Source organism: Bombina bombina, chromosome 7 (genome assembly GCF_027579735.1).
Source record: "Bombina bombina isolate aBomBom1 chromosome 7, aBomBom1.pri, whole genome shotgun sequence".
NCBI lineage: Eukaryota > Metazoa > Chordata > Amphibia > Anura > Bombinatoridae > Bombina > Bombina bombina.
In genome coordinates, this window is record NC_069505.1 from 107661212 (window position 1) to 107805390 (window position 144179).

Sequence of the window (144179 nt, forward strand, 5' to 3'; positions counted from 1 at the left end):
GATCTATGTTTAATATAATAGTCTTCACTATGCCTCTGAAATTGAATATATCAAACACGGCACTAAAACTTTTAAATCTCACACCACCGGAGACATTTATCCCATTCAGGGATTTTATAACTGCAATACATCTTTTGTTGTCTATTTATTACAGTGTAATACATAGGCCGCACCTCCAGGAAAGCCAAGACAAGATGGGGGGAACATTTTCGTAACTGCAAAAATTGCAAGAAAACAAAAATTAAACATAGTGTTCCAACCCATTGTCTAACAAAACATCAAGGCAACCCTCACATTTTTAAATTTATTCCCATAGATTTTATTCCCAGGTCAGTAGATTATAATAGAACCAACAAACTCAGACAATGAGAAACTTTCTGGATTTTTAAGTTAAAAACACTATTTCCGGAAGGTTTAAATGCGAACTTAGACCTAGCAGCCTTTAATTAATATCCAGAAAAAATAATAATAAACATACCTAAATCAGACATCCATAATTGATAAGATCAAAGACTATCAACAACATTTACACTCGGATTTAGATTAAAATATTGATACATTATGAATCAATATTGGAATCATAATGATTATTGGCGTTTTAATTAGGTTTATTATTTATGATTATTTTAGACCCACTATTTTTTACATATTAATATAATTTCCAGCTGAACAGTATTTATTGGAAAATATTATCAGTCCTATCTGTATACGACTCAGTTTCAACAATTGTAGTATAACAGAAACATATTTCAATATGCTTTACACTAACCAATTATTCTTCGACACTAGGAAGGGCTAATATTTGCCATGCCTATTATTCAGAATGACAAATATATGCAATAGCAAAATACTCATTGTTTGACACCAATCATATATTGCACAACATATTAAATAGTAAAAATACATATTTTACTCCCATTGAGGCATGTCATTTTGCATCGACAGTGCAAAAATTAGGTACTGTTATAATGATTAAACAAACCCTAGGATGTTAACTTTTAACTTGTTCCATATTCATATGGTACATTATATTTAACAATCTATTCTTTAACAATTTATTACTATTATCATTTTGGGATCACAACACTCATCGAACTAATAATTTAATAAACTCTGGATTTATATGTTACTAAAAAAGATAATACACTGATGAATCAATTTCAGAGGCATAGTGAAGACTATTATATTAAACATAGATCATTTACATACACACTTATTCAAAATTATAGCGCTCTTAATTCCATAGCCGTGAGGTTTAAAATTAAAGGATCAATTTAAACATAGATCATTTACATACACACTTATTCAAAATTATAGCGCTCTTAATTCCATAGCCGTGAGGTTTAAAATTAAAGGATCAATTTTCGAAACCCAATTTTGGTAACCACTGTATCCACGCTTACAACCAGATCACGTTCCTTTCTATCACATCTCACTTTTTTATCAATAGTTTCAAATAATACCACACATTTTTTTGAATTATTCGAAATTCTAATATGCTTTATTTATTTATACATACCAACTCATATACACACACAATCTCGAGAAACAACTGTAGGCATTTATTTCATACTCTTTTTTACAAACACTCTGTATTCAATATCAAAAATTAGTAACAGATATATGAAACAGTGTAGAAACATTTTGTAACAATATGGTGACATACACCGACACTAACTACCAGTCTATAGATTTTACAATCAAAGCTGATAAGATTCACAGAATTTGTTTGGCCCTGATTGGTCTCTTTTTAAAACTATGACAACTTCCGTTTTTAATCACCTGTATATAATGTTGTAATGCACTAGTAAATTTATCCCTTGTTTTTATGCCTGGGGAAAAGACCATTGGTCTAGAAACGCGTAGCAAAAACCTGGATTGATTAAAGATTTTAACTTTATTACACGGAAGTTGTCTCTTACGATTATTTACCTTACCTGGAGAGGTATTTTTGTCTAATACCCATTGGAGGTTACAGTGCACATGGTGCAGAGACGCTGATTTGCTTTAATCAAGCAACGCTGAGATCCACCTGTTTGCACCATATCCAAGGCCACCCAGCGTGTTAATCGAACAACGCTGAGATCTACCTGACTGCATCTTGTCCGAGGCCATCCAGTGTGCTAACCACTGAGAGTGTTAGTCTGCGTGATAGCACCGGTCACAGAACGGTGCAGAGCTGTTCGGTAAGCCTTTTTGATTTCTTTGCCGTCTGAACCTGTATCAACAGTATCACGCTATGTGGCGCCCTCTTTCTCACTCTTAATTTTCAGAAATCTTCACACCAAAGACTAGAGGAGCCTTGCCGCCGACATCTTTTGTCTTATACTGATATTGACTTTCTGTCATATTTCACGGAAGCCATCTGGTTTGTTTATAGTTATCACTTTTGTATTCACCCAGCGCACCCCGCTCTAGGTTCCCCTCGGGGTTCCTTGTCTGACTTTTGAAGCCGAGAGAAGTCTTCATCCAAGCCGGGCTAAGTGGTCCTCCAGACGGGCAGAAGTCTTCATCCAGATGGCATTTCTATCTTCATCCATCTGACGCGGAGCGGCTCCATCTTCAAGACATCTGATGCGGAGCATCCTCTTCATCCGGAGTCTTCTTACTGAATGAAGGTTCCTTTAAATGATGTCATCCAAGATGGCGTCCCTTAGATTCCGATTGGCTGATAGAATTCTATCAGCCAATCTGAATAAAGGTAGAAAAAATCCTATTGGCTGATCCAATCAAATAGAATGCGAGCTCAATCTTATGGGCTGATTGGATCAGCCAGTAGGATTGAACTTCAATTTTATCGGCTGATAGAATTCTATCAGCCAATCGGAATCTAAGGGACCCCATCTTGGATGATGTCATTTAAAGGAACCTTCATTCAGTAAGAAGACTCCGGATAAAGAGGATGCTCCACGTTGAATGTCTTGAAGATGGAGCCGCTCCGCGTCGGATGGATGAAGATAGAAGATGCTGTCTGGATGAAGACTGCTAGTCTGGAGGACCACTTTGCCCGGTTTGGATGAAGACTTCTGCCGCTTCCTTGAGGATGGATGTCCGGTCTTAAGAACAGTAAGTCGATCTTGAGGGTGTTAGTGTTCTTTTTTTTAAGGGTGTATTGGGTGGGTTTTATTTTTAGGTTAGGGCTTTGGGCCGCAATAGAGCTAAATGCCCTTTTAAGGGCAAATGTCAGGGTGCCAGGAATCAGACTGAGACGAGAAGTGCAAAAATAATCACACCTTTATTCATAGCAAAAAATAATAAAAAGTCCACAAGTCAAATAACAAGCCAGGAGTCAAAACCAGAGCTGGTAGTCAGACGAGCCGAGTCCGGAGCCAAAGCGAATAGTCAGACGAGCCGGAATCAGGAACAAGGAAAACAGCAGAGACAGGAACAATCCAGGGATCAGGAACCAGGAAGGACGTCAGGCAGCAAGGTAATACACAGGAACTCTCACAAACAGGTCTGAGACAACGCAAAGGCAAAGCATACTGAACAGAGACCCTTTAAATAATAAGTGATGACATCACAATTCTGAGACTGCATCCTGTCTCACATGGATGATGCACACAAGTCTGGCCATAAAAGGAAGTGTAGGAAATGAGCAGCATCCCCCACAATGCACCATAGTCAGGAAGAGAGGTGAGTAAAATGACTGCCAGCAGCACATGGCAAACAACAGGGAAAAAACCCTGACAGTACCCTCCCCTCAACGACCCCTCCCCCGCGGGAGGACAAAAGGCTTATTGGGGAAACGGGCATGGAAGGCACTGAGGAGGGCGGGAGCATGAACATCAGAGGAGGGAACCCAAGAACGCTCCTCCGGACCGTAGCCCCTCCAGTGAACCAAATACTGTACACGGCCCCTGGACATACGAGAGTCAATAATGCTGCTGACCTAATACTCCTCATGGTTGTCAACAAAGATAGGATGGGGACGAGGCAACACAGTGGTAAACCGATTACAAACCAATGGTTTCAAGAGGGAGACATGAAAAACATTGGAGATGCGCATTGCAGGAGGAAGGTCAAGAGCGTAGGCCACAGGATTGACCTGTCGGAGTATTCGAAAAGGACCAACATAACGGGGAGCCAGTTTATTGGAAGGCACACGAAGGTTCAAGTTGCGGGAGGACAGCCAAACTCTCTCACCAACTTGGTAGGAAGGTGCTGGCAGACGCCTATGATCAGCCTGGAACTTTTGGCGCTGCATAGAACGATGAAGGCAATCCTGAATCTGCACCCACGTGGAATGGAGTTGCCGGAGATGCTCCTCCAAAGTTTGAATACCCTGAGACATGAATGAATCGTTCAACAAGGATGGTTGAAACCCATAATTCGCCATGAACGGGGATAACTTGGAGGTAGCATTAATAGCACTATTACGAGCAAACTCTGCCCAAGGTAACAGTTCATACCAATTATTGTGGTGATCTGAGACATAGCAATGGAGGAACTGTTCCAGAGCTTGATTAGACCGTTCCGCAGCCCCATTGTATTGAGGGTGATATGTCGAGGAGAAGGAAAGCTGGATCCCCATTTGAGCACAAAAGGAACGCCAAAATCTGGAGACAAACTGGCTACCCCAGTCCGACACTATCTCCTTGGGTAACCCGTGTAAACGGAAGACCTCCCGGGCAAAAATTGAAGCAAGCTCCTGAGCGGCAGGCAGCTTTATCAAGGAAATGCAATGTGACATTTTAGAAAAACGGTCAACCACCTAAAAAGATAACAGTATTGCCATTGGAAACAGGGAGCTCGACAATGAAGTCCATGGAAAGATGTGTCCAAGGACGCTCACCATTAGCAATAGGTTGAAGAAGACCCACAGGAAGACGTTGAGGAGTCTTATTCTGTGCACAAACTGAGCAGGAGGCAACATACGCAGCAATATCAGAATGAAGACCTGGCCAACAGAATTGTCGAGTGACAGACCAAATCATTTGGTTCTTGCCTGGGTGACCAACAGCTTTAGGACAGTGGTAAGTGTGCAAAAGTTTAGTTTGAAGATTCTCAGGAACAAAACACTTACCACTAGGTTTCTCAGAAGGTACATTGGTTTGTGCAGCCAGGATCTCCTCCCCCAAGGGAGAAGTTAAATTAGTACGTATGGTAGCCAAAATATGGTCAGGAGGTATAACAGGAGTAGGTACAGACTCCTCCTTGGACAGAGGTGAAAATTGTCGAGAGAGGGCATCAGCCCTAACATTCTTACTACCAGACAGGTAGGAGACCACATAATTAAACCGAGACAAATATAGCGCCCATCTGGCCTGTCTGGGCGACAAACGCTTTGCTTCAGATACATAAGTTAAATTCTTGTGGTCAGTAAGAATGAGCACTGGCACGCTAGTACCCTCGAGAAGATGCCTCCATTCCTTGAGTGCCAAAATTATGGCCAGTAATTCCCTGTCGCCAATTTCATAATTGCACTCCGCTGGAGACAATTTCTTAGAGAAGAAACTACACGGATGCAAGGAACCGTCAGGCTTAGGACGTTGAGACAAGAGGGCACCTACTCAAGTCTCAGACGCATCGACCTCAAAAATGAAAGGCAGGGCAGGGTTAGGATGAGCCAGAACTGGAGCGGCAGCAAAGGCAGTCTTAAAACTATCAAAGGCCTTAATGGCAGTAGGTGACCAATGGAGTGGATCATTCTCTTTACGGTAATGTCTGTGACCAAGGAAGAAAAGTTTTTAATAAACTTTCTATAGTAATTGGTGAACCCCAAAAAACGTTGAATAGACCGAAGACCAACTGGGCGAGGCCACTGCAGAACTGCAGATAACTTGTCAGGATTAATGGAGAACCCTGCAACGGAGATAACATAACCTAGGAAGGTTACTTGAGTCTGATGGAACTCACATTTCTCAAGTTTACAAAACAGGCCGTTCTCACGTAGTCTCTGAAGAACCTGTGTAACATCAGAACGATGAGCCTCAAGTGTGGGTGAGTGTATGAGGATGTCGTCTAAGTACACCACAACACACTGTTGCAACATAGATATTTCGTAGGACATCATTAATAAATTCCTGAAAAACAGCAGGAGCATTACATAGGCCAAAGGGCATTACAAGATACCCATAATGCCTGCTCCTGGTGTTAAATGCTGTTTTCCATTCGTGACCTCCTTAATCCTAACGAGATTGTACGCTCCTCTCAAATCAAGTTTAGTAAAGACCGTAGCTCCCTTGAGGCGGTCAAAGAGTTCCGTAATGAGGGGAGTAGGGTAAGCATTCTTAATGGTAAGACAATTAAAACCCATATAATCGATACATGGTCTTAACTCGCCACTCTTTTTCTTCACAAAGAAGAAGCCAGCCCCTGCCGGAGAGCAGGATTTGCGGATGATTCCGTGCGACAGAGCATCGGCAATATACGCCTCCATAGCACAATTCTCTGCAACAGACAGAGGGTACACCCGGCCCCGAGGAGAAATGGCTCCGGGTTGCAGGTCTATGGCACAATCGTAAGACCGGTGAGGAAGCAACGTACCGGCACGCACCTTGTCAAACACGTCTAGGAACTCTCGGTACTCCTCTGGCAATTGAGATACCGAAGAAGTGCACAAGACTTTAACTGGTTTCCAAAGACAAGTGGAAATAGATTGCGGGGACCACAACAAAATTTCGGACCTGCGCCAGTCGAGACTGGGATTGTGTTTTTGGAGCCAGGGATAACCCAGAGCAACCGGAAAATGCGGAGAGTTTATCACCTGGAACTGGAGGGTTTCAAAATGGAGAGCCCCAACAGCCATGGACAATGGAGCAGTTTTGTGAGTAACGAGTGCGGGCTGAAGGGGCCTGCCATCAATGGCCTCAATAGCAAGCGGAACGGACCGAGGCAAAACAGGAATGGAGTGCTTTGATACAAAAGCAGCGTCAATGAAATAGCCCACAGCATCGGAGTCAACAAGAGCCTTAGTGACTATGGAGGAGTCCACCCAGGAAAGGACAACTGTGACAAAAGGTTTCTCGTTAAGCGGTTCCGGGGACGAGGATAAACCACCCAAGGTCTGCCCCGACAGGACCTTAGGTGTGAGCGTTTCACGGCCGTGTAGGACAAGACTTCAAAAGGTGGCCCTGTAACCCACAATAGAGGCAGAGCCCCTCCCTCCTCCTAAAGTCCCTCTCCGCCACGGAGAGACACGTGAATCCCAACTGCATTGGCTAGCAGTACCTGGTGACTCGGGACCAGGAGGCATGGGAGGAGAGGGAGGCATGGGTGGGAACAAACATGTAGGAGACAACGGAACAGGAGGCTTCCACAAGCGCTCCTTGAAAGAGGGCCCCTCTCTGAGTCTGATGTCAATTAGGATAAAAAAAGACACCAATGCCTCGAGATCCTCTGGCAAATCTCTGGCAGCAACTTCGTCTTTAATAGCATCAGAGAGCCCATGAAAGAAGGCGGCAACAAGTGCTTCATTGTTCCAAACTACCTCTGCGGCAAGCGTACGGAACTCAATAGCATACTGAGCAAGAGATTTTGTACCTTGCTGAATGGACATGAGTCGTTTAGCAGCAGAGGAGGAGCGAGCCGGAACATCAAATATCCTTCGAAAGGAGGCAACAAATTCAGGGTAATTTGAAATCACAGGTTTATTAGTCTCCCACAAGGGATTAGCCTAGGCAAGAGCTGTGTCAGAGAGTAACGAGATGAGAAATCCCACCTTAGCTCTGTCAGAGGGAAACGCCTGAGGTAACATCTCAAAGAAAATGCCCACCTGGTTCAAAAACCCTCTGCACTGAATAGGATCGCCTCCATATCGCTGAGGTAGAGGTGCAGAACCAGACATGCTCCTGGTAGGCATAGGTGCAGTAGCGGAAACAGGAGCAGCCATAACTTGCGGGACACTTTGTTACAAATGTGCAGTGCGAGTCAGCAGGGTTTGCAGGGCTAGTGCAAATTGATCCAAGTGGTGATCCTGTTCATCCATCCTGGAAATTATGGCAGGTAAATGTGGATTATTAGCACCATCAGGATTCATGTCCTTTGCGTAATGCCAGGGTGCCAGGAATCAGACTGAAACGAGAAGTGCAAAAATAATCACACCTTTATTCATAGCAAAAAATAATAAAAAGTCCACAAATAACAAGCCAGGAGTCAAAACCAGAGCTGGTAGTCAGACGAGCTGAGTCAGGAGCCAAAGCGAATAGTCAGACGAGCCGGAATCAGGAACAAGGAAAACAGCAGAGACAGGAACAAGCCAGGGATCAGGAACCAGGAAGGACGTCAGGCAGCCAGGTAATACACAGGAACTCTCACAAACAGGTCTGAGACAACGCAAAGGCAAAGCATACTGAACAGAGGCCCTTTAAATAATAAGTGATGACATCACAATTCTGAGACTGCATCCTGTCTCACATGGATGATGCACACCAGTCTGGCCATAAAAGGAAGTGTAGGAAATGAGCAGCATCCCCCACAATGCACCATAGTCAGGAAGAGAGGTGAGTAAAATGGCTGTCAGCAGCACATGGCAAACAACAGGGAGAAAACCCTGACAGCAATGCCCATTCAAATGCCCTTTTCAGGGCAATGGGGAGCTTAGGTTTTTTAGTTAGGTTTGTATTTGGGGAGTTTGTTTTGTGGGTGGTGGGTTTTACTGTTGGGGGGTGTTTGTATTTTTTTTACAGGTAAAAGAGATGATTTCTTTGGGGCAATGCCCCGCAAAAGGCACTTTTAAGGGCTATTGGTAGTTTAGTTTAGGCTAGGGTTTTTTTATTTGTGGGGGGGGGGGGGCTTTTTTATTTTGATAGTGCTATTAGATTAGGTGTAATTAGTTTAAATATCTTGTAATTTGTTTATTATTTTCTGTAATTTAGTGTTTTTTTGTACTTTAGCTAATTGTATTTAATTTATTTAATTGTATTTAATTTAGGTCATTTATTTAATTGTAGTGTAGTGTTAGTTGTTAGTGTAACTTATGTTAGGTTTTATTTTACAGGTACTTTTGTCTTTATTTTAGCTAGGTAGTTATTAAATAGTTAATAACTATTTAATAACTATTCTACCTAGTTAAAATAAATACAAACTTGCCTGTAAAATAAAAATAAACCCTAATCTAGCTACAATGTATCTATTAGTTATATTGTAGCTATCTTAGGGTTTATTTTACAGGTAAGTATTTAGTTTTAAATAGGAATTATTTAGGTAATAATATTAATTTTTATTTAGATTTATTGTAATTATATTTAAGTTAGGGGGTGTTAGGGTTAGACTTAGGTTTAGGGGTTAATACATTTAGTATAGTGGCGGCGACGTTGGGGGCGGCAGATTAGGGGTTAATAAGTTTAAGATTAAGGGGTTTTAGACTCTGGGTTCATGTTAGGGTGTTAGGTGTAAACATAAATTTTATATCCCCATAGGAATCAATGGGGCTGCGTTACGGAGCTTTACGCTGCTTTATTGCAGGTGTTAGACTTTTTCTCAGCCGGCTCTCCCCATTGATGTCTATGGGGATATTTTGCACGAGCAAGTATGACCAGCTCACCGCTGACTTAAGCAGCGCTGGTATTGAAGTGCGGTAAGGAGCACAATATTGCTCAACGCTCACTTCTTGCCTTTTAACGCCGGGTTTGTAAAAACCTGTAATACCAGTGCTGTAGGTAAGTGAGCGGTGAGACAAAACTGCTCGTTAGCACCGCATAGCTTCTAACGCAAAACTCGTAATCTGGCCAAAAGATTGTTTAGATATTTAAAGGCTCCCTTGTGAGTTAGAGGCTACACCTTGACCTCTACGTTAAGAGGTGGTCACAAATGTGCCATAGGTAATAACAGACATACCAGAGGGTATGATTTTTGTACTTCACCCAAGCTTGACTGAAAATAGATACAATGTGAAGTGTCTTACATTTTAAACATTTGTTGTATCTTCCATTGTGAGCCATACGTAATAACCTATAAGTCCTTTCATCATGGTTATAAATTGTACATTCAACGTAAATATCTAAGCAGCAATCGTAGCTAAAAAAAAGTAAATTACCTTACCCCCTTAGATTCTGACATCTGATATGAAATAACATAGCTATAAGGGGTGATACTTAGTAAATAATGGAACTTCATATATATTGGAAAGAAAAGGGACCCCTTCTAGTTATTGTAAGCCCTTTTATAGGGATTAGAGATATATGAGTCATACACTATCTGTCTTGCTGATTAATAATAACAGGTCCAATGTCTAAATGAGCTCTAATAACTACCAATGTTTAACTAAAGCTGGATTTCTAAATGTTTAAAGCTTCAGATTAGGCTCACAATGCCTAGGGCAGTATGGGTCCACACTCTGATTATCAGGTAGTCAATAAGGATATTGTTTGTCTATGAGCCACGATCCAGGAAATGTCTTATACGAGGAAAATCTTCATAAGTCCCTGTCCATCAAGAGTTGACACCTCCATGTAGCCTCACGCTGAAATCTTGGGGGCAATAGCTCTGCAGTTACTGTTGGTGTGCACAGGATAGGTTCCCAGTTAATTGTGTTCCTACATCTTCCTGTGACTGTGTCTCAAGGTCTGCTAGAGTATCCGTGAAATGTTCAGATTGAGTAACTTCTGTTACTGTCACCCCTCTCTGTGCCTGTAACTCACCTCTCTCATTCTCTCCCCACATTCCGCTGCATGATTCCGATGCACATGGCTCATCCGGAGACAGACGCTGGGGCTCAGCAGCATCGCACCGGGTAAACATGACATCAGTGCTGTTAGTATTAAAGATGTTGGTAATAGCTGTAGCAGTGGGTGAGCTGACTGTAGATTTCAGCATGTCAGGCTGCTTGGTGCTGGTCTAGGCAGATACGAAGATCTTGTAAGAGAGAAATAGCTAACTCCATGATGAAATGATAGGTAGATGCTGTATATGGACTAGCCTGTAGTGCGCTATAGCAGTTAGTGTGTTTCTGCTTAACCCCCGGTATTTCCAGGGGTGTGTGTGTGTGTGTGGGGGGGGGGGGGGGCGGTACTGAGATCCTCAGATTAGGCCACCATCGGAGTTCCCAGCGGGCTGGAACAAGGCTTGTAAATCATTCAAGCAACAAATATTAGTGGATCTGACACTATGGAAGTCAGTGATTCCAAATCTATATAGCTCTGTTGTGGATGTTGCCAAGATCATTAGATAGACGGCGATTTTCTCATTCTTCCTTATAGAGCCTCTGTTTTTGCGCCATTTCAGCTGCTGCCTAGCCATGCCCCCTCTTCTTCATCTAGTTTTATGGAAATTTTCGGGTGCCTCTAATCCTGCCTTATGAGGTATTGATGAGTTTAGTGATTCAATGTCCAGAGACACCAAAAGAGATTCCAGGGAGAGGACAATTTTGTCCAATCTCTTTAGGACAGCTCCAGTATCCTGGGTATACGTTGTCAATATCTTCAGAAAAGGTCTTATAGACAAAATGACATGGCTACTAATCCTTTCTGTGGGGCCCCCTATACCAGATATAGGGCCAGATTATAAGTGGAGCGCTAAATATCGCTTTCATGAAAGCGATATTTGCTTTCCACAGTGTAATACCAGTGCACGCTAATGTGCATTGGTATTGCAAGTTTACAGCAATGCGAATGCGACCTTGTGTTCACATTGCTGGGAACACTTCCATAGGCATCAGAACTTCAGCAGAGCGAAAAGGGTAGGTAGCACAGCAATTTTAAATATATAGGCCTCTAGTTATGAAGCCGTCAACCGCAAATAGGCTGGAATTCCGCATCATATTTGTGGCGAGGCTGATTCGCGTTAGTTATCAACCCCTACTGCCCGGCAAAAGTAGAATATATTGACTTAAGCTTCGATCCGCCGGACTCAGTCCAACACAGATCGATGGTTACGTCACTACAGATGTTCCAAACGCAAGTTCGGCACAATCTGACTACTTTTGGTAGTTATCAAACTACTACCAGGTACGCTCGCCACTATTCCGGGCCAGCGTACCTGGATTTCAATCCGCCGCCCTGGAATCAATGGGAGTCTGACCATAGCGAAAGCTTATGTTCGCTGCTGCCCAATATCCCATTGATTCCTATGGGAAACGTCTGCACCTAACACCCTAATATGTACCCAGAGTCTAAACACCCCTAATCTGCCCCCCCTACAGCGCCGCAACTAAATACATTTATTACCCCCTAAACCGCCGCTCCCGGACCCCGCCGTCACCTACATTATATATATTAACCCCTAATCTGCCGCCCCTATACTGCCGCCACCTACATAAACTTATTAACCCCTATCCTGCGGATCCCGGACCCCGCCGCACCTAAATAAATTGTTTAACCCCTAAACCGCCGCTCCCGGACCCCGCCGCCCCCTATATTAAACTTATTAACCCCTATCCTGCCCCCCCTATACCGCCGCCACCTATATTAAAATTATTAACCCCTAAACCTAAGTCTAACACTAACCCTAACCCCCCCTAACTTAAATATTATTTTAATAAATCTAAATAATATTACTCGTATTAACTAAATGAATCCTATTTAAAACTAAATACTTACCTGTAAAATAAACCCTAAGATAGCTACAATATAACTAATAATTATATTGTAGCTATTTTAGGCGTTATTTTTATTTTACAGGCAACTTTGTATTTATTTTAACTAGGTACAATAGTTATTAAATAGTTATTAACTATTTAATAGCTACCTAATTAAAATACTTACAAAATTACCTGTAAAATAAATCCTAACCTAAGTTACAATTAAATCTAACACTACACTATCATTAAATAAATTAAATAAATTACCTACAATTAAATTAAATTAAATAAACTAAACTATAGTACAAAAAAACACACTAAATTAGAGAAAATCAAAAAGAATTACAAGAAGTTTAAACTAATTACACCTAATCTAAGCCCCCTAATAAAATAATAGAGCCCCCCAAAATAAAAAAAATGCCCTACCCTATTCTAAATTACAAAGTAACCAGCTCTTTTACCAGCCCTTAAAATGGCTTTTTGCGGGGCATTGCCCCAAAGTAATCAGCTCTTTTACCTGTAAAAGAATACAACCCCCCAACATTAAAACCCACCACCCACATACCCCTACTCTAACCCACCCAAACCCCCCTTAAAAAAACCTAACGCTAACCCCCTGAATATCATCCTACCTTGAGCCGTCTTCACCCAACCGGGCCGAAATCTTCATCCAAGGTGCGCAGAGGAGGTCCTTCATCCGGTAGAAGTCTTCATCCAGGCGGCGTCTTCAATATTCCTCCATCCGGAGCAGAGCAGAGCCATCTTCAAAGGAGCTGACAATCAGCCAATAGAATGCGAGCTCAATCCGATTGGCTGATTGGATCAGCCAATCAGATTTTTCCTACCTTAATTCCGATTGGCTGATAGAATCCTATCAGCCAATCGGAATTTGAGGGACGCCATCTTGGATGACGTCCCTTAAAGGAACCTTCATTCGTCGTTCAGTCGTCGGTTGAAGAGGATGGCTCCGCGTCGGCTCCTTTGAAGATGGCTCCGCTCCGGATGGATGAAGATTGAAGACGCCATCTGGATGAAGACTTCTACCAGATGAAGGACCTCCTCTGCGCACCTTGGATGAAGATTTCGGCCCGGTTGTGTGAAGACAGCTCAAGATAGGATGATCTTCAGAGGGTTAGCGTTAGGTTTTTTTAAGGGGGGGTTGGGTGGGTTAGAGTAGGGGTATGTGGGTGGTGGGTTTTAATGTTGGGGGGTTGTATTTTTTTTTACAGGTAAAAGAGCTGATTACTTTGGGGCAATGCCCCGCAAAAAGCCCTTTTAAGGGCTGGTAAAAGAGCTGGTTACTTGGTAATTTAGAATAGGGTAGGGCATTTTTTTATTTTGGGGGGCTTTATTATTTTATTAGGGGGCTTAGATTAGATGTAATTAGTTTAAACTTCTTGTAATTCTTTTTTATTTTCTGTAATTTAGTGGGGTTTTTTTTGTACTATAGTTTAGTTTATTTAATTTAATTTTAGGTAATTGTAGGTAATTTATTTAATTTATTTATTGATAGTGTAGTGTTTGGTTTAATTGTAACTTAGGTTAGGATTTATTTTACAAGTAATTTTGTAAGTATTTTAACTAGGTAGCTATTAAATAGTTAATAACTATTTAATAACTATTGTACCTAGTTAAATAAATACAAAGTTGCCTGTAAAATAAAAATAAAGCCTAAAATAGCTACAATATAATTATTAGTTATATTGTAGCTATCTTAGGGTTTATTTTACAGGTAAGTATTTAGTTTTAAATAGGAATAATTTAGTTAATAATAGTAAGTTTAATTTAGATTTATTAAAATAATATTAAAGTTAGGGGGGTGTTAGTGTTAGACTTAGGTTTAGGGGTTAATAAGTTTAATATAGGTGGCGGTGGGGTCCGGGAGCGGCGGTTTAGGGGTTAAACATTTAATTTAGTTGTGGCGGGGTCCGGGAGCAGGGGTTTAGGGGTTGATGAGTTTAATGTAGGTTGCGGCGGTGTAGTGGGGGGCAGGATAGGGGTTAATAACTTTAATGTGGCGTGGGCTCCAGGAGCGGCGGTTTAGGGGTTAATACATTTATTTTAGTTGCAGTGGGGTCCAGGAGCAGCGTTTTAGGGGGTAATAACTTTATTTAGGTGCGGGGGGCTCTGGGAGCGGTGGTTTAGGGGGTAAAACAGTGTAGTTTAGTGTGGGTGCTTAGTGACAGGCTATCAAAAAAGTTGCGAAGAAGCCGATGAGCAGCGAGATCGATGACTGTCAGTTAACAACAGTCTGCTGCTCATCGCTCCGTACTTGGTGCGCGGCTTCTTGACAGCTTTTTTGATAACTTTGGCGAACGTATTCAGGTCCGCGGGGGCGATGGTAGGTCGAGCTTAGGCGAGCGTATTGGTCCGGCGAATGCAGCTAAGTAGGCGGCTTCATAACTAGAGGCCATTGGCTTATATACATATATATTTATATACACATATTATAAGCATATACATATATATTTACAGGGAACACACAGTTCCCATAGACCACAAAGTAAAGGCACTTTTTAGTGCCGTTTTTTTCTAACACCCCACTCCCACCAACTTTAGAGCTAATATACTGCCTGGTGCAGTAATTTTATTAAAATATAAAAATGCTGCTTTATTTTTTTTTTTTAATAAGATACGCTAGACTGTATTTTGTGGCCATTTGGAGCACATTTAAAAAATTAACCAGAGCAGTAGCAATAAACCAGCCACTGGTAATGGCTGATTAATTTTCTCGTGCCCGCAAACGGGCAAATTTGCCCATTTGCGGGCACGCTATAATTTAGTGCTCCACTTGTAATCTAGCCCATAATTGGCCTCCGTGGAGGGTGTGAGATCTTTTATGTAATTTCAGAAACCAATAAATTGTAGGAACAATTGGATGTGTTAGAAATAGGTATTCATGTTCTTTATTAGTTAGCAAACCATCAGATGGTGTTTCATTTAAATTAAGAGTTACTCATTACAAGAGGATTCAAAATCGTATTTAGTCATGTTCTCATATTAGCCTCCCATTTCCACTCTTGTCAGATGGTTTAAACACCAGCTCTTTATAATCAGCAAGTTAATTTAATGCTCTCTCCTTTCATCTCTTGACAAGGAACAGTGGCAAATAATTTTACCTTTTACAAGATAAAGATAATTCTCTGTTGTTAACATGTGCGTTTAGTCATGCTGTCAGCTCTTTTTCATTATGAAAATGAAGAGTTAAATAGGATATCTTCTCTTTTAATAGAAATAGAGATCTTCATGTAAGGTGAATGGTTGCCTGACCAGCATGAAGAGATTTGTCTGCACAGCAACATCATGTGGTACATGGTGCTTTGACAGTGAGAAGAGTTCCTTCAAGTGGCAGAAATCCTGGCCCTGCAAACCCTACTGTGCTGGGGTGCCTGTAGGTAAGAGGGGCCCAGCACCTGTTCAGTTTTTCTGCAGGACCGCATCACCTACTGGTGTCCAGTAACAGGGAGCAGAGGGAACTGCTCATCTGCAGACTAGGCAGGGGGGCTTAATGTGAAGGTAAGGGCCGGGGGATGTTAGAACAACAATTGTTGGTGCGCCTAGAAAAAAAATAATTCTGCCCCTGGACTCCCTTCAGTGCGGAGGTTGCCTGCCCCGGTTGCTGGAACTGTGATTAAGACGTTTGTTACCTTGCATAGTTAAGGATGAGACTATTAGCCAGTTTGTGGAGTGGGGAGATTTTCATACTACGGGATGTTATGCTGGCATTGGTACATTACGCCTAATTTGTGTTTTTTTCATATAACAGTGCTTCCTTTCAAGCTGTTCTGCAGCTAAGGTTTCTTTTTATCGACAGCACAAGGAGAGGCTTGTGGCTCGCCTATAGGGTTGGGCATTAGTTTGGATGCTATATTTACCTTTCCTCTGCAATTTTTCATTTATATTTAGTGACTTGGAGCACTGTCAAGTAAATAATTATATAAACACTATGGTAAGGTGTGGAGCACCATATTTCAAAATATTTTTTAAATATAGAGAAGGTATAATATTCAATTCTGTGATGTGTGTTTAGGGGGGTAATTTTGGCATTTCACTGCTTTTAATTGTTTAATTGGAAATTGAAAATTTGACATTACCATACTCTTTCACTATTTAATTTCAACTGAGCATCAAAACACCTATGCTCACCCAACAAACAGACATCATACAGTAGTATAAACATATACTGCAACATTCCCAGGCATACACAGACACATATGTAGGAAGAGAAAATCCTAACACAGGGGTACTGTTATATACACAAGCACTCAACTAAACATAAGCACAACACAAGCACAATAGCCAATAACATGCTTTATTTCATGTTATTGGCAAGAGTCCATGAGCTAGTGACGTATGGGATATACAATCCAACCAGGAGGGGCAAAGTTTCCCAAACCTCAAAATGCCTATAAATACACCCCCCACCACACCCACAATTCAGTTTTACAAACTTTGCCTCCGATGGAGGTGGTGAAGTAAGTTTGTGCTAAGATTTCTACGTTGATATGCGCTTCTCAGCATTTTGAAGCCCGATTCCTCTCAGAGTACAGTGAATGTCAAAGGGATGTGAAGGGAGTATCACCTATTGAATTCTATGGTTTTCCTCACGGGAAATCTTTTTCATAGGTTCTCTGTTATCGGTCGTAGAGATTCATATCCTACCTCCCTTTTCAGATATACTCTCATATTCCATTACCTCTACTAATAACCGTTTCAGTACTGATTTGGCTATCTGCTATATGTGGATGGGTGTCTTTCAGTAAGTATGTTTTCATTACTTAAGACACTCTCAGCTATGGTTTGGCACTATATGTATTAATATAAAGTTCTAAATATATGTATTGTACTTATATTTGCCATGCGTCAGGTTTATGTATATCTCCTTTTGCAGACTATCAGTTTTATATTTGGGAACAAAACATATTTAGGAAAATATTTTTCTTACCTGGGCTATAGTCTTTTTTAAATTTACTGCCTTTTCATTAAATTTTCGTGGGCAAAATTAGGCTCACGAGGTCGCAAAATGCTAATGTCTATTGTGTCATTTTTGGCACGAGAATTTTTTTGATGCGAAGGTACGTCCGGTGACGCAAATTCGTAATTTAGGGATGTTTCCGGCGAGTGTGTCATTTCCAGATGTTGTTAGCGCCAAAAAAATTCATTTTGGGTTGTGCATCATACTTTCATTTCATTATTTAAAACCCCATTCCTATATGCCTCTTGCCTTTTTTCTATGCCAGAGGGCTATACTATTTGCATTTTTTTTCCCATTCCTGAAACTGCCATATAAGGAAATTGATAATTTTGCTTTATATTTTGTTTTTTCTCTTACATTTGCAAGATGTCTCAATCTGATCCTGTCTCAGAAACCACTGTTGGAACCCTGCTGCATGATAACAGTTCTACCAAAGCTAAGTGTATCTGTTGTAAATTTGTGGAGATTATATCTCTAGCTGTGGTATGTAATAGTTGTCATGATAAGCTTTTACATGCAGAGAATGTATCCATCAGTAATAGTACAATGCTGTTGTTCCCCCAACATCTAATATACATGATATTCCTGTGAATATAAAAGATTTTATTGCTGATTCGATTCAGAAAGCTTTGTCTGCTATCCCGCCTTCTAATAAACGTAAAAGGTCTTTTAAAACTTCTCATAAAGATGATGAAATTTCAAATGACCGACAACATACTGAATTATCCTCCTCTGATGAGGATCTATCTGATTCAGAAGATCCTTCCTCAGATATTGACACTGACAAATCTACTTATTTATTTAAATTGGAGTATATTCGTTCCTTGTTAAAAGAGGTGTTGATTATGTTGGATATTGAGGAAACTAGTCCTCTTGATACTAAAACTAATAAACGTTTAAATTCTGTTTATAATCCTCCTGTGGTTACTCCAGAGGTTTTTCCAGTTCCTGATGCTATTTCTGATATGATTTCTAAGGAATGGAATAAGCCTGGTACTTCTTTTATCCCTTCTTCAAGGTTTCAAAAAATTGTATCATTTGCCAGCAGTTAGATTGGAGTTTTTGGAAAAGATCCCCAAAGTTGATGGGGCTATTTCTATTCTTGCCAAACGTACTATTATTCCTATGGAAGATAGTACTTCCTTTAAGGACCCTTTAGATAGGAAACTTGAATATTATCTAAGGAAAGCTTATTTATATTCTGACTATCTTCTTAGGCCTGCCATTTATTTATTTATGCCATTTATATGGCTGATGTTGCAGCTGCATCAACTTTTTGGTTGGAAAGTTTAGCGCAACAGGAAATGGATCCTGATTTGTCTAGCATTGTTCGCTTGCTTCAACCTGCTAATCATTTTATCTGTGATGCCATTTTTGATATCATCAAAATTGATGTTAAATCTATGTCTTTAGCTATTTTAGCTAGAAGAGCTTTGTGGCTCAAATATTGGAATGCTGACATGGTATCTAAGTCTAGATTACTTTCTCTTTCTTTCCAAGGTAACAATTTATTTGGTTCTCAGTTGGATTCGATTATTTCAACTGTCACTGGGAGGAAGGGAGTTTTTTTTGCCTCAGGATAAAAGACCTAAGGGTAAATCTAAAAATTCTAACCGTTTTTGTTCCTTTTGACAAAATAAGGAACAGAAACCTAATCCTTCCCCCAAAGTATCTGGTTCCAATTGGAAACCATCTTCAAGTTGATCTAAATCCAAGCCGTTTAAGAAACCAAAGCCAGCCCCCAAGTCTGCATGAAGGTGCGGCCCTCATTCCAGCTCAGCTGGTAGGGGTCAGATTAAGAATCTTCAAAAACATTTGGGCAGATTCTGTCCAAAATCAATTGATTCAGAATATTGTCTCTCAAGGGTACCGAATAGTTCAGAGTAAGACCTCCTTTGAGAAGATTTTTTCTTTCAATCATCTCAGCAAATCCAGTAAAGGCTCAGGCTTTTCTGAAGTGTGTTTCAGACCTGGAGCTTTCAGGGGTAATCATACCAGTTCCATTTCAGGAACAGGGTCTGGGGTTTTATTCAAATCTATTCATTGTCCCAAAGAAAGAAAATTAATTCAGGCCAGTTCTGGATCTGAAAATTTTGAATCATTTTGTAAGAGTGTCAACTTTCAAAATGGTGACTATAAGGACTATTCTGCCTTTTGTTAAGCAAGGGCATTATATGTCCATGATAGACTTACAGGATGCATATCTTCATATTCCGATTCATCCAGACCAGTTTCTGAGATTCTCTTTTCTAGACAAGCATTACCAATTTGTCGCTCTTCCATTTGGCCTAGCGACAGCTCCAAGAATCTTTTCAAAGGTTCTTGGTGCCCTACTCTCTGTAATCAGAGAACGGGGTATTGTGGTGTTTCCTTATTTGGACGATATCTTGGCACTAGCTCAGTCTTTACATTCTGCAGAATCTCACATGAATCAACTAGTGTTGTTTCTTCAAAGAAATGGTTGGAGGATCAATTTACCAAAAAGTTCCTTGATTCCTCAGACAAGGGTCACCTTTTTAGGTTTCCAGATAGATTCAGTGTCCATTAATCTGTCTCTAACAGACAAGAGATGATTAAAATTGGTTTCAGCTTGTTGGAACCTTCAGTCTCAATCATTCCCTTCAGTAGCTATGTGCATGGAAGTTTTAGGTCTCATGACTGCAGCATCGGACGCGATCCCCTTTGCTCGTTTTCATATGAGACCTCTCCAGCTTTGTATGCTGAATCAATAGTGCAGGGATTATACAAAGATATCACGATTAATATCCTTAAATCCCAATGTTCGACTCTCTTTGACTTGGTGGTTAGATCACCATCGTATAGTTCAAGGAGCCTCTTTTGTTCGTCCAACCTGGACTGTGATCACAACAGATGCAAGTCTTTCAGGTTGGGGAGCTGTGTATGGATCTCTGACAGCACAAGGGGTTTGGAAATCTCAAGAGGCAAGATTACCAATCAATATTTTAGAACTCTAGAAGAGTTTCTGAATTATCTGCTCTTTCTTGTGAATTTCCTTTTCTGATTTTTCCATCAGGATAAGGCAGTTTTGCGGACTTCATTTAAATTTCTACCTAAGGTTTTGAATTCTAACAACATTAATAGAGAAATTGTTGTTCCTTCTTTGTGTCCTAATCCTAAGAATTCTATGGAGAGATCCTTACATTCTTTGGATGTTGTAAGAGCTTTGGAATATTATGTTGAAGCTACTAAATATCTCAGGAAGACTTCTGAAGGCTTCTGCCATTTCCTTGGCATCTTGGTTAAAGATTTTGATTCATCTGGCTTATTTGGAGTCGGGTCAGGCCCCGCCTCAGAGAATTACAGCTCATTCTACAAGATAAGTCTCCACTTTGTGGGCTTTTAAGAATGAAGCTTCAGTTGATCAGATTTGCAAAGCAGCAACTTGGTCTTCTTTGCATACATTTACTAAATTCTACCGTTTTGATGTATTTGCTTCTTCGGAAGCAATTTTTGGTAGAAAAGTTTTTCAGGCAGCTGTTTCAGTTTGATTCCTCTGCTTATGTTTAAATTTTTTCTTTTCATTTATGAGAATAAACTTATATTTTAGGTTGTGTATTAATTTTTTCAGCACAAAATGGCTGTTATTATTTTTATCCCTCCCTCTCTAGTGACTCTTCTGTGGAGTTCCACATCTTGGGTATTACTATCCCATACGTCACTAGCTCATGGACTCTTGCCAATTACATGAAAGAAAACATAATTTATGTAAGAACTTACCTGATAAATTAATTTCTTTCATATTGGCAAGAGTCGATGAGACCCATCCTTTTTATGGTGGTTATGATTTTTTGTAAAAAGCACAATTATTTCCAAATTCCTTTTTTTATGCTTTTTACTCCTTTCTTTATCACCTCACTACTTGGCTATTCGTTAAACTGAATTGTGGGTGTGGTGAGGGTGTATTTATAGGCATTTTGAGGTTTGGGAAACTTTGCCCATCCTGGTAGGATTGTATATCTCATACGTCACTAGCTCATGGACTCTTGCCAATATGAAAGAAATGAATTTATCAGGTTAGTTCTTACATAAATTATGTTGTTTGGTGTTGTAATGTATGATGATATAATACTGTATGTCAATACTTTTTATTATAAGTAAATATATATTTAAAAAAAATAGCACTGGCTCTCAAGCAGACATAGGGCCTAATAATGATCAAAGACTTGCCGCTATGGAGACAAATCACACAAAATCTTTGGGCTATTTTTGCACATTTTATTTTCTTTAATATAATTTTTATTCAGATTGTTGGCAAATATAACAGGTTAAATAATGTTCATTAACATCAACAATGATTTACAAAGTGCATAGAATATGAAGGTATATAGTATAGACAATATACACTAGAACCAGTTTGCATGTTTGTCACAAAATGACCAGATTATAAAATTTTCTGGACATTTATCTGTTGGTCATCTTGTGATTCTATTCATGAATATGTGAATGAACTTAGTAGCAAGAAATCTCATTTTTTAATAAGGGAAAAGTTTAATGTGAAGTAGTATGTAATGAAAAACATAAGGGGTAGACAGCAGACCAGAGCTGCTTTAGTATTGGGGGGGGGCGTGTCCAAGGGTATGTTAATATAACCTAAGCTAAAGAGTTTATAACTATAGCTTACTGTCAGGATCATAAAGCAAGTTATGGAAGTCTAACAATAAGCTCTTATCTGTGATGTAAAACTCAAGACCCCTCAAATAAGGGATAGGGCATAGGGAATGGAATATTGTTAGAGGCGCTCGAAAAGAGATCGCTCTATAGGTCTGCCAAATTAAGGGATGACTATGAGCAAAATTTATCATGAGGAGTGGGCAACTGTTTGGTGTATGTTAATAGGGGGCAGGAGTGCATAATATTACATAAAGAAGGGCTATCCTATACAGTGATAAACTAAATATCTGCCGGTAGAATTGGTCACTACAGATGCTCTATGTCAACTAGAGTCTATAATAGATTGACTTGAATGAGTTTCATATAAAGTGGTGCAACATGAAATCCGTCCATACATTGAAAACTAAAGAGGTGGACCTCTGATACAGAGTATAGTGGTTAGATCATATTATATGGTCCTTGTACTTACTCTCATTAACCTAATAAAGCATTTCTATTTACCGTGAACAGCTATTACTAATTAGTAACCATAGGAATATATTAACATATATATAAATGATGAGGGCAGCCTCTATAATGAGTAGATGTCTCATTGATTATATGAAGTAGGTACCATAGGTCAGGATCAATGTTGGAGTATAGTAAGGATCTCATATGATATCACAAACCCTGTAAAAAAAAATCATAAATGTGCAGGCAATAAAAGCATTTTGGCTTGGTACATAAGGATCAAGATAAGGAACATTTTAAATTGAGACATAGGAATCAGTGGTTGCATAGTTTCTGTATCAATACCAGAAATGTATACACACAAAATATCCCACCTAAACAGTTCTGCGCTGACCATGGGACTTATCTACATTGTGGTGTCTTATTCAAACTCAAAGACAGACTCCCAGACAAGAGTTTTAACAGCTGGCACTATATAAATCTATCAACCCCTAGTCCATAGGTCCAGGTGCTGGGCTGCCCTATATTAGGTAGATCAGAATATCAACCAAGATAGTACAGTATATACACTTACTCTCTATTGGTATGGCATTTCTGGCTAAATTAGTTAAACTGACATTTATGGCCTTAAACTAGTACATGCATAATTAGCATCATTAACAGGTTATAGGTAAACTAAGGGCAATATAGTCAAATAAACTCAACCTCACATATATACCCACTATAGGCAACTAATAAAGAGGAATACAAGTTAACAGTGTGGAGTGTAAGTACCTCCCTATATATATATTTAAAAAAAAACAGTAGAACAAGGATGAGTTAGTAATTCTGTAGTTCTGGTGTTAGCCAAAGTCACTTGTCATGCAGCCACATGGAAACAGTCATACAGTTATGGAAAAAACAGATCCTTCCAAGCCATCGAATAGGCGTCCTTATGTATAAATAAAAAGCAGTATAGTCCCTTTTAAGAGGTACCTTGGAGAGCTTTATCGAGTATAATGACATAAAGTTACCCCACTCCAGCTCTCAGGCTCTTGCATTGGCTTAGGAGGTGCGATGCTTCCTGAAATAGTCCTTATTCGGCTGGATTATAGTGTGGGGGATAGAGGCCTCTTTTTTCATAGTGATTCAGGACTGTTAATGTTAGCAGAGGGACCAGTTATGGTTGCGTGTGATATTGTTTGGGCACTAACGTAGTATGGGCAGATTGCTGCAGCTTGATCAGAGACAGCTGACGGTGAGTTTCTTTTCTATACCTCCACAGCCTCTGGGGATCTCCTGCAACGCGGTAACCCTGTTCCACATTGTGAGTGACAGCAACGGCGCTCTTAGATACAAACCGGGTGGGGGTCTCCCGCAAATCCTCACCACAAGGGCCTTGCAGCACGTCAACTTGTGGCTTTTCTGAGACTCTAGTCACTGTGCTTATCGAGGGAAAGGTAGGATCATGTGCGTCTCCGTCTGGTAAGTTATAAGAATCCCCATGTGCGCCGAAACACTTCACAATGTCTCTAGAGAGCTGGGCAAAGTTCTTGTCCATTGAAATACTCAGTTCTGAGAGCCATGTGAGCAGGGGGGTTTCTAGGTCTTGCATGATAAAATTTGTGCAGGATTCATTTGCCCATTAGAATAGATGGCCCGTGGTACTGTGAGGAGAAAGATGGCAAATATGCTGGATAGGCCTCTGCTCCATAGTTGATCCGGTAGAAAGGAAGATATACCACCGATTTTCTCATGACTCAATGCAACCACAAATAAGGAGTTGAGATATAGTAATGTTTTAGAGGTAAAGTTGAGAAATCTCCTAGGATAATTTGAAAATTATTCATAATTCTGCTGCAGCTGCAAAATATGCGACTGATCCGGCTGATGGCTTAGACACGCCCCCCTGCACATTTTATTTTAATGTACGTGTCTCTCCTTCACAAGCAAAACTCTGTATAGTTAGATAAACAGTTAAATAGCTAACATTTACCTTTATAGCATTTTCTAAAGGGCCACGCCGTGCTGACGAGACTGCATAGAAAATGTCACCAAAAAAGAGAGATTTAAATCATCAGATCTATAGGGACACTACAGCACACACAGGTACAAAAACATATTAATTGGCTATGTCTCTATATAGGATTAAAGAACCTTGTATTTAGAGATTTCTTACTATGTTTATTAAACACAACACAAATAGATATAAATGAATCTGTTATTATTTTGTTTGTGTTTTTTTATCTCAGTAGTTTAGTTATTAAAAGTCAGAAAAATCTAATATATCAAGCAAATTAATAAGACCGCTGTTCCTTAACTCGTCCGCCACCTCTGAGGCGGTAGACAGCAATCATCCCGATCAGATACGATCGGGATGATTGACACCCCCTGTTAGCGGCTGATTGGCCGCGAATGTGCAGGGGGCGGCATTGCACAAGCATTACACATGAAATGCTTGTGCAATGATAAATGCCGACAGCGTATGCTGCCTGACAGTTGATCAATCGTCCCTTAAGCCTGTTAAATATCTTCTTTTTGCATGAAAAAAAGGTTTAAGCTAAAAAAAAACTAAAATATTTGTGATACAGATTTAGAATGCAGTGACGTCATATAGCGCATGAGAAGTGCTAGGGTATCTTTTTCTGATGGGTAGCTCATTCTGATAGAATACTGGCTTATATTGTTCCAGTAGAGAAGAGAGAATGGATTCTTGCATAAGGAGCATTACTTTGTATAATTTGCTGCTTGTGGTGTTCATTTGATCTGCTCAGCACTTAAAATACAGAAAGAAAGACAATTTATCAGATATAAGGAACAGTAAGACAGTTCAAACAAGCTGGGAACATTAGCAAATTGTACTAGTTATGGAACACTAGTCATGAAACACATGGCAATGTCAACAGCATGAAGATAAGATGGAAAAATCCAACAGAGACTCACAGTCATCTCACTGAAGACAACCTACCATCAGGGGTTAGTCAAAGGCATCTACTGCATGAAAGCAATAGTATTTTACTGCACCTGCCCCCCCCCAAACAAACACATTACATTATTCTTCCTACCTACCTCATATTCTGTACCTCCAACATCATTGCCATATATTTTATTGCTTCTCCTTGATGTTTAATATTTTGTCCTCACTCATATATTTGATGTCCCTCTCTTATATAGTATTCTGCCCCCAATTTCCTGAGCTACTATCAAACTTTCTTCATTCTCTTGGTATGTTTATTTGAAAAGTAAGAATTTAAGTTTAGATGCCGGCCCATTTTTGATGAACAACCTGGGTTGTCCTTGCTGATTGGACAGCACCAATAAACAAATGCTGTCCATGGTTCTGAACCACACATTTGCTGGCTCCTTAGCTTAGATGCCTTCTTTTTCAAATAAAGATATCAAGAGAACGAAGAAAAATTGATAACAGAAGTAAATTAGAAAGTTGCTTAAAATTGCATGCTCTATCTGAATCACAAAAGAAAAAATTTGGGTACAGTGTCCCTTTAATTCTCTTGTTATCCTTTGCTGAAAGAGACTGCCTTATTCTCTCACAGTTTTTATCATCTTTGCTAAGCATTCTACCACTGCCAGTCTCACTGATCTATCTCACCACTGATCTGTCTCTATGTGAAATTAGAAACCAATGCAAGTTAAAATACACTGCAGTTTAGTTTGTATTTGCTTGAAAAAAATATATTAATGATAGATGCTCCCATGCTAATCACACTCTCCCCTGTGAGATTTTGCATTTTAGAGAGCTTCATTACTTTATTTGATCAGCTGCTCTGCTCCTGTGAAGTCTGTTAGAAGATTTCACTGATCTGCTGGCAAGTTTTCAAGAATTGGGCCTAACATGAACATTTGTTTCATGGAGGTACACTATTACGTTCTTAATTTAATTTGTTTTACTTAAAGGGCCAGTCTACACCAGAATTCTTAGGCCTAGATTTGGAGTTCGGCGGTAAAAGGGCTGTTAACGCTCCGCGGGCTTTTTTCTGGCCGCACCATAAAATTAACTCTGGTATCGAGAGTTCAAACAAATGCTGCGTTAGGCTCCAAAAAAGGAGCGTAGAGAATTTTTACCGCAAATGCAACTCTCGATACCAGAGTTGCTTACGGACGCGGCCGGCCTAAAAAACGTGCTCGTGCACGATTCTCCCATAGGAAACAATGGGACTATTTGAGCTGAAAAAAAACCTAACACCTGCAAAAAAGCAGCGTTCAGCTCCTAACGCAGCCCCATTGTTTCCTATGGGGAAACACTTCCTACGTCTGCACCTAACACCCTAACATGTACCCCGAGTCTAAACACCCCTAACCTTACACTTATTAACCCCTAATCTGCCGCCCCCGCTATCGCTGACCCCTGCATATTTTTTTTAACCCCTAATCTGCCGCTCCGTAAACCGCCGCAACCTACGTTCTCCCTATGTACCCCTAATCTGCTACCCCTAACACCGCCGACCCCTATATTATATTTATTAACCCCTAACCTGCCCCCCACAACGTCGCCGACACCTGCCTACACTTATTAACCCCTAATCTGCCGAGCGGACCTGAGCGCTACTATAATAAAGTTATTAACCCCTAATCCGCCTCACTAACCCTATCATAAATAGTATTAACCCCTAATCTGCCCTCCCTAACATCGCCGACACCTACCTTCAATTATTAACCCCTAATCTTCCGATCGGAGCTCACCGCTATTCTAATAAATGGATTAACCCCTAAAGCTAAGTCTAACCCTAACACTAACACCCCCCTAAGTTAAATATAATATTTATCTAACGAAATAAATTAACTCTTATTAAATAACTTATTCCTATTTAAAGCTAAATACTTACCTGTAAAATAAATCCTAATATAGCTACAATATAAATTATAATTATATTATAGCTATTTTAGGATTAATATTTATTTTACAGGCAACTTTGTAATTATTTTAACCAGGTACAATAGCTATTAAATAGTTAAGACCTATTTAATAGTTACCTAGTTAAAATAATAACAAATTTACCTGTAAAATAAATCCTAACCTAAGTTATAATTAAACCTAACACTACCCTATCAATAAAATAATTAAATAAACTACCTACAATTACCTACAATTAACCTAACACTACACTATCAATAAATTAATTAAACACAATTCCTACAAATAAATACAATTAAATAAACTAGCTAAAGTACAAAAAATAAAAAAGAACTAAGTTACAGAAAATAAAAAAATATTTACAAACATAAGAAAAATATTACAACAATTTTAAACTAATTACACCTACTCTAAGCCCCCTAATAAAATAACAAAGCCCCCCAAAATAAAAAATTCCCTACCCTATTCTAAATTAAAAAAGTTACAAGCTCTTTTCAGCCAATCAGAATCAAGTTCAATCCGATTGGCTGATCCAATCAGCCAATCAGATTGAGCTCGCATTCTATTGGCTGTTCCGATCAGCCAATAGAATGCGAGCTCAATCTGATTGGCTGATTGGATCGGCCAATCGGATTGAACTAGATTCTGATTGGCTGATTCCATCAGCCAATCAGAAAATTCCTACCTTAATTCCGATTGGCTGATAGAATCCTATCAGCCAATCGGAATTCGAGGGACGCCATCTTGGATGACGTCCCTTAAAGGAACAGTCATTCGTCGTTCAGTCGTCGGTCCGGATGGATGTTCCGCGCTGGATGTCTTCAGGATCCTGCCGCTTCGCTCCGGATGGAAGAAGATCGAAGATGCCGCTTGGAGAAGATGTTTGCCGGTCCGGATGTCCTCTTCTTGCCGGATAGGAGGAAGACTTTGGAGCCTCTTCTGGACCGGATTATGGATCGCCAACCCCGCTTGGGTTGGATGAAGATCTTGGAGCCAGGACGGATCGGTGATACCTGGATGGTGAAGACAAGGTAGGAAGATCTTCAGGGGCTTAGTGTTAGGTTTATTTAAGGGGGGTTTGGGTTAGATTAGGGGTATGTGGGTGGTGGGTTGTAATGTTGGGGGGGGGTATTGTATGTTTTTTTTTACAGGCAAAAGAGCTGAAATTCTTGGGGCATGCCCCGCAAAGGGCCCTGTTCAGGGCTGGTAAGGTAAAAGAGCTTGTAACTTTTTTAATTTAGAATAGGGTAGGGAATTTTTTATTTTGGGGGCTTTGTTATTTTATTAGGGGGCTTAGAGTAGGTGTAATTAGTTTAAAATTGTTGTAATTTTTTTCTAATGTTTGTAAATATTTTTTTATTTTCTGTAACTTAGTTCTTTTTTATTTTTTGTACTTTAGCTAGTTTATTTAATTGTATTTATTTGTAGGAATTGTGTTTAATTAATTTATTGATAGTGTAGTGTTAGGTTAATTGTAGGTAATTGTAGGTAGTTTATTTAATTATTTTATTGATAGGGTAGTGTTAGGTTTAATTATATCTTAGGTTAGGATTTATTTTACATGTAAATTTGTTATTATTTTAACTAGGTAACTATTAAATAGTTCTTAACTATTTAATAGTTATTGTACCTGGTTAAAATAATTACAAAGTTGCCTGTAAAATAAATATTAATCCTAAAATAGCTATAATATAATTATAATTTATATTGTAGCTATATTAGGATTTATTTTACAGGTAAGTATTTAGCTTTAAATAGGAATAATTTATTTAATAAGAGTTAATTTATTTCGTTAGATGTAAATTATATTTAACTTAGGGGGGTGTTAGTGTTAGGGTTAGACTTAGCTTTAGGGGTTAATACATTTATTAGAATAGCGGTGAGGTCCGCTCGGCAGATTAGGGGTTAATAATTGAAGTTAGGTGTCGGCGATGTTAGGGAGGGCAGATTAGGGGTTAATACTATTTATGATAGGGTTAGTGATGCGGATTAGGGGTTAATAACTTTATTATAGTAGCGCTCAGGTCCGCTCGGCAGATTAGGGGTTAATAAGTGTAGGCAGGTGGAGGCGACGTTGAGGGGGACAGATTAGGGGTTAATAAATATAATATAGGGGTCGGCGGTGTTAGGGGTAGCAGATTAGGGGTACATAGGGATAACGTAGGTGGCGGCGATTTGCGGTCGGAAGATTAGGGGTTAATTATTTTAAGTAGCTGGCGGCGACGTTGTGGGGGGCAAGTTAGGGGTTAATAAATGTAATACAGGGGTCGGCGGGGTTAGGGGCAGCAGATTAGGGGTACATAAGTATAACGTAGGTGGCGGTCGGCAGATTAGGGGTTAAAAATTTTAATCGAGTGGCGGCGGTGTGGGGGGACCTCGGTTTAGGGGTACATAGGTAGTTTATGGGTGTTAGTGTACTTTAGGGTACAGTAGTTAAGAGCTTTATGAACCGGCGTTAGCCAGAAAGCTCTTAACTCCTGCTATTTTCAGGCGGCTGGAGTTTTGTCGTTAGAGCTCTAACGCTCACTTCAGAAACGACTCTAAATACCAGCGTTAGAAAGATCCCATTGAAAAGATAGGCTACGCAAATGGCGTAGGGGGATCTGCGGTATGGAAAAGTCGCGGCTGAAAAGTGAGCGTTAGACCCTTTAATCACTGACTCCAAATACCAGCGGGCGCCCAAAACCAGCGTTAGGAGCCTCTAACGCTGGTTTTGACGGCTACTGCCGAACTCCAAATCTAGGCCTTAGTGTTTAAAAAGATAGATAATCCCTTTATTACCCATTCCCCAGTTTTGTACAACCAACGCAGTTATATTAATAAACTTTTTACCTCTGTGATTACCTTGTATCTAAGCCTCTGCAGACAGCCCCTGTATTCTAGTTCTTTCACCAGACTTGCATTTTAGCCAATCAGTGCTGACTGCTAGATAACTCCACGGGCCTGAACACATTGTTATCAATATGGCATTCATGAACTAATGCCCTCTAGTTGTGAAAAAACTTTCAAAATGGATTCAGATAAGAGGTGGCCTTCAAGGACTAAGAAATTAGCATATGAGCCTACCAAGGTTTAACTTTCAACTAAGAATACCAAGAGATTAAAGCAAATTTGATGATACAAGTAAATTGGAAAGTTGTTTAAAATTACATGCCCTATCTGAATCATGAAAGTTTATTTTTGACTAGACTGTCCCTTTAAGAATCAAATAATTTGCTCTCCTGAATAATTTAGGTTTCGTTTATATATCTTGTTATTAATAATAGATGTACACTTTCATTTCTAAAGTAAAAGATGTGTAACACACATTAGCCTAATACACAAAGACCACATAAAATTGTACTAGCTTTTAATACACAGACAAAAGGACATGCACCTATTGACTCCATGAGTTTGTGCACTGCAGATTAGGGAAAAAAAATGTTATAGCAATACTGGTGCGTCAGTAATCTAATGAGTTTTGTATAGAGGATATAAAGTAGCTCTATAACTTTAGTTTGTTTGAAATGGAGGCATAACCATATTAATACTGTTACGGCTAGATTACAAGTTTTGCGGAATGAGTGAAAAAGTAGCGTTATGGCTCTTTTTCACTACTGCTGGTAATACGAGTCTTGCAGGTATAGCTGTACCGCACACTTTTTTTGGCCGTCACGCAACGTAACTACCGCGGCTTTCAAAAAGTCCTTTTTCAATGGGACTTCCATAGCGCCAGTATTACGAGTTTGCCTGTCCGGCCAAGAAGTGAGCGGTACAGCCTATACCGTCAAGATCCTTACTGTAAACTGAAAGTCAGTAGTTATGGCTTTTATGTTACAAAGCCGTAACATAAAACTCATAACTAAAGTGCTAAAAAGTACACTAACACCCATAAACTACCTTCTAACCCCTAAACCGAGGCCCTCCCGCATCGCAAACACTAAAATAAAATTATTAACCCCTAATCTGCCGCTCCAGACATCGCCACCACTATAATAAACATATTAACCCCCTTCATCCAAGAGGCAAGAAGTGAAACTCCAGACAGGCAGAAGTCTTCATCCAGACGGCATCTTCGATCTTCATCCTTCCGACACGGAGCGGCTCCATCTTCAAGACATCCGGCGCGGAGCATCCTCTTCTTTCCACGGCTCTTCAAGAATTAATTGTCCTTAAATGACGTCATCCAAGATGGCGTCCCTTGAATTCCAATCAGCCAATAGGATTGAGCTTGCATTCTATTGGCTGTTCCAATCAGCCAATAGAATGTGAGCTCAATCCTATTGGCTAATTGGATAAAACAAACTTACTAAAATAAAAATAAAACCTAAGATAGCTACAATGTAACTATTAGTTATATTGTAGCTAGCTTAGGGTTTATTTTACAGGTAAGTATTTAGTTTTAAATAGGTATTATTTAGTTAATGATATTAGTTTTTAGTTAGAATTATTTTAATTATATTAACGTTAGTGGGTGTTAGGGTTAGGGTTAGATTTAGGATTAGGTTTAGGGGTTAATAACTTTAGTATAGTGGCGGTGACGTTGGGGGCGGCAGATTAGGGGTTAATAAGTGTAATGTAGGTGGCGGCGATGTTAGGGGCTGCAGATTAGGGGTTAATAAGTGTAGGTAGGTGTCGGCGATGTCGGAGACGGCAGATTAGGGGTTAATAAGTGTAATGTAGGTGTCAGCAATGTCGGGGGCAACAAATTAGGGGTGTTTAGACTCGGGTTTATGTTAGGGTGTTAGGTGTAAACATAACTTTTGTTTCCCCATAGGAATCAATGGGGCTGTGTTACGGAGCTTTACGCTCCTTTATTGCAGGTGTTAGGCTTTTTTTTAGCCGGCTCTACCCATTGATGTTTATGGGGAAATCGTGCACGAGCACGTAAAATTAGCTCAAAGCAGCGCTGGTATTTGAGTGCGGTATGGAGCTCAATTTTTCTCAACCCTGCTATATTGCCTGCTAACGTCGGGTTTATGAAAACCTGTAAAAGCAGCGCTATAGGGAGGTGAGCGGTGGAAATAACCTGCAAGTTAGAACCAAGCCGCTCTTACCGCAAAACTCGGTATCTAGACGTTAGTGTGGATTTGTTTGCATAAAATATTTTTGCAACTAAGCAGGTACTTAAAGAGACGGTAAACATTTAGGGCCAGAGTGTTGTTAATTGCGCTAGAAATAAGCTTTTTGTGCCCGTCGGGTTGCGTTTGCATTATGAGTTGAAAGTTAACCTGACGACCGCAAAAAGCATGTGCGTTCATGTATTCCCCCATAGAAGTCAATGGAGAAAAACACCCACTCTCGCGCAAAGCCGATCGCTTATTCTCACGTGCGCTAACCCGACATGAAAATATGAATTCCAATGTTCTTCACATAACAGAATATGTTCTATTTATTCATAAATAAACATTTCTACATATATCTGATGGTATTTTGGTACAATATATATATTAATATATTATTTATAGGTATAGATATATACAGATATACTGTATGCATGAATATCTATTTATAAAGACATATAACATATTCTGCTATGTAGAACATTGGAATGTGAAATATATGAGTAAATACACACTATAGCACTTTATTAAATTTGAATATTGCATTAATATGCTTTTTAATATTTTCATCTACTTAACTGCAAATGGCTCCAATGCACTAATCAGAGACGGAACTACGGTGGTCTCGACGGGTGCAAATGCGACTGGGCCCACAACTCTGGGGGGCCCCAGCAGTTGTGACCTGTTCAGTGTGTGTGCACAGCGCCTTTGTAAAGGGAAAGCGCAAAGCCCTTACTGCTGTTAAACTGACACTGACTAAAGGTATAGTAGTGGTGCTTGCGCGCCCTAGCCTGCCTTTTTCCATTCAAAGAGTCATCTCACAGCCTGGAAGCCGCAACATGGTGGAACCCTGACCTGGGAACACTGAGCAAGTAGGGGGCACGCGTGGAGGTGAGTGTGAACGCCTGGCTCTGATACACGAACCAATGTATAGGCAGGAGACTGAGGACAGAGCTTGTCACTTCCCTGGGGGGTGAATGGTGAGTGTCACCACGAGGCGGGCTCTGCGTGCAGTTAAAACGGAGGGCTATGTGTGCAGCTAGAACGGCGGGCTCTGTATGCAGTTAGAACGGCGGCTATGTGTGCAGCTAGAACAGCGGGCTCTGTGCAGTTAGAACGACGGGCTCTGTGTGCAGTTAGAACGGCGGGCTCTGTGTGCAGTTAGAACGGCGGGCTCTGCGTGCAGTTAGAACGGCGGCTATGTGTGCAGTTAGAACGGCGGGCTCTGTGCAGTTAGAACGACGGGCTCTGTGTGCAGTTAGAATGGCGGGCTCTGTGTGCAGTTAGAACGGCGGGCTCTGTGTGCAGTTAGAACAGCGGGCTCTGTGTGCAGTTAGAACGGCGGGCTCTGTGTGCAGTTAGAACGGCGGGCTCCGTGTGCAGTTAGAACGGCGGGCTCTGTGTGCAGTTAGAACGGCGGGCTCTGTGTGCAGTTAGAACGGCGGGCTCTGTGTGCAGTTAGAAAGGCGAGCTATGTGTGCAGTTAGAACGGCGGGCTCTGTGTGCAGTTAGAAAGGCGGGCTCTGTGTGCAGTTAGAACGGCGGGCTCTGTGTGCAGTTAGAAAGGCGGGCTCTGTGTGCAGTTAGAAAGGCGGGCTCTGTGTGCAGTTAGAACGGCGGGCTCTGTGTGCAGTTAGAACGGCGAGCTCTGTGTGCAATTAGAACGGCGGGCTCCATGTGCAGTTAGAACGGCGGGCTCTGTGTGCAGTTAGAACGGCGGGCTCTGTGTGCAATTAGAACGGCGGGCTCCATGTGCAGTTAGAACGACGGGCTCTGTGTGCAGTTAGAACGGCGGGCTCTGTGTGCAGTTAGAACGGCGGGCTCTGTGTGCAGTTAGAACGGCGAGCTCTGTGTGCAGTTAGAACGGCGGGCTCTGTGTGCAGTTAGAACGGCGGGCTCTGTGTGCAGTTAGAAAGACGGGCTCTGTGTGCAGTTAGAATGGTGGGCTCTGTGTGCAGTTAGAACGGCGGGCTCTGTGTGCAGTTAGAACGGCGGGCTCTGTGTGCGGTTAGAACGGCGAGCTATGTGTGCGGTTAGAATGGCAGCAGGTGTCCAGGGTCCAGGGAAAGTTTGTTTTGTGCTGATTCGGGAGAGGATAGGTGTGCATTGCACTGCATGAACCAAGTAAGCAGGAGAGGCAGGGGCGTATTTAGGTTTTGTGCTGCCCTAGGCACTCAAAATTCTGCTGCCCCCCCACCCTCCACCCACCCCAGGTTTAAGGCCTTTTTTTAGACATAATATTTTTGGGGCAGGGTGTAAATTATTTTTTTTTAAAATGTCTTTTTAAGTAGATGTTCACCAGGGCTTGCATTCACTCTGGTCACACACACACATATATATATATATACACACATATTAAGACATTATTTTGCAAGTCAGATGATTAAAGTGTTTATATCAGAAAAAGATATCCTTCACTGTATGATAGTTTGTCAGTAGGTAGTTGTTTAACCTTAAACATCTTCTTTGGTGATTGACAGTTATTTAAGCAAAATATCTGCTTGGATAAATATGTAATGAATATACAAACTGGTCTTTAAAAGTACTTAAAAAATACAACAGTAGTTATGATAGGTTTAGTAATTGTATCCTAGGGGATAAAGTCACATGATACAATCATAATAAAGTATATACTTGTATTGTTTCTGAATGTATTAAATGCATACAACATATTTTCAGTTGTGTTTTAAGTCACATAGTTGTATAGATTCAGCAATAAATACTTATTCTTTGCATGTATGACAGATAGACACACAGTAAATGTACAAGTATTTAGTGACTAATCCGTTTAAGTATTTTAATGCCTAATGAAGGTGTATTGAAGGGAGAAAGGCATATTCTGTTTCACAGTGGTCACGTTGTAGTGCACACTGCACTGTGTAGTCTGTGTGAGTCTCAATCACGCGGTGGAGCCAGGAAGAATACCACATTCCCTCTCAGTCCAGGCCAGGCTGCACAAGTGAGCTCTGCCTCCACTGTCACCACGACATGCGCACCCTCATACAATCCCATAGGATAGCAATAGCCGGGCCAGCCATTTAAGTCATTTGTAATTGGTTGATTTAGCCACCCGGCCCTGAGTTCAGTAGAGTGGCCCTAGGGACTCAAAATTCTGCTGCCCCTTAAAAATCTGCTGCCCTAGGCACCGGCCTTGTTGGCCTATGCCTTAATACGCCCCTGAGGAGAGGGGCAATCAGTCTGGCTAGGCGAGTTGCAAACACCACTAGCAATTTTCAAAGGGGCGAGCTGGGAGGCAGCTTTGGCTAGTGTACAAGCAAAGGGTACAGGGAGAGCAGCCAGCACACTAATGTCAGTGGCATATAGATCTGTGCTCTTTATTAGGGCAAGTGGGCAACTTTCTCAAAGGGTATGGTATTCAAATATTTTTTTTTGTAAGCTTAGTTTATTCCCTAAGATATTATATATATATATATATATATATATATATATATATATATATATGTGTGTGTGTATGTGTACAGCACATTCAGCTACATATGTGTGTGTGTATACAGAACTGTTCTATGTTTTTATTCCTATTTTTTGATGTTTTAGCTATGTCTCAATAAACTTTGAATTTTTATATATTCACTCCCGGGACTTTGCCTTTAACTTTTTCCTTAATTTGTATACAGAACAGTCACACACAAATGTTTTTTTGTTTTTTTTCTGTGTTAAATGTTGGTGGGTGGGGAAAGTATTAAATTCACTTTTTCCTTGGGGGTGGGGCGAGGGGCTCTGCTTGAATTCTTGCACCTGGGCCCTGTGGTTTCTAGTTACGCCTTTGGCACTTATATATGTCTATATATGTGTACATATGTATTTGTGTGTTTATATGTGTATATCTATATGTATGTATCTAAGTGTTAAAGCCCTTTGCCTGCCTTTTTTCACTAACATAGAAACATAGAAACATAGATATTGACGGCAGATAAGAGCCATAGGCCCAGCAAGTCTGCCCGACCTTACCTAACAGTATAAACTTATCTAGTTCGTAGGATAGCCCTATGCTTGTCCCATGCATTTTTAAAGTCCCCCACAGTGTTTGTTGCTACTACCTCTTGAGGAAGTTTATTCCATAAATCAATCACTCTTTCTGTAAAGAAGTGCTTCCTCAAATTACTCCTGAATCTACTAAGGAGTAATTTGAGGAAGCACTTCTTTACAGAAAGAGTGATTGATTTATGGAATAAACTTCCTCAAGAGGTAGTAGCAAAAAACACTGTGGGGGACTTTAAAAATGCATGGGACAAGCATAGGGCTATCCTACGAACTAGATAAGTTTATACTGTTAGGTAAGGTCGGGCAGACTTGCTGGGCCTATGGCTCTTATCTGCCGTCAATATCTATGTTTCTATGTTTCTATGTTAGTGAAACACCATATAACGTTTGTGTGCAATATGTTTTTTAAAAAAATGTTTATTAGGCAGTGTTATTATAAGTGTAACTATACTTTGTAATGTAAATGATGGGTTTTGGCCAGTTTTTTTGGCTTATAAAATGAAATTCAAATGATTATTATTTAGTTTTACTTTTATTTTTATTGAATTTTTGATTATTATTTTTCATCCTTTTAAATTTGCGTTTGGTATGTTTGTTTACTGTGATAGGTCATATACCTTTAATTTGGGATTACAATTTGTAATAAGGGGGTGTCTATGATGTCAGAGGTGGGTGGGATTTGTTTGGCTATTTAAGGTGTAATTATTGTCAATTTGTATCGAGCCTGAAGAGGGGGGTGAACCCCAAAACGTTGCTCTTACTGCTGCCTTGCTATGAAGTAAAGATTGCATAATTGAATCCTGGAGTGCCTGCCCTTTCTTTTGCTACTTGTATATGTGGCCTGTGGACTAGGCAGGGATTGTGGCATTCCACCTGAGGTTGAATTCCTTCTGTTTTTTTGAGAAGTTTTGGCAAATACGTGGTCTGTCTTTGAGGTGAGGACCCTCTTGAATATATGACATAACTTTGAAAAAGGAAAATGGCGGAAAAAAACAGTATTCTTAGTTCCACCTCTGAATCTCATGTATTGCACTTTTGCATTGGGACGAGGGACTTTCTGACAGCACCCGATAAAGAATTATTTTTTAAGAGATTTGGAGAAGTTAATGAAACACCAACACAGTATTCAGCTACATTCATCTACACTAGCTGAATACCATCGGGTTAAGAGGCACCCTCGGGGAATGCAATCCAGATTACAGCCTACATTCTTTACTGATAACCATGAATTCTGCCAATGTTACCAACAGATATTAAATAAATGTTCTTTTGATAGGCATTGTTAGCTGATGATTTTAATCTCTTATTACAATCAGCCAAGGATGGCGTGGTAGTGTTCCCGGAAGGAAGTAGAGGAAGTTCAGACATGACAAGGCCGACTACGGAGCAGGTAATGTCTACCGCTGGCAGTCGATGGGCTATCAGGGTCAGGCCAGGGCCAAACCTTGGTGACCTAACCGCATAAGGAAAACAGCGGTTGAAACAGGCTTGCTAATAGATGCAAGTTCCTCATCGGCATCATCGGGGGATGACAGCCCGACACCAGGCGAGGCAAGGGGCGACGCTGCAGGTCCAGAAGGAAGTCTAGGCTTCACAATGGTGAACACGCCATACAAAGAAGCTGTGGAATGCTCTTTACTGTCTAAGGGATTGTCATTTTGCCCTAATGAACAAGTGGACACATTCCAATTTGAAGTTGATCTGCATCGTTTATATTGATCAATCTGATACTAAATTTGATACCAGAACTGTGGATAAGACTGCGGGATTGCATCCTTTTGATTTTGGGTTATATAGTAAAAGCTCTTTTACTCCAACTGTTTAGAATCATGCTGTAGACACCTTTATGAATGTTGTTAATAAGGAGTTTCAATTACTAATTGATAAGAAAAATAGTGAGAAAGTAAGGTATAACTTGACAGCTACTAAGTGCTCAGCCATAAAAAATGTAAACAAAATTCTAAGATAGGATGCCAACTGATAGAAACACTCTGTGCTACGTCAAAGCTATCATCCACCTAGGGTGTTAAGGAGTATACCTAAATCTCAATTATTAAGGGTTAAGAGTATAGTTTCCAAACCCTCTACTCAACGATTGTTCTTAAATGAGATGTGCAATAGATTTGAAGGAAGGGGTTACTCCAAAGAGGAATTGGCCACTATTGATCTTGAACCAAAAAAGCAGTTGGTACTCGAAAGGTGGCATTTGTCTCCAATTTTATTGCTTGTAGTGTTAAGTTACACAAGATAATTTGTAAAAACTGGTTTATGTTAAGCCACTCTATGCCTGAAGTTGAGGAGTTTTGAGGGTGTGTTAACCCCGAAAACTTTGCTCTTACTGCTGCCTTGCTATAAAGTAAAGATTGCATAATTGAATCCTGGAGTGTCTTTCGTTTCCTACTTATACTTTATAATGTATTTTTTATGTGTTTTGTGCAACCTTTTAGTTTCATGAAACAGTTAACCAGAGCTCTGAAGTCTCAGTAATCATTTTAGCGTAAATCGTGATTGCGCTAAAGCGATCGCATTTACTTTATACTTGTAATTCCAGTGGTAAGCCCGATGAGCTCAAACACCCGCAATAAACCCCTTATCGCTTGTGCGCAAATGTTTGCGCTCAGCTCAGAATATGGCCCTTAATCTACCCATAAAAAAAGAAGTTTATCAATAGGAACTTTAAACTCAAAATGTATTAACACATAACATTTCATTGTTAAAGTATAACATGATAAATTATTACAGTATACATAATAGACATGTGCATTTCGGTTCGGTCGAAATTCGGATTAATTTTGCCAAATTCGGAATTCGGATCGATTCGAATTTCCGAATTGCGGCAGTGTTGAATCTACCGAATAAACCCGAATCAATTCGAATTTATTCGGATGGATTCGGATGGATTCGGATGGCCATGTATTACACTAGTATTGTACAGTATACTAGTGTAATACACAACACATCCCACTTAACAGTGCCGAAATTCCAAAAAATCCGAATAGATTTGAACCGAATCGAACCAAACCGAATTGAATTTTTCGCGGCTGCACATGTCTAATACATAAATTATTTATTTTTTTGTGGCATTTTGCTGTAAAATAAATCAGTTTTTTGTGCGTGTTCCACCATAGAGATGTTCAGGTGATATTTTCTAGTCAGCTTTTTACAGCTATGCTGCATCACTTTCAAGTGTTTAATCATTTGGGTATTTTGGCCCTTTAAGTAATAAGCATTTTGCATATGTTGATATTTGCCCATTTGTGGGCGTGCGATAAATAACGAGCCATTTTAAATGGCTGGTTATAGCTACTGCGAGCTTGCGGTTGCACTTAGCGCTCAGAAAATTAAGCAGAGATGAGGAGCTTTTATTTTTGCAATACTTATGCAATGCCGCCCCTTGCTCACTGGTGGCCAATTGGCAGCTAGCAGGGGCTGTCAATCATCCTGATCGGATCGGAAAGATTTAAATGTGCCACCTATAAGATGCCTATAAGGTGGTGGACAAGTTAAGGAGCAAGCCAGAATCGATGGGACTCCAAAGCAGCATCTGCTGCTTCATAAATGGAACTCTGGTTAATTTTCTATAAGTGCCCCAAATGCCCTCAAAATAGAGGGCATTATAGTTTGTTTTAATTAAAAAACAACTGCACTTTGTAGTTTTGGGGTTTTAAAGTTGGTGGGAAAGGGGTGTTAGGAAAAAAACGGCACTGAAAAGAGCCTTTACATTGCGGTCTATAGGGACTGTGTGCTCCCAGTAAATATATACAGTATGTATATGCTTTTATATTTATACAGTATATTTATGTGTTAATATGTGTATATATACACATATTAACACAAAAATATATATGTATATATGCATATACATAAAGGGGCCTATTTATTATGTATCTGTCCGACATGATTCGATCAGCGGATCAGGTCCGACAACATCGTTGAATGTGGAGAGCAATACGCTCTCCGCATTCAGCATTGCACCAGCAGCTCTTGTGAACTGCTAGTGCAACGCCGCCCCCTGCAGATTTGCGGCCAATCGATTGGCCACTAGCAGGGGGTGTCAATCAACCTGATCGTATTCGATCAGGTTGAATTGCGGCCATGTCTGTCCGCCTCCTCAGAGCAGGCGGACAAGTTATGGAGCAGCGGTCTTTAAACCATACGGAGCTTGATAGATAGGCCCCATATTATTTAAAATGCTGCAATCGCTGCGCTACTTACCCCTTCACTGCGCTTAGGTTCTGATGCCGTCTCCGACTATGGAATGTGCGGTCTCATTAGCGCAATGCTTCCTTGCAATGCATTGCACTTTACTTGTAATACCAGCACACATTAGTGTGCGCTGGTATTACTCAATGAAGTTCTAATATCACTAATCTAGCCCTCAATAAGCATAGTATTGAGGTTATTTCCTGCCTCCCTCTAGTCATGGGTGCCGCCATTTTGAAATCTGTCTTTCTGGACATTCCAGTGCTGACCTGTGCAGCAACTCTCCTTCTGATAGCTGCAGTGTAACCTTGGCTCTATAATGGCAGCACCCATGATTAGAGGGATGTGCAGGACATGTATTTAGTGTTCCTTTAAGGTGTTGTACAGTTTTCTTGAGCAGGTAATGTTCTACACTGTAATTAGATAGCACAAGCTTATTTACATTTGTCCTTTACTGGGCTCCTTATAACAGACTAGGACAGCCGATTCCACCAAGTTTTTTCAAGAGAAGAATCCTCTAACAGCTTAAAATTCAGAAAAACTAATAGAGAATGCCAGTGTTAAATTATATTAAAACACTTACGCCTAGATTACGAGTTTTTGTCGGTAAGGCTGTGTGGGGCTAACAAGCCTTTTTTTCTTACCGCTCACCTAAGCCAACGCTGGTATTATGAGTTTTCTTCAAGCCGGTGTTAGCCTCAGAAAAGTGAGCGTTGAGCAAAATTTAGCTCCACATCTCACTGTAATACCAGCGTTGCTTACCGTAGCGGTAAGCTGGCTAAACATAGGAAACAATGGGGCTGAGCTGGCTAAAAAAAAAACTAACACCTGCAAAAAAACAGCGTTCAGCTCCTAACGCAGCCCCATTGTTTCCTATGGGGAAATGAATTTTATGTCTGCACCTAACACCCTAACATGAACACTGAGTCTAAACACCCCTAATCTTACACTTATTAACCCCTAATCTGCCACCCCCCGCTATCGCTGACCCCTACATTATATTATTAACCCCTAATCTGCCGCTCCGGACACCGCCGCAACCTACATTATACTTATGAACCCCTAATCTACTGCCCCCAACATCGCCGACACCTACATTATAATTATTAACCCCTAATCTGCCCCCCCAATGTCGCCGCAACTATATTAAATTTATTAACCCCTAATCTGCCACCGCCAACGTCGCCGCCACTAAATAAATTTATTAACCCCTAAACCTAAGTCTAACCCTAACCCTAACACCCCCTAACTTAAATATTATTTAAAATAATCTAAATAAATTTACTACAATTAAATAAATTATTCCTATTTAAAACTAAATACTTACCTATAAAATAAACCCTAAGCTAGCTACAATATAACTAATAGTTACATTGTAGCTAGCTTAGGATTTATATTTATTTTACAGGCAACTTTGTATTTATTTTAACTAGGTAGAATAGTTATTAAATAGTTAATAACTATTTAATAACTACCTAGCTAAAATAAGTACAAAAGTACCTGTAAAATAAACCCTAACCTAAATTATAATTAAACCTAACACTACACTACAATTAAAGTGAAGGTAAAGTTAATCTGTCTGCCACAAAAAATCAATATATCACTTAAAAATAATAGCATGTTCATTCATCAATTCTTATATTTTTCAATTTTACCTTTGTTATCTATTATAATGTGCTCTGATTTTGCTTCGAACAAAACAACCCGTTTTTTTTCTTTCTAAACAACGATCACGTTGTTTAGACAGCCAATTGATTTTTTGGCCATTAGGCGGCCGTCAATTGACGTCAGTAGGGGATGCTTAATTGTGTGCATGTGCGACTATTTTAACTTCCTCCTTGAAAAGCGAGCGCGTCCTCGTGTAGCACATGCGCATTTATCGGTTCATTTGTTTGCCAAGTCTCAACCGCATCGGATCGCATATTGCAACAAGTTTGTTACATTTCAATCGCTGCATCTATTCCTATAAGCTGTTTGAGCCATATTCACACACCTATACTGTCGCTTCACAAATATAGGGCGCGATCCGATATGCAGTGTAGTTTGCGGCGCAAGCGAGGGAACCCCCGCCGCCTGCAGTTTCAGCTCGCAACTTGAGCTATCCTATATACGGCGCCGTCAGAGGCTAAAGTGCCGTAAGTCTGATAAACCAGCGATGTCCAGAAATCTGCGTAAGTACAAATTTCTGGAGTCGCCAGTGACTTACGGCACTTTAGAAACTGCCGGCGCCTACAAAACCTGACTAAAGTATGAAATCACCCGTACTGTCTAACACGCCTCCTAAATATAGCCCGACACGTCTAACCCTCTATCCGCTATCCCCCCTCACTATCCTAGCAATAAAAAAAGTTATTAACCCCTAAACCGCCGCTCCCGGACCCCGCCGCCAGCTATATTAAATCTATAACCCCCTAATGTGAGCCCCTACCCCGCCGCCATCTATCTTACCTACCCCCTAAAGTGAGCCCTTTACACCACCGCCATCTACCTTACCTACCCCCTAAAGTGAGCCCCTACCCCGCCGCCATCTATTTTAAAATTATTAACCCCTAATTTAATCCCCCTACCCGCCGCCAGCTATATTAAATTATTTAACCCCTAAAATACTAAACTATCCCTACCACTAAACCTAAGTCTAACCCTAACCCTTTTTGCGTGGCATTACCCCAAAGTAAACTGCTCTATTGCCAGCCCTTAAAAGGGCTTTTTGCGGGGCATGCCCCAAAGAAAACTGCTCAATCAGCCAATCGGATTGAACTTGAATCTGATTGGCTGATTAAATCAGCCAATCAGATTTTTCTACCTTAATTCCTATTGGCTGATAGAATCCTATCAGCCAATCGGAATTCGATGGACGCCATCTTGGATGACGTCATTTAAAGGAACCTCATTCGTCGGGAAGTCGTTGTGCCGGATGGATGCTCCGCGGCGGAGGAGCGAAGAAAGAAGATTGAAGATGCCGCTTTGCTTGAAGACATCGTCGGACATCGCCAGGATGGAAGAAGACTTCTTTGCCGCTTGATTGAAGACATCGCCCGGATCGGATGAAGAGTTCTGCCCGGCTGGGTGAATACAAGGTAGGGAGATCTTTAAGGGCTGGTAAGGTAAAAGAGCTAACTTTTTTAATTTAGAATAGGGTAGGGAATTTTTTTTTATTTTGGGGGGCTTTATTATTTTATTAGGGGGCTTAGAATAGGTGTAATTAGCTTAAAAGTCTTGTATTTTTTATTTTTTGTAATTTAGTGGTTTTTTTTTTGCAGTTTAGTTTAGTTTATTTAATTGTATTTTAGTTTAGATATTTGTAGTTTATTTAATTTATTTATAGTGTAGGTGTATTTGTAACTTAGGTTAGGATTTATTTTACAGGTAAATTGGTACTTATTTTAACTAGGTAGCTATTAAATAGTTATTAACTATTTAATAGCTATTGTACCTAGTTAAAATAAATACTGTTACCTGTAAAATAAATATAAACCCTAAAATAGCTACAATGTAATTATTAATTACATTGTAGCTATCTTAGGGTTTATTTTATAGATAAGTATTTAGATTTAAATAGGAATATTTCAATTAATAATATTAATATTAGATTTATTTTAATAAGAGTTTAGTTAGGGATGTTAGAGTTAGATAGGGTTATTATACTTAATATATATATAATATAATAACGATATTAACTATATTAACCCTAATATAATTAGGGTTAATATAGTTAATATAGCTGGCGGCGGTGTAGGGGGATTAGATTAGGGGTTAATGTGATTAATATAGGTGGCAGCGGTGTAGGGGGATTTGATTAGGGGTTAATACATTTATTATAGGTGGCGGCGGTGTAGGGGGATTTAGATTAGATGCAAAAGAGCAGTTTACTTTGTGACAAAGCCCCGCCAAAAGCCCTTTTAAGGGCTGGTAAAAGAGCAGTTTTCTTTGGGGCATGCCCCGCAAAAAGCCCTTTTAAGGGCTGGCAATAGAGCAGTTTACTTTTGGGTAATGCCACGCAAAAAGCCCTTTTCAGGGCTATTTGTAGGGTTAGACTTAGGTTTAGTGGTAGGGATAGTTTAGTATTTTAGGGGTTAAATAATTTAATATAGCTGGCGGCGGCATAGGGGTATTAAATTAGGGGTTAATCATTTTAAAATAGATGGCGGCGGGGTAGGAGCTCACTTTAGGGGGTAGGTAAGGTAGATGGCGGCGGTGTAAGGGGCTCACTTTAGTGGGTAGGTAAGGTAGATGGCGGCGGTGTAAGGGGCTCACTTTAGGGGGTAGTTTAATATAGTTGGCGACGGTGTAAGGGGATCACATTAGGGGGTAGTTAATGTAGGTGGCAGCGGGGTCCGGGAGCAGCGGTTTAGGGGTTAAATATTTTATTAGGGATTGCGGCGGGGGATAGCAGTTGACAGGTAGATAGACATTGCGCATGCGTTAGGTGTTAGGTTTTATTTAGCAGATCGCGGTTGACAGGTAGATAGACATTGCGCATGCGTTAGGTGTTAGGTTTATTTTGTAGCTAGTTTAGGGAGTTATGGGGCTCCAATAGACAGCGTAAGGCTTACTACGGCTGCTTTTTGTGGCGAGGTGAAAATGGAGTAAGATTTCTCCATTTTCGCCACGTAAGTCCTTACGCTGTATATTGGATACCAAACTGCGCTAGTTTGGTATACCTGCCTAAGGCCCAAAAAACTACGGCGACGGCAGAAATATACGAGCATAACTTCTAGGTTACGCCGTATATAGGATACCAAACCAGCGCAAAATTCAGCGTCGCTGGCATTTGCGGGCGACGCTGCATATCGGATCGGGCCCATAGTATTGAATGAGTCTCGCAACTCATTCAATACTATGTTGCAGATTTTGGACGTATGCGCTGAGGAGTTCTATGACTGCGATTAAAGCATGCGCAATAGCGAGAGATAATTTTTGGGCGCATGCGCGGTAATTAGAGGCTCGATGTGCACGAGCGTAGTTCAAACGTATAGAGCGGGTGTGACCGCTCTATACGTCAATGTATAGCAAACACGGAAATGCTGGATGGGAGTAGATTAGGATCGCAATAATTAGAAAAATCAAGGTAGGTAAATACGGTCAAATATAAGATTATTGAAAAAATAAACATTGCGACTATGTTGTACGTTGGAAAAGGAAAATACATATCAATTTTTAAGTGAAAAACTTTACCTTCACTTTAAACTAATTACCTAAACTACCTACAATTAATTACAATTAAATAAACTAAATTACAAAAAAACAAACAAACACTAAATTACAGAAAATAAAAAAAGAATTACAAAAATTTAAAACTAATTACACCTAATCTAATCCCCCTAATAAAATAAAAAAGCCACCTAAAACAATAAAATTCCCTATCATATACTAAATTACAAATAGCCCTTAAAAGGGCCTTATGCGGGGCATTGCCCCAAAGTAATCAGCTCTTTCCCCTGTAAAAAAAAAATACAATACACCCCTCAACATTAAAACCCACCAGCCACACACCCAACCCTACTCTAAAACCCTCCCAATCCCCCCTTAAAAACCTAACACTACCCCCTTGAAAATCACCCTACCTTGAGCCGTCTTCACCCAGCCGGGCACAAGTGGTCCTCCAGAGGGTCCAAAGTCTTCATCCTATCCAGCCAGAAGAGGACCTCCAGACAGGCTGAAGTCTTCATCCAGGCGGCATCTTATATTTTCATCCTTCCAGAGCGGAGCGGGTCCATCTTCAAGACATCCAACGCAGAGCATCCTCTTCATCCGACGGCCGACGACTGAATGACTGCTCCTTTAAGTGACGTCATCCAAGATGGCGTCTCTTCAATTCCGATTGGCTGATAGAATCCTATTAGCCAATCGGAATTAAGGTGGGAAAAATCCTATTGGCTGATGCAATGAGCCAATAGGATTGACCTTGCATTCTATTGGCTGATTGGATCAGCCAATAGAATGCAAGCTCAAATCTATTGGCTGATTGGATCAGCTAATCGGATTGAACTTCAATCCTATTGGCTGATTGCATCAGCCAATAGGATTTTTCCTACCTTAATTCCGATTGGCTGATAGGATTCTATCAGCCAATCGGAATTGAAGGGACGCCATCTTGGATGACTTCACTTAAAGGACCAGTCATTCAGTCGTCGGCCGTCGGATGAAGAGGATGCTCTGCGTCGGATGTCTTGAAGAGGGACCCGCTCCACTCCTGATGGATGAAGATAGAAGATGCCGCCTGGATGAAGACTTTGGCCGGTCTGGAGGTCCTCTTCTGGCCGGATAGGATGAAGACTTCGGACCCTCTGGAGGACCACTTGTGCCCGGCTGGGTGAAGACGTCTCAAGGTAGGGTGATTTTCAAGGGGGTAGTGATAGGTTTTTTAAAGGGGGGATTGGGTGGGTTTTTAGAGTAGGGTTGGGTGTGTGGGTGGTGGGTTTTAATGTTGGGGGAGGGGTATTGTATTTTTTTTTTACAGGTGAAAGAGCTGATTACCCCAGACTGGGTAGCTCTGCCTGATGATCCTTTCTCTGCCTGGAACAGGCTGCTATGTAGCCCAGGAAAGTGATTTTAGCTGGAGCCAACCCAAATAACTAGACAGACTAGCATTTAGGTTAAACAAGAACTGACTTTATTGTAAAACATGCACTCATTTTATACACACAGCTCATCTTGATAACACAAAGGACAATCCCACAATTTTTCTGCCATTCCCGCCCCCTCCAGACAGCCCGGCACCTCCATAGGAGCCACAGTCTCATATAATCCCAATACCTAGGGGTGGCGTTTTTCGGGTGATCCCGGTGGAGCGGCGGCACTTCCAGGTGTCATTTTAAAGCTCTCGTCCGTTGAAGTTATGGGGTTAGGGGTGTCCAAAAAACAGAATTTATGTTTACCTGATAAATTTCTTTCTCCAACGGTGTGTCCGGTCCACGGCGTCATCCTTACTTGTGGGATATTCTCTTCCCCAACAGGAAATGGCAAAGAGCCCAGCAAAGCTGGTCACATGATCCCTCCTAGGCTCCGCCTACCCCAGTCATTCGACCGACGTTAAGGAGGAATATTTGCATAGGAGAAACCATATGGTACCGTGGTGACTGTAGTTAAAGAAAATAAATTATCAGACCTGATTAAAAAACCAGGGCGGGCCGTGGACCGGACACACCGTTGGAGAAAGAAATTTATCAGGTAAACATAAATTCTGTTTTCTCCAACATAGGTGTGTCCGGTCCACGGCGTCATCCTTACTTGTGGGAACCAATACCAAAGCTTTAGGACACGGATGAAGGGAGGGAGCAAATCAGGTCACCTAAATGGAAGGCACCACGGCTTGCAAAACCTTTCTCCCAAAAATAGCCTCAGAAGAAGCAAAAGTATCAAACTTGTAAAATTTGGTAAAAGTGTGCAGTGAAGACCAAGTCGCTGCCCTACATATCTGATCAACAGAAGCCTCGTTCTTGAAGGCCCATGTGGAAGCCACAGCCCTAGTGGAATGAGCTGTGATTCTTTCGGGAGGCTGCCGTCCGGCAGTCTCGTAAGCCAATCTGATGATGCTTTTAATCCAAAAAGAGAGAGAGGTAGAAGTTGCTTTTTGACCTCTCCTTTTACCTGAATAAACAACAAACAAGGAAGATGTTTGTCTAAAATCCTTTGTAGCATCTAAATAGAATTTTAGAGCGCGAACAACATCCAAATTGTGCAACAAACGTTCCTTCTTTGAAACTGGTTTTGGACACAGAGAAGGTACGATAATCTCCTGGTTAATGTTTTTGTTAGAAACAACTTTTGGAAGAAAACCAGGTTTAGTACGTAAAACCACCTTATCTGCATGGAACACCAGATAAGGAGGAGAACACTGCAGAGCAGATAATTCTGAGACTCTTCTAGCAGAAGAAATCGCAACTAAAAACAAAACTTTCCAAGATAATAACTTAATATCAACGGAATGTAAGGGTTCAAACGGAACCCCCTGAAGAACTGAAAGAACTAAATTGAGACTCCAAGGAGGAGTCAAAGGTTTGTAAACAGGCTTGATTCTAACCAGAGCCTGAACAAAGGCTTGAACATCTGGCACAGCTGCCAGCTTTTTGTGAAGTAATACCGACAAGGCAGAAATCTGTCCCTTCAGGGAACTAGCAGATAATCCTTTTTCCAATCCTTCTTGAAGGAAGGATAGAATCCTAGGAATCTTAACCTTGTCCCAAGGGAATCCTTTAGATTCACACCAACAGATATATTTTTTCCAAATTTTGTGGTAAATCTTTCTAGTTACAGGCTTTCTGGCCTGAACAAGAGTATCGATAACAGAATCTGAGAATCCTCGCTTCGATAAAATCAAGCGTTCAATCTCCAAGCAGTCAGCTGGAGTGAAACCAGATTCGGATGTTCGAACGGACCCTGAACAAGAAGGTCTCGTCTCAAAGGTAGCTTCCAAGGTGGAGCCGATGACATATTTACCAGATCTGCATACCAAGTCCTGCGTGGCCACGCAGGAGCTATCAAGATCACCGACGCCCTCTCCTGATTGATCCTGGCTACCAGCCTGGGGATGAGAGGAAATGGCGGGAACACATAAGCTAGTTTGAAGGTCCAAGGTGCTACTAGTGCATCCACTAGAGCCGCCTTGGGATCCCTGGATCTGGCCCCGTAGCAAGGAACTTTGAAGTTCTGACGAGAGGCCATCAGATCCATGTCTGGAATGCCCCACAGGTGAGTGACTTGGGCAAAGATTTCCGGATGGAGTTCCCACTCCCCCGGATGCAATGTCTGACGACTCAGAAAATCCGCTTCCCAATTTTCCACTCCTGGGATGTGGATAGCAGACAGGTGGCAGGAGTGAGACTCCGCCCATAGAATGATTTTGGTCACTTCTTCCATCGCTAGGGAACTCCTTGTTCCCCCCTGATGGTTGATGTACGCAACAGTTGTCATGTTGTCTGATTGAAACCGTATGAACTTGGTCCTCGCTAGCCGAGGCCAGGCCTTGAGAGCATTGAATATCGCTCTCAGTTCCAGAATATTTATCGGTAGAAGAGATTCTTCCCGAGACCAAAGACCCTGAGCTTTCAGGGATCCCCAGACCGCGCCCCAGCCCATCAGACTGGCGTCGGTCGTGACAATGACCCACTCTGGTCTGCGGAACGTCATCCCTTGAGACAGATTGTCCAGGGACAGCCACCAACGGAGTGAGTCTCTGGTCCTCTGATTTACTTGTATCTTCGGAGACAAGTCTGTATAGTCCCCATTCCACTGACTGAGCATGCACAGTTGTAATGGTCTTAGATGAATGCGCGCAAAAGGAACTATGTCCATCGCCGCTACCATCAACCCGATCACTTCCATGCACTGAGCTATGGAAGGAAGAGGAACGGAATGAAGTATCCGACAAGAGTCTAGAAGTTTTGTTTTTCTGGCCTCTGTTAGAAAGATCCTCATTTCTAAAGAGTCTATAATTGTTCCCAAGAAGGGAACCCTTGTTGACGGGGATAGAGAACTCTTTTCCACGTTCACTTTCCAGCCGTGAGATCTGAGAAAGGCCAGGACAATGTCCGTGTGAGCCTTTGCTTGAGGAAGGGACGACGCTTGAATCAGAATGTCGTCCAGGTAAGGTACTACTGCAATGCCCCTTGGTCTTAGCACCGCTAGAAGGGAGCCTAGTACCTTTGTGAAAATCCTTGGAGCAGTGGCTAATCCAAAAGGAAGCGCCACGAACTGGTAATGTTTGTCCAGGAATGCAAACCTTAGGAACCGATGATGTTCCTTGTGGATAGGAATATGTAGATACGCATCCTTTAAATCCACCGTGGTCATGAATTGACCCTCCTGGATGGAAGGAAGAATAGTTCGAATGGTTTCCATCTTGAAAGATGGAACCTTGAGAAACTTGTTTAAGATCTTGAGATCTAAGATTGGTCTGAACGTTCCCTCTTTTTTGGGAACTATGAACAGATTGGAGTAGAACCCCATCCCTTGTTCTCTTAGTGGAACAGGATGAATCACTCCCATTTTTAACAGGTCTTCTACACAATGTAAGAACGCCTGTCTTTTTATGTGGTCTGAAGACAACTGAGACCTGTGGAACCTCCCCCTTGGGGGAAGTCCCTTGAATTCCAGAAGATAACCCTGGGAGACTATTTCTAGCGCCCAAGGATCCAGAACATCTCTTGCCCAAGCCTGAGCGAAGAGAGAGAGTCTGCCCCCCACCAGATCCGGTCCCGGATCGGGGGCCAATATTTCATGCTGTCTTGGTAGCAGTGGCAGGCTTCTTGGCCTGCTTTCCCTTGTTCCAGCCTTGCATTGGTCTCCAAGCTGGCTTGGCTTGAGAAGTATTACCCTCTTGCTTAGAGGACGTAGCACTTTGGGCTGGTCCGTTTTTACGAAAGGGACGAAAATTGGGTCTATTTTTCGCCTTGAAAGGCCGATCCTGAGGAAGGGCGTGGCCCTTACCCCCAGTGATATCCGAGATAATCTCTTTCAAGTCAGGGCCAAACAGCGTTTTCCCCTTGAAAGGAATGTTTAGTAGCTTGTTCTTGGAAGACGCGTCAGCCGACCAAGATTTCAACCAAAGCGCTCTGCGCGCCACAATAGCAAACCCAGAATTCTTAGCCGCTAACCTAGCCAATTGCAAAGTGGCGTCTAGGGTGAAAGAATTAGCCAATTTGAGAGCATTGATTCTGTCCATAATCTCCTCATAAGGAGGAGAATCACTATCGAGCGCCTTTATCAGTTCATCAAACCAGAAACATGCGGCTGTAGTGACAGGGACAATGCATGAAATTGGTTGTAGAAGGTAACCCTGCTGAACAAACATCTTTTTAAGCAAACCTTCTAATTTTTTATCCATAGGATCTTTGAAAGCACAACTATCCTCTATGGGTATAGTGGTGCGTTTGTTTAAAGTAGAAACCGCTCCCTCGACCTTGGGGACTGTCTGCCATAAGTCCTTTCTGGGGTCGACCATAGGAAACAATTTTTTAAATATGGGGGGAGGGACGAAAGGAATACCGGGCCTTTCCCATTCTTTATTAACAATGTCCGCCACCCGCTTGGGTATAGGAAAAGCTTCTGGGAGCTCCGGCACCTCTAGGAACTTGTCCATTTTACATAGTTTCTCTGGGATGACCAACTTTTCACAATCATCCAGAGTGGATAATACCTCCTTAAGCAGAATGCGGAGATGTTCCAACTTAAATTTAAATGCAATTACATCAGGTTCAGCCTGTTGAGAAATGTTCCCTGAATCAGTAATTTCTCCCTCAGACAAAACCTCCCTGGCCCCCTCAGATTGGGTTAGGGGCCCTTCAGAGATATTAATATCAGCGTCGTCATGCTCTTCAGTAACTAAAACAGAGCAGCCACGCTTACGCTGACAAGGGTTCATTTTGGCTAAAATGTTTTTGACAGAATTATCCATTACAGCCGTTAATTGTTGCATAGTAAGCAGTATTGGCGCGCTAGATGTACTAGGGGCCTCCTGAGTGGGCAAGACTCGTGTAGACGAAGGAGGGAATGATGCAGTACCATGCTTACTCCCCTCACTTGAGGAATCATCTTGGGCATCATTGTCATTGTCACATAAATCACATTTATTTAAATGAACAGGAATTCTGGCTTCCCCACATTCAGAACACAGTCTATCTGGTAGTTCAGACATGTTAAACAGGCATAAACTTGATAATAAAGTACAAAAAACGTTTTAAAATAAAACCGTTACTGTCACTTTAAATTTTAAACTGAACACACTTTATTACTGCAATTGCGAAAAAACATGAAGGAATTGTACAAAATTCACCAAATTTTCACCACAGTGTCTTAAAGCCTTAAAAGTATTGCACACCAAATTTGGAAGCTTTAACCCTTAAAATAACGGAACCGGAGCCGTTTTAACACTTTAACCCCTTTACAGTCCCTGGTATCTGCTTTGCTGAGACCCAACCAAGCCCAAAGGGGAATACGATACCAAATGACGCCTTCAGAAAGCCTTTTCTAAGTATCAGAGCTCCTCTCACATGCGACTGCATGCCATGCCTCTCAAAAACAAGTGCGCCACACCGGCGCGAAAATGAGACTCTGCTTATGCTTTGGGAAAGCCCCAGAGAAATAAGGTGTCTAATACAGTGCCTGCCGATATTATAATATCAATAAACCCAGATAAAATGATTCCTCAAAGCTAAATATGTTTTAAAACTGATCGATTTAGCCCAGAAAAGTCTACAATCTTAATAAGCCCTTGTGAAGCCCTTATTTACCATCGTAATAAACATGGCTTACCGGATCCCATAGGGAAAAATGACAGCTTCCAGCATTACATCGTCTTGTTAGAATGTGTCATACCTCAAGCAGCAAGAGACTGCACACTGTTCCCCCAACTGAAGTTAATTGCTCTCAACAGTCCTGTGTGGAACAGCCATGGATTTTAGTTACGGTGCTAAAATCATTTTCCTCATACAAACAGAAATCTTCATCTCTTTTCTGTTTCTGAGTAAATAGTACATACCAGCACTATTTTAAAATAACAAACTCTTGATTGAATAATAAAAACTACAGTTAAACACTAAAAAACTCTAAGCCATCTCCGTGGAGATGTTGCCTGTACAACGGCAAAGAGAATGACTGGGGTAGGCGGAGCCTAGGAGGGATCATGTGACCAGCTTTGCTGGGCTCTTTGCCATTTCCTGTTGGGGAAGAGAATATCCCACAAGTAAGGATGACGCCGTGGACCGGACACACCTATGTTGGAGAAACCCCAGTTCCCAAAGGATCTCCTCTCTGATAATTGCCACAGCTCTTGTCCTGCCTAGGGGCTACAAATCCCCAAAAGAGCGGAGCTCTGGGGCAAAGGGCTGCTGGAGCGACCAGGGGTAAAGTTAGCGGATGTCCTGCTGTCCTGTGGCCGACCGGGAGTTCCAGGCTAGCCTGAGAGGAGTTAGGCGGGTGTCCATTGTGAGGCGGCCGACTGGGAGTTCCAGAAGCCTGGCCAGCCTAGGAGGGTTTTCCTGGTCATACACCAGCTCTCCACAAAACAAGCAAGCAAAAGCTTCCAGAGATTGTGGTTGCTCAGAGGAGCCCAAAACCACTGAGAAACAACAAGGGTGAGGTTGTAGGGGGGGTTGGGGGTAGCCTTAGCTGTCTGGTATCCGTGACAGGCCCTTATTTTGGGTGGCTTTTTGATTTTATTAGGGGATTAGATTAGGTATAATTAGTTTTAAATTTTTGTAATTATTTTTATTAGTGTTTTTTTTCCGTAATTTATTTTATTTTATTTAATTGTAATTAATTGTAGGTAGTTTAGGTAATTAGTTTAATTATAGTGTAGTATTAGGTGCTATTGTAACTTAGGTTAGGGTTTATTTTACAGGTACTTTTGTAATTATTTTAGCTAGGTAGTTATTAAATAGTTAATAACTATTTAATAACTATTCTACCTAGTTAAAATAAATACAAAGTTGCCTGTAAAATAAATATAAATCCTAAGCTAGCTACAATGTAACTATTAGTTATATTGTAGCTAGCTTAGGGTTTATTTTATAGGTAAGTATTTAGTTTTAAATAGGATTAATTTATTTAATTGTAGTAATTTAATTTTGTTTAATTTAAATTATATTTAAGTTAGGGGGGGTTAGGGTTAGATTTAGGGGTTAATACATTTAATATAGTAGTGGCGACGTTGGGGCGGCAGATTAGGGGTTAATAAATGTAGGTAGGTGTCGGCGATGTTAGGGACGGCAGATTAGGGGTTAATAAATTGAACTAGTGATTGCGAGGCGGGAGTGCGGCGGTTTAGGGGTTAATACATTTATTAAAGTGGCAGCGATGTCTGGTTGACAGATTAGGGGTTAAATAATTTTAATATAGTGTTTGCGATGTGTGTGTGTGGGGGGGGGCTCGGTTTAGGGGTTAATAGGTAGTTTATGTGTGTTAGTGTACTTTGTAGCACTTTAGTTAAGAGCTTTATGTTCCGGCATTAGCCCATAAAACTCTTAACTACTGACTTTTAAATGCGGTAGGAGTCTGGACAGGAGAGGGTCTACCGCTCACTTTTTAAGGCGATCTTAATACCGGCGTTAGGAAAATCCCATTAAAAAGACAGGATACGCAATTGACGTAAGGGGATTTGCAGTAAGCTAAAATCGCGGAAAAAAGTGAGCGGTAGACACTCTCCTGCCTGACTCGTAATACCAGCGGGTGTTAAAAAGCAGCGTTGGGACCCCTCAACGCTGCTTTTTAAGGCTAACGCAAGACTCGTAATCTAGCCTTTAATTTGCCATGAAGCACTTAGCTGCTGATATATGTTAAGAGTTTAATACCCCTTTAATTCAGTCCAACAATGTTTTTCAAAGCCTCAACTGCATATCATTCTTTTCTGAATATAAGTAAATTAAACTCCTTTATCAAAGTGTGCAATGGAAGAGACTGAAAACTGACTCCCAGCTCATGATAATATAATTAAAGTTGTACATAGTGATGTCGCAAACATAAAATTTTGGGTTCGCGAACGGCGAACCGGGCGAACCGCCATAGACTTCAATAGGCAGGCGAATTTTAAAACCCACAGGGACTCTTTCTGGCCACAATAGTGATGGAAAAGTTGTTTCAAGGGGACTAACACCTGTACTGTGGCATGCCGGAGGGGGATCCATGGCAAAACTCCCATGGAAAGTTACATAGTTGATGCAGAGTCTGGTTTTAATCCATAAAGGGCATAAATCACCTAACATTCCTAAATTGTTTGGAATAACGTGCTTTAAAACATCAGGTATGATGTTGTATCGATCAGGTAGTGTAAGGGTTACGCCCGCTTCACAGTGCGCAGTGTAGGTGATATACCTGCCCTGGCCATGCTTTGCAGACCAGGTATCAGTGGTCAGATGGACCCTTGCCCCAACACTGTGTGCCAGACATGCCATTATAGCAGACTTATATGGCTTTGGCGTTGCTTTTTGGTAATTAGAAGGCTGCTAAATGCCACTGCGCACCACACATGTTTTATGCCCAGCATGTAGGGAGCTTGTAGAGTTAATTTTAGCTTAAGTGTAGTGTAGTAGACAACCCAAAGTATTGATCTCGGCCCATTTTTGTATATTTAATGCCACCATTTCACCGCCAAATGCGATCAAATAAAAAAAAATTGTTCACTTTTTCACAAACTTTAGGTTTCTCACAGAAATTATTTTCAAACAAATTATGCAATTATGGCATAAATGGTTGTAAATACTTCTCTGTGATCCCCTTTGTTCAGAAATAGCAGACTTATATGGCTTTGGCGTTGCTTTTTGGTAATTAGAAGGCTGCTAAATGCCACTGCGCACCACACGTGTTTTATGCCCAGCAGTGAAGGGGTTAATTAGGGAGCATGTAGGCAGCTTGTAGAATTAATTTTAGCTTAAGTGTAGTGTATTAGACAACCCAAAGTATTGATCTAGGCCCTTTTGGTATATTTAATGCCACCATTTCACCGCCAAATGCGATCAAATTTAAAAAACGATTAAATTTTTTCGCAAATTTAGGTTTCTCACTGAAATTATTTACAAACAGCTTGTGCAATTATGGCACAAATGGTTGTAAATGCTTCTCTGGGATCCCCTTTGTTCAAAAATAGCAGACATATATGTATTATGGCTAGCAGTGAAGGGGTTAATTAGGTAGTTTGTAGGGAGCTTGCAGGGTTAATTTTAGCTTTAGTGTAGAGATCAGCCTCCCACCTGACACATCAGACCCCCTGATCCCTCCCAAACAGCTCCCTTCCCTCCCCCACCCCACAATTGTCCCCGCCATCTTAAGTACTGGCAGAAAGTCTGCCAGTATTAAAATAAAAGGTTTTTAATTTATTTATTTTTAGCATATTTACATATGCTGTGGTGTAGCATCCCCCCTTAGCCCCCAAACTCCCTGATCCCCCCAAAACCGCTCTCTAACCCTCCCCATCTGCCTTATTGGCGGCCATCTTGGGTACTGGCAGCTGTCTGCTATTATTTCACAGTCAAAAAAGTGTTTTTTTTTTTAAATGTACACTACTGTTACACCAGATATGAGTGGTGGCACTGGGCAAGTGGGCACAGTATACGCTGTGAGCCTGACACACACGCTGGCAGGCAGGCAACTGCAATTAGATTACACAGAAAAAAAAAAAAGCAGACTGATGTTCTAGCCCTAAAAAGGGCTTTTTGGGGTGCTGTCCTTACAGCAGAGATCAGATGAGTCCTTCAGGACTGTAGTGGACACTGAATACACTAGCCTAGCTATCGATTTCCCTATTAAATCAGCAGCAGCTACACTGTCCCTCCTCTCACTAAGAATGCAGCTTCCGAATGAATCTAAAATGGATGCTGTCCAGGAGGTGGGAGGGTCTGGGAGGGAGGGTCTGCTGCTGATTGGCTGGAATGTGTCTTCTGACTGTGAGGTACAGGGTCAAAGTTTACTCAATGATGAGGAATAGGGGGCGGATCGAACATCGCATATGTTCGCCGTCCGCGGCGAACACGAACATGCTATGTTCGCCGGGAACTATTCGCCAGCTAACTATTCTCAACATCACTAGTTGTACATCTAAATCTGTTAATGGTTACTGTAAACTAAAAGATGATGTTTATTATATTGTCCTCGGATTTGTTATCGGAATTTATTTCTTCCAAATTTTTGTATTATTCCTTTTGATATGACAATCTTACAAAGAATCCTATAGGAAAATGCTGGCTATCACGATTGCAGAGATTATGAGGATTGGAATGCAGTTGAACCCAAACTTCCTGTCCCTCAAATTTCCTGCCTATTCCTCAAATTTGTTGGTGTCACTTGGTCATTGAATGGGGTAGATTTAACAAGCAGCGGATTCTGCTTTCTACCCCCAAAGTTTCCAGCTCTCCGGAAACATAAGTTAAGAAGCAGCGGTCGTAAACCTTAACTTGTCTGACCCGATCGGGATGCTTGACAACCCCTGCTAGAGGCCGATTGGCCACGAATTTGCAGGGGTGGCATTGCACATGCATTTAACAAGAACAGCCTATGCTGTCGGCATTTAGCGATGTCAGGCAGACATGATTCGCTACAGCGAATCATGTCCGGTCGCCTCTTGATAAATTGACCCCTACGTCTTTATTGGTAAAGACAACTGAGAGACATTATCAATTTTTTGAGGAAATCTACTAGTCATCTATTACATCTCTAGTTTTCATGTTGCATAGGGGAAAATAGATAAAAGACCAGACTTTTAAAAGACAGAAAGAAATAGGTTTCATATATGTTTCACTAGGATGCAGATAATTACCATGGAAACAGTTGCCATCTGCATCAGACAGATGGTTTACTGGAGGTGTGAGAGGTATTGCAGAGTATCTATCTCCCCGTTTTATTACTTAAACGGGCTAATTCCCCTAAATTGAAAGAGGGTAATTCTCTCTAACATGCAGGTAATTTCCATATTAGTAGTCATTACCTGTATCACTATTATGGATGGATGTTCTAAATAAGGGGTAAAGAGTCCCATCTCTCATACCACTAAGAAGTACCTGAGACTCTGTTTTTGACAAATTTGCCATTTTTTTAAATGTACTCTCATTGGTAAATAATTACCATAGCATTCACCCCTATGCACTGAATATAAAGTACGGCACACAAACAGCACCCCTCATGTAAACAAGAGGATCTCCTTCTGATGAAGGCCACAATACCCTTCTAGACAGCAGATAATTGCTGTAGAAAATGAAATCTCCTGACTACTAGGTGACTTTTGTAGTTTGCTTGGTTCTAAAAGATCCCATAGTAATCCCAGTTAGGAACCAAGAAATTACCTCTTCTTTTAAAACATGAAAGTCATCCTTTAAATTGAGTAGTCAGAATCAGAGGTTGCAAACACCCGATTACCATAGAAACCTAACTGAACACATAGAAATGACTCACAAGACACCTGTAAAATGGACTCTGCTGGAAAGTACCTGGTGTTTATTTATTTGTAAATCAAACCTTTTTCCTACTTAACTGCCATCTAGCCTTTAAAATGTTTATTTTTTGTGTGTATCAGTTTGGTGATGGTGCAATGCTGAATACGGAGAGCGTATTGCTCCCCGCATTCAGGAAGGTCTCGTCGGATCAGGTCCGCAAGACCTTTGATAAATTGGCCCCTATGTGTTTAACTCTTGCAAAGGGGTTCTCCTTTATCACCTCTATTGTGCTCCATCTAAGGATATCACCAATGATTGGAGCATTCCCACACATGCCTATTCCTGATTGACTCCTTAATTGGAGTGACAAATTACCAAAAATTTGATGGTGTATTTCCCCATTTTTAAATTTGCTTAAGATTAAATGCTGTGGAAAAAAGGCTGAAATAATCTTCTGGGGTTGTCATGTCACTTGCTCAGGGGAGAATTGCCTGGTATTTGGGGACTGGACTGACCTTACTAGGCAGGATCAGACTGATGTACTGCAGCAAAATTCTCTTCTGTGAAAAGCAGTAATAGAGGCTGCTCCTGGGTGGTAACTCGTCATACTGAGCTACTGAGCTGTTGTTTGTTCCTAGTAGAGTGCTTCTCTTTCTGTAAGCATGTTATTGTTACATTAGAATTTCCCTTTAATTAATATTATATTATTTTATTTCATTTCAAGATTTTCATTTAACCAGTGTTTTTTTACACTATGACCTATAGTTATCAAGGTCTGTCAGACCTGATCCGACAGTGCGGATCAGGTCCGACAGACCTCGCTGACTACGGCGAGCAATACGCTCGCCGTATTCAGCATTGCACCAGCAGCTCACAACACCGCCCCCTGCAGACTCGCGGCCAATAGGCGCCAGCAGGGGGGTGTCTATCAACCCGATCGTACTCGATCGGGTTGATTTCCGGCGATGTCTGTCCGCCTGCTCAGAGCAGGCGAACAGGTTAAGGAACAGCGGTCTTTGTGACCGCTGCTTCATAACTGCTGTTTCTGGCGAGCCTGCAGGCTCGCTGGAAACACGGGGCATCAAGCTCCAATCGGAGCTTGATACATATGCCCCTATTAATCTAACAATATAATACATTTATATAATATAAATATATATAAATATACAAACACACTACACACAGTGATTGGATACAAAGCATGGGGTGGATATTGTTTGTCCAAGGACTGGTTTGGTAAGATACTAGGTTCAGCATGAATTTGAAATACACAACAGTATGTAAGATAATACACTAACAAAACACTGAGCATGTTTAAGTTTTGATGGTTTCATAAGAAATACAGTTTTGCATATAACTCTCTTTGAAATTGAGAGGCTGAGCAAATACTACTAATGGCATATTGTGTTGTATAGACTGTAAATGCTAGATTTACTATTTGGTATGGAGCAGATGCAGTTATTTCAAAATGGTAGGAACTTTGATCATTTGGCACAGATTGTCCTATCAAAGAAGTCAGAATAATGAGAAAACCACAGTTCTGACTAGAATACATTGTACTCTTATTGCTGGGATTCTAATAAGACTCTGGCAACTAACTAACCAACCAATCGGCCGCGAATGTGCAGGGGGCGGCATTATACAAGCTTTTTACAAGAAATGCTTGTGCAGTGTTCCTTGGTGAATTGGCCCCCAAGAAGTAGATGTTTATTATATTGTCCTCTGATTTTTTATTATTTTTTATAATTTTTTTGATATAACAATCTTACAAAGAATCCTTAAAGAAAATGCTGGCTATCATGATTGCAGAGATCACGAGAAACGGAATGCAAATGAACGCAAACTTCCTGTCCCTCAAATGTCCTGCCTCTTCCTCAAATACAGAGATTAGAGCTTTTTTTTAGGCACAGAACAGTAAGGTACTGGCCTTGATAGCGGACTTCTGTGTCCGTGGTGGCAAATTTTAAGGTAAGGCTTTTTTTCATTTTATTTTGAGCCTTCTCAGCAGTATTCTGCCAAGCTGCTCTACTATGTTTTCTTAGGTTAATTGGGGGGTAGGGTTGTTTGTTCCCTCTATATACTCAGGTCCAACCTTAGCATTTTGGAGAAGCAGGGCAAGACAAATTTGTGGGGCCCTTCAGACAAGCCCCCTTATTCCTCTACCCCTGTATGCCCTGACCCTTGTATATCCCATCCTTGTCCCAACATTAAGGGCATCCTATATAAAAAATAAAACTATATATTACAGCTGCTGATACCATAAACTGAATACAGGGTCACCTTGCAGCTTCTCATACTCATACTCCCAATGTCATTATGGAGTCCCAAAAGGCAGGGATTGGGGCTAATGCCCCTATTGCCCTACCCAAAGGACAAGCCTGCATATACCTTTGGAAGAGATAATCAGAGGCCTTACTAGACACCAGGGGGAGTGATTCAATAAGACGAACCTCCCAACTGCTCTAGATCTTATTACAGGTTTGAAAGGCTGCCCTTTTTCTGCCCATTGCCACCCTGGAAAATCCCGGTTTCTAGGGACTGCCCTTGCCCATCCCACAGCATGCCCTATCCCCACTAATGTAGAAGTCTTGATCCACCTCTCCCATTGTGGCCTGCCCAAAAAAAATGTTGCCCTCTGTTGAGTAGGCCTGCTACTGATTCCTATCATGCCAATATACAAATGGCATTCAGAGGGTTTAGCAGTAGTTAGGATGGAAACGGATTGCAAAAGCAAAAAAAAGGGATTAACTCAAAAGCCCTTTACTGTAACCTTATGAGGTGTGAAAGTTCTATAGTATATATCAGTTTCAGGTGACCTCCCAGTTTCTATCCCAAAAACAGGTACTTAACACATGAAAGGCTTTTTTTCAGAAACTTTTCTGTTGAAAAGGCGTTTGCAGCTGGGGGCTTTTAATGAACAAATTTTGCATTGTGATCACTCGAGAAACTCGATGACCAATTTGAGCTGAAAGCAACAAGCCATTTTAGGTGCAAATTGCAGCTATATTGTAATAAACTAGCCGATGGATAGTGTTATTTTTATCTACAGATGTTTAACAGCTAATGGCAGGCTGAAAAAATATTAACGCTAAAGGAAAACCAGCCTTAGCTAGCTAGGATCAGAAGTAAAACTCGTACATGCTTTAACAAACTAGAACATAAAGTTTTATTGCATTAGAATGCTATGTTTGTGCTGCACAGAATGGGCTAATCAGTCATGTGTGAGAAAAGGGAGTAGTCACTGCACTCTGTGTATTTGATAGTAAACACTAACTGCACATCTGTGAGAAATAAGAGACAGATATAATCTATACAGAGCAGAACTGGGGGTAGAGGGAAGCACCAGATTATTCTGTGTCACTTACAAAATGACTTTCAGTACTGGTGATTGTGTAACCTATTAGAGTGTAAGTATTAGCTTTGTATGTCTGCACTGCAGAGAGGCACCAAACAGAGCTCAATTCACCAGCAAAGGATTCATACAACTGAGCTGAAGTGGCAAACTGCCTAACAGCCATCAGCTAAAGTTACCCGGAGTAACAGGAGGAAGAAATGACCTCAGAACTAATTTGATCCATTTTCCAACAAAACAGCAGGAGGCGTTAGTTATCTCTGCTGTTTTGGGCAGTTTATATTAGCTGATGCTGGTGCAGCGGGCAAGAAGCTGACTGATGATTCATTTTGAGAGATACTGTTCTATTTATGTATTATCTATAAAATCTCATTTGTGCCTCTTGTCAATTCTGAGATACTTTTTGATAAGGAGAAAATACAAAATGTTTAAAAATCTATCTATCTGTTTGTATATAACTGTATATAGTTGCTTACATGCACCAGTATATTTGACTGTACAGGAGTGCAAGGCCAAACTGTTTTGCACAAACAAGGCTTGCAATATGAAGAATATATTAATAGCAGCACATGCACACTGGGATAGAGAAAAATGCATGCCATGGTCTCGGAAGAAAGACACTAGAGGTGAGCAGGGTTGTATTGGTTTAGTGGGCAGTAATAGATAGTCTAGAGGTGTGGCAAGGCAGTTGGAGTGTGGTTGTGTCTTCGGGCACATGGCTATAGAGGAAGGGGCTGAAAAAAGAGTGTGGATTATACACAAGAGAGGGCAACCTGAAAGTTGGGGGTGCTTAGCACCCCTGTGCCCCCGCAATAGAATCAGTCACTCATACATCAGTCATAAAACGGTCTCTGTGGAAATGCACAATGTCTGATGACTAATGTATTGGCATTCAGCTGATGTAAAAAAGATTACTGGGTATGCACCTTACCTGAAGTCTGGTATATAGCTGGCATACGGGGAACATTAGGGAAAATATACCTAATTAGAAGTCTAACGTTTTGTCATGTGGGTAGCATACTGATGTTATTAGTAGATGCACCTAGTCAAGGATAATTTGCTGTGGAAATACTTCTTCTGCAAACATTAATGTCTGGGCACACAGTGTTGGCATACAGCTAGCTTAACAAATAGGACTGGGGAAATGCACTTTATAAGAGGGCTAATGCTTACTTGATATGAGGGCTAATGCTTAGACCTAGAGTGTCATATAGATACTAGAATGGACATATATCACGTCAGTGGGCTAATGTTAGTCATACAGTGGTATACAGATATTGCTGGCTATGCACACCTGGTCTGTGGGCTAATGTTAGTCATACAGTGGTATTCAGACATTGCTGGCTACATGCACGTGGTCAGTGGGCTAATGTTAGTCATACAGTGGTATACAGATATTGCTGGCTATGCACACCTGGTCTGTGGGCTAATGTTAGTCATACAGTGGTATTCAAACATTGCTGGCTACATGCACGTGGTCAGTGGCCTAATGATTAGTCATACAGTGGTAAACAGACATTGCTGGCTACATGCACCTGTTCAGTGGGCTAATGTTTAGTCATGCATTGACATACAGGCATTGCTGGCTAATGTTAAGTCATGCAAATGTATACAGTCATTGCTGGCTACGTGCACCTGGTATGCGGGCTAAGGTCTGTATGCCTTTGTATGACTAAACATTGCTGACTACGTGCTCCTAGTCAGTGGGCTAATGTTAGTCATACAGTGGCATGCAGACATTGCTGGAGCTGTGCACTTGGTCAGTGAACTAATGTTTACTCATACAGTGGTATACAGACATTGCTGGATCTGTACACTTGGCCAGTGAACTAATGTTTAGTCATGCAGTGGTACAAAGTCATTGCTGGCTACAATCACCTGGTCAGTGGGCTAATGTTTACTCATACAGTGGTATACAGACATTGCTGAATCTGTACACTTGGTCAGTGTGGTCAGTGAACTAATGTTTAGTCATGCAGTGGTATAAAGTCATTGCTGGCTACAAGCACCTGATCATTGGGCTAATGTTTAGTAATACAGTGGCATACAGACATTGTTGACTATGTGTACTTGGTCAGTGGGCTAATGTTAGTCCTACAGTGGCATGCAGACATTGCTGGAGCTGTGCACTTGGTCAGTGAACTAATGTTTTGTCATACAGTGGTACAAAGTCATTGCTGGCTACATGCACCTTGGGACATACTTGACATAACCAAGGATGTGGAGGACATACACAAAGGGGCCGATTTATCAATGTCTGTAGCGTATCATGTCCGACAGACATAGCTGAATGCAGACAGCATACTCTGTCAGCATTTAACATTGCACAAGCAGTTCTGGTGAATTGCTTGTGCAATGCTGCCCCCTGCAGATTCGTGGCTAGCAGGGGGTGTCAATCAGCCCGATCGTATAGGATCAGGCGGATTGATGTCCGCAGCTTCAAAGGCAGTAGACCAGTTAAGGAGCAGTAATCTTAAGACTCCTGCTTCATAACTGCTGTTTCTGACGAGCCTGAAGGCTCGTGCAGAAACAGGGGCTTCAGGGGCCATTTGGCCCTTGATAAATCGGCCCCATAAGCTGAAGCTTGACATTTGGACATGTAAGTGGCATACAGATGTTGTGGTCTTGCTGAGGATGCACGCCCTTTTTAAAGTATAATGTTTGACCTGAAATGTTTGAATAAAATTGTTATACCCAGGTTGCTGTTAAGATTCATCTGGTCTGCAGTATATTTGGGCAAACATCTAATATAAGGGTGTGAAAATCTTAATGTGGATCCCACAAGGGGAACATATGAAGAAACACTTTAGCATGAGTACAACATATTAACTTTAATAGCTTTTTGGTCACCTCACATATGTTAAGGTATAGAATGTCCCTGGTACGAATGGGCTTGCATTATGCAGTAAAGCTTTATGAGCTTCTTTTATACAATCTGCAGAAAGCTTCTCAGATTTCCCAACTGCATTGATTCAGTAGTGTCTAAAAGCAGTGCTGCTGTAATTTCAGAATTTAAGGCGAATAATCAAGATTGTCCTCTTTGACTGCATCATCTATGGTTAAGCGGAGTGGTTATAATTTCCTGGGCTGTTTTTGTCCTGTTAGTATCTGATTGAGGCATCACTGAGTTAATGAAACAGAATCAATATCAAGACTCCTGCAGTCTAGCTATGATCCTTTTGAGGGATATAACATTCTGCATGTTATGGTTTATTTTCCTCATTGGGTATTGTCAGTGCATGAAGCAAAAGATTAATTCTGATGAGGAAATACGCTTTATATCATTCAGTAATACAATTGAAATCATTTTTCACTGAAAATCTAAAACACGTGGTCCCAGTTTTTTAATATTAAGGCAAACATTAAAGTGAAAACTATTCCATAGCCCCACCACCAGTGGCAGTTTCAAAAACCTTTCTATAGGGGGAAATACTCTTGGGAGGTTGTTCTGTGGGTGAAGGCGTAGATATGGATGTTTCATGGCAAGGCAGGGGAAGTTGGAGCCACATGTGTTCTAAAGGCAGAGCCAGGTGGTTCATGGGTGTGGTTAGGCTAGGATTGCCACCTTTAGTTCAGGCCAAACCTGAACACTCTTGTGCCGTGCACAGCACAGCAACTTTTCTTTTTGCAAAGTACACACTTTGACTAATAGCACATAAAACACAAACATTAATACATAGATATTCACACACTTTCTATCTCTCACAAACGCACTCTCTCACACATGCAGCACTCTGAGACACACTCTCACACACTAACACACACTCATTCACACACACTGGCCTCTATCAAGCTGTCAACCACAAATACGCTGGAATTCTGCAGCGTATTTGTGGCGAGCCTGATTCGCCGTAGTTATCAAACCCTACAGACCGGCAAAAGTAGAATATAGTGACATAACATACGATCCTCCGGACTCAGTCCGACACTGATCGATGGTTACGTCACTACAGATGTTCCGAACGCAAGTTCGGCACAATCTGACTACTTTTGCTAGTTATCAAAAAACTAGCAGGTACGCTCGGCACTATTCCGGCCCAGCGTACCTGGTTTTCAATCCGCCACCCTGGAGGCGGTGGATGCCATAGGAATCAATGGGAGTCTGACAGCAGCGAAAGCTCATGTTCGCTGCTGCCCGATATCCCATTGATTCCTAGGGGAAATGTATACACCTAACACCCTAACATGTACCCCGAGTCTAAACACCCCTAATCTGCCCCCCCTACACCGCAGCCACCTACATTATACTTATTAACTTCTAAACCGCCGCTCCCGGACCCCGCCACAACTAAATAAATTGTTTAACCCCTAAACCGCCGCTCCCGGACCCCGTCGCCACCTCCATTTAATTTATTAACCCCTAATCTGACCCCCTACACCGCCACCACCTACATTAAATTTATTAACCCCTAATCTGACCCCCCTACACCGCCGCCAGCTACATTAAATTTATTAACCCCTAATCTGACCCCCTACACCGCCGCCACCTACATTAAATTTATTAACCCCTAATCTGACCCCCCTACACCGCCGCCACCTACATTAAATTTACTAACCACTAAACCTAAGTCTAACCCTAACCCCCCTAACTTAAATATAATTTAAATTAATCTAAATTAATATTCCTATCATGAAATAAATTATTCCTATTTAAAACTAAATACTTACCTATAAAATAAACCCTAAAATAGCTACAATATAACTAATAGTTACATTGTATCTAGCTTAGGATTTATTTTTATTTTACAGACAACTTTGTATTTATTTTAACTAGGTAAAATAGTTATTAGTTATTAACTATTTAATAACTACCTAGTTAAAATAAAGACAAAAGTACCTATAAAATAAATCCTAACCTAAGTTACAATTACACCTAACACTACACTATCATTAAATAAATTCCCTAAATTAAAATAAATAAATTACAATTAAATAAAATTAACTAAAGTACAAAAAACAAACACTAAATTACAGAAAATAATAAAATAATTAAAAGAATTTTAAACTAATTACACCTAATCTAATCCCCCTAATAAAATAAAAAAGCCCCCCAAAATAATAAAATCCCCTACCCTATACTAAATTACAAATAGCCCTTAAAAGGGCCTTTTGCGGGGCATTGCCCCAAAGTAATCAGCTCTTTTACCTGTAAAAAAAAATACAATACCCCCCACAACATTAAAACCCATCTCCCACACACCCAACCATACTCTAAAACCCACCCAATCCCCCCTTAATAAAACCTAACACTACCCCCTTGAAGATCACCCTACCTTGAGATGTCTTCACCCAACCGGGCAGAAGTGGTCCTCCAGACGGCCAGAAGTCTTCATCCGATCCGGGTAGAAGAGGACCTCCAGACGGCCAGAAGTCTTCATCCAGGCGGCATCTTCTATCTTCATCCATCCGGCGAGGAGCGGCTTCATCTTGAAGACATCTGCGCTGAGCATCGATCCAGACCGCCGACTACCCGATGAATGAATATTCCTTTAAATGACGTCATCCAAGATAGCATCCCTTGAATTCCGATTGGCTGATAGAATTCTATCAGCCAATCGGAATTAAGGTAGGAAAGATCCTATTGGCTCATGCAATCAGCCAATAGGATTGAGCTTGCATTCTATTGGCTGTTCCAATCCAATTCTATCAGCCAATTGGAATTGAAGGGACGCCATCTTGAATGACGTCATTTAAAGGAATATTCATTCGTTAGGTAGTCGTAGGTCTGGATGGATGCTCCGCGGATGTCTTCAAGATGGACCCGCTCTGCTCCGGATGGATGAAGATAGAAGATGCCGTCTGGATGAAGACTTCTGCCCGTCTGGAGGTCCTATTCTGCCCGGATCGGATGAAGACTTCTGCCCCTCTGGAGGACCACTTGTGCCCGGCTGGGTGAAGACGTCTCAAGGTAGGGTGATCTTCAAGGGGGTAGTGTTAGGTTTTATTAAGGGGGGATTGGGTGGGTTTTAGAGTAGGGTTGGGTGTGTGGGTGGTGGGTTTTAATGTTGGTGGGGTATTGTATTATTTTTTACAGGTAAAAGAGCTGATTATTTTGGGGCAATGCCCCGCAAAAAGTCCTTTTAAGGGCTATTTGTAATTTAGTGTAGGGTAGGGATTTTTTTATTTTGTGGGGCTTTTTTATTTTATTAGGGGGATTAGATTAGGTGTAATTAATTTAAAATTCTTTTAATTATTTTATTATTTTCTGTAATTTAGTGGGGTTTTTTTGTACTTTAGTTAATTGTATTTAATTGTAATTAATTTGTTTTAATTTAGGGAATTAATTTAATGATAGTGTAGTGTTAGGTGTAATTGTAACTTAGGTTAGGTTTTATTTTACAGGTACTTTTGTATTTATTTTAACTAGGAAGTTATTAAATAGTTAATAACTATTTAATAACTATTCTACCTAGTTAAAATAAATACAAAGTTGCCTGTAAAATAAAAATAAATCCTAAAATAGCTACAATGTAACTATTAGTTATATTGTAGCTATCTTGGGGTTTATTTTATAGGTAAGTATTTAGTTTTAAATAGGAATAATTTATTTCATGATAGGAATATTTATTTAGATTAATTTAAATTATATTTAAGTTAGTGGGTGTTAGGGTTAGGGTTAGACTTAGGTTTAGGGGTTAATAAATTTAATATAGTGGCGGCGACGTTGGGGGCGGGAGATTAGGGGTTAATAAATTTAATGTAAGTGGCGGCGGTGTAGGGGGGGTCAGATTAGGGGTTAATAAATTTAATGTAGGTGGCGGCGGGGTCCGTGAGTGGAGATTTAGGGGTTAAACATTTTATTTAGTTGTGGTGGGGTCCGGGAGCAGCGGTTTAGGGGTTAATACATATAATGTAGGTAGCGGTGGGCTCCGGGAGCGGCGGTTTAGGGGTTAATAACTTTATTTAGGTGTGGTGGTGCTCCGGGAGCAGCGGTATAGGGGGTAAACAGTTTAGTTTAGTGTGGGTGCTTAGTGACAGGGTACCAAGAAAGCTGCGAATAAGCCAAAGAGCAGCGAGATCGATGACTGTTAGTTAACACCATTCTGCTGCTCATCGCACCGTACTTGGTGCGCGGCTTTTTGACAGCTTTCTTGATAATTTTGGAGAATGTATTCAGGTCCGTGGCAGCGATGTTAGGCGATCTTAGGCAAGCGTATTGGTGCCGGCGAATGCAAGAAAGTTGACGGCTTGATAAGTAGGGGCCACTGTCACACACCAACAAAAACTCACACACACTCTCTCTCACACACACAATACACTCACTCTTTCCCACACAACTTACACAAACAGAAAGACACTGACAAACACAAACACACACACACAGATACACTCCCACACAAAGACACATGTGTAGTATGTTGCAAATGCACAACGTCACCTTTTTGGTTGTGGCTCTTTCCCACAAAATCCTGACATTTGCATGTCCAGGCCGGACTCAGTTTCAAACCCTGACACACAAATGGCAACCTAAGCTGTCCTGGTCATTCTGGGTATGGGGCAAACATAGGTTAGACAGTTGTGGGATGTGGCCTGCCTAAAAGGAGAGGGGTAGTAAGTTTTACCTTTTCACTCTACTCCTCAGCACAATGGGGATGTAAAATAGAAGATTGCACCCTTGCTCCCCCTAGAACAGCCACTGACCTCCACCTGTTTCATATAAACAGACTGCACTCATAATAGATTTGAATCATAGTTACTTTGTATGGAAAAGCAAGTTAAACATTAGATCTATAAATGTTTTAATTCCATCTTAAAGGGATATGAAACCCAAACAATGTATTTTGTGATTCAGACAGAGCAGACCATTTAAAAAAAGTTTCCAATTGACTTCTATTATCGAATTTGCTTCATTCCCATAATATTCTGTGTTGAAGAGATACCTAGGTAGGCATCTGGAGCACTACATGGCAGGAAATAGTGCTGCTATATAGTGCTCTTGCAAATGGATAACATTCTTGTGAAACTCCTGCCAAATAGTGCTCCAGAAATGGGCCGGCTCCTAAGCTTATGTCCCTGCTTTTCAACAAAAGATACCAAGAGAAGAAAGAACAAATGATAATAGAAGTAAATTAGAAAGTTGCTACAAATCACATTCGCTATCTGAATCACGAAAGAAAAAATTTAAGAAATGTTTTCAATAATGTAAGTCTGAAAAGTGGTGCAAGGAAATCTGTATATTGGACACTTCTCAAAACTCACAGCACACTGGTTGAAAGCTTGTTCTGTGCTGCTTATTTTTCTATCTGTTTTAAAAACTCAAATCCAACTTGTCTGTTGTTCACATGGTATATAGTATATGTGTTATAGCTCCCAACCATCCTGCACTGTGTAGGATTATAACAGTTTGGTAGTTATGCTGACTCTCCTTCCACAGTTTTCTAGGACCTGTTGCCTAACCATGCCTAATTCCCCTACTCCTGTGAGTGTGTCCCTGGTTTGCCATGACTCTGATCCAGGATCTTCCTGACTAAGTCACCAGCCTCCTTCATCCTGAATAGGCTCCAGAAAAACATTGGAATGTATGTTGTATAGAGGTCAGATCTGAACAATCCTTACAGCCCCTCATGAAATTCTCCTGAAACCAGGTACAAAAGATCATGGCTTCATAGTTCAGGGTTCTGGGGGCAGGTAGTGGGCAGTATTAGTGCAGCAACAAAACCATCTGAGAGGATATTTTCCCTGAATGTGGCACAGAGAAAACTCTACTAGTACTTGTATTCCATTTTATCAGGAAACACTATTCTTATTGGCTATTGAATTTATAATTGGATGTATTTCAACAATATTTTGGCCTGTGACATTTTTGTAAGGTTAGTTTGTGAGCATGCTCGATTTATCAAAGGTTTTGCAAGCCTTTCGACCCTATACGACTGCAGGTTCTCACAAGAGAACCTGCATGCTGTATTTAACCAGCAGCTGTCATCAAACCGCTGCTTTTCTAACCTTTCGCCACCTCTAAAGTGTCAAATTTTAATCTACCGGGTATAGGCCGACCGGGGAGATTGACAGCTCCTGCACACGTGTTTTTGGCTGTGCGCGGGCAGGCGGCGGGATTCAGGGGAATTCAGCCTGCCAGAGGCGAGCTGTGGCGGACAGGGGCACATATGTGCGCCCCTGTCTGCCTCAGCTTGATAAATCACCCCCTAAATATGATCAATACCTGGGTTCATAAATATGATCAATACCGGGGGTTCATAAATATGATCAATACCTGGGTTCATAAAAAAGTCAAATTGGAGTTCAAATCACACTTTTATGCAATCAGATTTGTACACAACTAAACTATGATCATCAGAATGTTCATTCATATTTGCAATTAACTTTTTGTAATTAATTACAATTTTAATGATAAGGTTATGCAAAATGAGAATAAAACATGATGTGATCTTTTATTCCTTATTAAAATGACATAAAACAGTAAGGGATAGATTCTAAATTAATAGTTTTGATTGTGTATGGCAGGTGGAGGTCCCTTTAGTTGGGGGGGGGGATTCCTTGTGGTAGGGGGTCTCTTGCAGTGGGTCCTAACGGTAAAAAGGTATTTTGGGTCGTTGCAGTGTCTTTGGGATGTTATTGTAGTTGGAGTTATAGAGGTTAGGGGGTTAATTTCAGTAAGGTCTTAGTGGTTAGGGTAATTGCAGTGGTTGTTTAGGGGGTTTATAGCTGTGGGGTTCGTAGTAGATAGTTGGTTATTAGTGTTGGGAGCTATGGAGGTTTAAGGGTTAACAATGGGGAAGATTTTTTTTGTGGGTTATGGCAGTTAGGGGGTTAAAATGTTGGTGTGTAAGACAGTTTAAGGGTTAGTAGGGCAACAGGGTTTGTCTGCAATTAGGTGAATAGTTGTTAATTGTTTTTTTTTATTTTGTGCCCCAGCTAGTAAAAGTACTTTTCTTTGGACTAACACAATATACAAAGCTCCAGAAATGAATGTAAGGCACAAGCAATTTAACCATTTACTGTACATGTAACTAGTCAAGTCTTGTGGATCATTTGAAAAAAAAGTTTAAAAAAAAACAGATTTTTGCTCTTACTGCCGCCTCTGCAAAACACATAAAACATGCATGGCGTAAACAATGACCTCATAACTGTACTTGCATTTATGCACATCACTTTAACATGCACCTGCTGAGCGCACCTGTTTACTTTTAGCTTGAGATCCTGGTTATATCACATACATTTGCTTCTCAGCTTAGCTAATTAAAATACCTGTGCTTCTAGCACTGTGCCATAGAAAAGAAAGCAAAAATACCAAATACAGGGTTTTCATGGGGCAAACTAATTCTGTCACGCATTTTACATCAAAGTAAAAAAATCTGAATGCATTTTAGCGTTCCATGCCATCTATTTAGCTATTTTTTGTTTTGACCACTCTTTCAAGGAATATTTTAAATTGTATACCTTAAACCCATTGAAACACCATTTTTGCCTATTAGTAAAACACTTTTTTTCCCTTTTTTTAAAATAAAAAGCTAAAAATATTGCTCAATTGTAAACTATGAAACTTGTACACAAAACAGATATAAATGATAATACAAAAAATACAGTTTTAAAAGCATCAAATAAAAGTTGAAGATGCTATGCACATATATATATCTACACTATGAAATAAAGTCCAAATTAACATACAGAAAAATTACAAAAAAATCTCTTTGGCCATCAGTGCTAAAACAATTGTTTAAACCCTTGGGGGCCGATTTATCAAGCCCCGTATGCATCACTATGCATCTGTTTCTGCGCGAACCTTCAGGCTCGCCGGAAACAGGAGTTAAAAAGCAGCGGTCTTAAGCTACAGCGGATCATATCCGTCTGCACATTGTTAAATCGGCCCCTTGGTAGTAAAGGAGTTGAACCACCAAAAATGTAATTCCAAACATTAATGAACATTCTGATTTTCTTTTGTACCGCTATTGTGGAATACATTTTGACATTCAATCCCCTCTCCTTTTCTTTTTCTCTTTTTCTTTTCTTTATAAATGTTCCTCTGAATATTTTGAACGTATATATATATATATATTTATATATATATATATATATATATATATATATATTGATCATTTTACTGTCATTATTGACTGAAAATTTCTAAGAGCACAAAATGATTATTTGTACCACTGGTTCAAACTACTCCACTTACTTAATTTAATCCCATGAAAAGTATTCAACTTAATCAATATAAAAACATAATTTATGCTTACCTGATAAATTCCTTTCTTCTGTAGTGTGATCAGTCCACGGGTCATCATTACTTCTGGGATATTACTCCTCCCCAACAGGAAGTGCAAGAGGATTCACCCAGCAGAGCTGCATATAGCTCCTCCCCTCTACGTCACTCCCAGTCATTCGACCAAGGACCAACGAGAAAGGAGAAGCCAAGGGTGTAGTGGTGACTGGAGTATAATTTAAAAATATTTACCTGCCTTAAAAAACAGGGCGGGCCGTGGACTGATCACACTACAGAAGAAAGGAATTTATCAGGTAAGCATAAATTATGTTTTCTTCTGTTAAGTGTGATCAGTCCACGGGTCATCATTACTTCTGGGATACCAATACCAAAGCAAAAGTACACGGATGACGGGAGGGATAGGCAGGCTCTTTATACAGAAGGAACCACTGCCTGAAGAACCTTTCTCCCAAAAATAGCCTCCGAGGAAGCAAAAGTGTCAAATTTGTAAAATTTGGAAAAAGTATGAAGCGAAGACCAAGTTGCAGCCTTGCAAATCTGTTCAACAGAGGCCTCATTCTTAAAGGCCCAAGTGGAAGCCACAGCTCTAGTAGAATGAGCTGTAATTCTTTCAGGAGGCTGCTGTCCAGCAGTCTCATAAGCTAAACGAATTATGCTACGAAGCCAAAAAGAAAGAGAGGTAGCAGAAGCCTTTTGACCTCTCCTCTGACCAGAGTAAACGACAAACAGGGAAGACGTTTGTCGAAATTCCTTAGTCGCCTGTAAGTAAAATTTTAGGGCACGAACTACATCCAGATTGTGCAGAAGACGTTCCATCTTCGAAGAAGGATTTGGACACAAAGAAGGAACAACAATCTCTTGATTGATATTCCTGTTAGTGACTACCTTAGGTAAGAACCCAGGTTTAGTACGCAGAACTACCTTATCCGAATGAAAAATCAAATAAGGAGAATCACAATGTAAGGCTGATAACTCAGAGACTCTTCGAGCCGAGGAAATAGCCATTAAAAATAGAACTTTCCAAGATAACAACTTTATATCAATGGAATGAAGGGGTTCAAACGGAACGCCCTGTAAAACGTTAAGAACAAGGTTTAAACTCCATGGCGGAGCAACAGTTTTAAACACAGGCTTAATCCTGGCCAAAGCCTGACAAAAAGCCTGAACGTCTGGAACTTCTGACAGACGTTTGTGCAACAGAATGGACAGAGCTGAGATCTGTCCTTTTAATGAACTAGCAGATAAACCCTTTTCTAAACCTTCTTGTAGAAAAGACAATATCCTAGGAATCCTAACCTTACTCCAAGAGTAACCTTTGGATTCGCACCAATATAGGTATTTACGCCATATCTTATGGTAAATCCTTCTGGTAACAGGCTTCCTAGCCTGTATTAAGGTATCAATAACTGACTCAGAAAACCCACGTTTTGATAAAATCAAGCGTTCAATTTCCAAGCAGTCAGCTTCAGAGAAGTTAGATTTTGATGTTTGAAAGGACCCTGTATCAGAAGGTCCTGTTTCAGAGGTAGAGACCAAGGTGGACAGGATGACATGTCCACCAGGTCTGCATACCAAGTCCTGCGTGGCCATGCAGGTGCTATTAGAATAACTGATGCTCTCTCCTGTTTGATTCTGGCAATCAATCGAGGAAGCATCGGGAAGGGTGGAAACACGTAAGCCATCCTGAAGTCCCAAGGTGCTGTCAGGGCATCTATCAGGACTGCTCCTGGATCCCTGGATCTGGACCCGTAACGAGGAAGCTTGGCGTTCTGTCGAGACGCCATGAGATCTATCTCTGGTTTGCCCCAATGACGAAGTATTTGGGCAAAGACCTCCGGATGAAGTTCCCACTCCCCCGGATGAAAAGTCTGACGACTTAAGAAATCCGCCTCCCAGTTCTCCACTCCCGGGATGTGGATTGCTGACAGGTGGCAAGAGTGAGACTCTGCCCAGCGAATTATCTTTGTTACTTCCATCATTGCTAGGGAGCTTCTTGTCCCTCCCTGATGGTTGATGTAAGCTACAGTCGTGATGTTGTCCGACTGAAACCTGATGAACCCCCGAGTTGTCAACTGGGGCCAAGCCAGGAGGGCATTGAGAACTGCTCTCAATTCCAGAATGTTTATTGGTAGGAGACTCTCCTCCTGACTCCATTGTCCCTGAGCCTTCAGAGAATTCCAGACGGCACCCCAACCTAGAAGGCTGGCGTCTGTTGTTACAATTGTCCAGTCTGGCCTGCTGAATGGCATCCCCCTGGACAGATGTGGCCGAGAAAGCCACCATAGAAGATAATTTCTGGTCTCTTGATCCAGATACAGAGAAGGGGACAAGTCTGAGTAATCCCCATTCCACTGACTTAGCATGCACAGTTGCAGTGGTCTGAGGTGTAAGCGTGCAAAGGGTACTATGTCCATTGCCGCTACCATTAAGCCGATTACCTCCATGCATTGAGCCACTGACGGGTGTTGAATGGAATGAAGGGTACGGCAAGCACTTTGAAGTCTTGTTAACCTGTCTTCTGTCAGGTAAATCTTCATTTCTACAGAATCTATAAGAGTCCCCAGGAAGGGAACTCTTGTGAGTGGAACGAGTGAACTTTTCTTTTCGTTCACCTTCCATCCATGTGACCTTAGAAATGCCAGTACTAACTCTGTATGAGACTTGGCAGTTTGAAAGCTTGAAGCTTGTATCAGAATGTCGTCTAGGTACGGAGCTACCGAGATTCCCCGCGGTCTTAGTACCGCCAGAAGAGTACCCAGAACCTTTGTGAAGATTCTTGGAGCTGTAGCCAATCCGAATGGAAGAGCTACAAACTGGTAATGCCTGTCTAGGAAGGCAAACCTTAGGTACCGGTAATGATCTTTGTGAATCGGTATGTGAAGGTAAGCATCCTTTAAATCCACTGTGGTCATGTACTGACCCTTTTGGATCATGGGTAAAATTGTCCGAATAGTCTCCATCTTGAACGATGGAACTCTTAGGAATTTGTTTAGGATTTTTAAGTCCAGGATTGGTCTGAAAGTTCCCTCTTTTTTGGGAACCACAAACAGATTTGAGTAAAACCCTTGTCCCTGTTCCGACCGTGGAACTGGATGGATTACTCCCATTAACAAAAGCTCTTGTACGCAGCGTAGAAACGCCTCTTTCTTTGTTTGGTTTGTTGACAACCTTGACAGATGAAATCTCTCTCTTGGAGGAGAGTATTTGAAGTCCAGAAGGTATCCCTGAGATATTATCTCTAGCGCCCAGGGATCCTGGACATCTCTTGCCCAAGCCTGGGCGAAGAGAGAAAGTCTGCCCCCCACTAGATCCGATCCCGGATCGGGGGCCCTCAATTCATGCTGTTTTAGGGGCAGCAGCAGGTTTCCTGGCCTGCTTGCCCTTGTTCCAAGACTGGTTAGGTCTCCAGCCTTGTCTGTAGCGAGCAACAGATCCTTCTTGTCTTGGAGCAGAGGAAGTTGATGCTGCTCCTGCTTTGAAATTCCGAAAGGAACGAAAATTAGACTGTCTGGCCTTAGGTTTGGCCCTGTCTTGAGGCAGGGCGTGGCCTTTACCTCCTGTAATGTCAGCGATAATTTCTTTCAAACCAGGCCCAAATAAGGTCTGCCCTTTAAAAGGTATATTAAGTAATTTAGACTTAGAAGTAACATCAGCTGACCAGGATTTTAGCCACAGTGCTCTGCGTGCCTGAATGGCGAATCCTGAATTCTTAGCCGTAAGTTTAGTTATATGTACTACGGCCTCCGAAATGAATGAATTAGCTAGTTTAAGGACTCTAAGCTTGTCCGTAATGTCATCCAGAGTAGTTGAATTAATGGTCTCTTCCAGCGACTCAAACCAGAATGCCGCCGCAGCCGTGACCGGCGCAATGCATGCAAGGGGTTGCAATATAAAACCTTGTTGAACAAACATTTTCTTAAGGTAACCCTCTAACTTTTTATCCATTGGATCTGAAAAGGCACAGCTATCCTCCACCGGGATAGTGGTACGCTTAGCTAAAGTAGAAACTGCTCCCTCCACCTTAGGGACCGTCTGCCATAAGTCCCGTGTGGTGGCGTCTATTGGAAACATTTTTCTAAATATCGGAGGTTGTGAGAACGGCACACCGGGTCTATCCCACTCCTTAGTAATAATTTCAGTTAGTCTTTTAGGTATAGGAAAAACGTCGGTACTCGTTGGTACCGCAAAATATTTATCCAACCTACACATTTTCTCTGGTATTGCAACTGTGTTACAATCATTCAGAGCCGCTAACACCTCCCCTAGTAATACACGGAGGTTCTCCAGCTTAAATTTAAAATTTGAAATATCTGAATCCAATCTGTTTGGATCAGAACCGTCAGCCGCAGACAGAAGCTCTCCGTCCTCATGTTCTGCAAGCTGTGACGCAGTATCTGACATGGCCCTAGTATTATCAGCGCACTCTGTTCTCACCCCAGAGTGATCACGCTTGCCTCTTAGTTCTGGTAATTTAGCCAAAACTTCAGTCATAACAGTAGCAATATCTTGTAATGTTATCTGTAATGGCCGCCCAGATGTACTGGGCGCCACAATATCGCGCACCTCCCGAGCGGGAGATGCAGGTACTGACACGTGAGGAGAGTTAGTCGGCATAACTCTCCCCTCGCTGTTTGGTGAAATTTGTTCAATTTGTACAGATTGACTTTTATTTAAAGTAGCATCAATACAGTTAGTACATAAATTTCTATTGGGCTCCACTTTGGCATTGGAACAAATAACACAGGTATCTTCCTCTGAATCAGACATGTTTAACACACTAGCAAATAAACTTGCAACTTGGAATACAATTCTAGTAAAATATTATGAAAAACGTACTGTGCCTATAAGAAGCACAGAAGATTTATGACAGTTGAAAATTAATAAACTGAAACAGTTATAGCATCAATCCTTGTAAACAACACAACTTTAGCAAAGGTTTGTTCCCATTAGCAAAGACAACTAACTCTGATAGTAGAAAAAAAAAATTACAGAATAAACGTTTTTTATCACAGTCAACTACAATCTCACAGCTCTGCTGTGAGAATTACCTCCCTCAAAACAAGTTTTGAAGACCCCTGAGTTCTGTAGAGATGAACCGGATCATGCAGGAAATACAATGAGCTGCTGACTGAAATTTTTTGATGCGTAGCAAAAGCGCCAAAAAACGGCCCCTCCCCCTCATACACAACAGTGAGAGAGATCAGAAACTGTCAGAAATTAGATCAAGCAACTGCCAAGTGGAAAAATAGTGCCCAAACATTTATTCACTCAGTACCTCAGAAAATGAAAACGATTTTACATTCCAGCAAAAACGTTTAACATAAATTAAGAGTTATTAAAAAGCCTGTTGCTAGTACTTGCAAAATAGGCTAAAGTTTTATGTACACAGTGTAATTCCAGTGAAGTACCATTTCCCAGAATACTGAAGTGTAAAATATACATACATGACATTATATCGGTATGGCAGGATTTTCTCATCAATTCCATTGTCAGAAAATAAAAGCTGCTACATACCTCTTTGCAGATTAATCTGCCCGCTGTCCCCTGATCTGAAGTTTACCTCTCCTCAGATGGCCGAGAAACAGCAATATGATCTTAACTACTCCGGCTAAAATCATAGTAAAAACTCTGGTAGATTCTTCTTCAAACTCTGCCAGAGAGGTAATAACACACTCCGGTGCTATTATAAAATAATAAACTTTTGATTAAAGATATAAAACTAAGTATAATCACCATAGTCCTCTCACACATCCTATCTAGTCGTTGGGTGCAAGAGAATGACTGGGAGTGACGTAGAGGGGAGGAGCTATATGCAGCTCTGCTGGGTGAATCCTCTTGCACTTCCTGTTGGGGAGGAGTAATATCCCAGAAGTAATGATGACCCGTGGACTGATCACACTTAACAGAAGAAATCTATAATTTCCTACATAACAATATATTTCCAGGAACTTGCTTTAAAAATAGACATTTTTTATTTGTTTATTTATTTATGTATTATTATTTTTTTTTTTTTTACATATTATGATTGAAATACTATTGAGAACATATTAATACATAACAAAACATGGTAATTAATTTGCTAAACAAAAATATAAAATAAAAAGCCCATTCCTGAGCCAATAAGCCGAAATAAATTTACTGCTTATTTGAATAAGGGCTGTTGTATTGTCTTTTTATTGTACGTAAGAATGGCAGAATGCCTGGTGGGTGTGCATAAACGAAGGAGAAATCCTAGGGATGTGGGTTGGAAGAGCATCTGAGTATGAGTCAGTAAGGATGGTGTAATAAAGGGGATTAATCTAGCAGTTTGTGAGTAAGCATTGGGAGTGGACTTAGGGGTTTCTCCTGGGGTGGATGTGTAAGGGTGGGAAAACTGATTGAAGTGATCAACTTATTTGTAATAGTAGGGGAGAGATCTGTAGATGATAAACTACAGGTAGTAAAAATGACAATACAACCTGGTCATCCTGCCGGGTATGAGTGATCTGCAGTCCCTGTGCGTAAAGGGGAAGAAAGGTAAAAAATTAAATGTGCATGGGTACATTTCAATTTGAAATAGAAGCATTTTTGTAATATATTTTCATTATCAAAAATGCTTCTAGTAAAAGTTACTACTGTTTTTCATTGGCATACGCAGATATCCTGGGAGGGCCTGTGCACCTGTATTCAAACACCAAACCTTCTCAGAGAGTTGGGGGAGGTGGGTATTGCCTCTGAAGACATTATTTGTGTCATACAAGCTACTGCTGACTCTCAGAGAAGTTCTGGTGTTTGAATACTGGTTCACGGGCCCTCACAGGATATGTGTGTATGCCACTGAAAAACAGCAATAACTTTAATAGAAGTATTTTTGCTAATAGAAGTATATTGCAAAAATGCTTACATTTCAAATTGAAATGCACCTATGCAGAATTCATTTTTGATAGTGCTATCTCTAACATGTTTAACCCATCACGTGCCAACCACAGACATCCCAACTCTCCCGGAAGTTCCGGGAGTCTCCCGCATTGAAATAGCAGCTCCCTGACACCCGCAAATTAAACACAATATTCCGGAAAGAGCAGTGCTAGAGAAGATCAAATTTTTTCCTGCACTTTTCATTTCTACCTGTCGGTGTCACTGTTCCGTTGTAGCTCAATGTAAATAGTTACTACCTTCCTCTCTTGACTTTTCTCCCCCTTTCAGAACTCTAGTGCAGTGCGAGACATAGCAGACCTGAAATATATAGGTGAGATGTGCAGACTCCCATACTCTCTATATTGTACAGACTCCCATACTCTCTATATTGTGCAGACTCCTATAGTCTCTATATTGTGCAGACTCCCATACTCTCTTTATTGTTCAGATTCCCATAATCCTTAATTTTGTTTAGACTCCCTTACTCTTCATATTGTGCAGACTCCCATACTCTCAATATTGTACAGACTCCCATACTCTTCATTTTGTGTAGACTACCATAGTCCTCATATTGTGCAGACTCCTATACTTTTCATATTGTGCAGACTCCCATACTCTTCATATTGTGCAGACTCCTATACTCTCTATATTGTGCAGACTCCAATACTCTCTATATTGTTCAGATTCACTTACTCTTCATTTTGTGTAGACTCCCATACTCTTCATATTGTGCAGACTCCCATACTCTCTATATTGTGCAGACTCCCATACTCTCTATATTGTTCAGATTCACTTACTCTTCATTTTGTGTAGACTCCCATACTCTTCATATTGTGCAGACTCCCATACTCTCTATATTGTGTAGACTCCCATACTCTTCATTTTGTGCAGACTCCCATACTCCTTATTTTGTGTAGACTCCCATACTCTTCATTTTGTGTAGACTCCCATACTCTTCATATTGTGCAGACTCCCATACTCTCTATATTGTACGGACTCCCATATTGTCTATATGGTGCAGACTCCCTTACTCTCTATATGGTGCAGACTCCCATACTCTCTATATTGTACAGACTCCCAAACTTTATATTGTGCAGACTCCCTTACTCTCTATATGGTGCAGACTCCCATACTCTCTATATTGTGCAGACTCCTATACTCTCTATATTGTGCAGACTCCCATAATCCTTAATTTTGTTTAGACTCCCATACTCTTCATATTGTACAGACTCCCATACTCTCAATATTGTACAGACTCCCATACTATTCATTTTGTGTAGACTCCCATAGTCCTCATATTGTGCAGACTCCCATACTTTTCATATTGTTCAGACTCCCATACTCTTCATATTGTGCAGACTCCTATACTCTCTATATTGTGCAGACTCCAATACTCTCTATATTGTTCAGATTCACTTACTTTTCATTTTGTGTAGACTCCCATACTCTTCATATTGTTCAGACTCCCATATTCTCTATATTATGCAGACTCCCATACTCTCTATATTGTTTAGATTCCCATACTCTTCATTTTGTGCAGACTGCCATACTCTTCATTTTGTGTAGACTCCCATACACTTCTTATTGTGCAGACTCCCATACTCTCTATATTGTACAGACTCCCATACTGTCTATATTCTGCAGACTCCCTTACTCTCTATATGGTGCAGACTCCCATACTCTCTATATTGTACAGACTCCCAAACTTTATATTGTGCAGATTCCCATACTCTCTATATTGTACAGACTCCCATACCCTCTATATTGTGCAGACTCCCATACTCTCAATATTGTGCAGACTCCCAAACTTTATATTGTGCAGATTCACATACTCTCCATAATGTGCAGACTCCCATACTCTCCATATTGTGCAGACTCCCATACTGTATATTGTGCAGACTCCCATACTTTATATTGTGCAGACTACCAAACTTTATATTGTGCAGACTCCCAAACTTTATACTGTGCAGACTCCCAAACTTTATACTGTGCAGACTCCCATACTTTACTTTATATTGTGCAGACTCCCATACTATATATTGTGCAGATTCCCATACTTTATATTGTGCAGACTCCCATACTGTATATTGTGCAGATTCCCATACTTTATATCGTGCAGACTACCATACTTTATATTGTGCAGACTCCAATACTTTACATTGTGCAGACTCCCATACTCTATATTGTATATACTCCCAAACTTTATATTATGCAGACTCCCATAATAAAAATAATGTTATATATTTATATATATATATATATATATATATATATATATATATATATATATTGTGATAACATTTTCAACTATTTCATAATCAGAGCACTGAGGAATTCTGAATTGGGGAAGGGGGCACGGTGGGGGGGCACCTCCCTGAAATGAGTTTTTGCAGGTTGGGATGTCTGCAATCATGTTGGGCTTACAGGGACAAGCACATTAAATTAACATTCAGCACCTTATTGTGTGGGATAGAGTTCACAGCCATCTCATATCTTCTGTTTTTAATAAAAATGTTTTTTTTGTTTTATTTTTTAAAGTATGTTGCAAAAATGCTTTTATTTTATATTGAAATGAACCCGTGAACATTTAATTTTTTACCTTCCTTTCCCTTTAATTATTTAAATTTAGGAAAATGGTATGAAATTATAAATTGCACTCTTCACACATTGATATTATTAAAAAAAAAACTGCATTCACACATTACGAATTCATCATAGACCCTGAATTAATTAGCTGTTTTGTTTTACTTTCATTTTAGTTGTGTCTCATTTACTTCCCTTACAGGGATAGTATACACCTTGTAATTAAAATTTTCTGTAGTTTTCCAATAGATTACCATGTCTGCAGAGTCTAAGGGGTCTATTTATATATGTGCGGACAGACATTATCCGCTATAGTGAACCATGTCAGCCGCACATCGATAAATGCTGTTGGCATTAATCTTTGCACCAGCAGTTCTTGTGAACTGCTGGTGCAATACCGCCCCCTGCAGATTTGCGCCCAATCTTAAGACCGCTGCTTCTTAACTCCTGTTTCCGGCGAGCCTGTAGGCTCGCGTGGAAACAAAGGGAACAGGGGCCATTCGTCCCTTTTTAAATAGACCCGAGTACGTTATTAGAACAAATTGGCCTTTTTTAGGCCAAAGTCCGCGGAGGGACTTTGAATGGACACAGGAAACATGAATGGACTAGGAAAGGAAGAAAGAGTATTAAGATCAAGAGAAAGAAAAAGACAAATAGAGGAGTTAGAGGAGGAAGGAGAAAAAACAGAAGCCAAAAGGCAGAAGTAGGAAAGAAGAAAATAGCTATTTTTAATCTAAGTGAAAAAGTTTTAAGTAAAGATGAAGAGAGAGTTTTAAATTTAGGATTATCATTCGCTCCGTCTAAAACTATGAATACGTTTGAAACTCACATTAATATAAAGAAATATGTGAGAAACTTAACCCTTAAACTTTTTTCTTAAAAACCCTATTGAAAGATATGCCTATAATGATAGTGGAATTGTGGGTGTAGATAAGTTTAAACATACAGAGCTAAGATTAAAGTCCAATTTTTATCCAAAAAATGATAGAGGAAGTAACTTAGAGACTTCCGAAAAAATGGTTTTGATAGACTTAAGGAAAAGTGAGGGCAGAAAGAATAAATTTAAGAGAAATTTGAATAAAAAGGATAGGGAAATATTAGAACAACTCCAGAATAATAGTGATATTACCATCAAAATGGCGGATAAAGGGGGGGTCTTGTGATCATGGATAGTAAGAACTATAAGGGAGAAGCTGAGAGACTCTTAAGTGATAAGAAAACCTACAGGAAATTAGATATGGATGCAACAAAAAAGTTCATGACCAAATTAGTGAGAATATTGGATAAAGGAAAAGAGAAAGGGATTCTTACTGATAAGGAATATATGTACGTTAAACCACAGTACCCTAGGATCCCGATATTCTATTTCTTGCCTAAAGTGCACAAAAGTTTAACCAATCCCCCCGGCAGACCCATAGTCTCAGGGATAGATTCTATTACAGCGAATCTCTCTGAGTACGTAGATAAATTCTTGCAGAAGTATGTGGTGAAATTGGACTCCTATTTAAAAGACTCTACTAGTGTTCTTAGATTATTGAAAGAAATTAAATGGGAGGAAGGGTTCCTGATGGCTACTTGTGATGTGTCATCACTGTATACTAATATTAAACACAATTTGGGATTGGACGCTGTGGAATATTTTTTGTCCAAAGATGAAGATATAGTAAAAGAACAGAAAGATTTTATAATAGAAAGTATACGTTTCATTTTGGAACATAATTACTTCTCGTTTGACGGTAGTTATTTTCTACAAATTGAGGGGACAGGAATGGGCACGAGATTCGCACCGAGCTACACAAATCTTTTTATGGGAGATTGGGAACAGAGATTTCTCCAATTTGCGGAGATCGGTACGAGTCTCATGCTTTTTAAGAGATACATAGATGACATTCTTATTATTTGGCGTGGAAGCGAGGAGACCCTTAAGGAATTATTTAACACTATGAACAATAACGATAGAGGACTCACTTTTACCTATGAGATAAGTAGGGATATGATAACGTTTCTGGATTTGGATTTAATGGTGGCTAATGAAGAGTTTATGACTAAAACACATTTTAAACCTACAGACTCAAACAATTATATCCACGCCACTAGTTGCCATTACCAGAAGTGGAAAGATAACATACCAGTTGGGCAGTGTTTGAGGATCAGAAATTTTTTTTCAAAAGTGACTGATTTTGATGAACAAGTAGCAGTATTGGAAGATAGATTCAAAGATAGGGGCTATAAGGAGAATTATATTAAAACTGCTATAACGAGAGCGAGGAACACAGATATAGACTCCCTTCTGAAATATAAGAGGAAAGAGAATGTACATATACACTACACTACATATAGTGATGATCATGGGGTTATGAAAAGAATTCTAAGGAAACATTGGCATCTGATAAAGAACAATCCAGTCATTGGATATAAGTTGCCCCCGTATCCCAGGATAGTATACAGAAAAACAAAATTTTTTAAATTACTACTGGCCCCTAGCAAATTTAAAAGAAAAAAAGTAAAAAAAGTAAAAAAAAGAAATTAAGGAAATGGATCTAAGGGGAGAGGAAGTGAGAGGCTTCTTCCCGTGTACCACCTGCAAAGCTTGTAGATGTGGAATGAAAAAGAAAAACATTATGATCCCTGGTACAGACAAAGAATACAGTATTAAAGATACCATTAGATGTAGCAGCAAGGGGGTGGTCTATATGTTACAATGTTCTTGCCAGTTATTATATATAGGGGAGACCACTAGGATGCTTAGGGATCGAGTGAGGGAACATTTATGGAATATATATGATTGGAGGGGAGGGAATTTTGAAAAAAAACTTTTAAAGAAGGAAGCAGAGTTAATTTATAATTTTAATACCCTTCACCCCAATGGTCTGAATTCAGAGCTGGAATTGGCCCCCTTTTTAACTTAATATTAATTTTTTAATATTAATTTTTTAACCCCTTAATGACCGGACCATTTTTCAATTTTCTTACCCTTAATGACAATGGCTATTTTTACATTTCTGCAGTGTTTGTGTTTAGCTGTAATTTTCCTCTTACTCATTTACTGTACCCACACATATTATATACCGTTTTTCTCGCCATTAAATGGACTTTCTAAAGATAACATTATTTTCATCATATCTTATAATTTACTAAATAAAAATGATAAAATATGAGGAAAAAATGGAAAAAAACACACTTTTTCTAACTTTGACCCCCAAAATCTGTTACACATCTACAATCACCAAAAAACACCCATGCTAAATAGTTTCTATATTTTGTCCTGAGTTTAGAAATACCCAATGTTTACATGTTCTTTGCTTTTTTTGCAATTTATAGGGCAATAAATACAAGTAGCACTTTGCTATTTCCAAACCACTTTTTTTTCAAAATTAGCGCTAGTTACTTTGGAACCCTGATATCTGTCAGGAATACCTGAATATCCCTTGACATGTATATATATATATATATTTTTTAGAAGACAACCCAAAGTATTGATCTAGGCCCATTTTGGTATATTTCATGCCACCATTTCACCGCCAAATGCGATAAAAAAAAAAAAAAAGTTCACTTTTTCACAAATTTTGTCACAAACTTTAGGTTTCCCACTGAAATTATTTACAAACAGCTTCTGCAATTATGGCACAAATGGTTGTAAATGCTTCTCTGGGATCCTCTTTTTTCAGAAATAACAGACTTATATGGCTTTGGGGTTGCTTTTTGGTAATTAGAAGGCCGCTAAATGCTGCTGCGCACCACACGTGTTTTATGTCCAGGAGTGAAGGGGTTAATTAGGGAGCTTGTAGGGAGCTTGTAGGGTTAATTTTAGCTTTAGTGTAGTGTAGTAGACAACCTAAGTATTGATCTAGGCTCATTTTAGTATATTTTATGCCACCATTTCACCGCCAAATGCGAGCTAATAAAAAAAAACTTTACATTTTTCACAATTTTAGGTTTCTCACTGAAATTATTTACAAACAGATTGTGCTATTATCGCAGAAATTGTTGTAAAAGCTTCTCTGGGATCCCCTTTGTTCAGAAATAGCAGACTTATATGGCTTTGCTTTTTGGTAATTAGAAGGCCGCTAAATGCTGCTGCGCACCACACGTGAATTATGCCCAGCAGTGAAGGGGTTAAATTAGGTAGCTTGTAGGGAGCTTGCAGGGTTAATTTTAGAGATCATCCTCCCACCTGACACATCCCACCCCTTGATCCCTCCCAAACAGCTCTCTTCCCTCTCCCACCCCACAATTGTTCCCGCCATCTTAAGTACTGGCAGAAAGTCTGCCAGTACTAAATAAAAGACTTTTTTTTTTTAAATAAAAATAATAAAATATTTTAGCTGCGATGGACCCCTGCCTTAGCCCCAACCTCCCTGATCCCCCCCTCCAGCTCTATAACCCTCTCCCCTACCTAATTACCGCCATCTTGGGTACTGGCAGCTGTCTGCCAGTACCCAGTTTGGCCCCAAAAAACAAAGTTTTTATTTTATTTTTAACTTTACAACTCTTTCTGTAGTGTAGCAGTCCCCCCACAATACCCCCACCCCCTCCCCCTCCCAGATCCTTTTATATTTAATTTTTTTTTTTTTTACTTTTTTCTCCCTTTCTGCCCTCAGTGGTGTCAGTGTGGATAATGTGCGCGTGTGCACGCCCCCATGCATGCGCACCCCGTGCACATGCACTCGCAAGCCCCGTGCACGCGCACCCATGTGCACGTGCACGCACGCGCCCCGTGCATGCGCACACGTGCTCGCTCCCACCCGGACAACGGCACCATCGCTACCGGTGCAGAGAGGGCCACAGAGTGGCTCTCTCTGCATCGGAGGCTTTTAAAGGGGTATTGCAGGATGCCTCCATATCGAGGCATCACTGCAATACCCTCAGAGCTGCTGGAAGAGATTGTGATCGCTTCCAGCACTCTGTTAGACAACTGACGTACCAGGTACGTCTATTGTCATTAACTGTTAGTTTTTGCATGACGTACCTGGTACGTCAGAGTTAAGATTAAAAATATCCAATATTTTATCATTACCATTATATTTCACTATCTCATTTATTTTATTTTTAAATGATATCATATTTACCGGTGTATAAAAATAAAAATAATATATACTGTAAGCCCCTAATCTAATAATTTGCCCGTGAATTAATGTATTTTTATTATTGAATGAATGAATGTATGTAGATAATTGTATAAGTATCAGGAAAAATTTTAGGAAGCTTTTTAGGATTTTTCGAGCTTTTTAGGATTTTTAGAGTTTTTTAGAAATATTTTTTAGAAATATATATTTTGCATTTATGAAGATTTTTTAAAAATATATTTTAAGTTATCCTATGATGGATGGTTTACAATAAGAGATAGAAAGCAAAAGTATCCAGAAGAAAAAGAATAATGGAAATATGTCTGAGGAAATGCTTGATTAAACATGGAGAAACTGAAAACATGTGCCATCTTTTCCCCCCACTGAATACACCTGTTGGAGGAAGTAGGAGCCTAACGAATCACCTGTGACAACAGGATATTTAAGTTGTGCAAGTGCAGCAATCAGTATCTTGAGAAAGACCCATAAGGGTTGAAACGCGTAGAAAGGACTGACTTGCTGTTTTGAAGTTACCCACAGATCTTCTGAAAAAAGATTCTGAACAGGAAGGAGTACCACATTCTGCGTACCTGGTGTACTAAAGAGCAGAGAACGATTTGGAGGAGTTCGTAAAGAAATACTTGCGCAAGTATCAGTCACCACTGGAATCCGGAAACCGGGTGACGTCATTCAACGGAGATCTAGAGCCGCAGGTAGTCGGAGTGTCGAGTAAGGCTGACAGCTAACACAGCTAACAAGAGACACGGGAAGGAGGTAAGACAGCCTCATTGTGTCACCTAGGGATCGAGATTACATTTACCGCTTGTACGGACATACATAAAAAGGTGAGAGAACCTTCCTAAAACCACACAGAAATTGTGAACAGTGTCAGGGATAAATGCTGACAGCTGAAAGCGGTTTAATCCATTTTGGAGCACCTTAAGAGACAATCAGCCCCGATGTAACGGGTTATTGTTGGTAACTTTCTAATGTTATAAATCTACATTAGTATTCAAAAGGATATATTACACCGGGGGATTATTCCATTTTAAATCAAGTATGAGATATTATTGAACTTTGAGAAAATCGGATATTATTATTTGTACTAAGATTTTTAAAGGCATCTATGTGTTTAACATTGTGATTTTTATTGCACAGTATATATGGAAGTGTGAGTGTTGAATGATCAACTATAGTTGGAAGTGAATGTGTGTTTTTTATTATATTACAGTCTTTTTTTATTATATTGCAGTATCAAAATTAATTTTGGAAATATTAACACGGCTGCAATAGCATTTTTTAAAGGTTGATAAATATAGAGTCTCATACATATCTACAAATCCTACCGCTCCAAGCGCCAACTATATATATTATTTGTTATATTAGAACAAATTAACAACTTGTTTGCTGCAACTGTTTTTCAACAGTCTAACTCCAGACACTACCACTTTCCTTATTTGGAAGAGCATATCTAGACTTGAGTTTGCAGAAGACAGGGTTTGCCATTGTCATTGTATTAACAAAATATATATTCTTTTTCTTCAGTATAAATTATAATAAAATGAACTGCAAATTAGGGAGAAATATGTGTCCGGATATCAGGGCTAGGCGTGAGAAGTCTGCGCTTTCAGTTTTCAGGACTGGAATTTAGATAGAGAATACATTTAAAAAAACTGCTATTTACTTTATTATGAAATATACTTCTTTCTCATGTTATTCTTTGTTGATGAGATATCTAGATAGGTAGCGTGCACATGCTTAAATCACTACAGGACAGGAAATAGTGCTGCCATCTAGTACTCTTGCTAATGTATAACATTATTGCAAAACTGCTGCTAAATAGTGCTCCAGACGCGTAAACACTACCGAACGTACCTGCTTTTCAACAAAGCATCACAAGAAAACAAATAAAATTTGATAATAGAAGTAAATTGGAAAGTTGTTTTAAATTGAATGTCCAATCTTAATCGTAATAGAAAATGTAAGCATGTGCGAATATAACCTACAACATTGTAACCCCGTGTGAGCACTGATACACTGCTGTATAGAGGGCTCTTACTTGTGGGATACTAATATTGATCTACCAAGTGATGTAAATGGTTAGGGCATGTAACCGATATACTGTATGTGTACAATATGTTTGCTGTTTTGTTTTTTCTTTTGGGTGTTTAATTATTGGACACTATTCGGGATAGAGCAGTTCTTGCGTGTGCATCGAGTGGCACTGGAAGCGTGGCACGGCGTTGACATGCGAGTTTGTAGACATGTTGTTATGGCAACATCTGCAAGTTGCATAAATCAGTAAAACTAAATAATTTTGCAAGATTACAATCAAGAAACATAATTAAAAAATGTATCTGAGGTGATTAGTAGCCTAGGGTAAACATCATTCTTCTGGCACACATCTGGCTTTTGTTGCAGTTAATGAGGGGAATTCATCAGCATCATAACTGAAAATATAATAAACCAGATGGAAAATTAATCTTCATTCAAACCACTTGAAAAGAGTTTTAGTGGCATAAATATTTAAAAAAAAAAATTGAACAACATTAACCTGATGAACAGTTACAGCTGAGAAACATTTTGTTGTATGAAGATTCATTTTTATTTGAATTCTTTTTAAAGACATTTGATTTCTAACTAAGGAGTAAATAGCTGAAGAGGTGAAACTGGGAGACTAGGGAGCCGAATTGTCAAGGGCTGAATGGCCCTTAAAACCCTTGTTTCTGCGCAAGTCTTCAGACTCGGAAATAGGAGTTAAGAAGCAGCCACTACACAACTGGAAATAGCCAGTGAGAACTTCCCTCATTACAATGCTGATTGCAGTTTAGGGTCGGGTGTGACAATGCAGGAACAGAGAATGGCCCTGCACCGAGATCTCTTGTATCAAACTTGGAATTCTCACTTCAGACCACATTAAAAAATTTCACGAGGAGGCCCTGCTCTGCCGCAACTTAGGTATCTAGGGGTTGCACCCAGATTGCATTGGCTAATACATCGGATAATTACCGTATGAACACAAAATTAGAATACACTGCTCTCCACGACGAAGATCCTGGGATGACTCAGGGACTGTTGCAACTTGAACCCAGCCATTTCATTGTTGACGTGATTTCAGAAGCCACAGCCAAAACAGATTCCAGCTACCAGAAGCGGTCATTCGCTGCTCTAGACACACATTTACATGTTTATTTTATGGGGATCTTGTTTGAATCTGAGGGAGCAGCACTCAACACTAGTATTACTTTTGCTCCAGGTCTCCAGCATAATTCTAGAGCCCTTGATAATGCACAACATACCTGGGTGGAGGGGAGACACACTCAGGAGACTTCTAGGATCGCTAGTGCGAAGTCAGTATCTCTATGGACTTACACCTTCTTATAGGTCAATACAGCAAGTCAAGCAATCCCATTAGATCAACTTGTGAGTACAGGAGTAGGGTTGACACACAATACCTATGTCCATCTTTTCAATTCAGACATTACTACATTAATTCTGTTTAACAACCGTTGCTATAATAGACTTTGCCAATATGAGCTTTCTGATTGTGTTAATCCCAGTTCATAGGATATCTGGTCTGCATTGTGTTTTGTTTTGTTTTTTTATTATGTGACAAATCTTATAGCATTATATTAGAATGGTTATACAGTTTATTCTATATCACATATCGCCCCACAGTCCTATGTGTATTTTTGTCACTTGTTCTGTTACTATACTGGTGATAAGCTGATGGAAAGATAGTTTTAAATATTTTTTATGTGGCTGTATCAATGGTCTATATCTCCAAATACCCTCAGCTAATATTTATCTCTGATACCTAGACTGCTAGTGCCCTAGTGTAAGCGGCCGAGATAGGGTAGTGCAGCAGACTTGTTTATTGTCATAATGAGGGGTAGAGGAACATCTATGTTTAGCCCGATGTCATTACCAAATTCTGTACTCTAGAGTGGGTAAAATAATTAATGAATCTCCTATTATTTCTGCAATAGCTAGACAGGATGCCCTGTACTTCAAAAATAATCCTTCTCACTTACCCCTGGAGCATCAACTTATAGTACTATTTGATTTTTTTTTCTTCTTCTCAACTACAGGAAGCTACTAAGGGCTATGGTTCGCTCCTTTTTAGTTATGGGAACTAGTAGCTCTTTTCAATGGATATGGGGGTTCTCCTAGGGTTAGTTTGGATGAACGTATCATTGTTATTATTTGCACATATTTTGTTGCCATTCAGACATAGGCCTCTAGTTATCAAGCCGTCAACCGCAAATATGCTGGAATTCCACAGCGTATTTGTGGCGAGGCTGATTCTCTGTAGTTATCAAGCCCTACAGACCGGCAAAAGTAGAATCTAGTGACGTAACCTACAATCCACCGGACTCAGTCCGACACTGATCAATGGTTACGTCACTCCAGATGTTCCGAATGCAAGTTCGGCACAATCTGACTACTTTTGCTAGTTATCAAAGAACTAGCAGGTACGCTCGCCACTATTCCGGGCCAGTGTACCTGGTTTTCAATCCGCCGCCCTGGAGGCGGCGGATCCCATAGGAATCAATGGGAGTCTGACAGCAGCGAAAGCTCATGTTCGCTGCTGCCCGATATCCCATTGATTCCTAAGGGAAGTGTCTGCACCTAACACCCTAACATGTACCCCGAGTCTAAACACCCCTAATCTGCCCCCCCTACACCGCCGCCACCTACATTAAACTTATTAACCCCTAAACCGCCGCTCCCGGACCCCGCCGCCACCTACATTACATTTCTTAACCCCTAATCTGCCCCCCCTACACCTCCGCAACTCTAATAAACTTATTAACCCCTATCCTGCCGATCCCGGACCCCGCTGCAAATAAATAAATTGTTTAACCCCTAAAACGCCGCTCCCTGACCCTTCCGCAACTATAATAAATTGTTTAACCCCTAAACCGCCGCTCCAGGAGCCCATTGCCACCTACATTACATTTATTAACCCCTAATCTGCCCCCCCACACCGCCGCCACCTACATTATATCTATTAACCCCTAAACCTAAGTCTAACCCTAACACCCCCCTAACTTCAATATTATTTAAATTAATCTACATAAATATTCCTATAATTAAATAAATTATTCCTATTTAAAACTAAATACTTACCTATAAAATAAACCCTAACGGCTAGATTTAGAGTTCTGCGGCCAAAGGGGTGCGTTAGCTACGCGTGCTTTTTTCCCCCCGCACCTTTTAAATACCACTGGTATTTAGAGTTCACAGAATGGCTGCGTTAGGCTCCAAAAAAGGAGCGTAGAGCATAATTTAACGCCACTGCAACTCTCGATACCAGCGTTGCTTACGGACGCGGCCAGCTTCAAAAACGTGCTTGTGCACGATTCCCCCATAGAAAACAATGGGGCTGTTTGAGCTGAAAAAAAACCTAACACCTGCAAAAAAGCAGCGTTCAGCTCCTAACGCAGCCCCATTGTTAGCTATGCGGAAACACTTCCTAAGTCTGCACCTAACACCCTAACATGAACCCCGAGTCTAAACACCCCTAACCTTACACTTATTAACCCCTAATCTGCCGCCCCCGCTATCGCTGACCCCTGCATATTATTATTAACCCCTAATCTGCCGCTCCGTACACCACGGCAAGCTACATTATAGCTATGTACCCCTAATCTGCTGCCCCTAACACAGCCGACCCCTATATTATATTTATTAACCCCTAATCTGCCCCCCTCAACGTCGCCTCCACCTGCCTACACTTATTAACCCCTAATCTGCCGAGCGGACCGCACCGCTGCTATAATAAAGTTATTAACCCCTAATCCGCCTCACTCCCGCCTCAATAACCCTATAATAAATAGTATTAACCCCTAATCTGCCCTCCCTAACATCGCCGACACCTAACTTCAAGTATTAACCCCTAATCTGCCGATCGGAGCTCACCGCTACTCTAATACATTTTTTAACCCCTAAAGCTAATTCTAACCCTAACCCTAACACCCCCCTAAATTAAATATAATTTTATTCTAACGAAATAAATTAACTCTTATTAAATAAATTATTCCTATTTAAATCTAAATACTTACCTGTAAAATAAACCCTAATATAGCTACAATATAAATTATAATTATATTGTAGCTATTTTAGGATTAATATTTATTTTACAGGCAACTTTGTATTTATTATAACCAGGTACAATAGCTATTAAATAGTTAAGAACTATTTAATAGTTACCTAGTTAAAATAATTACAAAATTACCTGTAAAATAAATCCTAACCTAAGTTACAATTAAACCTAACACTACACTAGCAATAAATAAATTAAATAAACAACCTACAATTATCTACAATTAAACCTAACACTACACTATCAATAAATTAATTAAATACAATACCTACAAATAAATACAATTAAATAAACTAACTAAAGTACAAAAAATAAAAAAGAACTAAGTTACAAAAAATAAAAAAATATTTACAAACATTAGAAAAATATTACAACAATTTTAAACTAATTACACCTACTCTAAGCCCCCTAATAAAATAACAAAGACCCCCAAAATAAAAAAATGCCCTACCCTATTCTAAAATTAAAATAGAAAAGCTCTTTTACCTTACCAGCCCTGAAAAGGGCCCTTTGCGGGGCATGCCCCAAAGAATTCAGCTCTTTTGCCTGTAAAAAAAAAACATACAATACCCCCCCCCAACATTACAACCAACCACCCACATACCCCTAATCTAACCCAAACCCCCCTTAAATAAACCTAACACTAAGCCCCTGAAGATCTCCCTACCTTGTCTTCACCACACCGGGTCCCGATCTGTCCAGAAGAGCCTCCGATGTCTTGATCCAAGCCCAAGCGGGGGGCTGAAGAGTAACGTCCATCCTCGGGCTGAAGTCTGGATCCAAGCGGCAGCTGAAGAAATCCGTCATCGGGCTGAAGTCTTGATCCAAGCGGGCGCTGAAGAAGTCCATAATCGTGATAAAGTCTTCTATGAAGCAGCATCTTCAATCTTCTTTCTTCCGGAGCCATCATCTTCCAGCCGACACGGAACATCCTCTTCTACCGACGCCTACTCGGATCAGCCAATCGGATTGAACTTGAATCTGATTGGCTGATTCCATCAGCCAATCAGAATATTCCTACCTTAATTCCGATTGGCTGATAGAATCCTATCAGCCAATCGGAATTCGAGGGACGCCATATTTGATGACGTCATTTAAAGGAACCGTCATTCGGCGAGTAGGCGTCGCTTGAAGAGGTTGGATCCGCGTCGGCTGGGAAGAAGATGGCTCCGCTCCGCTCCGGAAGAAAGAAGATTGAAGATGCGGCTTGATAGAAGACTTCATCCCGATGATGGACTTCCGACTTCAGCCCGATGATGGAGTTCTTCAGCCGCCGCTTGGATCAAGACTTCGGACCCTCTTCTGGACCGATCGCTGAACCCGGTGAGGTGAAGACAAGGTAGGGAGATCTTCAGGGGCTTAGTGTTAGGTTTATTTAAGGGGGGTTTGGGTTAGATTAGGGGTATGTGGGTGGTAGGTTGTAATGTTGGGGGGGGGGTATTGTATGTTTTTTTTTTACAGGCAAAAGAGCTGAATTCTTTGGGGCATGCCCCGCAAAGGGCCCTTTTCAGGGCTGGTAAGGTAAAAAAGCTTTGAACTTTTTTAATTTAGAATAGGGTAGGGCATTTTTTTTATTTTGGGGGGCTTTGTTATTTTATTAGGGGGCTTAGAGTAGGTGTAATTAGTTTAAAATTGTTGTAATATTTTTCTAATGTTTGTAAATATTTTTTTATAACTTAGTTCTTTTTTATTTTTTGTACTTTAGTTAGTTTATTTAATTGTATTTATTTGTAGGTATTGTATTTAATTAATTTATTGATAGTGTAGTGTTAGGTTTAATTGTAGATAATTGTAGGTATTTTATTTAATTAATTTATTGATAGTGTAGTGTTAGGTTTAATTGTAGATAATTGTAGGTATTTTATTTAATTTATTTATTGCTAGTGTAGTGTTAGGTTTAATTGTAACTTAGGTTAGGATTTATTTTACAGGTAATTTTGTAATTATTTTAACTAGGTAACTATTAAATAGTTATGAACTATTTAATAGCTATTGTACCTGGTTAAAATAATTACAAAGTTGCCTGTAAAATAAATATTAATCCTAAAATAGCTACAATATAATTATAATTTATATTGTAGCTATATTAGGGTTTATTTTACAGGTAAGTATTTAGTTTTAAATAGGATTAATTTATTTAATAATAGTTAATTTATTTTGTTAGATAAAAATTATATTTAACTTAGGGGGGTGTTAGTGTTAGGGTTAGATTTAGCTTTAGGGGTTAAAAAATATATTAGAATAGCGGTGAGCTCCGGTCGGCAGATTAGGGGTTAATGTTTGAAGTTAAGTGTCGGCGATGTTAGGGAGGGCAGATTAGGGTTAATACTATTTATTATAGGGTTATTGAGGCGGGAGTGAGGCGGATTAGGGGTTAATACATTTATTATAGTAGCGGTGCGGTTCGGTCGGCAGATTAGGGGTTAATAAGTGTAGGTAAGGTAGCGGCGACGTTGGGGGGGCAGATTAGGGGTTAATAAATATTATGTAGGTGTCTGCGATGTTAGGGGCAGCAGATTAGGGGTACATAGGGATAATGTAGCTGGCGGCGGTGTACGGAGCGGCAGATTAGGGGTTAAAAAAATTTAATAGAGTGGTGGCGGTGTGGGGGGCCTCGGTTTAGGGGTACATAGGTAGTTTATGGGTGTCAGTGTACTTTAGAGCACAGTAGTTAAGAGCTTTATGAACCGGCGTTAGCCCAGAAAGCTCTTAACTACTGGTTTTTTTCTGCGGCTGGAGTTTTGTCGTTAGATTTCTAACGCTCACTCCAGCCACGACTCTAAATACCGGCGTTAGAAAGATCCCATTGAAAAGATAGGATACGCAAATGGCGTAGGGGGATCTGCGGTATGGAAAAGTCGTGGCTGTAAAGTGAGCGTTAGACCCTTTCCTGACTGACTCCAAATACCAGAGGGCGGTAAAATCCAGCGTTAGGAGCCTCTAACGCTGGTTTTGACGGCTACCGCCCAACTCTAAATCTAGCCGTAAGATAGCTACAATATAACTAATAGTTACATTGTAGCTATTTTAGGGTTTATTTTTATTTTACAGGCAACTTTGTATTTATTTTAACTAGGTAGAATAGTTATAGTTATTAGCTATTTAATAACTATCTAGTTAAAATAACTACAAAATTACCTGTAAAATAAATCCTAACCTAAGTTACAATTACACCTAACACTACACTATCATTAAATAAATTAAATAAATTAACTACAATTACCTAACATTAAATAAAATTAACTAAAAATAACTAAAGTACAAAAAACCCTCTAAATTACAGAAAATAAAAAAAATTACAAGAATTTTAAACTAATTACACCTAATCTAAGCCCCCTAATAAAATAAAAAAGCCCCCCAAAATAATAAAATTCCCTACCCTAAACTAAATTACAAATAGCCCTTAAAAGGGCCTTTTTGTGGGGCATTGCCCCAAAGTAATCAGCTCTTTTACCAGCCCTTAAAAGGGCCTTTTTCGGGGCATTGCCCCAAAGTAATCAGCTCTTTTACCTGAAAAAAAAAGAAATACAACCCCCCAACATTAAAACCCACCACCCACACACCCCTACTCTAAAACCCACCCAATCCCCCCTTAAAAAAACCTAACACTACCCTCTTGAAGATCACTCTACCTTGAGCCGTCTTCACCCAGCCGGGCACAAGTCTTCATCCGATCTGTCCAGAAGTCTTCATCGAATCCGGGCAGAAGAGGTCCTCCAAGCGGCAGATGTCTTCATCCAAGCGGCATCTTCTATCTTCAATCAACCGGAGCGGAGCAGAGCCATCTTGAACACAGCCAATGCGGAGCCATCCTCTTCCATCGACGTACTAACACCGAATGAAGGTTCCTTTAAATGACATCATCCAAGATGGCGTCCCTTGAATTCTGATTGGCTGATAGGATTCTATCAGCCAACCGGAATTAAGGTAGGAAAGATCCGATTGGCTGATGCAATAAGCCAATCGGATTGAGCTTGCATTCTATTGGCTGTTCCAATCAGCCAATAGAATGCAAGCTCAATCCGATTGGCTGAGTGCATCAGCCAATCGCATTGAACTTCAATCCGATTGGCTGATTGCATCAGCCAATCAGATTTTTCCTACCTTAATTCCGATTGGCTGATAGAATCCTATCAGCCAATCGGAATTCAAGGGACGCCATCTTGGATGACGTAATTTAAAGGAACCTTCATTCGGTGTTAGGACGTTGGTAGAAGAGGATGGCTCCGCATCGGCTGGATTCAAGATGGCTCTGCTCCGGTTGATTGAAGATAGAAGATGCCGCTTGGATGAAGACATCTGCCGCTTGGAGGACCTCTTCTGCCCGGATTCGATGAAGACTTCTGGACGGATCGGATGACCACGGGTGCCTGGCTGGGTGATGATGGCTCAAGGTAGGGTGATCTTCAAAGGTTTTTTTTTAAGGGGGGATTGGCTAGAGTAGGTTTAAGCGTAGGGGTGTGTGGGTGGTGGGTTTTAATGTTGGGGGGGTTGTATTTCTTTTTTTTCAGGTAAAAGAGCTGATTACTTTGGGGCAATGCCCCACAAAAGGCCCTTTTAAGGGCTATTTGTAATTTAGTTTAGGGTAGGGAATTTTATTATTTTGGGGGGCTTTTTTATTTTATTAGGGGGCTTAGATTAGGTGTAATTAGTTTAAAATTCTTGTAATTTTTTTATTTTCCTTTAACTTAGTTTAGTTTTTTTTGTACTTTAGTTATTTTACTTAATTTTATTTAATGTTAGGTAATTGTAGTTAATTAATTGAATTTATTTAATGATAGTGTAGGGTTAGGTGTAATTGTAACTTAGGTTAGGATTTATTTTACAGGTAATTTTGTAGTTATTTTAACTAGGTAGCTATTAAATAGTTAATAACTATTTAATAGCTATTGTACCTAGTTAAAATAAATACAAAGTTGCCTGTAAAATAAAAATAAAACCTAAGATAGATACAATGTAACTATTAGTTATATTGTAGCTATCTTAGGGTTTATTTTATAGGTAAGTATTTAGTTTTAAATAGGAATAATTTATTTAATTCTAGGAATATTTATTTAAATTAATTTAAATAATATTTAAGTTAGGGGGGTGTTTATGGTTAGGGTTAGACTTAGGTTTAGGGGTTAATTCATTTAATATAGTGGTGGCGATGTGGGGGGTAGATTAGGGGTTAATCAATGTACAGTAGATGGCAGCAGTGTAGAGGGGGCAGGATAGGGGTTAATAAATGTAATGTAGGTGGCAGAGGGCTCCGGGTGTGGCGGTTTAGGGGTTAAACAATTCATTTATTTGTGTCGGGTCCGGGATCGGCAGGATAGGGGTTAATAACTTTATGTAGGTGGCGGCGGTATAGGGGGTGGCAGATTAGGGGTTAATAGGTATAATGTAGGTGGCGGAGGGCTCCGGGTGCGGCGGTTTAGGGGTTAATATATTTATTATGTTGCGGAGGGGTCCAGGAGCGGCAGTTTAGGGGGTAATACGTTTATTTAGGTGCGGGGGGCTCCGGGAGCGGCGGTTTACGGGTTAATATATTTATTATAGTTGCGGAGGGGTCCAGGAGCGGCGGTTTAGGGGGTAATACGTTTATTTAGGTGCGGGGGGCTCCGGGAGCGGTGGTTTAGGGGGTATAACAGTATAGTGTAGTGTGGGTGCTTAGTGACAGGCTAGCAAGAAAGCTGCAAAGAAGCCGAAGAGCAGCGAGATCGATGACGGTCAGTTAACAACAGTCCGCAGCTCATCGCCCCGTACTTGGTGCGCGGCTTCTTGACAGCTTTCTTGATAACTTTGGCCAACGTATTCAGGTCCGCGGTGGCGATATTAGGCAAGCTTAGGCAAGCGTATTGGGGCCGGCGAATGCAGGTAAATACGGAGCTTGATAACTAGAAGCCATAGGGTATATTTGCATATTAAAAGCTTTTTGTTTGTATAGGTCCCTAGCTACTTACGAACTATCTCATCCTTATATCGTAGCTTGACTCCTTGTTCTCTACGCACTGCATACAAGTAGTTCCTCCTCTATTACAATCTACTAACATAAGTTTGCACATACTTCTTTCTTATATATATTTGCAAGGGTCACTAAGCGTTATACTTTTCTTATACTGAGGGCCCAAGAGTGACCCCTTTCCATGCGAACATTGCATTTGTGTATATCATTTGATTTTATATCCACCCGTTACAAATATCATTACAATATCATTTGCTAATTTGTATCAATATACAGGTCCAAAAGTGACCATCTCAAAAGCTAATTTTCCTCCGGATTATATAAGTATTTTTAGGTCCAAGAGTGACCGTGTGTGCCAAATGAGCAAATTCTTAAAGTAAAGATTATAAAACAGAGGTTCCAGATGTATACATATTATGTTTTTTTTATATCATATCAACTTATATCTTTGACTGTTCATATGAAGCTCTTGTTATTCATGTTTTGTGTATTTTTGGGTATTTATGTTGTACTATTCGCACAACCTCAATAAAAAATTATTAAATAAAAAAAAAAAAATGCAATAATACTGAAAGGACCCCCAATCTGAAATGTAAAGTGGTATAAAAAACAAAGCACAAAGTGCAAGTGTAACTACACTCTCATATCACGCAGCACTATATTGCACTGGGCTTGTCTCTCCACATACAGAAATGAGAGAGATCTCGTAGTGGTAGAGAGTTCCGCACTTTTTCCTTTAAATATTCAGTGAATTTAGCCCCTGTGAAGTCTGAACTACAATTTCTCTCCAAGCTGGAGAATCCTTTGAATATCAGGGCCTGTGTGAGAGTAAAGGGTGTTACATTATTTTTATTTTTTACAGGACCTGCTAGGTAAATATGTAATCTTTTTAGACTTACATTTTTAAGGAAATTATGTTGTGTCCCTTTAAATCCATGTCTGTTGTTGCTTGTGTTAGCTGTTTCTTACTCCTCTCAGGTTCCTTTTATTGATTTTGGCATGTTTACTGATTCAAATGCTTTCCTACCTTCCCTGACCTATCGACTACCAAGGCTTTGAAATAGATTCTGATTTGGTTCTCAGCCTGTGTTCACATACTAATGTGTGCTGATCTTATAACTAGTTATGTTCAGATTAATATATAGAGGCCCATTTATCAAGCTCTGTATGGAGCTTGTGGGCCCATGTTTCTGGCGAGTCTTCAGACTCGCCAGAAACAGCAGTTATGAAGCAGCGATCAAAAGACTGCTGCTCCATAACCCTTTTCGCCTGCTCTGAGCAGGCGGACAGGAATCACCACAATTCAACCCAATCGAGTATTTGGCCGTGCGTTTGCAGGGGGCGGCGTTGCAACAGCAGCTCTTGTGAGCTCCTGGTGCAATGCTGAATACGGAGAGCGTATTGCTCTCCGCATTCAGCGAGGTCTTGCAGTGGCTTTTATCCATAATCGTGAGGGACCGGACAATACAAGGCGTCTCATCAACATTGTGAGTGAATCCACTAGTATGAACAAGCCTTTCTCGGTTATCTCTTTGGATGCCGAGAAGGTGTTCGATCGGGTTAGATGGACCTATTTATGGGAAACCCTCAGAGCTTTTAATTTCCCTCCTGCAACTTGTAAGGCCATCCAAGCTCTATATTCCGCCCGACTGCTACTGTCCGGGGGTTAGGCTTTCAGTCGTCCCCATACCACATTTTGAACGGTACTAGACAGGGGTGCAGTCTTTCACCCTTACTGTTCGCTCTATCGGTCAAGCCCCTAGCCGCACGAATCAGATCCGACGCGTCACTGCTGGGCATTAGGCTGTCAGGCACTTTGCAAAAAATTGCACCCTTTGCAGATGACATTACTATTCTTACGGCCGACCCCGTTAGTGCCATACCTAGGCTCTTGGATGTTCTGAAGGCCTTTGGTGACCTCTCATTCTATAAACTTAATGTGCTTAGAATGAAAATATACTTTTGGGGATACCCACAAGAATATATCCTTAAACTGAATGGCCAATTTAATTTCAAATGGTAAAACGAGCGGGTCACTCACTTGGGCGTGAATATATCAAATCACAAATGGTAAAAGATAATTATCTCCCCATTTTATCAGAGTTGTGCAATTTAAAGAATACGTGGGACCATAAGTCAGTTTCCTGGATGGGACGAATAGCCTCCCTCAAAATGTCCTTCCTCCCCAAACTTACTTAACTTTTCTGATGTCTTCCGATCAGAGTCCCAATGCACCTTCTGTCCCAACTCCAGAGCGAGATAACAAAGTTTATTTGGCAGGGCAAGACTCCTCAAATTGCTCATAAAACCTTACAATTCCCCATTCACTTGGGAGGTTTAGCCTCCCCTTCGGTAGTAAAATACTATGAGGTAGTAAAATACTATGTGTCCGGCACAGTTCCAACGCATTCATGTGTTCCCTAACTGCTGAGATTTGTGCTGAAATATCCCCTGAGATAGAAGTGCGATTAGCAATTTCTAAGGTCCTAAGCTTAGTGTGCGCTTGCGCTAGTGTCAAACCAGCTAGCTTTCTCAGATGGCTCTGCTTATGACTAATGAGGCCCCTTACCATTGCTTTGATAGCGCCCCAAAGGATGTCGTCTGGTGTCTGTCCGTTATCATTTTGGCTAAGCAACTCCATCAAATCCCGTCTCAGTTCTTCCCTAAAATGGATGTCTGCTAGAATATGCCTTGGGAGGGACCAGTAAGATCTTGTTGATGGTTTGTCTGCAGGGTATGGGTCGACTTTGACTAAGTCATGGTCTGACCAGGAGCTGAGACATATATCAGAACGGGAGACAGAATCTAAAGTCCCTACTTGGCAGAAGATGTGGTCTAACCGGGAATATGTCTTGTGTGGGTGTGAGTAGTGGGTGAAGTCTCTCTCCCTGGAGTGCAATGACCTCCAAATATCAAAGTAACCATAGTGGACCATTATGGTCCAAAATTGGGCGGAGATATGAGCACCTTGGGGGTTACTTCTGTCTACACTGGCAGTCTTATGGTCCAATTTAGGATCCCATGTCATGTTAAAGTCACCTGCCAGTAAGACCCTTCCCTGTCTGTATTTGTCAATTGTTTGGAGGATCTTACAGAGGCACGCAGGTTGATGGGAGTCTGCAAACCAAAATAGTGTATCTGGCCTGTGAGTCTGTGAATGTTTGTATCTGTTCATAAGCAACTCTATTGTGTAGTAACATAGCTGTGTCCCTGGCCTTCTTAGAGAAAGGGTAGTGTGCCAGAACCCTGTAGGAGGTAGAGTGAAAATGTTGGGGAGAGCCCGCCTGCCAGTGAGTCTCCTGTAGGAATACCACATCTGGGTTGTGGAATTTGAGTTCACGGGCCAGGAGGCTCCTCTTAAAAGGGGAGTTAAGGCCCCTTACATTGTGGGTGAGAAGTCTAAGGTGGTTTTCCATTTTGAAGTGTGAGGGGGGGGGGAAAGAATGAAGGTAAAGGGGGTTCAAGATGGGTTATAAGTTGTTAGGTGCTGTATTGAGGTATGAGGTGGAAATAGTCCACCTGGGTGGAACCCTGGTGTGGGCTTCCTATGTGGGGGGGGGAGCTGAGAAAGGAGTGTCGGCAGTGAGGGCTAGGATTCCTGGCCCCACCCCATGTGTGTGAGGAACGAGTCATGTGTGTGTCTGATCAAAGTAGTCGACCTGAGAATTATGTTCAAGCATAACATCAAATAATTAAAACGTCATGTGAGTGTCTGTTTGGATTAGTCAACTTGAAGATTATGCCTATACATATTTGCAACTAAGTATAAACAACAACAATAAACAGCAACATAAGAAATCTACAACAATGGTAATAATGTTATATCTCACCATCAAAACTGAAAACCAATAACTTGTGCTGGGTCAGTCCCGTAGTGTAGTTGAAACAGACTTAACCTCTAACAGAGTAGGTGTAAACATAGACAAAATAACCGAAAATTTGGGGACCTTACCCGGATAGGGCTGAGCAAGATGTCTCTAGTTCCTACAAGCTATCCATTGAGGTCAGCATGAACAAAGAGGTTTGATGGAGGGAGACAAAGTTGCATTTCATTAGTGCCTCATATTCAGGGAGGAAGTGCATGGGGTCTTTGAGAGTCCTGCAATTGCTGAGTTTTCTGCCTCTTGGGCCGCTGATCTTTGATATGCCATTCAGGTGCCGTAGCTCTCAGTTCTAGTAGCTCTCATGTTCTAGTGAGCTGTCATTTGTGAGTCCCCATTGTGCGAGCAAGGTGGTTCCCTGGGCCAGTGAGGACACTGTATGTGTCTGGTTGTCCCTCGAGATTATCAGCTTAGTTGGGTAACCCCATCTATATTTAATGCCAGCTTTTCTGAGCGTCAACGTGACTGGCTGGTACTGCCTTCTGTATTGTAAAGTGTGTGCTGACAGGTCGGGCAGCAGCTGGATGTCTTTAAATTTCTCCGCCAATTGTGGCTTACGAAAAGCAGCCTATATGAGTTTATCTTTAAATAGGAATCTATGGAAGCAGACTATGACGTCCCTTGGCTTCTCCTGAGATATCATTCTTGGGCGCAGAGCTCTATGGGCTCTTTCCATGGTAGTGGTCATGCCCTCAAAAGGGCCCAGCAGGTCCCCGAAGAGCTTTAATAAGAAGTTCTGTAGTTCTGAGGGTACAATTTCTTCTGGGATCCCACGGAATCGGATGTTATTCCTTCGGGCACGGTCTTCGACATCTACAAGTTTAAACTTAAGCTGGCTCAACTGGTCTGACAGAGCTTCAGAGTACGCCAAGAGGTTTGAATGGTCTGTAGTAATGTCGTTGTGCCTTCTCCCCAGGGAATCCACCCTGTTTCCTATATCGGAGATGTCTTTCTTGAGCTCAGCATGACTTCTTTGAATTTCTTTGGTGATGAAATGCGTTTGACGAGCGAACATTTTCTTGAGAGTATCTTCCATAATGAAGTGTTGAACTCTAGAAGGTGAAGCAGCATCAGGCAAGGAGATCTCTCCCAGGGAATCTGATTCACTAAACCCATCATTTGAATCTTCTTCCGGTTCTTTTTGCAGTTGAGTGAAGTGGTCTAGTACCGTTTTTTTAACCGGCCCAGAAGTTTTAGGCTGACGTCTAGAAGTATGAGGCATTATCACTTGCGGTAGAGGAGTAAACAGGTAATTAGGCAGAAATACAGGTTAAATAGGAATATAAGGGCACCAAATGATTATATCTCAGGTGACTATATTAGATACATTAACAAAAGGTACTAGGCATCAGTATATGAAGTGGGACCGAGAGGTCTCCCCGCACCCCTACCCCTCCATGACGATGGTCCAACTGAAGATCAAAGATCTTCCTGCTTAAAGTATGCCAGAGAGAGTCACCATAGAGGAGCAAGGGCCAGCGAGGCCTCCCCCTCAGACAATACAGTCAATATATCTTATGACATTACGTTGGTTTACAGTGAATGGTAATATAGGTAGCCTGTGAAGAGAAGACGTTACAACAAGCACAGAAATAACACTACACTTTGGATTAACAACCCAAAACCAGCAAGGCTGATGCAGCAGCGATAATCAAATAGAGCATATATGTGTGTAGTTCACATGAATATTAACAAGACCAGGTCTGCCTTTATAGAAGTTACCACCACTCCGTGGGGGGCACTCAGTCTTATGTGTTAAAGCTTGGGTGGTTATTATAAGTGGACCCTCTTAAGTATAGTAGGAGGAAAGTAATAAGCGCTAGGGCCCTAAATAAACTCAACTGTGAGCAGAGGGAGACTATAATTTTGAAAAGCGTGAGTATTCCCCAGCCCTTCGGGCGGCCCGGTAAAGAGCTTGAGTAGTAAGGTATAAAGAAGGTTTAGGCGGGACTTTAGCAGGAGGGCTAAAATGTAGAAAAGGTAGTTGGGATAGGAGCAGCAGGCCCAAGTGTAAATTCTCTAAGGGTAAAGGGGATGCCCGGTTTCAAACCCAAAAGATGGGCAGTGTGAGCTGGCGTCCCACCCTAAATAATGCTGGTATAGTACGGGAAGGGTACAAGGGTCAATGGTGTGTGTCAACACCAGGGTTCCTGTGGGGGTTCCCTTTGCCAGTAGTAGGTGTTAGAGTTAAGTAGAATCAGAATCCTCAGCCCCCTCTCCTAAACAGAAGGGCAGATTGTCGCATAGCCCAAAAGTAAGGATAAAGCTCCTGAATAGGGGGATATGGAGAAGTATACTGGGATAGCTAGTACTGTATGTTGAGCAGGGCTAAGGGCTTGTATCTATTTCAGATTATCTCCCCCAGATGGGCATATAGGAGATTTAGGATCCAGGGATGTGCAGCTATTTGCTTATGAAAGTAACCCAAAAAAGGATGGGACTGAATCCAGAGCAGCTTACTCACGAGCTACCCAGATAAGTTCTTCTGGAAAACCAGACCGGAAGGGGCGGGGGGGGGGGGTGATGCGGTCCCAGAGGCTCACAAAACCTGGTTAATTGGCAGTCAGGATATATGGCAATAACAGTGATGGGAGGCAATAACAGTGATGGGAGGCTGAACCAAAAAACAGATTGTGTTAGGCACACAACACTAAACTCTGGGATCAGTCCCCAGAGACACATAAGCTGGCGCAGCAGCGAGTGAATTTATGAAGGCCTTATCAGGATTCCTCCACTGGTCCCAATAATGAGGGATGTAGGTAGCTTATGTGGGGATGGTAATGACTAGGCCCATGTAAGGTAGGTAAAAAGGGCTATCTCCTCACTATGGACCTCTCTTATATAGAAAGTACAGACACTTAAGTGTGTGCCTGAGCTGGAGAGTCTAAAATGCGACACTAGACCAGGAAAACACAAAAAGAAGTCTAGTGATAATTGGCACTAGTAATCCAGCACAAAATTCTTGCTAATAATAGGGAAAGGCAGTAGTAAGTGTTACAAATGGTTGGGTCAGTGGAATATATATTGCTCCTCTTTGTACCCCATATTCGGCCAATTATCTCCAAGACAGGGTTTAAGACCCAGAGCTCACAGGCCTCCAACAGGAATAATTTGTGCCCCACTATAAATGGGCTTCGTCACTAGGTTGAAGTAACCCCTCTGAGGGTAACCTGTGTGAACTAAGTTATGTGCCTACGGGGGGTAAGGGAGACGATTTCTGGCCACCACCAAAAAGAAATAGCACGTAGGTTTTACCTTGCTCTGCTGAACCGCGTGCGTGATCTCTCCCAGGAAGGAAGATGTCTGTAGTGTCAGACACCGAAGGCCAGTGAGAGACAGCCCCCGGCAGGATGAGGCCACAGGGTTTGTAAGTGCCCGGGAAGGTCTGTGGAGCACTCCGGTTCAAAATCTTCAGATTGGCGGCCGTTTCGTGCCACTCCTAATCCCCCATGCAGGTGTGGCTTTGTGGCAAAGATGTTTTCATTTGCTCCAGAGCGGAGCCCCGACCCTCCAGAGCCTCAGCACTCGCAGCACTTAGTGGGGACTGACAGCAGGTGACTGCAAGGATCCAGGCGCCTCAGCCCAGCCTGGCGTCTGTCGCAGATCTGTACCGGCAGCCGGTCTCCGTAGAGGTCTCTTCTCGGCAGTCAAGTAAGGTCCTCCCGTGTAGGTGGCAGGTAAGTCCTCCGGAGCAGAGCCCCGACCCTCAGGAGAGCGGGTTCCCCGCAGGCCCCCTCTGATGCCACTCACAGTCAATCGGCGTGGTAGACGACCCCAGACGGGACAAACAGTCTCTTGGCACAAAAGTTGGCTAAAATGGTTCCAAACGGCCTCACAAGATAATAAGGGATTAAGATTTAGCCACAAAATTGAGTTTAAACACTAGTAAATAGGCACTTTAACACTTTTTAACACTTTTTAGAGCGGAGCTCTTCACACACACATCCTCTCAGAATGGCGGTTAGCTCCACCCCCCCAAAATACGGTATTTTGACCTTTTAAAGGAAAAGGAATGTTATACGTTGTTATGATTCTAGCGCTACAGAGTTTAGTGGCGCTATACACATAAACAATAATAATAATAATAATGAATCAGATAGAACATATAATTAAAAAAAACTTTCTAGTTTCTAGAACAATTTGCTGTGTTCTCTTGTTCTTGCTTCTTGAAATGAAAACCTAGGCTGGCCTTTATGGCAGCAGTGTTTGCAACAATGTTATACATTGTTATACATAGTTGCAAACACTGCTGCCATAGACTACTAAAAACACGTGCATGCTCCTAAAGTCCTATGAACCAGTCTAGGTTTACTCTTCAATATAAAGAGAATGAAGCTAATTTGATAACAGAAGTAAATTGGAAAGTTGTTTAAAATTGCATGCTTTATCGAGGCCATGCAAGCTTTATTAATACTTTACTGCAATTTCCAACTTTCCTGGAGACTATCTGAGATGAGGAGGCTAGTGGCTTACTCGGTGCATATAGGGCAGGTTTGTGACAGGGGGTGAAGTCACATTGGGTCAAAACTGGAATGGGAGTGGCCAAAGTTGGGTGGAGCTTATGGGTTATGGGCAGATTGTGATATGACTAGGTACTAGGTAGTCATGATTTGTATAAGGTCCTGGGGAGCTGTGTAAAGTATAGCAGACAGAGATCCCATATTGTGGCAATGCTGCAAAATGCAGGACAGTTGGGAGCTCTGTAAGCAGGGGTGGAACTACCATTGGTGCAGCAGGTGCAGTGGTATTAGGGCTCAAGGACTGGGGGGGGGCATGGCAGTCAGTCTATACATAGGCTTGTACAGAATGTGAACAATCCTAATACAGGGAAGCCTATGTATCTATCCTCAAAATCATTAAACAGAGTTACCTTTGGGGGGGGGGCAAACATTGTTTTTGCACCAGGGCCCTCTGTTGGGTAGGACCGCTACTGTCTGTAAGAATGTCAGTTACATTATTTTCCACGCATAATGTAGGTGTCTAAATGGGTCCAAATAGAAGTTTATTTTTTAACATATATTTGGCTTCACCCACATATTTTATAAAATATAAAAAACATGGATGTAAATTTTTAGCATCATCACTCACATGCTTGTAATGTTAACCTAACAAGTTAATTTAAATATACTGGGAAAATTAAGGGTTAACAGATGTGTTCAAGATACTGTACTACTAAGGCTCATGGGTAAATTGCTGCCCAACATAAAATTAAACAAATGGGTTGCAGTAATGTTTCTGTAGACTTACAGCTCTAAGGAAAGAAGTTTTATCTCAACCAAATATCTCACACGCAACAAACAACAAATTGGTGCAGATAGCTGCTTATTGTTAAAGGGACATTCTAGTCCAAAATAAACTTTCATGATTCAGATAGGGCATGTAATTTTAAACAATTTTCCAATTTACTTTTATCACCAATTTTGCTTTCTACTCTTGGTATTCTTAGTAGAAAGCTTAACCTAGGAGGTTCATATGCTAATTTCTAAGCCCTTGAAGGCCACCTCTTCTCTCAGGGCATTTTGACAGTTTTTCACCATTTGAGGGTGTTAGTTTATGTGTGTCATATAGATAACACTATGCTCATGAACGTGGAGCTTCTATGAGCCAGCACTGATTGGCTAAAATGAATGTGTCACGCTCTGCGGCCGGGAGTTCCAGCGGTTCACTTCGCGTGCCTGGTTGCCTGGCAACGTCTCGCTCTTCCTGAGCCGTCCCCTTCAACTGACGTCAGGCTAGGCTTCTTATTCCGGTCATCCTGATGCTCCGGTGCCCGTTTGTTTAAACTCCGTGGCTGTTGTGAGTACTCAGTGTTCATTTTTTTTCCTGAACCTTTGCCTGGACTACCTCTCTATTGCTTAACCCTCAAACTGCCTGATTACAAGTTGCCATACTCTGCATTACTGACCACGCTTGTACTTAACCCTCAAACTGCCTGATTACAAGTTGCCAAACTCTGCTTTACTGACTACACTGTGCTTAACCCTCAAACTGCCTGATTACAAGTTGCCAAACTCTGCATTACTGACTACGCTGTGCTTAACCCTCAAACTGCCTGATTACAAGTTGCCAAACTCTGCATTACTGACTATGCTGTGCTTAACCCTCAAACTGCCTGATTACAAGTTGCCAAACTCTGCATTACTGACTACGCTGTGCTTAACCCTCAAACTGCCTTATTACAAGTTGCCAAACTCTGCATTACTGACTACGCTGTGCTTAACCCTCAAACTGCCTGATTACAAGTTGCCAAACTCTGTATTACTGACCACGCTTGTGCTTAACCCTCAAACTGCCTGATTACAAGTTGCCAAACTCTGCATTACTGCATACGCTGTACTTAACCCTGAAACTGCCTGATTTCAAGATGCCTACTCCTGCATTATTAACTGTTTATTGTTTAACCCTCCTTCTGTCTGAGATTAAGTGGTATTACTCTGCAACTCGGGTACTGTGGAGGTCTATTCCTGAACTTCCTGTTTATAGATCCCTATTCTGAAGTTTATCCTGCTGCTATCAAGATTTCCATTACTCTTTCCAGAGGACTCAGACCAACTCTGCTCCATATCGTGAGTACCTTGTCTTATAGAAGTTTTCGTGGGGTCACGTCCTGGATTAAACTCAGAGTGCAGGGGTGTTGTTTAAGTACTGTCTTTCTCACATCTCATCTTGGATGTCCTCTCACTACCTTAAGCTAAATCTCTCCAAAACTGAACTCCTTATTTTTCCCCCTTCTTCCAATGTCTCCACCCCCAAAATTTCTATAACTGTTGATAATTCCATCATTACCCCACCCCACATGCCCGATGTCTTGGGGTCACACTTGACTCAGATCTTTCCTTCACTCCTCACATTCAGTCCTTCGCTAAAGCCTGCCGCTTCCACCTTAAAAACATCGCTAAAATTAGACATTTCCTTACACAAGATATAACCAAGATCCTAATCCACTCTCTCATCCTCTCCCGCCTCGACTGCTGCAACTCCGTCCTCTCTGGTCTACCTAGCTGCCGCATAGCTCCTTTACAATCCATTATGAATGCCTCTGCCAGGCTCATCTTCCTTACTCGTCGCTCTTTATCTGCTGCACCTCTCTGCCAATCCCTTCACTGGCTTCCTCTTGTCTCTAGGATTAAACATAAAATCCTCACCCTGACATATAAAGCTCTCAACTGCACTGATCCCCCCTACATCTCAGAACTTGTCTCTAGACACTCTACCTCCCGTCCCCTTCGATCAGCTCAGGATCTCCTCCTCTCCTCCTCTCTTGTTACTTCCTCACATTCCCGTTTACAGGACTTCTCCAGACTGGCCCCCATCTTGTGGAATTCCCTGCCTTGCTCCATAAGACTCTCCCCTAGTTTTAACAGCTTCAAGCACTCCCTAAAAACTCTACTATTCAGGGATGCATACAACCAACACTAACCTTTCCTAACTCCACTGATTTCCCCTTGAACCCCTTAGAGTGTAAGCCTATGAGCCCAGCTGTTTACAGATCGCTTCATAAGAGCCGACTACAACAGTGAAACTCTCGGCAGGGCCCTCTACCCACTTGACCCCTACAAAAGCTATCCTGTACATCGACTATGTTTACAGCACTGCAGAATCTGTTGGCGCTCTACAAATACCTGATAATAATAATAATAATAATAATAATAATAATAATTTGGGTCTTCTTCTGGACTTTACCTAACCTGACATAACAAACGGGCCATATTATGGACCCCGATGAGTTATCCAGGGCTGTGGCTCTACAAGGACAACTTCTTGGAAATCATTCTGCTCATTTGCAATCATTGGATTACAAGCTTTACCAGATTACTGCTCTGCTACATAACCTCTCCGCTCCTTCTCAAGCTACGCCTACTCCTACTGCAGCTGCTGCCAGTTCCAATGCTGTTTATAATCCGCCTCAGTGGGACAATATATACCTAGAATCCCTCTTCCTGATAAGTATGACGGAAACCCGGAGGAATGCAGTGGATTCCTTAATCAATGTCGTTTACACTTCAGAAACAATCCTCAAGTATTCATCAATTCTTCTACCAAGATCACCTTTATCATTTCCCTCATGAAGGATAAGGCTCTGGCCTGGGTATCTCCTCTTTTGGAGAAAGACGATCCTCTTCTTCAGGATTTGGAGTTATTTGTGTCTATCTTTTCCTCTGTTTTTTTTCCTCTGTTTTTGACAAGCCTGGGAGGTCTGCAGCTGCTGAGGCAGGTTTGTTGGATTTGAGACAGGGATCCCTTTCTGTAGCTCAATATGCTATTGAATTCAGGACTTTAGCCACAGAGACTGATTGGAACCATGGAGCCCTACGGGCAGCCTTTCGCGAAGGACTTTGCGAACGCTTAAATGATGAACTTGTGTTTTGGGAACTTCCTGACTCTTTGGAGGATCTTATCAATTTATGTATTAATCTCGACGCCCAGCATACTGAACGTCTTCAGGAGAGAGATAGGAATCGTAGATCTTATCGTCCTCCTATTTGTATCCCAAGTCATTCTAATAATAACTCCCATTCATCGGAGTCTGTAGAACCCATGAAAGTAGGAGCTACTAAGTTAACAGAAGCTGAACGCCATAGAAGGCGTACTCTTGGGTTATGTTAGTATTGTGGCACCAAAGGACATTTACTGAAGGACTGTCCAATCTGGCCAGTAAAAGCCAAGGCTTAACTATTGATAGAGGGACAGAGTTAAGCCAGAATCCCATGTCATCCCTCAATTCTAAACTCTTTGTTCCTGTAACCATCACTTTTGGAAACACCAAGTTTCAAGCTCAAGTCTTCATCGACTCTGGAGCTGCTGGAGTTTTCATTGATTCAAGTTTTGTTAACTCTCTCAGGATTCCTCTTCTAGCCAAGAAACAATTAATCAAGGTAACTACTGTTAGTGGGCAGCCCCCTCTTCTTTTATCTGTGGGCATACTCCACTCTGAAATTATTCGTTTTGATGTCATCTCTTCCCCCCACATACCATTGATTTTGGGGTTACCTTGGTTGCAGCTTCATGATCCAGTATTCTCATGGTATAATGGAGAGCTTATTTCCTGGGGAACTACCTGTTTTAAGCATTGCCTGCAAAATCCCTCTAAACCATCCTGTCCTGTTGTGGCTATTTTGGAAATTCCTGATTCTTTGGCTAATCATTATCATGCCTTTTGTGATTTTGTTTTCTAAAATGGAGGCTGAGACATGACCTCCTCACCGGATTTTTGACTGTCCTATCGATCTGTATTCCAGGGCTCCTCTACCTAAGGGGAGGACCTATCCTCTCTCTTGTCAAGAAAATGTCTCTCTTGAAGAATACATTAAGGACAACTTGGCCAGAGGATTTATTTGTCCTTCCTCTTCACCTGTGGGTACGGGGTTTTTCTTCATTGGGAAAAAAGACGGAGGGCTTCGTCCCTGTATTGATTATCGGGCCTTGAATCAGATTACTGTCAAAAACAGTTACCCTCTTCCACTCATCCCTGAGCTATTTGATCGTCTCCAAGGTGCTTCTATTTTTCTCCAAGTTGGATCTCCGTGGGGCCTACAATTTGGTCAGAATTCGTAAGGGAGACAAATGGAAGATGGCATTTAACACTAGATTTGGTCACTATGAGTATCTTGTAATGCCTTTTGGATTGTGCAATGCACCAGCAGTATTTCAGCACTTTGTTAACGAGATCTTCAGAGATGATTAAAATCAATTTGTTATCATTTATCTTGATGACATTCTGATCTATTCCAGAACATTACAGGAACATGTACACCATGTAAAACTTGTGCTTCAAAGATTACGTTATAACTCCCTTTTCGCTAAACTGGAGAAATGCTCTTTCCATCAGAGTTCCATTCCCTTCTTGGGTTATATTATTTCAGAATCTGGTTTTGAGATGGATCCTTCTAAACTTTCGGCTATCAAGGACTGGCCCAGACCTACTACCCTCAAATCCCTGCAGAGGTTTCTTGGCTTTGCCAATTACTATAGAAAGTTTATAAAGAACTTTGCTGACATCACGTCTCCTCTCACTTCTCTCACTAAGAAGGGACAAGATTGTAGGAACTGGTCTAATTCGGCAGTACAGGCTTTTGAAACGCTAAAATCAGCATTTTCTTCTGCACCTCTCCTCAGTCATCCCATTCCTGATCTCCAGTTTATCTTGGAGGTAGATGCTTCCTCTATTGCTGCTGGAGCTGTTCTCTCCCAACGAAATCCGTCTACCAGCAAGATACATCCGGTGGTCTTTTTAAAAAAATTCAATCCTGCCGAGTTAAATTATGATGTGGGCAACAAAGAACTATTGGCTATAAAACTAGCTTTGGATTAGTGGAGACATTGGTTGGAGGGTACTAGTCAACCATTTTTCCTTCTGACAGACCACAAGAATCTCCTATACCTCCATACAGCTACACGCCTCAATCCTCGTCAAGCTCGGTGGGCCTTGTTCTTTTCCAGGTTTAATTTCGTACTTTCCTATGTTCCTGGTTCCAAGAATTCCAAGGCAGATGCATTATCCAGGCAATTTCAGTCTACAGATTCTACTCCACTGGATTCTGAACCCATACTACGTCCAGTCAAAGTTCTGGCTCAAGTTTCCTCTTTTCCAGTAAAGGCTTTACATTCTGCTCAAAACCGGGTACCGTCTTCTTACAAACTTCCTTCTGGAATCCTGTATGTACCCAGGGGATTACGTCTTAGGCTTTTAAGTTGGGCTCACGACAACATATCAGCAGGTCATCCTGGAGTAACCAATACTCTGTGGAAACTTAAGCAGCATGTTTGGTGGTCCACCATGAGGAGGGACGTTAAGGATTACATTACGCTTGTAGCTCTTGTGCATCGAATAAACAGTCAACTCATCGACTGTTTGGTTTGTTACACCCTCTTCCTGTCCCTCATTACCCTTGGTCCCACTTATCCATGGACTTTGTTACGGATCTTCCTGTTTCTGCTGGAAATACGACCATTTGGGTAGTGGTGGACCAATTCTCCAAGTCTGCTCATTTCATTCCTCTTCCTGGTTTGCCTTCGGCTCGAAAACTTTCTGAACTTTTTGTTCTGCATATATCTCGATTACATGGATTTCCTTCTGACATTGCGTCTGATCGTGGAGTTCAATTTTTTTCTAAATTTTGGAGGTCTTTTTGTAAGCACTTCGGAATCAACATATCTCTTTCTACTGCACATCATCCTCAATCCAACGGACAGACCGAGCGTGTAAATCAATCCTTGGAATCTTTTCTCAGACACTATGTAAACCATCACCACTCCAACTGGTCTCAGTTATTACCTTTAGCGGAATTAGCGGAATTAGCTCACAACTCACGCTACAATTCCTCCTTACAGACCTCACCCTTCAAGGCAGCTTATGGCTTTGCACCTAGAACTTATCCTATGATTACTAGTTCTACTGAAGTTCTTTTACTTCGCACTGGAGACAGGATATTTTTATCCACTAGATTCATACGTCTTAAACAACCTTGTACAAAATTGGGTCCCAAGTACATAGGACCTTTTCAAATAGTTTCCAAAGTTTGTTCTTCAGCATATCGCCTGGCCTTACCCAAGACCCTCAAGATCCACCCTGTGTTTCATGTATCCCTACTCAAGCCAATCCTCTACAACCAGTACTCCATCAAAATTAAACCTCCTCCTCCACTTTCTGTAGAGGGTACTTCAGAGTTCGAGGTCAGTCAGATTCTGGATTCCAAGCTACGGGGCAATCGGTTGTACTACCTGGTCGATTGGAAGGGTTATCCTATCACCGAACGATCTTGGGAACCTGCCTCTCATGTACATGCTCCTGCTCTTGTCAAGTCTTTTCACATGAAATATCCTGCCAAGCCTTGTCGGGTCCCCCGGAGGGGTCCTTGAGGAGGGGGCACTGTCACGCTCTGCGGCCGTGTGTTCTGGCGGTTCACTTTGCGTGCCTGGTTGCCTGGCAACGTCTCGTTCTTCCTGAGCCGTCCCCTTCAGCTAACGTCAGGCTAGGCTTCTTATTCCGGTCATCCTGATCCTCTGGTGCCCGTTTGTTTGTTTAAACTCCATGACTTTTGTGAGTACTCAGTGTTCATTTTTGTTCCTGAACCTTTGCCTGGACGACCTCTCTATTGCTTAACCCTCAAACTGCCTGATTACAAGTTGCCATACTCTGCATTACTGACCACGCTTGTGCTTTACCCTCAAACTGCCTGATTACAAGTTGCCAAACTCTGCATTACTGACTACGCTGTGCTTAACCCTCAAACTTTCTGATTACAAGTTGCCAAACTCTTCATTACTGACTACGCTGTGCTTTACCCTCATACTGCCTTATTACAAGTTGCCAAACTCTGCATTACTGACTACGTTGTGCTTAATCCTCAAACTGCCTGATTACAAGTTGCCAAACTCTGCATTACTGACTACGCTGTGCTTAACCCTCAAACTGCCTGATTACAAGTTGCTAAACTCTGCATTACTGACCACGCTTGTGCTGAACCCTCAAATTGCCTGATTACAAGTTGTCAAACTCTGCATTACTGCCTACGCTGTACTTAACCCTCAAACTGCCTGATTTCAAGTTGCCTACTCCTGCATTATTAACTGTTTACTGTTTAACCCTCCTTCTGTCTGAGATTAAGTGGTCTTACTCTGCAACTCGGGTACTGTGGTGGTCTATTCCTGAACTGCCTGTTTATAGATCCCTATTCTGAAGTTTATCCTGCTGCTATCAAGATTTCCATTACTCTTTCCAGAGGACTCAGACCAACACTGCTCCATATTGTGAGTACCTTGTCTTATAGAAGTTGTTGTGGGGTCACGTCCTTGATTAAACTCAGAGTGCAAGGGTGTTGTTTTAGTTTGCCCTAGCATTTGGTTCTTCTTCTGGACTTTACCTAACCTGACAGAATGACTATGACTATAATCTGCGGTTTACCTGGGAGTACAAAAATAACCCATACTGAAAGATATTCTGTCAAATTGCTGTACATATATGGCAAAGAGATCACCTACAATAGGTGACAAAGTGATAGACTATGTGTATACAGATCAGATAGAAAAGAAAAGCACAAAAGAGTGCTGGTTATCTAAGAAAGGATGTTTTAAATGTGGTCATCATCCATGTTTAACTTGTTCATACATAAAAACAGGGGATACTTTTATCTCCTCAAGCACAAAGAAGGAGTATAAAATAAGATATAGACTAGATTGTACATCAAAATATATAATATATCTAGTTACTTGTTCAATTTGCAATAAGCAATATGTAGGTTGTTCGAGTCGAATGTTGAAAGACAAGGCAAGAAAACATCTTAATGATATACAGGATGAAAAACCTAAGACTAGAGTAGCCAAACATTTTCACAAACATCCAAATCCAACTAGTGCATTTCAAATCCAGGCAATAGATTATCTTCCAAAAGCCTCTAGAGGTGGAAATAGATTTAAGAATTTATTATTTAAAGAAACAAAATGGATATTTTTCTTGCAGACAAAAGAACCTAATGGTTTTAATGTGAGATGGGATGTAGATCTCTTTCTTTGATAATTAAGTGTGGTTATCTCTCAGAGTTAGGGTTATATTCGTTCTTTTTATGAGTCTGTGTTTGTCTTTGGTCTTTTTCTCGTTGTTTTTGTAGTTGTTATACATTTTCTTGGTTTTCACGATTGACATAATTTAAGTGAAAAATAAGTTATATTGCGATACAAGAAGGGCACAATGGTAGCGATAGAATCATCAAAGACAACGGACAGATTGTTCTAATCCCGCACAGATTAATACCACCCAATCAATCCACTACAACTAATATGCAAACAGTAATCTCTAGTAAGCATTAAGATATAAAAATAATGCACATTTTCCAATTTCAGCACATTGGACACTAACAGCTTTTTTCTTCTTTTTTCTTTCCTTTTTTGTTGTTTTTTTAAAATTGTATGATATATTTTTTATGTAAGGAGCAATCTGGGACTGTATGAATATCTCTATGCGTGTCATCTATTATTGCTCATTATGATTGAATTAGATTGAGATCCGATATGAGATGACACTTGTAGATAATACGGCGGAGACAATAATTACATCTGACTATGATACAAATAAACTGTATCAACAAATGTTGAGATGACAGGTATTCTGCCTAGTAACTGCTTAGTAGCTATCGTTCTATTTTTCAATTGATGGAAAATACCCCCGACATGTCACTTCCGTTAGCACGGAGGGAGATCACGTGATCAGAGGGATATTTAAAAAGCTGGCGTCTACGGTCAGAATATCAAGTCACCATCGATAAAGCTACGGCGAAATGCATCTGGTGAGGCGTATTGGGGGTCTGAGGTAACAGTATTGAACATGCATTATTAACTAACATCACCAAGGTCTGTGAATTTATACTTTTTATATCTATGTTTTACCAATAAAAGCTATCGCCTAGATTTAGAGTTCTGCGTTAGCCGTCAAAACCAGCGTTAGGGGGTCCTAACGCTGGTTTTGGCCGCCCGCTGGTATTTAGAGTCAGTCAGGAAAGGGTCTAACGCTCACTTTCCAGCCGTGACTTTTCCATACCGCAGATCCCCTTACGTCAATTGCGTATCCTATCTTTTCAATGGGATCTTTCTAACGCCGGTATTTAGAGTCTTGGCTGAAGTGAGCGTTAGAAATCTAACGACAAGACTCCAGCCGCAGAAAAAAGCCAGGAGTTAAGAGCTTTCTGGGCTAACGCCGGTTCATAAAGCTCTTAACTACTGTGCTCTAAAGTACACTAACACCCATAAACTACCTATGTACCCCTAAACCGAGGCCCCCCACATCGCCGCCACTCTATTAATTTTTTTTAACCCCTAATCTGCCGACCGCACACCGCCGCCACTTACATTATCCCTATGTACCCCTAATCTGCTGCCCCTAACATCGCCGACCCCTACATAATATTTATTACCCCCTAATCTGCCCCCCCCAACGTCGCCGCTACCTACCTACAATTATTAACCCCTAATCTGCCGACCGGACCTCACCGCCACTATAATAAATGTATTAACCCCTAATCCGCCTCACTCCCGCCTCAAAAACCCTATAATAAATAGTATTAACCCCTAATCTGCCCTCCCTAACATCGCCGACACCTAACTTCAAGTATTAACCCCTAATCTGCCGACCGGACCTCGCCGCTACTCTAATAAATGTATTAACCCCTAAAGCTAAGTTTAACCCTAACACTAACACCCCCCTAAGTTAAATATAATTTAAATCTAACGAAATAAAATAAATCTTATTAAATAAATTATTCCTATTTAAAGCTAAATACTTACCTGTAAAATAAACCCTAATATAGCTACAATATAAATAATAATTATATTGTAGCTATTTGAGGATTAATATTTATTTTACAGGCAACTTTGTATTTATTTTAACCAGGTACAATAGCTATTAAATAGTTAATAACTATTTAATAGTTACCTAGTTAAAATAATTACAAAATTATCTGTAAAATAAATCCTAACCTAAGTTACAATTAAACCTAACACCACACTATCAATAAATTAATTAAATAAACTACCTACAATTACCTACAATTAAATCAACTAAACTAAATTACAAAAAAACACTTAATTACAAAAAAACCCAAACACTAAATTACAAAAAATAAAAAAAATTACAAGATTTTTAAACTAATTACACCTACTCTAAGCCCCCTAAAAAATAACAAAGCCCCCAAAATAAAAAAATGCCCTGCCCTATTTTACCTTACCAGCCCTTAAAAGGGAATTTTGTGGGGCATGCCCCAAAGAAAACAGCTCTTTTGCCTGAAAAAAACATACAATACCCCCCCCCACACATTACAACCCACCACCCACATACCCCTAATCTAACCCAATCCCCCCTTAAAAAACCTAACACTAAGCCCCTGAAGATCTTCCTACCTTATCTTCACCACGCCGGGTATCACTGATCCGTCCAGAAGAGGGTCCGAAGTCTTCATCCTATCCGGGCAGAAGAGCTCCGGAAGAGGGTCCGAAATCTTCATCCCATCCGGCAAGAAGAGGGCATCCGGACCAGTAGACATCTTCATCCAGGTGGCATCTTCTATCTTCTTCCATCCGGTTTGGAGCGGGACCATCTTGAAGCAGCCGACGCGGATCCATCCTCTTCTAACAACGTCCTAAGTCCGAATGAAGGTTCCTTTAAATGACGTCATCCAAGATGGCGTCCCTCGAATTCCGATTGGCTGATAGGATTCTATCAGCCAATCAGAATTATGGTAGGAAAAATCTGATTGGCTGATTGAATCAGCCAATCAGATTCAAGTTCAATCGGATTGGCTGATCCAATCAGCCAATCAGATTGAGCTCACATTCTATTGGCTGTTCCGATCAGCCAATAGAATGCAAGCTCAATCTGATTGGCTGATTGGATCAGCCAATCCGATTGAATTTGAATCTGATTGGCTGATTCAATCAGCCAATCAGATTTTTCCTACCTTAATTCCAATTGGCTGATAGAATCTTATCAGCCAATCGGAATTTGAGGGACACCATCTTGGATGACGTCATTTAAAGGAACCTTCATTCGGACTTAGGACGTCATAGAAGAGGATGGATCCGCGTCGGCTGCTTCAAGATGGTCCCGCTCCGCGCCGGATGGAAGAAGATAGAAGATGCCGCCTGGATGAAGATGTCTACTGGTCTGGATGCCCTCTTCTTGCCGGATAGGATGAAGACTTCGGACCCTCTGGAGGAGCTCTTCTGCCAGGATAGGATGAAGACTCCGGACCCTCTTCTGGACGAATCGGTGATACCCGGCGTGGTGAAGATAAGGTAGGAAGATATTCAGGGGCTTAGTGTTAGGTTTTTTAAGGGGGGTTTGGGTTAGATTAGGGGTATGTGGGTGGTGGGTTGTAATGTTGGGGGGGTATTGTATGTTTTTTTCAGGCAAATGAGCTGTTTTCTTTGGGGCATGCCCCGCAAAAGGCCCTTTTAAGGGCTGGTAAGATGTAAAATTTTTATTTTAGAATAGGGCAGGGCATTTTTTATTTTGGGGGGCTTTGTTATTTTTTTTAGGGGGCTTAGAGTAGGTGTAATTAGTTTAAAAATCTTGTAATCTTTTTTTATTTTTTGTAATTTAGTGTTTTTTTTGTAATTTAGTGTTTGTTTTTTTGTAATTTAGTTTAGTTGATTTAATTGTAGATAATTGTAGGTAGTTTATTTAATTAATTTATTGATAGTGTAGTGTTAGGTTTAATTGTAACTTAGGTTAATATTTATTTTACAGGTAATTTTGTAATTATTTTAACTAGGTAACTATTAAATAGTTATTAACTATTTAATAGCTATTGTACCTGGTTAAAATAAATACAAAGTTGCCTGTAAAATAAATCTTAATCCTAAAATAGCTACAATATAATTATTATTTATATTGTAGCTATATTAGGGTTTATTTTACAGGTAAGTATTTAGTTTTAAATAGGAATAATTTATTTAATAAGATTTATTTTATTTTGTTAGATTTAAATTATATTTAACTTAGGGGGGTGTTAGTGTTAGGGTTAGACTTAGCTTTAGGGGTTAATACATTTATTAGAGTAGCGGTGAGGTCCGGTTGGCAGATTAAGGGTTAATAATTGTAGGTAGGTAGCGGCGACGTTGGGGGGGGCAGATTAGGGGGTAATAAATATTATGTAGGGGTTGGCGGTGTTAGGGGCAGCAGATTAGGGGTACATAGGGTTAACGTAGGTTGCGGCGGTGTATGAAGCAGCAGATTAGGGGTTAATAATAAAATGCAGGGTCAGCGATAGCGGGGGCGGCAGATTAGGGGTTAATAAGTGTAAGGTTAGGGGTGTTTAGACTCGGGGTACATGTCAGGGTGTTAGGCGCAGACTTAGAAACTGTTTCCCCATAGGAAACAATGGGGCTGCGTTAGGAGCTGAACACTGCTTTTTTGCAGGTGTTAGGTTTTTTTTTCAGCTCAAACTGCCCCATTGTTTCCTATGGGGGAATCGTGCACAAGCACGTTTTTTGAGCTGGCCGCGTCCGTAAGCAACGCTGGTATTTAGAGTTGCAGTGGCAGTAAATATGCCTGTACGCTCCCTTTTTGGAGCCTAACGCAGCCCTTCTGAGAACTCTAAATACCAGCGTTGTTTAAAAGGTGTGGGGGGGAAAAAACACGCGTAGCTAACGCACCCCTTTGGCCGCAAAACTCTAAATCTAGGCGTATGTTTTATAGTTGAAGGCCTGGCTACATGAGCTTTCCTTTTCCTTTTGCATATGTCGAAGCATTAACTTAAAAAGTATAATATGTAACGCTATTTTAAAGCGCTTAATATCACAAAAAAGCCTTATTGAGTGTTAATACCTGCCTCCAAAAGACTATTTTAAAATAAATGTCTGTCAAAAGAACTGAAATAAGGGGCAGTTTGCAGAAGCTTAGATACAAGGTAATCACAGAGGTAAAAAGTGTATTATATAACCGTGTTGGTTATGCAAAACTAGGGAATAGGTAATAAAGGGATGATCTATCTTTTAAAACAATAAAAATTCTGGTGTAGACTGTTCCTTTAATGGCTGTTCAAATTGCATATGATCTCTTTTTCAAATTTCTCCTACAAACATCTTATAGACTGCTGCCCCCTCCGGGCCTATTATGGTGGGATAAATTAGGTCAGAGTGGCTTATAGTTCATAATGCACAGCTCAATAACCTCAGTGACCTATTTTCATCTCCTAAACTAGGCACAAATAAGCAAAAGCAGAAAAAAAGTCTAGCTATTACCTTGCTTTAAATCCATTGAATACATATAACCAACTAGTAATTGATATAATTCATAAATAAAATGTATTCTAATGTGGCAAAAAAGCTTTTATTGTGAAGATTATAATCATTAAAATCATTGTTGTTTCTATTGTGGGTGCATGGGGAGGCAGAAACACCTTAATATTTTAGGCTGCATTCTAGCTGAACTGGTTAAGCTTAGGAGGCGGGTGAAAATTGGTCCACTTCACCTTTCTTTCTTCTCCCCTAGACACACCCCTAAATTGCCTTACCACACCCTCAATCACCAAGTCACACTCATGGACTGCTAAATTGTGCCCACTAAGGGCTAGATTATGAGTGGAGCGTTTTTTTTATACTTGCGCGTTAAATCTATATACATATAATATAGATTAAGGACGCAAGTTCGAACCCACAATGATAGAATTTAATTTTCAGTTTTTATTATTGATACAAAATAGCCTTTTAATATGCTGTTAAATTTTCTTTATGTTGTTAAATAGTTGTAAATATTAATTTTGTTATAATGCAAATTTTGATGAAAAATGTTTCCATAACAAAGCTGTTTTAAAGATATTGTAAAACAAGGCTAATTAGCTAAATAAGGATTACCCGATGTGAACAATTATTTGAGAACCAATAAGAAGTGAACTTGAGGATTTAAAAAGACTCAATAAAGAAAGAAGGATATCCTTTACAAAGCGTCAATTGGTGAAAACGTACGTCGGAGCTGAATGTGTGACGTCACTATCTGGAAGGAGACCAACCTTCTGAGCTGCATACTGCAACTTAAGACACTGTTTAATTATAATGGTCTATGCTAGCGGAAGTTTCTTGCCTTGGTTTGTCTTCCAATTATCCTTGTGATTCCCACACTTGTTTCAATAAATGTTTTACCGTTTTATGAATATCCAGCCTGCATTCACTTCAATATCTCCATTAGGAGTCTCCAGTGGGCATTTATATCTAGAGCTTGATGTGAAGCTCCGAATATGTGAGTATATTGCTTACATATATTTCTTACCTGAGTTTATAACAGAACTTCACCATCTCCAAATTTTTTTTTTTTTTAGGTGCAATCCCTTTAAGTTATCAGCATTTCTCACATAAATAATGCAACACTTGCACACTAGGTCAAAAAAGTGTATTTAAATAGACATAGCTCAGGTTTAGTAAAGATCTGTTCACACCGTCAACTGTAAAAATACAGGTAAGTCCAGATAACCAAGCCACTCAGCAGTATGTATGAAGGCTCACTTTCATGAATCTGTATAATAGCCACTGCATATGTAAGAACCAACGTGATTAAGCACTTCAATGCTAAGTGGGTCAGATCCGGCAAACAAGTGTTTGACAATCAAGTGTAAGTAAAAGAAGATTTTTTACCTTTTATCTTTTGTGATGGACAATACACTCTTGCCGTAGAGTGGTCACTCAGTCCCAGTCACAGGTCAAAGAACAATTGAGACCGGTCCCACAATGTGCGGTTGGGGTTACGTCCTAGGAAATTGCTTGATCCGGATCCAGCCAAGGTGATCTGTATAGGTAGGTGGAGGAGTTGATTAGTTTGTAAACTCCCAAATAGCGTTTCCAAAACCATGCCAAATTAGAAGCACATGGATTCAAAAGGGAAAAGGAGTTGCAGGCAGTACCACAATAGAACAGCTAAAATCCAAGAAGTTGTATTCCAAACATCGTTAAAAAGGAAATTTCCTAAGCACACACACAAACTTGTGAACAACCTCAGCACACAGGAGCTGCCTCCAACGCGTTTCCTGCTAAAACAAGCACTTCATCAGGGATGAACAGCTGTATTCCCTGTCAGAATTTAAGCCTACTATGATTAACTCTTTACTATCCTTTCAAAAACTTACTCTAATTTATAGAATACTTCATTTTTATTAATATCTTTTTCTTTAATGTTAATATGGGAACTTTGTATCCTTGATATTATGTAAATATTTTGCATGGATTTTTTTGCTATGTATTTGTATATTATGTATCCCTTTCATGGTATAACAATGTATATAGCCTTATTTACAAATATTAAGTATTCTATCAATGAGAGTAAGTTTTTGAGAGGATAGTAGAGGGTTAATCATAGTAGGCTTAAATTCTGACAGAGAATACAGCTGTTCATCCCTGATGAAGTGCTTGTTTTAGCAGGAAACGCGTTGGAGGCAGCTCCTGTGTGCAGAGATTATTCACAAGTTTGTGTGTGTGCTTTGGAAATTTCCTTTTTAACGATGTTTGGAATAAAACCTCTTGGATTTTAACTGTTCTATTGTGGTACTGCCTGCAACTCCTTTTCCCTTTTGAATCCCCGTACATTTCTCACATATCCTTGAAGCACTGACATATAGTTTTTTATATATCTATATATATCTATTCCTGTATATAATCATCTATATTTATAGCCATATACAGTAATTGGTGTAATTATCCACTGGGGGAGGGGTCCTGTATGCTGAAAAAGTTTGTTTGTAATATCATTCTGGTTTGGTCTGAGGAAGGGTTTTTTTGCACCCCGAAACATCACCTATGTAATAAAGAACAGTTTTTTGTTAGCTAAATCCACTGAGGTTGGTCAGTCTGTTTCCTGCATTATTCCATTACCCGCACCCTGGTTTTGCATTTGTTTGTGAGAGTGCAGATAAACCCTTTAATGATATATACTGTATATATATATATCTTATTCACAAAAGGCACTCACTGGTCTTTTCCATAAAACATAGCGTTTATTTCATTGTTACAAAATAAGAGTAATAGTAGACATAACGTTTCGGTGCTCCCCTTGCATCTTTGTCATATGTCATATGATGGCTCAGCAAAGTGAACCTAAACAATTGCTTTCAGGTTCACTTTGCTGAGCCATCATATGACATTTAACAAAGATGCAAGGAGAGCACCAAACGTTATGTCTACTTTTATTTTGTAAAGATGAAATAAACACTATGAGGCCTATGTATCAAAGGTTTTGCGGACCTGATCCGGCAGTGCGGATCAGGTCTGCAAGACCTCACTGAATGTGGAGAGCAATACGCTCTCCGTATTCAGCATTGCACCAGCAGCTCACAAGAGCTGCTGGTGCAATGACACCCCCTGCAGAACCCGATGGTACTCGATCGGGTTGAATTGTGGCGATTCCTGTCCGCCTGCTCAGAGCAGGCGTACAGGGTTATGAAGCAGCGGTCTTTAGACCGCTGCTTCATAACTGCTGTTTCTGGCGAGTCTGAAGACTCGCCAGAAACACGGGCCCTCAAGCTCCATACGGAGCTTGATAAATGGGCCTCAATGATTTATGGAAAAGACCAGTGAGTAACGTTTGTGAATGGGATATCTATGCTGCTGTTGAAATGCACCCTGGCTGTTGGCAGATTTGAAAGACTGTGCTTACCCTGTTTGGAGGTTTATATAGTCACGTTGATTGGAGTAGCCGTGTTAGTCCAGAGATTTAGATATCAAAATAACAAGAGTATTGTATTGAGCAATGATTCTTTTTTATTGGACTAACTATACATTTATAAGTTGACAAACTATTGAGCTATTTAGTATTCCTTTAGACTTGATAAAGGAAGGAACTCTTCCGAAAGCTTGTCATCTTATAAATGTATAGTTAGTCCAATAAAAAAGTAAGCAATACTCTTGTTATTTTGAGGTTTATATATATATTAGCAAAAAACCATCAGCTATATGTAGAAATATGTATTTATGAATAAATAGAACATATTCTGTTATTTTAAGGACATTCAAAATATTTTCATGTTGGGTTGGCGCACTTGAAAATATGCAATTGTGTTTCCTCGCGAGTAGGGCGTTGTCACTTTTTTTTGTTGCTTTATTAACTTCTATGGGGGAATACGTTAACGCGTTCATGATATTCAGTTTGGCTTTTTGCGCGCATTAGGTTTGCGTGTGAGCGAAAACCTTTTACTTTAAACTTGTAATACAAGTGCTACCCAACTTACTTCTAGTGAAGTTAGCGCGTGAGCGGGAACGTTAAATACCGTTCCACTTGTAATCTAGCCCTAAACAGTTAAAGGTATGGAGTTGAACCTGATGTGGAATTTGCATTTGTAAGCTGTTGCTGTGAACTCTCAATATGAGGTCCTGCTGTCAATGCAAGTAAAGCAGGCCATTATTAGGCTAAAAAAACCAACACAAACCCATTAGAGATATAGCAGAAGTATTATCAGTGGCCAAATCAATGGATGGAACTAAGATCAACCTATACCAGAATGATGGGAAGAGAAGTGTATGGAGAAGCGAAAAAACGGCTCATCAACCAAAGCATACAACGTCATCTGTGAAACTTGGTGAAGGAAGTGTTATGGCAAGGCCACATATGGCTGCATTGGAATGTAGTCACTTGTGTTTATTGATAATGTGACTGCTGACAGAAGCATGAGGATAAACTCGGAAGTGTATACGGATATACAATCTGCTCAGATGCACACAAATGCTGATAGCAATATTCTTGTATGGCCGTCAGTCATCTGGCCGCAACCCAATTGAACATGCATATTTTGCTTGCTAAAGACAAATGTGAAGGCACAAAGACGCAAAAACAAGCAGCAAAACTGGGTTTGAGAATTCAGGAAGTCATTCACTGCAAATGATTTTCAATCAAGTATAAAGAATGATTTTTTTTTATATCTATATATTACAACACACATTTTTTATTTCATGATTTAGAGAGAACATGTTATATTAAACAACTTTCTAATTTACTTCTATTAGCAAATTTTCTTCATTCTCTTGGTATCTTTTGTTGAAAAGAAGAGATGCTTGTTTAAGAGTCGGCCCATTTCTGGAGCACTATTTGGCAGTATTTTTTTTAAGAATTGTATTCATTTGTAAGAGCTCTAGATGGCAGCACTATTTATTGCCATGTAGAGCTCCAGATGCCTACCTAGGTATCTCTTCAACACAGAATATCATGGGAACGGAGCAAATTTGCTAATAGAAGTAAATTGGAAACTTTTTTAAAAATGGTGCGCTCTGTCTGAATCACAAGAGAACATTTTTGGGTTTCATATCCCTTTAATATTTATTGTTTTAAAAGATAGATAATCCCTTTATTACCCATTCCCTAGTTTTGTATAACCAACAGTTATATAAATACACCTTTTAACTCTGTGATTATCTTGTATCTAAGCCTCTGTAGACTGCCCCCTTATTTCAGTTCTTTTGACAGAGTTGCATTTTAGCCAATCAGTGCTGGCTCCCAGGAACTCCACATGCATTAGCACAGTGTTACCTATATGAAACATATGAACTAACACCCTCTAGTGGTGAAAAACTGTCAAAATGCCCTGAGCTAAGAGGCGGCCTTCAAGGGCTTAGAAATTAGCATATGAACCTCCTAGGTTTAGCTTTCAACTAAGAATACCAAGAGAACAAAGCAAAATTGGTGATAGAAGTAAATTGGAAAATTGTTTAAAATGACATGCCCTATCTGAATAATGAAAGTTTGTTTTGGACTAGACTGTCCCTTTAAAGGTGAATACAATATTTTTGTTAGACCCCTTGATTTAAAGCTGAAACCCTGCACTTCAAAACAAACAAAATTACCATAGCTACCTGTGTCTACAAATGTTAGAAACGTCAGCACCGTCTTTCCTCAATTAGTAGTGCACTGCACGTTATAGGTCTCAGCACACAAACCTTACTATCCAACTGTCCAATATGATATAGCAGCACTCATTCAATTTCTTATCACAAATTATTTATTGTAAAAACATTCACTTATATAAACAGATGACATTTCGATCAAAGGATCTTAATCATGTCTCTTTAAAACATACCATTCACAACAAACATTTAAAAATCCTGTAGGGCACCATGCACAATTCCTTATACACCATTCAGGTGCCCCCTACAGGTCAAAATTTTATTTATATATATATATATATATATATATATATATATACAGTTGTAATCAAAATGATTCAACCCCCATTGCAAATCAGGTTTATTATCAAAATTTACAGACTTTCAGCTGTTTGCAATGAACAAATCAAATAGCTCAACACATTGAATGCTTCAAGTGGTTTCCCCAAATTCAACTATAAATGCAGCTTTTAATGAATTCTGCAGTCTCAAAATTATTCAACCCCTTCATGGCAAGCATCTTTAGTACTTAGTAGAGCACCCTTTTGCTGTTATGATCTGCTGCAAATGAAATGCATAGCCAGACACCAGTGTCTGGCAGCGTTCCTGAGGAATCTTAGCCCATTCCTCATGGGTTTGCGTGCTGCCACCGCCTTCTTCAAATCCCACCAAATATTTTCTTTGGGGTTCAAGTCAGGTGACTGTGATTGTCGACTGTAGAATCTTTGAGGCATTTTTCTGCAACCAAGCCTTGGGGTAATTTGAGGTATGCTTGGCATCATTGTCCTGTTGAAAGGTCCATTGACACCCAAGCTTCAGCTTCCTCACAGACGGCATGACGTTTTCTCCTAGGATTTCCTGATACTTCAGTGAATCCATCTTGCCTTCTACACACTGCAGGTCTCCAGCGCCAGAGGAGGCAAAGCAGCTCCAGAACATTGCCGAGCCACAATCATGCTTAACTGTATTCAGAGTGTTCTTTTCAGCCTATGCTTCATTCTTCTTCCTCCAGACATACCGCTGATCCATCAGGCCAAAAAAATCCAGTTTTGTTTCATCTCTTCACAGAACAGAATCCCAAAACATCTGTGGCTTATTTATATGATTATGAGCTTATCTGAGCTGACTTTTCTTGTGCTTTTGGGTCAGTAGTGGTGTATGTCTTGGAGTTCTCGCATGGAAACTCTCTGTGTTTAGTATGCACCTCACTGTGCAAACTGAAACCTCAGTGCCTGTTGCCACCAAGTCTTGCTGTAGGTCTTTTACAGTCACTTGAGAGTTTTTCTCAACCTGCCTTCTCAGAAATCTGGTTGCAGCCATTGGTAGCTGCCTTTTTCTGCCTTGTCCAGATAGTGTAACCACTGTTCCTTTAACTTTGAACTTGCAAACTATGCTTCCAATGGTGTCTCTAGGAACATCCAGTGCCTTTGCTATCTTTTTGTATCCTGTTCCTTGTTTGTGAAGGGCGATGATCCCTTCTTGTAACTTTTTGGACCATTTTGTTGACTTAGCCATTTTTCTGACATGCATTCGAACATGAAACTCGGCAAACCACCAGCCAATAAAGGTATTTCATGTGTTCTAGCTCAAGCACGCCTGGTGCAACTAATGACGCCATAGATTAGTTGCATCATGTGTGCTTGAGACAACACCTGTTTTGCATATTTGTGCTGTTGTGAGGAATTCTATTTTAGGGGGTTGAATAATTTTGAGGCTGCAGAATTCATTAAATTTGCATTTTCAGTTGAATTTGGGGAAACCATTTGATGCATTCATTGTGTTGAGCTATTTCAATTGCTTTTGTTTGATTTGTTCAGTGAAAGCAGCTGAAAGTCTGTGCATTTTGACAATAACCCTGATTTGCAATAGGGGTTGAATAATTTTGATTACAACTGTGTGTGTGTGTGTGTGTATATATATATATATATATATATATATATATATATATATATACATATATATTGTGACAGATACCCTGGATACCCCGACTGGGTAGCTCCGCCAAACGGGTCCTGCTTCCTCCCTGCCGGCTGCAGCTATGTAGCTGGCAAGTGACCACAGCCTGTAGCCACCCCTGATGTCCGACAGCACCAGTACTCAGGGTCCCACCCTGTGGCAGACTCCAGCTACCCAGACTGGGTAGCTCTACCTGATGGTCCTTCCTCTGCCTGGAACAGGCTGCTTTGTAGCCCAGGAAAGTGACTCTAGCAGGAGCCCACCCAAATAACTAGACATACTAGCATTCAGGTGAAACAAGAACTGATTTATTGAGAAACACACTCATCTTTTATACACACAACTCATCTTGATAAGACGCTGGACAATGTCCCAATTTTCCCACTATTCCCGCCCCTCCAGACAGGCTGGCACCTCCATAGAAGCCACAGGCCCAGGACCCAGGGGTGGCAGCTCGCGGTCACCAGATGCCACAGTCCAAACATCAGCATGATTCGTTACTGGGGACCAGAGTTACAGTCCGTTGAAGTTATGGTATAGGGGTGTCCAAAAACCCCAGTTCCCAAAGGAGCTCTCCTAGCTAGCTTCTCTTATCTGTTTGATAGCCTCTGTGCAAAAAGTGTTCTCCCATTTTTGTAATTGCTTTGAGGACAATTCTTCATCTGTCACTCTTAATAACTGACTGCAGGAAGGACTCTCAGTTAATTTAGGGTGTGCACTAGTGAAACATAATAAATTATTCCTATCCGTCTCCTTTCGTAAACGATCTGCCTTGAGACTTTCTCCCACCTTAATAATTCTGGTATCTAAAAAATCCACCTGAAATTTGCTATACACCAATTTAGACTTGATGTGCAATGATCCTTCATTCAAATCCTGTACAAATTGAAAAAGTTTCAGAACGTTGCCCCCCCCCCCCCCATTTGCCAAAAATATCATCCATATAGCAAAAACAATTTATTAGTATATACATTTTTCTTCAAAAACATTCAAATCCTTTCTAGGAATCTCACTAGCTTCTCTTATCTGTTTATTAATAAGGGAATATGGATAGCCTCTGTGCAAAAAGTGTTCTCCCATTGTAAGATTTCAATATGTATAAATAGTATAATTCTGATTATAGAGGGGTTAGTGCGTCCTTCTGACTACTTTAGCATTAGGCATGATGTAATGCTGAGGTGGTCAGTTACGCATACTAGGGGTTGAGGTCATATATGGGTAGAAAGGATTGCTGTGAGTTGCAAAAAGCTTACAATAGTTCAGATCACCTTATTTGGAACATGCCCAAAAGTATATTGTCAGCAGTTTTAAAGGGTATAAGAATCAGGATGAGAATAGAGTAGCCAGAATGCCTCTCTGGAAGGGAAAGCATCAAGTTACACTCCATAACCTACTGCCTCCCACAGGAAGCAAACGGGGTAATATCATTTTATTTACTATTTCTCTGTTAAACGGTTTTTCTGTGTTTTAACCTTGTAAACAATAACAGGTAATCTTGTTATGTATCTTTCTTTAATAAATGTGTGATTGATTATTTATGAAGGGAGTATTGTTGTCTGTTCCTGGAGAGTCATGATAGATATACAGAACATTGTATATGGACTGCGTTTGCACAGGGCTGATTATTGATATATATATATACATTTTTCATCGTGAACAGCTTTTAACATAAGATCCTTTTTGTTTAAGTATAATTTCTTACACCATTTCTTGTAATTACTTTGAGGACAATTCTTCATCAGTTACTATTTTCCTCACTCTTAATAACTGATTGCAGGAAGGACTCTCAGTTAATCTAGATGGGTGCGCACCAGTGAAATATAATAAATTATTCCTATCGTCTCCTTTTGTAAACGATCTGCCTTGAGACTTTCTCCTACCTTAATAATGCTGATATCTAAAAAATCCACCTGAAATTTGCTATACACCAATTTATACTTGATGTGCAATGATCCTTCATTCAAATCCTGTAAATCAATTCAAATCAAATTGAAAAAGTGTCAGAACGTTGCCCCCTCATTTGCCAAAAATATCACCCACATAGCACCATATAGCAAAAACAATTTATTAGTATACACATTTTTCTTCAAAAACATTTATAATATTTGCATTATGAGGGGGCGACATTTGTCACCGTCACAGTCCCCTGCTTTGATGCCTGAGGAAACAGCCAGAGGGGCTGAGAAACATGTTGCTAATCTGTTTGTAAAGAGCTACACACAATATCAATAGCTCTTTTGTTTTAATGGAATTTAATCAATTGTGTTTTTTAAATTTTAAACAATGTTTAATTCTCACATCGATTATCCTGATTGAGGACCAGTAGCCCAACAGGGAGCATGAGCCACAGCACCTGTGATCAGTGAGTTGGGACACTGAGAGATCCCAGCAGGCTCCAATAAGCACATTTGGTGCTGCTCTGTTTGTGAGTATAATTGTATCACTTACACACTGCATAAACGCTGTGGAAACATATTGCACTTCTTTATTTTCATTTATCTTCACATGTTCGTTGGTCGTTTGGAGAAAAGCAGCCGTTGTGTCCAGAATATATTTGTTCTCACTTTGGGTTGGGACCCCATTTGGAGTGAGCAGTATTTGTTCATTTGGATTACCTGTGCACCCCCTACAGATACAAAATCAATCTGCATCCTATCTAATAAGCCACCAGTATACAACACGTATTCTACTTCCCCCATACCACTTGCATGTGTTATTAAGGTGTATAGGCTTACTATATCAAAACTAAAGAGAATGCACTTACCATTCAATATTACAATAACTTCTTTATTATTTAGGAAATCACCTGTGTCTTTGATATACAATACCGAATTCTCAAAATATGATCTCAAAATCCTATCCAACTTCTGACACATTTCCCAAAATTGAATAATTGCTAGCTACAATGGGACATCCTGCAGGGGTCTTACAGTCCTTATAGATTTTGGGAAGTGTGTAGAACACAGTAGTCTTTACACCTTCCTTAATCAAAAAGTTTTCCTCTCTTTTAGTAATCAAACCATGTTTACATTATACTTATTTATAATTCTTCCAAAGTTTATAAATAAAGATCAGCTTGTACAACTTTATACAGAATATTATCAGATAATTGTTGATATATTTCACTTATATATTAGTCAGTCTCTGTTCAGAATTACAGTAGCCCCACCCTTATCTGTTGGTTTCACAATTATAGATTATAATGGAGTTTACCAACAGCCAGATTGAAAACGTTTGTAGCGTGATAAGGTACAGATTTGTGTGTCATGCATGTGGATTTTAAAACCCAATTACATACAAAATGGCTGCCTCTGGTGTGACGAATTGCAAGCCCAATCAATGTGTCTGGGAAAGTGTTGCTTATGGGGCAACAAAACACTTTATTAGTACATTAAAACATGATTTCAAATAATGTGCCCATATTTCACATGTTTTTTTTATGTTTATTTGCCTCTATGCTTGATTTTGAATATGGTTTCAAGTCACTGATATATTTACTTAAGTTTACAAACCTATAACTATACAAAGATTATCCAATCCTGTTTTGTATTTAGGTAATCTGGGTATCTGTTAGACCGCTGCTTCATAACTTGTGAAACACAGGGCATCAAGCTCCATACGGGGCTTATAAATAGGCCCATTAACCTCAACATGTATATGTGTACCCAGAATTTCACATTAATCCATTAAAGTGAATGTCAACTTTCATGAACCAGTGCCCGGTTTAAAAAAAAAAAAAAACTATTAATAACAGGGGCACTTTCATTCATGGAAGTTTACATTGCACCAGATTTTTCAAGTACTTACCTTCTTCTCCTGAAACATCAGATTGCCGATTCTACGCCTGCAGCTCCTCTGTACTTAGTCAGCAATGACCAAATCGGCTCTCTTCAATCACGGCTTCCCCCCCAGGAGCGTTCATCTGGTGAGGCCACGCCGTGATTGGAGGAAGCTGGTTTCATCATTGCTATGCTAGTACAGAAGGAAGAAGCAGACGGGGAGATTGGCGATCCGATTTTTCAGGAGAAGGTAAGTATTTGTAATACCTGGTACAAGGTAAACTTTCATGAATGAAAGTGCAACCTGTTTTTAATAGTTTTTTTTAAAAACCGGGCACTGATTCATGAAAGTTAACATTCACTTTAACCCCTTAATGACCAGTGATGTACCCTGTACATCACTGGTCTTTCTATGGGGGTTACTTTTAAAATGTTAGCAAGCCTGCAGGAGGGAGGGAGGGTCTAATAGTGCCTATTATAAACAGACAATCCCTTAACAGGGTACGTTGTGGTCATGAAGGGGTCAAGGAATAAAAAACACTCCTACAGGAAATCCCCTTATAGAAGCAGAGCAAAAATGACATATCAAATACATAATTCATGAAACTAGTTCCTAACTGTGTTACAAACAAAGACTAGAAAAAAAACACCATAGTTCAAATGAAACATACTTGCTGCAGTAGTCCATGAGTCCTAATACCTTGCATAAATAAACCATTTCTATTGCAGTCCACAGCTCACTGTGCTTCGAACAGAGGCAAATTCAATATCAAATATCTTCTAGACATGAATATCCACATCCAGAGTATAAAGCAAGATGTAAATCCAAGCAGTGGAGACAGCATAACAGTAACTGTTAAGTAAGCAGTTACAATGGAGCAAATGAGGGCACTTTAATTACTCTGACACTAGCATATGTCCAGTAAATTTAGCTACCAATCAAAAAGAGCTGGTTATAAACTATAAGGTACTCACAGTGCACGCCACTCAATTATATCCTAGGGCGCCTTATAAGTCTCAACAGCATTTGCTAATGACCCATCAACCAAAGGCAACATACATTTCATCTAATAAGGCATCATCGGGATTGTGTATCCTTCATAAAAGTCTACCCTTATATAGAAGAATATTATAAGTTCTAAATAACACAAAGTAAATAAACAACAGATATCACAGGATTATTTACACTATTAACATATATTTTTGATCAGGATTGATCAGGATCAGGATTCAGCTGAAAACCAAAGATATTGAAAGTAGAGAGGTTTATGCATGATGTGTTTAAAAGTCTGTATCAATTGAAAGTATTGGGCTACTAAATAAAAAAGTGTGGCTACATACAAATTATGTGTAGTATACAAACAGAACAATTAAATGTATAAGCCCCTATGTAAACAATGTGAACTTCTAAATGAAATACAATGCAGTATAACCTCATAACTCTCAAGCTGAATGAGTATCTAGATTGCTCCCTCTAATTTCTATAAAAACCTGCTGAACTCCAATCAATTTAAAACCAGCTGCCTATTAGGAAATTCCTTAAAGTTTCTTGCTATTGTAGATCATGTTTTTTTAATGTCCCTCAGATATTCCAAAATCCTATCTCTTAATGTTCATTTTGTTTTTCTAACATAGAAAAAGAGACAGCTAATCCAACATAGAAGAGGGGACAGCTAGTCCAACATAGAAAAGGAAATAGCTAATCCAACATAGAAGAGGGGACAGTTAGTCGAACATAGAAGAGGAGATAGCTAATCCAACATAGAAGAGGGGACAGTTAGTCCAACATAGAAGAATAGATAGCTAATCCAACATAGAAGAGGGGACTGTTAGTCCAACATAGAAGAGGAGATAGATAATCCAACATAGAAGAGGGGACAGTTAGTCCAACATAGAAGAGGATATAGCTAATCCTACATAGAAGAGGAGATAACTAGTCCAACATTGAAGAGGGGACAGTTAGTCCAACATAGAAGAGGAGATAGCTAATCCAAAATAGAAGAGGGGACAGCTAGTCCAACATAGAAGAGGGGACAGTAAATCCAATTTAGAAGAGGAGATAGCTTATCCAACATAGAAGAGGCAATAGCTAATCCAACATAGAAGAGGGGACAGCTAGTCCAACATAGAAGAGGGGACAGCTGCTAGGCTGACATAGAAGAGGGGACAGCTAATCCAACATAGAAGAGGAGACAGCTAATCCAACATAGAAGAGGGGACAGTTAGTCCAACATAGAAGAGGGGACAGCTACTCCAACATAGAACATGGGACAGCTAGACCAACATAGAAAATAGGACAGCTAGTCCAACATACAAGAGGGGACAGCTAATCCAACATAGAAGAGGGGACAGTTAGGCCAACATAGAAGAGGGGACAACTAGTCCAACATAGAAGAGGGGACAGCTAGGCCAATATAGGAGAGGGGACAGCGTGTCAACATCGAATAGGAGACAGGTAGGCCAACATAAAAGAGGGGACAGCTAATCCAAGATAGAAGAGGGGACAGCTAGTCCAACATAGAAGAGGGGACAGCTAGTCCAACATAGAAGAGGGGACAGCTAGTCCAACATAGAAGAGGGGGTAACTAGTTCAACATAGAAGAGGAGATAGCTAGTCCAACATAGAAGAGGGGCAACTTTTCCAACATAGAAGAGGGGACAGCTAGTTCAACATAGAAGAGGGGACAGCTAGTCCAACATAGAAGAGGGGACAGCTAGTCCAACATAGAAGAGGGGGCAACTAGTTCAACATAGAAGAGGAGATAGCTAGTCCAACATAGAATAGGGGCAACTTTTCCAACATAGAAGAGGGGATAGCTAGTTCAACATAGAAGAGGGGACAACTAGTCCAACATAGAAGAGGAGACAGCTAGTCCAACACAGAAGAGGGGAATGCAGTAGCCATTTGCTGTGATTCAGCACTAGGACTCACTGGTCTTGATAGAGTAATGTGAGGCATTAATCATTATTACAGCAAGCTTGTTTAAAAAAAGTGCTGATAGATGCTGTTGATCACGTTTTTTGATAGCTTAGAGCTATTTCTTACAAATATTATGAAAAGAGCAATGCAGGAAAATGAGAGGACATATATAATTAAAGTAATTTATTAGTGTTAGTGTCCAAAGCCAGGAATCGACCCATACATATGCTTGCTGTTCATTTCAAAGCTGTGAAACAGAATCTCTCTTCTTGCAGATAACTAAAGAATATAGATAGGACAATTATCACCATGTGAGAATGCTGTATGAGATCATCTTTGCAAATGTGCAGAGGGCAGTAGATGACATGTACATTGGCACAAAACTTGCCAAATACTTTTTTGTAGATCTAATGACCACAGACATCTGCTTCTTATAAAGACACAAAAAATAAAATGAGAACGATCACAGCCTGTCTGCTTCCTCTATAGCTGTACAGGTCAATTAAATGTAACAATTTGCCTTCATGAACATGATGTAGGAACATGTTGCCCAGTATCTAATTAGGGTTAATAATGTAAAACATGAAACTCTGTTAAAAAGATATTCCAGTGTACAAATAAAACAATCTCTTTTATTAGAATTTAATTTACAATGTGCCTAATCCCTGTAAAGGAATTAAATACACAGTGAAAGTTATGCTCCTTTATAACTCCAGATCTGATGAACAAGTGAGTAGCTTACATGTGTATGTTCCTAAATATTGTTGGTATCCTCATCTGGAGGGGAATGGGGTGTTCCAGGAGTTTGACTTTGACAACGTTTATCCCTATTGACGAATTAGAGGTACAAACTGTGTGTGCACTCACTATGGCCTAGTGAGTGCAAAAATATCTTATATAATTTATTGTTTATATTATTATTACAAATCCAAAAGCTTTTTTTATTGGTCAAGCGTACGTCTAGGGCGCTCTAACATCAACATGTTCTATAGTACAGATGTGCTAAATCTCTTAAATAATACACTTCCATGGATGTAAAATTAATGTCAGATATTGCTTGAGCACTAACCGAGGGTGCGCTCAGCTGATGGTGCACAAGTAGTGAAGGTCTGCATGTATTTCTGTGCTATACTATTTACAATAATTGTTTACTTCAGGTCTTCAAAAGCATTACATTTTTGTTTTTGCTCAGACACAACACTTAAAGGGACACTGAACCCAATTTTTTTTCTTTTGTGATTCAGATAGAGCAAGACATTTTAAGCAACTTTCTAATTTACTCCTATTATTACATTTTATTCATTCTCTTGGTATCTTTATTTGAAATGCAAGAATGTAAGTTTAGATGCCAGCCCATTTTTGGTGAACAACCTGGGTTGTTCTTACTGATTGTTGGATAAATTCATCCACCAATAAAAAAGTGCTGTCCAGAGTAATGAACCAAAAAAGCTTAGATGTCTTCTTTTTCAAATAAAGATAGCAAGAGAACAAAGAAAAAATGATACTAGGAGTACATTAGAAAGTTGCTTAAAATTGCATGCAATGAGGCCTATTTATGAAATGTCTGTTGGACCTGATCTGTCGGTGCAGATCAAGTCTGACAGACATCGCTGAATGCGGAGAGCAATACGCTCTCCGTATTCAGCATTGGACCAGCAGCTCACAATAGCTGCTGGTGCAACGCCGCCCCTGCAGACTCGCGGCCAATGGGCCGCCAGCAGGGAGGTTTCAATCAACCCGATCGTACTCGTTTTGCTCTGAGCAGGCGGACAGGGTTATGGAGCAGCGGTCCTTAGACCGCTGCTTCATAACTGCTGTTTCTGGCGAGTCTGCAGGCTCGCCAGAAGCACCGGCCGTCAAGCTCCATTCGGAGCTTGATAGATAGGCCCCTCTATCTGAATCATGAAAAAAAAATTTGGGTTCAGTGTCCCTTTAACTCATCACTTGTAATAAGAGCGGAATGAGCGTGCTAATATCGCTCTCTGCATTATCCATTAAAAGTATAGGGCATGCTAAAAATGTTTCCTGTTAAAATGTTTTCCTGTTAAAATGTTTTGCGTTGCATTGCACAGAAGCATTGCACTCACGAGAGCGTGCTATCATAGGCTCCAATGGGAGCCTCGTTTTCATGCCTTGAGACACGGCATGAGAACTAGTGCAGTGACGGGGGTAAGTTGCGCAGCGATCAGCAGCAAATGTAAATATATATGTATATAAGCATCTACATATATATTTACACCCTACACCCCCAAAAACTGCCTAGTGCAGTAATTTTTTAAAAAAGCAGCACTTTTTTATTTTTAAAAAGGGACCTTACATTTTGTGGAGGGGCATTTGGATCACTTTGAAAAAAATAACCAGAGATCTGATCTCTGGTTAATTTTCAGAGTTCTAATTGCTATTGCAAGCTCGCGGTAGCAATAACCAGCCACTTGCAATTTGCCCGTTTGTGGGTGCGCGATAAATTAGTGCTCCACTTATATTCTAGCCCATTATGGGTAGACTTGATGGTTCTTTTGGATCTACTGTCAAACACTTCTATGTGTGTAGAGGAAGATTCCTTCAGTCAGTCTCAGATTACAGAAATCAAAGCTTCGCTACTGATAAACAAAAGGAATTCATAAGAAAAAATAATTATTAAAGGGCCATTATAATAAAAAAGGACATGCTCTAATTTGTTAGAGTGTGTAGTTTTAGTTTTTAACCCATACATAGTTTATGTACTGCTTGGAAGCTGCAGATAACTGCAAAAAGTACATGCTCTAGCAAATATAATTTTTGATTTGTAATGTTCCTTTAAGAACTACATTTGCAGCCAATGAAACCAACCTACGTGGTTGTTGCCCAGACACAGAGTGCCAACAAGTTTGTTTTGAATGCCGCCTTGGGAACTTGTGACATAGGTTCATAAACCCTAGTCTATTAAGCACTAGAGTGAGTGGTAGAATATATTTACACAATGCCTGTTTGTTTCTGAGATTGACTGTTAGCCATGTGGCCTGTGGTATATGTGCTTCAAATTTGCATTGTTGGACTGAACAGGTGTCTAACAATTACATATATGATCATTTAATATACTGCTAGATTATGAGTTTTGCGTTATGAGGGCTCGGTACTTACTTGCAAGTTATTTCCACCGCTCACCTCCCTATAGCGCTGCTATTACAGGTTTGCAAGCAGGCAATATGGCAGTGTTGATCTCCATTAAGCTCCATACCGCACTCAAATACCAGTGCTGCTTTGAGCTGGTTTTACGTGCTTGTGCACAATTTCCCCATAGACATCAATGGGGAGAGCCGGCTAAAAAAAGCCTAACACCTGCAATAAAGGAGCGTAAAGCTTCATAATGCAGCCCTGGTGTAGACTGTCCCTTTAATTCAATACAACTAACTTAATTACCAAAAAAATAAATACTAAATTACACAAAATAAAAAAGAAATTATCAAATATTTAAACTAATTACACCTAATCTAAAAGCCCTATCAAAATAAAAAGCCCCCCAAAATAAAAAAAAACCTAGCTTAAACTAAATTACCAATAGCCCTTAAAAGGGCCTTTTGGGGGGCATTGCCCCAAAGAAATCAGCTCTTTTACCTGTAAAAAAAATACAAACAACCCCCCAACATTAAAACCCACCACCCACACAATCAAACCCCCCAAATAAAATCCTATCTAAAAAAAACTAAGCTCCCCATTGCCCTGAAAAGCCTGGAGAACCACTTCCCGCTTGGATGAAGACTTCTCCTGGCTTTGTTGAGGATGGATGTCCGGTCTTCAAAAACTGTAAGTGGATCTTCGGGGGTTAGTGTTTTTTTAAGGGTTTATTGGGTGGGTTTTATTTTTAGCTTATGGTTTGGGCTGAAAAAGAGCTAAATGCCTTTTTAAGGGCTATGACCATCCAAATGCCCTTTTCAGGGCAATGGGGATTTTAGGCTTATTTAGGTAGGATTTTATTTGGGGGGTTGGTTGTATGGGTGGTGGGTTTTACTGTTGGGGGTTGTTTGTATATATTTTTACAGGTAAAAGAGCTGATTTCTTTGGGGCAATGCTCCGCAAAAGGCCCTTTTAAGGGCTATTGGCAGTTTAGTTTAGGCTTATTGTGGAGGGGCTTTTTTTATTTTGATAGGGCTATTAGATTAGGTGTAATAAGTTTAAATATTTAATAATTTCTTTTTTATTTTGTGTAATTTAGTGTTTATTTTTTTTGTAATTTAGTTAATTATATTTAATTAATGTAATTGATTTAATTGTAGTGTAAGGTTAGGTGTTAGTGTAAGACAGGTTAGGTTTTATTTTACAGGTAAGTTTGTATTTATTTTAGCTAGGTAGTTAGTAAATAGTTAATAACTACTTACTAACTAGTCTACCTAGTTAAAATAAATACAAACTTACCTGTGAAAACTTACCTGTGAAATAAAAATAAAATCTATTAAAAACTATTAGTTAGCTAGCTTAGGGTTTATTTTACAGGTAAGTATTTAGTTTTAAAGTGAAGTTCAATTTTACCTCTCTGCTCATCACCCCTTTTAACATTAACAGCTCAATAGCACAGTCGCTAAGTTTGTTTTCCAAATAAATGTAATAAACAAGTAAAAATTTAATTTAAAGTATACCGTTTTTTCTCACTCTTACTCCTCCCCCGGTCCACTTCCTTATTTGGCTGCAATGACGTATGTAGCGTAAGAAGAAGCTGAAATCTTCTCTACAAAGCGTGTGCACAACAAGCGCTTCGATATGCGCATGCGTATTACGGCTTCATTTGCGCATGCGTTTACAATTTCAGTCCGTCTTTGATTTCCTATATATATGATAGCGTGAACGAGCATTGTGATTAGGATGACACACGGTTGAATACGCATGCGCAATAGTGGATGATGACGAACGAAAAAAGGGGCAGGACGCCACGGGGTAAGTAAAGTGATAGGTGAGGACTGTAGGAAAAACTGTCAATCAAAAAGTAAGAAATGTCGGGCTGACAATTGAAGCAATACCGAAGGTAAATATATATTAAAATTTAAAGCGACAAGATCAGTATTAGGAAAAATGATGAATGAACATTATACTATTTTCAAAAATAAATGTCAAAAATGTTAACTATAGAGGCGGACTTTAACTTCACTTTAAATAGGAATTATTTAGGTATTAATTGTAATTTTTATTTAGATTTATTTTAATTATTTTAAAGTTAGTGGGTGTTAGGGTTAGGGTTAGACTTAGGGTTAGGTTTAAGGGTTAATAACTTTAGTATAGTGGCGTCGATTTGGGGGGCAGCAGATTAGGGGTTAATAACAGTAATATAGGTTGCAGCGATGTTAGTGAGAGCAGATTAAGGGTTATTAATATTTAACTAGTGTTTGCGATGCGGGAGGGCGGCAGTTTAAGGGTTAATATGTTAATTATGGTGGCAGCGATGTCGGGAGCAGCAGATTAGGGGTTAATAATTTTATTTTAGTGTTTGCGATGCGGGAGGGCCTCGGTTTAGGGGTTAATAGGTAGTTTATGGGTGTTAGTGTACTTTTTAGCACTTTAGTTATGAGTTTTATGTTACGGCTTTGTAACATAAAAGCCATAACTACTGACTTTCAGTTTACGGTACGGATCTTGACGGTATAGGCTGTACCGCTCACTTTTTGGCCGGACAGGCAAACTCGTAATACCGGCGCTATGGAAGTCCCATTGAAAAAAGGAATTTTTGAAAGCTGCGGTAGTTACGTTGCGTTACGGCCAAAAAAGTGTGCGGTACAGATTTACCTGCAAAACTGGTAATACCAGCGGTAGTGAAAAAGCAGCGTTATGAAGCTTTTTCACTCATAACGCAAAACTCGTAATCTAGCCGATATTCTGCAGTATTGAAAAGTCAATATTGGAGCAGTGTTAGGTGGTATCTGAGCTACACTTTCTACAATCTCTGCTCTTGAATTGAAGGTGTAAGCATCTTGCTTAGCTGCACGGCTCTGTCCTTCTCCGGAGTTCAAACAGATTTCAATGGGCTCATATTAAAAAACAAACAAAAGAGACCAATGCATTTTGCACAGCTCTTTAAATTCATTAAAATGGATCCCATTGTTTTTGCTTAAATTTCTGTAGTGCTGTCAGCAGTAATACAAATACACCTGTTCCATAACAACCAGCTGCCTTCTTGTACTTCTCAAGTCTGTAAAAGAGAAAAACAAGCGTAGGAACTGATCTCCTCTACCACAACAAAGGCTTCTAGTTTGGCAGGCAACAAGAGAACGTGTTTTATTTTTTGTTTCTATCTCCTGTTTATGTCAGTTAGCCTTTAAACTTTTTTGTTTCATCTGATCAATGCATGGCCTACACAAACATTTTCTTTTGTTCGTCTTTGCTACTATTTGAAAACATCAGTGTATTTCAGTTTTGAATACAAGTATCAACAAAAATGCTTGTATTAAAGGACTATTACATACTATTAATTTAAAAAAACGCAGTAGTTTAATTTCTGACAAATTCGCCACCCCATTTGCTGTCCCCTGTACCATGTGACAGCTATCAGCCAATCACAGACTAGTATACATATACACATGCTCAGTATGAGCTCCTGTTAACTCATAAAGGGTCAGATTACAAGTGGAGCGCTAATTAATGCTCCCACTTGAGGGTTAATTGAGCTAAAAGTAAGCTTTTTTGCGCTGGTATTCTTAGTTGAAAGTAAATTGTTTTTGCTCTCGCAAACTTAGAATATTGCTTGCACGTTCAAGTATTTCCCCATAAAAGTCAATGGAAAAAAAAAAGTGGGAACCCCCCCACCTTACTCTTGCGCAAACCCGATGACATATTCTCATGTGCGCTAACCAGACATAAAAATATGAATATTTCACATTCTAATTTTCTTCACATAAAAGAATATGTTCTATTTTTTTTATAAATAAATATTTATATATATATATATATAAATATATATATATATATATATATATATATATATACAGTATATATACAAAAAAGGGAGGATTTCAGTCTCAAGTCAAACTGGCAATTTATATAATTCACAATAATAGTCTTATTATATTATAACCCCTAGTAGCGATCGCCCATAGTCCTTCCTTAATAACAAATTCCTTAATAACAAATTAGAGATTCACAGTCCCAAATCAAGTATACTGGGTGGTTTCCAAAAGTCTCTTACATGTAGGTGATTACGGTATGAGTCTTATCTTAAACATTTACACAATCGTTATGTAAAGTATACCGCTATGCGGTTATGCCCACTTACCGCCGTAATAAGAGAGTTGCTTCGTTATCCCAGTGTTGATCCCAAATCCGTTCAGCAATCAAGAGCTGTGGGGCTGCTTTCCGCCGGGCACTCTTGCCTCTTCTATCTCCGATGTGAAGATGCTCAAATGGCGTCTGTGCGTGTGTGGCGTACCACGTGTTACTAGCCGTCCACTCGGATTGATGGGATTCCTTGAATGGAAAACAAGTGTCCTGCGATCCTCCAATTGGAAGTCTAGCTGTCCACGCTGGCTAGGGGTATCATATGGAGCTAGCACCAATGCTAATCCTGATATAAATATCAAAGTTCCAAACAAACGAGTTTAAGCAAATGGTGCCAGAAGCGGTTTTAAAGAAAAATGTATTTGTGCAATCACACAATTAAAACATGGGGGTATCATTCAAAAATAGAACAAGAAACAGCAACATATTAAGCATGTGAAAAAGTTGCTAAC